The following is a 120,041-nucleotide window of genomic DNA, read 5'->3' as shown; positions in this document are numbered from 1 at the left end:
TTCAGTATTTCGGCATGTCACGCGAAAATGTCCTGGTGTCATCCTTTAATTGCCAAATTGGTAATGAATACATTTTTTTCTCTGTCTTTTCGTAAAGTAATTAAGAACTTTGCACACACAAAACTTGGCAGCTTTTTTTTTTAATATACTGCTTTAAACGCCACATTCAACTAGTAAATCTTATACGTACTTATACTTCGACAGATATGGGTTGGGGGGGGGGGAGACAGAGAGAGTGAGAGACAGACAGACAGACAGACAGAGAGAGACAGAGAGAATTGTATGCAACGAGAAGAATTATAACTTCTCCAAGAAGACTTTACAAGCGGTTTTCCCCGTCGCTGCATGAGCTGCCGCAAATATAGAAGTAACGTTTCTTTTCTTGTTAACAAAATGTTTAAATGCATACTTACTGAAATGTATACGTCAACAATGTATATATTATATTGACTCGGAGTCGATTGGCGCGTGAAGTTTATGATTTTTCTTTCCGAATTAGAAGGACTGACTGCATGCATGAGAACGGACTTCGTGATTGCATGTTTACTTATTCTTCCTGAATAAGAAGAGAAAAGGGACCCCACTGTTATACAGAGAATTGAATATCAGAATTAAAGTGTAAACCCAAACTGTTATCAATGTCCTTCAGTTTTAAAACCCCATTCACAGAGTTTACAGTATATACTCGTACTTGAAGAAGTGTGTCCACGATTAAATCTATAAATGGCGGCGGTTTCGTTATACATGTACATGTAGTTGTTAAGTTTTCGTGGACAATACACTTCGTCAAACATACAGATATATATATATATATATATATATATATATACCAGCCGGCCAAAAACTCGATTGATACAATTCATTACATGTATGCAGGCATTTTCACCGTTTGAACTTTTTCACATTTGTATGACTCTGTATAGTTGACATGCACACCGACACGTTGAAACCGGCTAGAAAGAATCAGATAGCCCTGGCATTAGAAACACTGCCCCTGTATTATATTAGTATAGCATACAGGGTGAGCCACAGGGATGTTCAAATGCAATTTAAAAACCGTGTAATAATTGACCTGGACCCGCTGTTCGTGCTTCGCAGCATGAGGGTACACAGATCGATGCTCTTCTTCAGTAAAGAAATATATGTCACGGTAGAGACGAAGATCTGGTAGAAACGTCGTTTCTACCGGTAGAGACGAGGATCGTCGTTTCTACCGGCGTCGTTTCTACCGGTAGAGACGAGGATCGTCGTTTCTACCGGTAGAAACGACGATCCTCGTTTCTACCGGTAGAAACGACGTTTCTACCAGTATAGACGACGATCGGAGTTTCTACCGGTAGGAACGACGTTTCTACCGGTAGAAACGAAGAAATAATAATAAAAGGCTTGCTCATCACTAGACAGTTTGGAACTGCATTTAGTGCACAAGAATTGTCAGAAGAGGGGTACACGCACTCACCAGAGTGATTGTCTTTGTTCAGACACGATCGGGTGGATTTAGGGTGACATTTTGTGGAGCAGGGTACTGCTGCTCGCTTGCACTTGCATTTATCGGTGTTACATTGGGTGAACGACGTTTCTACCAGTATAGACGACGATCGGAGTTTCTACCGGTAGAAACGACGTTTCTACCGGTAGAAACGAAGAAATAATAATAAAAGGCTTGCTCATCACTAGACAGTTTGGAACTGCATTTAGTGCACAAGAATTGTCAGAAGAGGGGTACACGCACTCACCAGAGTGATTGTCTTTGTTCAGACGCGATCGGGTGGATTTAGGGTGACATTTTGTAGAGCAGGGTACTGCTGCTCGCTTGCACTTGCATTTAGCGGTGTTACATTGGGTCTTCCTTGCACACTACGGGCACACTTGCTTTTTTGCAATACAATATGATTTGGCCACCGATTCTCTGCAGTTTGAAGTACCTCAGACACCAAGACTTAAACCCAGCGCCATTCCCACACTTCTCGCCCTTATCCAACTGCAAGGCAGATATAGCCTGTGTGTACTTGTCTTGTGTTATCGTAAACGAGTCTCTTTTTGTTGAATCAAGGCTATCAATGTGAAGCCTTAACAATTTGTAGAACTCTTCTTTTTGTTCCATTGTCAACAATCTTTAGCAACAATTAAAATGGCCGGCTATAAGAATGTTGAAGGTCTGTGGAATTCTGTTTTCGGAAGTCAAACTAACAGAGATATTTCACGAATTGTGTTCACTCTGAAGGAAAAAAAAGTTGTGATTGCTGTCTTCGTCTGGTCAGTGAAGGCAGTTGTAGTAGGTGAACAATATTTGCTGACATTCTCAATACATTTCCCACAAATGCACGTGCTCTGTAAACAACGTTAAAAATGAGTTCATTCCGGTAAGATAGAACTGTGTTCATAATTGACAAAATCGCCTACATTGCACACACACACACAAACGTTTTATTCCGATCGTCGTTTCTACCGGTAGAAACTCCGATCGTCGTCTCTCCTGGTAGAAACGTCGTTTCTACTGGTAGAAACGAGGATCGTCGTTTCTACCGGTGGAAACGACGATTCTCGTCTCTACCGGTAGAAACGACGTTTCTACCAGATCTTCGTCTCTACCGTGACATATATACCCGTGGCAGTTTACGCAAGAATATATGTGAAAACGATCAGCTCTTTTCACCTAATAAACATCATCCCATAAAAGCTGTATATGACGAAAATAAAGTCGAGTTCACATCTTCATCAGTTTTCAACAACGCGAGACTGACTTCACGCACCTTTTCATCCAAGAAATCTTTCCTGGAAGAGAGAGAGTCAGGCATCCGCATCGCCGTATAAAACCTGTGAGGGGTTAAACACCGGAGAAGTTAAAAGGTGCGCGGAATTAGCGGAAAGAAAAGTAACACTTCTGCACCCCTCATCAAGTTGATTAGTCAACGGGAGGAAAACCAGGAAACTCCATCAAGACGTTGTGCACCTGTTTCCCAACCGTTGCCCATCAAATGGTGCCAAGACATTACCCCCCAAAAACCTCTGTCTTTGAGGATTTGCCGAATGTACAGACTGATCGTTATAAAGCTCTGCTTCTTTTCCAGGGTCTTGATTTGTGAACTTATGTCTGTACGTTAGTTAGTTAGTTATGTGTGAGTGTGGGGGGAGGGCGGGGGTGGGAGGGAGGGGGGGGGGGGTTCTAAGTGTATGAAGCAGCTAGTGGAACTTTTGTGTTTCTTAAATAGCAGGCCACCACTTATATAATTATTATACTTACAGTGCGGGCGTCAGGCACTTTTCACTCAAGGGACTGACCATGCACCACGAAAACGATCGAAAACATTTGGAGATTACCATGTGCAATTTCAAGCAGTCCGATTGTTATAATTATCTCTTGGACTGATCGAGGCAGTTAGCAAATCGAAGGAATTTTACTATATCAAAATAAACGAGATGGCGATAGAACGTGAATAAGGACATAGAGATAGAGATGTGTGTGTGTGTGTGTCTGTGTGTGTGCGTGCGTGCGTGTGTGCGTGCGTGTGTGTGTGCGTGCGTGCGTGTGTGTGTCAGTGTGTGTGTGTCCCTCTTTCCCCTCTCCCCACCCCCCTCCCCCCCCCGTCCACCACAACTTATATTTCCCTCAAACTTCCTTGTATGTCTTACAGAGTTTTGCACGCAAAAAAGCACTAAATAGCCATACAGCTATAAGTAATGGATTAAAACTTCGATTTTCTCACACAAAATTCAAATTCAAAACAGACCGAATCAGGCAACCACACACACACACACACAAAAACAGTAAACGAAGGGGACAACAGCCAAACAAAACAAAGACACGAACAAAAACAAAAACAAACTCTCAGTCCCGTCCAGGTAAACCAAACCCTAAAACCCCAGTCTCGCATCCTTTTCTCGTCATTACTCGCGCAGGAACCACGTGAGTCGTGTAAGACGAGAGAGAGCGTCCAATTAGATTTTGTCTGACACGAGAAAGCCGCGGGACCTTTTGGGACTCTTTTTGTTGATCCTCCAATCGTTCTTGAACAGGTGTGAAAGAAATCAAGGGGGTTTTACCTGTAAATGTAGACTTCGGGCGGATGCCTCGGAAAAGAAGAATTGACAGACGTGGCACGCGTGCACAAACACATTAAAAACAAACTCCCATCATCTGATTCTTGTGGGAATCAAAAACTCCTGGGTTCGGGTTTTTTCTAGGAGAGGTAAAAAGAAATACGAAGGAGATGTGTTAATTCGATTGAGGCTGTGTGCGCTGTCAAACTTTTTGTTGTGTGTGTGTGTGTGTGTGTGTGTGTGTGTGTGTGTGTGTGTGTGTGTGTGTGTGTGTGTGTGTGTGTGTGTGTGTGTGTGTGTGTGTGTGTGTGTGTGTGCCACGCGCGAAATTGTGTTTAGTTTGGTGGTTTTTTGTCAGTAGTCTCTCTCTCTCTCTCTCTCTCTCTCTCTCTCTCTCTCTCTCTCTCTCTCTCTCTCTCTCTCTCTCTCTCTCTCTCTCTCTCTCTCTCTCTCTCTCTCTCTTGAAAAATAAAGTTCCATCATCGTCATCATCTCTCTCTCTCTCTCTCTCTCTCTCTCTCTCTCTCTCTCTCTCTCTCTCTCTCTCTCTCTCTCTCTCTCTCTCTCTCCGAGGCTCCCTCTCACCCATCCCCACCCCAATTCTCACCTCCACCCTCACCCCACCCCCCGATCAAACCGTTATCCCACCGTGCTGGCAGAACAAAAAGTGATGATTACCAAACCCATAAATTGGAAGCGGCGCAGAAGACGACAGCTAGGTGAAAAATGCCGCCACGTGCCGTCTTCCGTGACGTAGCCAATGTCCACACCCTGGTTAACTGCCCTTTGTCGCACCAGGGTTATCTGCCCCGGGCGATCTTTTGCGGGTGGAGTCCAAAATTGCAGGGCGACATCCGTTCCGTCACTTCCGGCGTCCATTTGCCAGTAGTGGCTGATAATGATTATTGTGACCCGCACGGTTCGCGGTGTAGTTAAACATGTGTAGCCGTTATAACGGGTTCTGTATATTTAGCCTCAAGCTAACGTTTCTGCATGTCGTTGACCAGTAGTTGTAAGGGTTTTAATGTACATGTATACCTTAGAACCATACAGCCAGATTGCATAAGGCGTCCCAAACTCTTCTGAACTTCAAACAGTTATATATACAGTGGTCGCCGCTTAATAAAGCCACTTCTGGACCGACGAAAAATGGCTTTAATAAGCGGCGGATTTATTAACCGGCGGTCCAGGAATACGTCATTTTCGAAAGAAAAAAATCTTCTCTTTTGTTTACGTTACTCAGTCACTTTCTTTCGTCATTTACACTTGTTTGAATCTAAACAAAACTTCACGAAGGATGTTGACTTTTTGTTTTAATTATGTACATGTACGTGTACTTTGATCACTTCGGTACATCAATAATTTCCCTGTCACCGTCACGAATTATTACTCGGCAGAGAAGAACGATTGTATGAGCATTTGTTTGTTGGTCGTCTTCCATAAGATAATGTGAGTTTTAGTCACAAACTACGTGATTTCTCTGAGAAAACTGGCTTTAATAAGCGGCGAGTTGGTTTAATTAACCGGCTTTTTCTAATACATAAGATATAGTGATAAATCCGGACCGTCTGAAATCGGCTTTTATAAGCGGCTGGCTCTATTAACCGCGGTTTTATTAAGCGGCGTCCACTGTATAAACACGCCGTCACAAGTCCTCGGCTTTACTTGGAATTAGATTTAAACGAGTGAGTTTGTTTGTATCAAAATTAATGTTCTTGTCCTATTCCAAACATATAGCCTACGAGGCAATTTCGTATCAAAATAAATAAGAGAATAGTGAAACATCTTCTTCTTTTCATTTTTCTTGTTCTACTTCCTTTTTTTAAGAACATACACAAAGAATAGAAGGAATTCTTTGGTTCTGAGTTGCTATTTGTTGCTCTTTTTCAAATGCTGCTGCCTGATCTTACACTCGTTCCACCTAGTACAACCATGATATTCATATTGTAACCACACTAGAGGCATATCAATATTGTTATGCAATATATTATGTGGATCTTTTGTTGTTGTTGTTGTTGTTGTTGTTGTTGTCGGTGAGGGTGGTGGTGCTGCTGCTACTGCTGCTGCTGCTGCTGCTGCTGTTGCTGCTGCTTTTCCAGCAATGACTGATGAAGGTTTACTTAGAAATCTGGATTTATCCTACGTATTTTTCAGCTGGAAAGATAAATAAACACATCAATAGATAGATATTAATGCTCAGTAGCGTGATTACATCTATCAATTTACTTATGCCCTTTTTAATCAAAATTTGCACAAGTGCAAGCGGTACGGGAATGCTGCTGCTCATCTACGCAGCGTATTTAAACCCATATTGTTGTCATTCCCGATACAATACCCCAGCTCGAAAGATTCCCCGTTATCAAAAGTTTAAGCGGAGCTACTGTCTTACGAACCAGTAAAACCACTGTTGCAATTGACAAGCGAACGCCGTTAACGACAGCCCTGTAGCCTCTGCATGGTTATGAACTTGTCAATATCAAAAGCGCCGCCGAGCGATCAAAGGGAGGCAAGCCATGTCTTTCTCTCTCTCTCGGCAGGGGGCGACCACAACTGCTAGTCTTTGACATGGCGCGCATGTCGCTAAAGTGTGAAGAGTCGTGTCCAGGATGACTGTCGTTGTGGTTGGAACACGACTGACATTCCGACAGTTTGTGTGGTCTTTCACTTTTTTTTTGATTGCAGGGTTATTTTCAACAAATATTTGAACGTCTTTATCTGCATGTCAGCTGGCTGTCTGTGAGTTATAAGTTTCCTTTTCGCTCTTTTCCCCATTCACGGTCTCTCAGGTCCTTGTCTTTCTTTTTCTCGAGTCTTTCTATGGTGTTGTTGTTGTTGTTGTTGTTGTTGTTGTTGTTGTTGTTGTTGTTGTTGTTGTTGTTGTTGTTGTTGTTGGTGGTGGTGGTGTTGGTGTTGGTGTTGTTGGTATTGGTGTTGTTGTTGTTGTTGTTGTTGGTGTTGGTGTTTTTGGTGTTGTTGGTGTTGTTGGTGTTGGTGTTGTTGTTGTTGCTAGGCTCTGGTATTTGAAATTTGAAATTTATCAAATGAGCAACCGACACAGTCAGAATGGATAGAATTGTTGAATCCAATTGACTGACCCGTGTTTTCCTGCTTATCACAACGTCTGTGTGTGTGTGTGTGTGTGTATGTGTGTGTGTGTGTGGTGTGTGTGTGTGTGTGTGTTTGTGTGTGTGTTTACGCGAGAGAGAGGTAGGTATAAAGGAAGGAGTGGGGGCGGGGGGGGGGGATGCAGGTAAAGACATTAAAACTGACGACTTCAGTTCCAAATGAAAACCTCATGACAACGTCGTCGTTTTCTCCTCCTTTTATTCCTTCTTTTTTTTGTGTGTGAGGGGGGGGGGTGGTGGGGGTATATTGGGGTAGGGAGGGGGAGTAGCCTATAGGTCGGGGCGACAGGAAATGTGAAGAAAACACTAATTAGTCCATGTCTCGCTCGCTTCGTTTTGACTCCCCGCACCTGTTCCTCACAACATTGACATACACACTGCCTACCTGACCCCCTCCTCACAGCACAACCCCCTCCGTCCTCCCCATCTCGATTTTCTCCACCCCGACTCGAAGAAGGACTTGAAGTGGCGGCAGTAGCGGAGGAGTGGCGATGGGGAGAAGGAGAAGAGTAGTTAAAAGGATGCAAATGTTTTGATTGACGAGAAAGCGGAAGTTTTATTTGAGGCGCGTGGTTGCAATTATGTAAAGAAATCCCCGGCTGGAACGTGGAAATGAAAATACCGGAGAGAAAGGGGGTTGAGGAAAGGTAAGTGGAAAGAGGGTGTGGGGATGAAGCATAGGGCAGGCGTATTTGTAAGCGTGTTTTGAGATTTTAAAAAAGGCGGTTGCGTGTGCTCCCCCTTTTGCTGTTTTTGTTGTTGTTGTTGTTGTTGTTGTTTTTCCCTAGTGTCAATCAAGCAAACAAGCATACAGACAGACAATGCTCATAGGAAATGTCCAGGCATAAACAAAAGATAATTAGCAAGAAGAAGAAGAACACTTGGAAAAAGAACAACAGCAACAACAACAACAACAACAACAATAACAACAACAACACCACCATTAACAACAACAACTATCAATCAATTAAGCAATCACTCGATCGATCAAACATCATCAGCACAACTGCCGTATCGACACTCACTACCAACAATGGCCTTCAGAACCCAAACTACTTCCGGTGTCAGCCATTACCTTCCGGAACGACCAATTTTGAAGTGTAAAGTGAGGTGAGGGAGGAGGGTTTCGGTAGGAGAAGGATAGGGGGAGGAGGTAGATTGGGAGTGTATGGAGGGGTACAATGGTGTCTTTAGTCTGGAAGGGTGCACAATGAAACGGGTGGAGTGGGAGAGGGGGAATGAAACAAGCGGGACAGTAGGGGTGGGGTGGGAGAATGGGGTTGGTGGTCACGGTGTTGCCAACGAGACTCAAATCTGAGCAAGGTGCATAATGACACGGGTGGAGGGGGGAGGATTGAGACAAGCGGGGTAGTTGAAGGGAGTGGGAGGATCGGGATGGTGGTGTTGCCGAAGAGACACAAATCTGAGCAAGGTATATAATGATATGGGGGGAGGGGGGGGTGGTGAGCGAGCCAAGGAAAAAAGGAGGAGGATGAAGAGGGTGATAACATCGAAATATGGGGGAGGAGTAGGATAGGGGAAGATGGTGCCGGAGTGTCTCCATCTTTAGGCTCCAAGACAGGAAGTGAGGCCTGATCCCTGCGACTGGAGGGCAGACGGCGTGTCACCCGAGCGTGGATAATGTGCCGTTTACTTGATGACTCTATGGAGGATGTGGCATTTACTTGATGGCTCTCTTTCCAGAGTGTGACAGTTAGCTGGGACATATGTATAGTGATCTATGTGAGGTATGCGTGTTGTCAGCTGCTGCATGGGCAAAACTGCCGCTAAACTGAGTGATAGAGGTACGGGTAAGACACACGTTCAGACACACATACGTATATATATATGCGCACGTACGCACGCAAGCAAGCACACACGCACGCACGCACGCACCGTCGCACACATACATACACACACACACACACACACACACACACACACACAAACATTAACCTCACACATTCAAACACACACATACACACACACACACACACACACACACACACACACAAACACACACACACACACACATACTTGAAACACATATACATACTCTCTCTCTCTCTATCTATCTCTCTCTCTCTTTCTCTCTCTCTCTCTCTCTCTCTCTGTCTCTCTCTCTCTCTCTCTCTCTCTCTCTCTCAGTCTCTCTCTCTCTCTCTTTGTCTTTCTCAAAGAAAATCAGTCTCGGTCACATCCACGCAAAAACACATCATAAAGTACATGAGTATAAACTTCCTTTGACTATGATCATGACGAACAGAGATCACAGAGACGGTTTAAAGAGAGTCATAAAGAACCAGAAAGGTGACGCGTACAACAGTGCTATTTACTACCGAATGAGAACTTTGATCAAACTTGGCATCTTGCTGATTTCAAAGGTACGAGCCAAGAGAGATACACAGAGACAGAGGGAGAGAGAGTGACAGACAGAGGGAGACAGAGAGAGGCGGAGAGAGACAGAGAGAGACAGACAGACAGACAGACAGACAGGCAGACAGGCAGACAGACAGACACCCGACAGACAGACCGACAAACAAACAGAAAGACAGACACGTACGTCACAAACAGACAGACAGGCAGACATAGACAGAAAGAAACAACAAGTCGCGTAAGGCGAAATTACAACATTTGGTCAAGCTGTCGAACTAACAAATTGAAACTGAACTCACTGCATTTTTACAGCAAGAGCGTATACTCGTAGAATCGTCAGGCCACCGCTCGATGCAAAGGCAATGGAATTGACAAGAAGAGCGGGGTGGTAGTTGCGCTGAGAAGGATAGCACGCTTTTCTTTATCTCTATTCTTTTTAACTTTTTGAGCGTGTTTTTAATCCAAACCTATCACATCTATATGTTTTTGTAATCAGGAACCCACAAGGAATAAGATGAAATTGTTTTTAAATCGATTTCGGAAATTTTATTTTAATAATAATTTTTATATTTTTAATTTTCAGAGCTTGTTTTTAATCCAAATATAACATATTTATATGTTTTTGGAATCAGAAAATGATGAAGAATAAGATGAACGTAAATTTGGATCGTTTTAAAAACAAATTATATTTTTTACAATTTTCAGATTTTTAATGACCAAAGTCATTAATTAATTTTTAAGCCACCAAGCTGAAATGCAATACCGAAGTCCGGCCTTCGTCGAAGATTGCTTGGCCAAAATTTCAATCAATTTGATTGAAAAATGAGGGTGTGACAGTGCCGCCTCAACTTTTACAAAAAGCCGGATATGACGTCATCAAAGGTATTTATCGAAAAAAAGAAAAAAACGTCCGGGGATATCATTCCCAGGAACTCTCATGTCAAATTTCATAAAGATCGGTCCAGTAGTTTAGTCTGAATCGCTCTACACACACACACGCACAGACAGACAGACAGACACACACACACACACATACACCACGACCCTCGTCTCGATTCCCCCTCTACGTTAAAACATTTAGTCAAAACTTGACTAAATGTAAAAAATGGAGAAAAACAAAAAGTGTATAATTATAGGGAGGAAGGAAGCAAGGAGGAAAAAAGAGTCGAAAGGAGTCAGAACGAGCAGTAAGCAAAAATGAAGACATCGCTCATTTATTTCAAACGCTATTTCAAACAAAAAGAAAGAGTCTTGGCAAAATAATCTCACAGACCTCAATCTAGGGACAAAAAGCTCAAAGTTTTGAAAACCGTTCTTCAATCTGGAGAAGTCTTTTGAAAATGTGATTTATCATCCGACAAATGCGCGTAAGCTGCCGCGAAAGGAGGCTTTTTTACCTAATCAGACAGCGATGGTTTCTGGATTGCAGAACTTGTTTACATTTGTTGCATCCACGAACAGGCAGGTGAACCTATCTCGCTCACATACACACAAAAAGGGGTGGGGAAGAGTGGGGAGGGGAGATCGCTTGAGGGTGAAGGGGGTTTAAAAAGAGGAGAATGAGAAATGCTGAGTGGAGTTTGGGTGGGAGGAGGAGGGAGAGAGAGATAAAGAGAGTGCAAAACTGAGTGGAGAGAAAAACAAAGAGTGTGTAGGGGGGGGGGGGGGGTAGACAGAGAGAGTGGGGAGAGAAACAGACTGACACCGTGGCGAGAGTGGGCGGGGGGGGGGGGGGCGGAGGAGAGAGAGAGGGAGAGAGAGAGAGAGAGAGAGACTGAGAGAGAGAGAGAGAGAGAGATAGAGAGCGAAATATATAATACACTCTCACATACACGCACTGAGATTAAAGATTGACACTTCCCCAACAACTTTAAAGAGATAGACAAACAAACAGACAGACAAACAGACAGACAAACAGACAGTCAAGAGGATAACTTTCCACGGTTACCTCAACAAACAAACAACAACAAAAAACTTTAAAAAAAAAAATTCTCTCACCCAAAGACTTCCAATGTTCAGCTGTTCAGGAAACGTTTACCAACCCCAACCTAAACCCAACCCCCACCCCCCCCCCCCCCCCCAAAAAAATATTTTTCAAAAAACGCGTGTGCACTTGCCGGTCATAATTTTCCGCAAGTTTTCGGGTTGAAAGAGAAAGTAATTTGGGGGTAAGATAGGATTGAGAAATTAGCCGACGTTACATGCGGCTGGTAGGCAATGAGGCGAGACAGTGGGGGCCGGCGGAGGCAGCGACCGTAACGAAAACGTTTGTGTTGATGATGGAGCAGGGAGGGAAGATGAAGTCATTTTGCTTGTTTTTTCTTCTCTTTTTTTTCTTCTTCGTCTTTTTTCTGCGTCTTTACGTCTTTCTCTGTATCTCCGTCTCTCATTCGCTTTCACACCTCACTTTCTTTCAATCTCTTTCTCTTTCTTTCTTTTTTCCCCCTTTCTCTCTTCTCTCTCTCATTTCCCTTTTTATCTTATTTTATTTTATTTCATTTTCAATTCTTTTTAACAATAAAAATCTTTTTTCTTTTTCTTTTCTTTTCTTTTCTTTTCTTTTATTCTCTCTCTCTCTCTCTGTCTCTCTCTGTCTCTCTCTCTCTGTCTCTCTCTGTCTCTCTCTCTCTGTCTCTCTCTGTCTCTCTCTGTCTTTCTGTCTGCCTGTCTGTCTGTCTGTCTGTCTCTCTCTCTCTCTCTCTCTCTCTCTCTCTCTCTCTCTCTCTCTCTCTCTCTCTCAAGTTTAGATCTCACACAAAAAGACAGACAATGCCTTGCAGTGACACCAGTCTATTTCCTCAGTTCTAATTGTAAACGCGGAGCCAGGCAGGATTAAACACAGTGCGCGAGCAGAGACCTTCATCAGTCCAAGACGTCTCATCGGAAAACAAAACAAGCTGAAATATTTGAACGTCAGAGAAACATTCTTACAGCTCGTCAACAAACACTGGTTAGCTTTGATTCCAAACAATCTTTGTCAAACTCAGCATGGTTGTATAACCATGACTGTCCACGATGTTTGAAAATTTTCACTTCTGAAAATATTGTTATTTCCCCCGGAGTGAACCTGTTTTCTTTCAAAGCAGTTCTAAGCCGAAGACACCACGGCACGGCACTTTAGATAGATGGATGAAGCATGAAAAGAGAACATTCCCCCGGACCGAACAGCCGAGAAAATTTTCAGCGGGATGGGTGTTTAGAACGGTTGATAGCGGAGGATTTGGTAGAACAGATGTAGAGGTGAAATGGGGCGGGTAATGCGTGTGTCTTGCAGCGGTTTCAACCATTGTCTCCCCTTGTAAATGATGGTTCTACACCGACACTGAAACAAAGACCAAGATGAATGGGTAACAGTTGCTGGAGCGAGAGAGAGAGAGAGAGAGAGAGAGAGAGAGAGAGAGAGAGAGAGAGAGAAAGAGAGAGAGAGACTGAGAGAGATGGAGAGAGGGGGAAAGAGATGGAGAGATGAAGATAAATGAAGAGACAGAGAGATTGAGAGAGAGGGAGACTGAGAGAGAGGGAGAGAGAGAGAGAAGGAAAGAGACTGAAAGAGATGAAAAGAGAGGAGAGAGAGACGAAGAGAGAGAAAGAGAGGGACGGAGAGAGAGAGAGGGAGACTGAATGAGAGAGAGAGAGAGCGAGAGAGACAGAGATAGAGAGAAAGAGACTGAGAAACACACACACGTGACGTGTGTCGGAGAGACAAAATAATTTGTCTTGTCAGTGTGAGAAGGATGGCTTAGATACCGAAGAACTCTAGTCAGTCGAACTGTGAATGTTTCTGTAACCTCATTGAACGTTCTTATGACGGCTTACTAGTGCCAAAACCTCATAATTGTAATTATCAAGGGAAAATTAGTAATTTTCCCTTGATAATTACCATTTTCACGTGTTTATTACTAATTTTCCCGGGAAAATGACTACTTTTCGTGGAATAATTACTAACTTTCACCTGTTAATTACTAATTTTTCACTTCCTGACGGATTGCTAGTGCCAAAACTAAAAATTAGTCATTTTCCCGTGAAAATTACTAATTATCCCGTGAAAATGAGTAACTAACGAGTGAAAACAGTAACTGACAGCGTTAATTAGTAATTATCACGTGATAATGGGTAACCCCAGTTTTGGCACTAGTAAGCCGTCATACGTTCTGCTGTGCGAATCTCTCTACCAGCGTTTTTGGCACAGAGGATCTTCAGATTTGTTACAGTTCTCTCTATGAACGAGGTCTTAAAAGGGGGGTTCCATTGTAGTAGAATATCTTTCACCAAGCTGGCACATTCACTCAAAGCCACACCCACACAAGAAGTTATGGCGGACTCGTACGACACGACGGCACGAGGCATTGAGATAGCGATCAGCGACACGGCCAAACCACCGAAAACACCGGGCAGCCTTCACCATGTTTATGTTCTGACCGTTATTAGCTGGCCGCGATAACAAGATACGTTTGCTTTAGCACCAGATAGGGGGCTTGAAGGGAGGAAGGGAAATAGATCATCACGCTTGTTTGGCATCGGACACGGTGCTGCGTTGTCAAGGGTGAGACATGTGGCATCGATACTAGCCGCCATGACGGTAGTCATGTTAGGAGTGTGATGAGCTTTTGCGGAAGTGCCATCTACCACTGGCAGGAAAGGATTACCTCAACAGGGTTCTAGTGGCAAATACCTTGTAATATTGCTATTTCATATGTAACGTGGATTTCCATTGGTCAATTGGGCAAAACTGAGCTCATTGTAAAAATGATATCGACGACATTTCCGTCGATATCAGTTTTGATATCGACGACCTCTTTATTGCTTCCCCACTTCAAAAACAAAAACACCTAAATTTAAAAACAAACAAATATATATGAAAATGTAATTACCCCAGAATTTAGTTGAGCAAGTGACTAAAGACTTTTTGAAAGAAAAGACATTTTGAAATACTGAAAAGTACAAGAAAAGAATGAACAAAAAGAAATAATAATCAGAGGGAGGGATATGGAACAGCCAAAACTGAGACAAATACTTTTGTAATTTCTTTACAGTAAATACAAAATGTCCAGAGAATTAGCAATATATCTAACATTGACTGACTGTGTGATGATATCTTCTGCTATTGGTCTGTTTCGACAGTGACATCAAAATCTCGACCTCCAGTCTCGATTTTGATATCACTGTCTCAACAGACCATAGCAGAAGATATCATCACACAGTCCGTCAATATTGGGTATTGGTGGTCTTTGGCGTTGGTTTAAAAGTATGTGTAGGTGGGGCGAGAAAAGAATGGACGGGAAATGGTGATGTCAGAAATGATAAGAAATGTTTAGCTGTGTACTCTACAGTCTCTGCTAGTAGGTAACCAGTGTCAGTTGTTTGAGATACCAAATGGCTTTTTTTTTAAACCGTTCGTTCAAGCTTACATGTTGAAAATAAAATATTGCCGATTGGCATTTATATTTTCTTTAATGTTGGGTCTGGTCATTTCGTCCTTCTAAAATATCAGGAGGGGGGGGGGGGGTGCCCAACGAAAGTTGGACATTTGTTATGTGTATATTCCAAGTCAAAACCAAATTCATTCCTCAGATGTTGAGATTACAGAAGTTGTCGAAATTAGGCAATACAACGCAATGCATTGTCGGGCTGCTCGAATTCTCTCAATGGATTTCTTACAGGTCAACAATGTTCTGAGCAGTTCTGCAACAACTGACACAGCAAAGTGACCGTCCAGTGTGAAAATGATCCCCATTCCTGGCGTTATCCTAACACTCCTCAGCCCATCGTCCGTGTCAGGTCAACACAAGAAGAAACATTGTTCCTCAAGCTAGAAGCGACGCGTCTTGCACAACACTCCCACAGACGCGGAACAGGCAGGGGGTTAAAACAACACCTTGCGGTACTCCGGACTCTCTTGACCGCGGCATTCCTGGACCGGCCTGCTGGTGTGAATATTACTTTCCCATGACTATCTTCTGTCCACTTAGCGGTGGTCAATAAGGAAGACATAATTGACTAAGCAACCGTGTATACAGTGTTCTATTCATGTTGAATCGATCCGAGTAACATCAATTATTACTTTCTTCAGTAAATTGCAATCTGAACAAAAAATCGTATGAGAGCAATCTTTCCAAAAAATATTTAAAAAACTTTATAAACTCTCCCACTGACGCTGGTAAACTTACAGAAAATCATTATTGAACGATAGATCGCTGGCCCATGATCCACGATGATGTAAGAATGATCATAGAAGGTGTAACTTTTAACAAGAGAAAAAACTGAGACAAACAAGAAGGAAGCACTAAGTCAGTGACTTTTCTGTGCTTTTATATGAAGAAAAACCGGCACGGTTGGCCTAGTGGTAAGGCGTCCGCCCCGTGATCGGGAGGTCGTGGGTTCGAACCCCGGCCGGGTCATACCTGAGACTTTTAAATTGGCAATCTAGTGGCTGCTCCGCCTGGCGTCTGGCATTATGGGGTTAGTGCTAGGACTGGTATGTCCGGTGTCAGAATAATGTGACTGGGTGAGACATGAAGCCTGTGCTGCGACTTCTGTCTTGTGTGTGGCGCACGTTATATGTCAAAGCAGCACCGCCCTGATATGGCCCTTCGTGGTCGGCTGGGCGTTAAGCAAACAAACAAACAAACAAAATACAGTACGCACACTCTAAACTTAATTAAGTGTTCCACTTTTGAACACCCGTTCTCTTAGCAGTTTTGAACACAGTGTACTATAGTAGAAGCAAAAGGTAGAACATGGAACACATTAGCGTTCATTTCAACGTGTTGAACATGTGCTACATTTTGCTTTATGGAGCTATTAACTGTGTCAAACTGTGTTAGAAATTGGTTTAATTAAGGGTGTTCAAAAGTGGATCACCGTCTCCAGTTGACATTACACATAGTGCCAAATTCGAGCAAAAAGGATCTTCCCTTCTTCTGCCTGGTCAAGGAGCTATCTTATGGCCGGTGCTGTGCTAAATGTAAACGAGACTCAGTGTTTGTTGTAACAGCGTGTGAAGCGCCGTGGTGGCATCGAGATGATGAGTGCAAAGCGATGTGCCAGAACTGTGCGTAGACTATACGTGTCAACAGCACAGAGTCTGCAGTGTTTGCCGGCTGCACGTTATAAATGTGAAAGGATTCACGTTATAAGTTGGTGTAACTAGGGTAAAAGGTACCGGTGTGTGTGTGTGCGTTCAGTTTGTGTGTGTGTGTGTGTGTGTGTGTGTGTGCGTTCAGTTTGTGTGTGTGTGTGTGTGTGTGTGTGTGTTCGTCTGTGTGTATATATTATGTGTGTGTGTGTGTGTGTGTGTGCGTACTTGCGTGCGTGCGTGTGTGTTGGTGTGGGTGTTTGTGTGTGTGTGTGTGTTCGTGCGCAGTGTGTGCGCGCGCGACGGTGTATGCGTGTGTGTTGGTGTATACATGTAATAAGTAAATGTATCAGCATAAGTGACGTTTTGGCATCCAAACCATAAGTTTTCCTTGCTTTTATCTGTTGCATCCGCGACTTGCAAAGAGGCTCTTGTTTCAGTTTCGTCTAAGTACACAACTTCTATATAAAAATTATAAAAATAATGAATATGCCAACTCCTTCCGGGCCCACCTCTGCCTTTAAAATACCATTGCCCTTCCTCAGCCAGGCCAAAAAACAAAGAGTTCCCCATGTTTCCTGCTGAGAAAATCAGTGACCAGTGGCCCAAATCAACTGACCATGACCGCCCAATGGCCACGAACAAGCTTCAAATGACCGTTGCCTGCAGAAAGAAGGAAGCTTATGGTCTGTTTTTCTAAGCATCTTGAACATGAAGTTTGACTTTTCCGGTGAGTTATGGAGAGTGACCGCTGGTAGTATATTATTTTTAATGGTCATTTTTTGTTTGTCTTCACGGTTTTTATGTTTACTTTTCATTAGGTTCCCTTCTGCTGGTCACACGTCGTTCATTTCACTTACTTGTTTCCCCCTTATTTTTTTTTATTATTATTATTTTTTTTTTAGGGGAGGTGGGGTTGTGTTTCTTTTCTGTTGGTTCTTGCTTCCTTTCCCTCTCCTACGTTTTTGTTTCATTTTTTTTACAGGCTCTTGCAATGTTCACAGGATGAGAAAGTTCGCATTGTTATCCACATAGCCTTCAATATATATGAGTTGCAAATGAAAACAGATTGCACTGATTTAATCAAACACCTTTAGCTGCCATTTTAACACCCCTTACATCCGGTTTATTTGTTTTTTGGTGCAACCTGCTCAAACTCTCATTGTCGAAGCTAAATTGTCACATGCATGGTGCTTTGGTGTCAAAGTTGCATTTTACTGGAAGAAACATGTTTTCTGGTTGTTAAGATTTTGTTGTTGTTGCACAAACAGCTTTCTTAAGCTGCAAAACTAATCAATTAAACCACAATTGTATAATCAAGAGCAATCAATAACATATAACTCTCTCTCTCTCTCTCTCTCCAATTCTTGTTAATTAAGCATAATAACACATAGAATCATCACCAACACTAACACCATCACCACAGGAGGTGATCTCCAAATGCGACACATGACCGTGAGCAACAACGTCGAAGCGAATGAATGCAAACACCCTCTTCTTCGCCACACAAGAATCAGTGACAGGGGTTGCCGCCCTTGCCTACTGAGCTCTCGCGGGGAGGTGGCGCTTCGCTCAGCACGACTCCATTATGACGAAGGAATGAGTTTAGCTGGCACCCGGCGAGAAGTTAATTCGGTGATTTTACCCTTCGTTAACCACCCAGAAAATCGCTCTCCCAGATGCCAAGAGCCGACAGAGACTGAAACTTTCGGGGAAGCCATCTTTATTTTCCGTCAAAGCTATGAAACGTCTTGGCCAAAATAAAAACTGTGAAGAGGGTTTTTGAACGTTTGAAGACTTACTTCGCGTATGAGAGCAAAGCATAATATTATGATCATATCTGCAGCTCAAAACTAAAGATTCAAAGATTTTACTATTCTTACCAACAGTAAGGAACATCATCTTGGGCATTGTCGGAGAATACACCGAATACATCCAGTTAAAACAATTCGCATTTAATTTCTTGATTAAAATGACTTTGGGGTATCTTTCATTCGCTCGGCTTCCTGACGAGTGGACGTAAACTGATAGAACTATCAAGATAAGTTTTGTGTGAATATTTGTTTGTCTGTTCACTTAAAAGACCGTTGGGTCGAAATATCTGTGAATGTATTGTTTTGTCAATAACAAACGTTCCAACAACTTACCTTTCTTGTTTTTTGATTTTGGGGTATCTATTTTTGCAGAAGAGTAGTTTGTTAGTTTCTTCGATTTTTTTCTGCTTTTTTTCTCACGGAGATTAAAAGTTAGTTTTCTGAATTACGCGTATAACTCTCATAGACAGAAGAAGCAGTGAATTGTTGGTATATCTTTCAACTGTTGCAATTCACCCAAACAAGTAGCGTAGCAGTAGAATATCTTTAGGGTGCACTTCACCTTGCGAGTCATGCTCGTTCGTCTCATTCACTCATCCTGTGTCGGCGTTTACCAACAAGAGTTGTCTTGCCAAATCGCCCATGAAGCAAATGTGTTCTGATTGATGAGGTAATTTTTTCCTGTTATCAGGGTTGTTTTTTTCTTTTCTTCTTGTCAGTCATTAAATGTGCGGGCGGGGATGTAGCTCAGTCGGTATCGCGCTGGATTTGTATCCAGTTGGCCGCTGTCAGCGTGAGTTCGTCCCCACGTTCGGCGAGAGATTTATTTCTCAGAGTCAACTTTGTGTGCAGACTCTCCTCGGTGTCCGAACACCCCCGTGTGTACACGCAAGCACAAGACCAAGTGTGCACGAAAAAGATCCTGTAATCCATTTCAGAGTTCGGTGGGTTATAGAAACACGAAAATACCCAGCATGCTTCCTCCGAAAGCGGCGTATGGCTGCCTAAATGGCGGGGTAAAAACGGTCATACACGTAAAAGCCGTGGGAGTTTCAGCCCATGAACGAACAAACAAAAAACAATTAAGTGTGCATTTTGTATATAGTAGCTCTCAGTCTTGTATAGTAGCTCTCGGTCTTGTATAGTAGCTCTCAGTCTTGTATAGTAGCTCTCAGTCTTGAATAGTTGCTCTCAGTCTTGAATAGTAGCTCTCGGTCTTGTATAGTAGCTCTCAGTCTTGTATAGTAGCTCTCGGTCTTGTATAGTAGCTCTCGGTCTTGTATAGTTGCTCTCAGTCTTGTATAGTAGCTCTCGGTCTTGTATAGTTGCTCTCAGTCTTGTATAGTAGCTCTCGGTCTTGTATAGTTGCTCTCAGTCTTGAATAGTAGCTCTCGGTCTTGTATATAGTAGCTCTCCATCTTGTATATAGTAGCTCTCAGTCTTGTATAGTAGCTCTCGGTCTTGCATAGTATAGTAGCTCTCGGTCTTGTATAGTAGCTCTCGGTCTTGAATAGTTGCTCTCAGTCTTGTATAGTAGCTCTCGGTCTTGTATATAGTAGCTCTCGATCTTGTATAGTTGCTCTCAGTCTTGTATAGTAGCTCTCGGTCTTGTATAGTTGCTCTCAGTCTTGAATAGTAGCTCTCGGTCTTGTATAGTAGCTCTCAGTCTTGTATAGTAGCTCTCGGTCTTGTATAGTAGCTCTCGGTCTTGTATAGTAGCTCTCGGTCTTGTATAGTAGCTCTCAGTCTTGTATATAGTAGCTCTCGGCCTTGTATAAAGTAGCTCTCGGTCTTGTATAATAGTAGCTCTCGGTCTTCGGGTTGTTGTAGAGTTTTCTGACGGTGCACGCACTAGCTGTGGCGCTGTACAAGCCCTGCATGACAACATTCTGAGTGTATAAGAAGAAGAGATTCATATGGTGGGACTCCCATCAGGACGTCTCTGTTTATGCGCTAGTTTCTCACGGCGGCCGGTAATGTTGTTAACCCGTGATTTGTAAAAATGTAAAAATGTAAAAATATTGCATTCCACAAAGTAACACATGCCTTTTCTTATTATTAATATTTGTTGTCTAAATCCTCTATGCTGGGTGGTGGGGGGTGGTTTGGGCCGGATAGGTAAAATATTACGATTTTTAGCATACAATTTTTTTTAATTTTTTTTATTCTTATAGATCCCTTGACTTTGGGGTAGCGCGACTCTCTTGCTGCTAGCTTTCCACTGGGAGGAAGCAACCCGAATTTCCCAGCGATGGGACAATAAAGTAATGAAAAAAAATGAAAAAAATACGGAGATGACAAGAAAATATCGGGCGCATTTACGTGATTTGTAAAACATTTTACAAATCGCGGGGTGCGCCCCGTGATTTGTAAAATGTTTCATATTTTTACAAATCACGGGTTAACAAATGTCCCTGTAAATGCTTCCCCCACCCACCCAACCCCCAAAGGTTTTGTTTGGACTGATGCCTGGCGAGCTGAACATTTTGTCAGATACGTGTTGTCTAATTAGTGTTTTTCGGTGCACTTCCAAGACCGCTGGGTCGATAGATCTGTAAACGTAACGTTTTGTTTTGTCATTAATTAAACGTTCCAACAACATACCTTTCTTGGTTTTTTTATTCTGATGCCTAGCGAGAAAAACTCATCGGCAATTCGGGACATTTTTAAACCATACACATTTTTTTAGGCCCGATGAAAAAGCATTAATTATGTTTACACAAATAACTACTTCAGTCCGGATTTGATACTTCTACACTCTACAACAAAAGAAACGCGACCAGTCACAAAAGGCAAGGAAACCCCGCGATGTGTTTTACCGGTGTAGGTGGGTGTCTGACAACAGGGATGATTGGCAGCAACAGGCTGCAAGTGACAAGTGGCGTTACCTCCCACTCCCACCCCGTTTACCCTCCTCCCCCTCTTCCTCCATTCTTCCATCCCCCTCATTTTCAACCCCTAACACACACAAAAAGGAAAAAGAATACCCGGCTCCGTGAGTCTATCCTCCCATTTGCACGCGTGGCACGAGCGAAGTAGCTCAGCTGTGAAGGCTATCTGATATTTTATCTACCGCCACTGGGTCCCAGTTTTCGTTTCAAGTTGTTGCAGCTCTGAAATCCACCCTCTATATACGCACACATGCACCCACCTTCCCCAAGCCCAAACTCCCTCCCTCCCACCCCCACCCCCACCCCTCATTTATTACTGAGCTTATTTCCTGTCTGCTTTGTTTGCATTATTGTCCTTGAGAATGTTGTTGTTGTTGTTTTTGTGGTGGTGGTGTTGGTGGTGGTGGTTGTGTCATTGTTATTGCCTGAAGAAATTCAAATGTTCGTATGCTTTGTTGCAGTATTCGTCCACCGTTTCTTCTTCTTCTTCTTCTTCTTCTTCTTCTTCTTCTTCTTCTTCTTCTTCTTCTTCTTCTTCTTCTTCTTTGTCGTCGTCGTCGTCAACGTCGTCGTCTTTTTTTTCATTCTAATTCACGAACACTGTTAATTAATATATGTCAGATTGCCTTGGTTCACTGACAATAAGTTTGGTCATTAACTAACTTTACTGATTACAACGATTGATTATAGATGAACGAGTCATCCTGCAAGAGAACAAACACCCTACCCATGCAGTCAATCAATACACATATGACTACAGCTATCCCAAATTCCACTTTGTCTCTTATCAACTCCTTCTCTCAACACTGCAATCCGAAGCTCAGTATTTGCACGTGCAAAATAGACAACTGGCTGGCTGACGGACTGACTGAATGATTCAGAAAAACAGCAGGCAAGAATAACACAAACAGGATGTCATTAGAGGTGACATTTTCTTTCTTGTACCCCATCCGAACAGCGGCGGGATGCTTTTTATCATTTCCCCCCTCTCTCTCCCTTTTTTTTCGAAGCTTTAGGCCATGACAAGTTTTGAACCGGAAGCACAGCTGCCTTGGTCTTCGCTGTCATGGAGACGCGCGTCTCAGATTGGCATGGCAACGGTACGGGGAGGAAAACTTTGAAAACCATTCTGTCTAGCAGCCTCAAGGGACCAAGTGCCATTGACAATGAGGGAGGAAATGATCTTGAGAGTTTGAAACCTTCTTTTTTTGTGTGTCTCTCTTAAAGGAAACAGGTGGAAGCTTGGTTCTTTTGATGATTTTCTTTTACTTCTTTGTTCTTTCATTTAAGAGTCTTCTCTTGCTTTCTTACTGTCTTTCTTTGTTTCTATCATTGTTATCATCAAACCAAGAAGAGCCGCGAAAAGAACATAATTCAAATGAGAGTGGCACATCATCATGTATATCACTCACTCACTCACACATTGACCAACTCGCTTGCTTGCTGGCTTGCTTGCGTGCACTTATTTTCTTACCGCCTTAACCGTTCAGGTCAACCTCCTACGAGCGCTTTGTCGTCAAAGAAAATATCCGAATGAAAACTCAGTCTGGACACCATCTCATTATTTTAATTCATTGGCATCATTGGAGCCAGGTAGAGAAAACTGACAAGAACATTCTTCATTAATGTATTCATCCCGAGGTTGACTCCAATACAAAGAGGCGAGGCATTGACTGCCAATTTTCTACGCAACACGTTTCACAACAAAACAGCTTGTTCAAGCTGTACCAACACTCTAAATTTTATAACACTTTGAGAACACTGAAAGTGTTTAGGGTGAACACTTAAAGTGTTAGGGTGAACACATTTTTACACTTTTGGAACACAGAAAGTGTTCTCAATGTGTTATCCTGAAGCATCTTCTGCTACCTGAACACTTTTGGAACACATGGTAAACACTTTTTTGCACAGTGGAACACCAGGTGAACACACGTGTTCAACAAGTGTTCCACAAGTGTTCCACTTCGTCTTTTAGTCATGATCCGAATAAAATAATACATTAAAAATATTTCGGCCTTGAGCAGATTCGAAGCCGAGATCTTCGCCTTTTGCCATGTCAGCGCTCTACCGATTGAGCTACGGAGACTCGTCGGGATATAGCGTCGCTTAGAGTATATAATTTTTATACCCCCTAGACCGCTGCGGGACGTTTTTTTGTTTTTGTTTTTAATCGTGTTGTGCTTATATTTTTTCATCAAACATTTATTTCATCTGAGACATCTAATAAGCGGTAAGTATTAGCATTTTTATTTTTACAATTTAATAATGTTACTAATTGTCCCATCATGCTTCAGCTGGACCAAAAAAGAACGTTGACACTTTTAGATCTGTGGACCTGTCTGCGCGCTGCGTTGATTTGGCTCAGGATTTCCGATTGTTATCTGTAAGTTGCTTGCTGAGATTTTGTATTAATTCATCTAAGCTTAGTCACTCGTATTTTTGTTGTAACATGTTCCTGTTACTTGTATCTGTGGACGTTTGAAGACAATTTCTCTAATTTTGCTGTCGCAACGGTTTCAGCTGATCAGTGGACCTTTTACATTAGTTCTGCGTTGGTAAATAAACTCTATTTCAATTTGATGTTGATTTTTTATTCTGGTTGATGTGCTTGGTTTTGTGTTATTGTTATACTTGTATGTCCAGGGGTTCCTTATAATTATAATGGTGGTCCAGTGAACGATACCTTCCGCCTGTGGTCAGAGCAATACATTTGCAGATTTTCGGATTCTTCTTCTTCCTTTGGTTAGACCATAGATGTACGATCTGCACGCTAGATAAAGTGAAGCGGTAGGCTAAAAACAGCATACATTAATGAACAACATTCATCATAATAGTGGCCAGGTTGATTGTGTGCGCAATTTAGAATAATTCTATGCATGCTTGGTTGTATTTGATTTCACAGATCTATCACACTTTCAGGGAACTGGGAAGCCGTTTGAGCTGATGTGCCCATGTGGCGAATCGATGTGGGCGTAACCTGCGCACATTTCTTCTGAATTGCACTGAGGATGAACAGGAGGCACTGACGGCAACCCAGACGTGTTTACCAAGGTACGCATGTCCTGCATTTGCATATAGTGTGTAGTTTTGCAGAGAAATATTGACTTTCAAATTGATCTGATAAGTTTTGTTTGTTTGTTTGCTTAACGCCCAGCCGACTACGAAGGGCCATATCAGGGCGGTGCTGCTTTGACATTTAACGTGCGCCACACACAAGACAGAAGTCGCAGCACAGGCTTCATGTCTCACCTAGTCACATTATTCTGACACCGGACCAACCAGTCCTAGCCCTAACCCCATAATGCCAGACGCCAGGCGGAGCAGCCACTAGATTGCCAATTTTAAAGTTTTAGGTATGACCCGGCCGGGGTTCGAAGCCACGACCTCCCGATCACCGGGCGGACGCCTTACCACTAGGCCAATTGTGCCGGCGGTTGCGGAATCATTGATTATACTATTTGCTGAAATACTCTGTTTCAAAATTAATATCTCCGTGCAAAACACACCAGACAGTCGCCAAACTCATATGTGGACACACACACACACACACACACACACACACACACACACACACACACACACACACACACACACACACAGCCAGCCCCCTCTCCTTCCACATTTGACAGAAATCTAAATGTTGATACACAGTTTCACAATAAACAAAAGTATGAGAATCAGAACACTTGTCAGTGTTGCTACGATGTGGAACTTCAGTAAAATAGTGTTTGATTTCTTAACATGCATCTTGTGTGTGCAGGAACCATACTGCTTGGCTGAGGCAGTTCACTTTCTGGAGATGGAGCTAAAAGTAACAGTAATGCGACGAAACCTTGTGGATGCACTTCATGTAAGTTTAAGCTTTCTGTGGGATACAGCGCAGTTACATTTTGAGAATGCTGCCTTATTTTGCAGTCTTCTCCTTAAAAGGTGGAAAAAATATACATATTTTTAAGTTCAGTGAGTGCTGAGGCCTGCAATGATAAAATGTTTTCCTGAACTTAGTCTACTCAGAATTTCCATTCGTTATGGTAGAGTAGTGCCGTAAACACTGAGGCCAGCTTTAGTCAAAGCATGGCCAACAGACAACACGCTGCTGATCCGCTTGGATCTGCCATTGCCGCTAACTGTGTATGCAGGGTGCATTCAATATGACACCCTTTTCTTTTGAAAATATTCTCATCGGAGTTTATGATTGGTTTTGACAGTGATCGCTGGCCTCCAATGGTCGCTGACAAGGTGTTTTCCTTCGGTTCACGTAGGTTTAGCTTGAGATCACGTGAGTTAAAAGCGATCCGTTTGTAAGTTTTGGTTAGTTTGATCTAAATAATGAAATATTTTAGAAAATTATGATAGAAATTAGAATGCATTTTATATTAAAGAATGCATTCCATATCATAGAACACATTCTATATTTATAGAATGCATTCTATAAAATAGAAAACATTGTATAATATAGAATGCATTCAATCATACTTGTCATTTGCCCAGAAATGTATTCTATTATAGAATGCATTCTATAACGTCCAACAATGCATTCTTATGATAGAATGCATTCTTATGATAGAATGCATTCCATAAAGCGCCACAAAACTTCTACAGGCCAGCTCGGTATGGTCCCTGCTTCGAAAGCAGATCTACAAACACTCTCACACACAGCTCTCTCTTTCTCTCTGTCTCTGTCTCTCTCTCTCTCTCTCTCTCTCTCTCTCTGTCTCTCTCTCTCTGTCTCTCTCTCTCTCTGTCTGTCTCTCTCTCTCTATCTGTCTGTCTCTCTGTCTGTCTGTCTCTCTCTCTCTGTCTCTCTCTCTCTCTCTCTCTCTCTGTGCGTGTGTGTGGTTGTGTGTGTGTGTGTGTGTGTGTGTGTGTGTGTGTAGTTCTGCTTTTCTTTGCGGGGCTGGCCTGTTGTAGTTTCGGGACATTATGCATATAAATTATAATGCATTTCAGGACGTTAAAGAACGCATTCTATCATAAAAAGCATTTTGGTATTTTGTGTAAATAGAATGCATTTTATCATAGAAGGCAGTTCGGGACGTTATAGAATGCATTCTATAATATAGAATACATTACATAATAAATGATTTCCTTATAATTCATTATTTAGATCAAACCAACAAAACTTAGGTAGTTTCTTTACAAACGGATTACTAGAGGGTGCATTCAATATGACACCCTTTTCTTTAAACTAAAACTCATCGGAGTTCACGATTAATTGCGACAGTGATCTTTGGCTTCCAGTGATTGTTGACAAGGTGTTTTCCCTGGGTTCACATAGGTTAAGAACGAGTTAAGGAAAACGGGCGTGCTCAAGGCCTCGCCACATTAGCAGTACGGTTTACTGCTTACCTTATATAAACAATTTGTAGAGTGCCATTTTCCAGAGTGGCCACGCGCTAATGAAATCCTTGCGAAAGACCTATTTTAATTCTACTTTTTGTTCTTAGGGACAGACTCCTGCTTCAAGAGGGATTACTTTTTACATTCAGTCGTGTGTGCATGTGCGTGCATGCGAGTGTCATTGTGTGTTGGGAAGGTGAGAGCGAATTGGACGTGACGTATTTGTTCTGTTATGTGACCTATGCCCGTTCTGGAATAAAAAAAAGTTTACCTGTAACTGCGATTGTTGGAGATCTGCTGACAGCAAGAAGAAGTCCACTATTAGTTAAGATTTACACTTCAGTGTTATCAATTAAGTACACACGTTTAACACAAACCTGTTAAGAGTTGGAAATGCATCATGTACTAAAACTCACTTTTATTTCGAACAGGATGTTCCGGACAGCGAGTTGAAAACTAAACCAAAGACCAAGGGCCTGGAATCCTCCCAACTCTGAAGGGTGTTTTTGTTATCGGACTTTCGTGTGTGAACTTTCAAGATGGGGTTTACCAGAGCTCCGTTCATATTATTTAATAGCAACATATACCGAGCAACAAAAGAAACGCGAAAAAATTCTGCAATGTTTGATTGACAAAATCTCGAACAATTATGGAGTTAGAATTATCAAACCACAACATTTTGATGAAGGCATGTTTGACACAGCTGTTGCGTGAGTATTTTGATGCTGCGATTGTTTCAACACACGGGACAAAACGAAGTTTTGGAGGTCTCGCTCAGTCAGCCTTCATCGCGTTCTCTGGCCACTGATCGGACACTGGTTGCTACCAGTGATGTTCCTGGTATTGTCAGCGGCTGAATTGAATCGATGTCGAAGACGTTGTGGAAGGAAATTGCGATCTTGTCTTATTGGGGTAATGCGAAAAAATCTACCGCGTTGCATAACTGCAGTGCTTCCAATGTCACCAGAACATTGCAGAAGGTGATAAACTGTTGACACATGCACGTTTAAAGCACATGCCAGCGCTTCTGGATCACCCCCAGCTTTAAATCGACCTGGCATTTTGGTGGTGTCAATCTTGGCATCCTGGCTGTTTCAAAAGTGAGACTGGCAGCAAGCGTGCCATGGTCTCTTTTGGTTGCTAATGCATTAGTGAACACATCTCACATATCAGATTTCTCCTGCTCTACTTGCACGTGCTGCGAGCGCGCATTATGTGTTTTACGATAAACCTGCTTGTCTTGTGTGTTAAAACAGTCACAGCATCAAAATAATCACACAAAAGCAAGGTCAAACATGCCTTCATTAAACTTTTGTAGTTTAATAATTCTAACTCTATAATTGATGAAGATTTTGTCAATCAAACAATGACGAATTTTGTTGCTCGGTATATTATGTGTTCAACAATTCCTACCCCAGACCCGTTTGTTCTGCGACTGCTGCAGACATTTCTTTTTGTCAATTAAAAATGCTTCTTTGCTCACAAAATTTGATTTTAATGTCTTTCTGAATTGTATGACAGTGCAGGATGAAAGTGTTCCAAAAGTGTTCTAAAAGTGTTCCAAAAGTGTTCTAAAAGTGTTCCAAAAGTGTTCTAAAAGTGTTCCAAAAGTGTTCTAAAAGTGTTCCAAAAGTGTTCCAAAAGTGTTCCAAAAGTGTTCTAAAAGTGTTGACCTGAACACTTTTATGTGTTCAGAAGTGGTTACAGCAGGGTGAACACTTAAAAGTGTTCAGATGTGAACACTTTTGGAACACTTTTGGAACACTTTTTTGTGTATAGAACACTTTTTGTGTTCCAAAAGTGTTCTACTAAAAGGGTGTTCAGAAGTGGTTACAGAAAGGGTGTTCAGGAGTGGAACACTTTTGTTTAGAGTGAAGTATCCACTGACTACAAATAGAAGATTTTCGGGAAATAACTCCGTCGGGTTTGTATGGGTTGTGGAAGAGTTACCTTTTCTTGCCAAACGGCAGGCAAACAATGAAGGGGCCAATCACTAGCGAGGGGTGTGCCGGAATTCCTCTGTCAATCGTACACACGCCCCGTGTCAACGAACAAGTGGCGCATCGTGCGCCAAGGATGTCAAATGGATTCTTCTTACTCTTGGTTTAAACAGTGTTTTATTCAACAATGTATGACCGCCCCGCTTTAGCACGTCACCAGTTAACGTTTCTAACATGTTTAGAGGCCTGTGAGGACGTACAGAAACATTTGCTTCCCCCACCCCCCTCCCTCCCCGCCCCGCAGTTTCAAATCTGAGGTCTTTCATTTCAAAGCGATTACAGTGGGTCATTTTCTGCCCACTGATTTCCATTGCACCACTCACAGATACAGGTCACACCTGTCACTGGTGTAACTACAGTGTGTAGTCCATGGCTCCTCAGACAGGGGGTGGATAGGGGGCAGGTACAGGTAATCATCAGTGGGAGGACACACCAGGTTGGGGAGAAGAAGGAGATAAACCTGAGGTGATCTACCACTAATACTGACACCGATCCGCCCAACTTCTAATAAACTCATTTTTCGCAACGCAGTGTCAGAGTCGCGGTACCTGAAGATGGGTTGACTTAGAGCTGCAAAAAAAAGAAAAAAATGTTATAGGAACGTTTAATTTATGACAAACATAACGTTCACTGATCATCGCAATTTTGGAACGTTGGTAGTCTGTTTGTTTTCGAATTAGAGCTGCAACAACAAATGCTGATGCTTTTCACTTGCAAGGGGTGTTATACACGCCGAAAGACGGCATTACGTTCCTCGTACATAATATGCCTGCATTTCCTTTTATTCGTGATACGTACTTGATATGTCGTATGCAAACTAAACTGATTAAGCCTATTTTTTTTCAATAATAATGTTGTGCTCACGCTTTCCCAATATTTATGAATATTATTATTTTTGTTTCATTTATGTGACTCCTTGCTTTCACGATGGTTCAAAATGGCTCTGACACCTTCGAAGGTCCTTTATCGTGTTGTTGTTTTTATAAAGCAAAATATAACTTATTATCAATCATTTAAACTGTAAGTGTTTCCTGGTTGATATTCTCATTGAAACTAGAGAGCAACTGGCTTTGTTATGAGACTAACATTTTAAGTACATGGGCAAGATTTTCCCGGCATTTTCTGAATCTAATGTGTTTGTTTGTGTTAAACATACGTGAAGGTGCGAGGTCCTCTACCAGTTTCTGGTTGGAGATATAACAGAGAAGCCCACCGAACTGAGGATTTAACGGCCATAACATCGAACGCAGAAGAAGAAGAACAGAGAAGCACACACGTTTTATCACCAGAGATTCAATTAAACAAACCACAGATTTTTACCTGTAGTTTCACAAACATTATCTTCCTCTAAATAAGCCTAACAACAGGGTGACACCAATGCGGCAGGCAACCATGCAGCTCCTGGCCTAGGAATCAGATGAAAACCTCAAGTCAATGTGGGGTCACAATGGTCAAGGAATCATCCTAATGGTCAAGGAATCACACTGTCCACCCACCTGTGCTAGTGTGTCCACCCATCCAGAAAATGAGTGTCCACCCCTTCCCCATTCTGCACACGTCAAGACGGAGGCTATCAAACGCGGATAGATCACTGTACCCTTTTGTCGCTGTCCGTACGAGCCCCCCACTTGAATCTTTCAGACACGACACTGCAACATTTGTAAATCTTGTTTCTTTGAGAGCGTCTAAAAAAGAGCCCCGAACAGGGATACTTTGTGTTCAAAGAATTCAGAAAAAAAATAACTAGCACTGATACCAAAAAAAAAAGGAAAACTTAAACGCCTCGTGCGGTTTTCTTCAGTTTCTTCTGGCGATGATGTGTAACAAGAGTTTTCGATGATTTTGTTCTTGTAATTCATTTCAAGGAAACGCAGATTGTAGCTTGCAAATATGAACAATTAAAAAATAGGACGAGGTGAGTTTCTTTTTTTTACATTTAGTCAAGTTTTGACTAAATGTTTTAACATAGAGGGGGAATCGAAACGAGGGTCGTGGTGTATGTGTGTATGTGTGTCTGTGTGTGTGTGTGTGTGTGTGTGTGTGTGTGTGTGTGTGTGTGTGTGTGTGTGTGTGTGTAGAGCGATTCAGAGTAAACTACTGTACCGATCTTTATGGAATTTGACATGAGAGTTCCTGGGTATGATATCCCCAGACATATTCTTCATTTTTTCGATAAATGTCTTTGATGACGTCATATTCGGCATTTTGTAAAAGTTGAGGCGGCACTGTCACACCCTCATTTTTCAATCAAATTGATTGAAATTTTGGCCAAGCAATCTTCGACAAAGGCCGGACTTTGGTATTGTATTTCAGCTTGGAGGCTTAAAATCTAATTAATGACTTTGGTCATTACAAATCTGAAAATTGTAATTAAAATTCTTTTTTTATAAAACGATCCAAATTTACGTTTCTCGTATTGTTCATCAATTTCTTATTCCAAAAACATATAATTATGTTATATTCGGATTAAAAACAAGCTCTGAAAATTAAAAATATAAAAATTATGATTAAAAATAAATTTCTGAAATCGATTTAAAAACAATTTCATCTTATTCCTTGTCCGTTCCTGATTCCAAAAACATAGATATGATATGTTTGGATTAAAAACACGTTCAGAGAGTTTAAAAGAATAGAGATATAGAAAAGCGGGCTATCCTTTTCAGCGCAACCGCTACCGCGCTTTTCTGTATTGTTAATTTCACTGCCTTTGCCAAGAGCGGTGGACAGACGATGCTACGAGTGTACGGTCTTGCGGAAAAAATTCAATGCGTTCAGTTTCATTCTGTGAGTTCGACTGAGCTTGACTAAAATATGTTGTATTTTCGCCTTACGCGACTTGTTTTCTTTCTGGGGAACAGGGTTTGGGGGGGGGGGGGATACAAATGTACAGTAAATTCTATGTCAGTGGATTTGAAAATACTTCGTCAAATGGAGACAATAAACAGAAATTCACCAACTATAAGGTGTACCAGTTATCATCAAAATCCAACGGACAAAACATATAAGAGTGTAAAGACACACAGCAAGCCCATGCGACATGTATGAAAAACAGACCTAGTAGTAAGCGGAGAAAGAAATCGAAAGAGAGGGAGTGGACTTGTACCAAACATATTATTTATGAAAGGATTGATGCTTTATTGTGTACATGGGCGTTGCGGGTACAAGCGTCAACCACTTTGTAAACCACTTTCTTCCTTTCTGCCATGTGATTTCCTCTTGCTTTCCTCAGCAGCAGAACTGCAAGGAACGGACAGTGGTTGGAGAGTAGTCTATTGTCCACCGCTGGCGAAGCACCGGTGTTCTCGTTCTTTCTATTCTGTCCAAGCTCTAAAGAATCGCATCGTTTCCGCTTCACTAAGCACACCACCTCTTCCCCTCTCACCTGAGCAATGATTAGCACATGGTTAAGATCTCATCAATCAGGCTGAAGATTCTACCCCAACGTGGGTCAAACTGCAATAAATCACCGGCCTTTTGACAAGCCAAACTGACAGGTAAACGTGTCAACTCGAAACACCTTTTGCGACAACCGTCGTGCGGTAGACACAGTGCGCTTTGTAACGACTACAGGGAGAGAATGCAGGCTTGTCGTGTTGAAGACCGCAGAAGTGAATGTATGCAGCCGGAAAAAGGGAAGAAAATGGTCCGGACGTGTCTGTTTGAAAGAAAGAGAGGGAATGTCGTGGACGAGCAATAGAATGTCGTGGTGTTTTGCCTGGAACAGCGTACAGGAGAGGTAATTGTCCGAACCCAATGAGACGAAAAAGAAAACGAGGAAAAGACCACGGAGAATTCAAGACTGTTGAGTTGTGACTCAAAGGGCACATGTTTTGTGCACTTGCATGACCACAATCATTTCCCCTCAACCCACCACTCCCACCCTGAAACGGCCACCCCAAATCTCTCACTGAGTCTTTCACTACTCAAAATCATTTTCTGACTTTGTGTACGGCGAGATGAATAGGTATCCCATTTATGTGAATGCTGCAAACGTTGTGTTAAATATTGGTTGAAGTTGTTAAGAATGGACGTAAATATGCCACATAAAGCCTATAACATGTTGCGTGAACTGGATGAAAGAGGTATTTAAGAAACTGGGTGTCTGGCGTACGTTGTAAATTATGTCAGAATGGTTTTGGGTTTGTATGGATGAATCAAGGAGTGCAAGATGAGAACCGTTTTTTGAAAGATTTCAGAGAAAGATTGATTGATTGTAGATGGCAGGAATGGAATTTTCATGTTCAGAACAGTGATAGATTTGCGTTATATAGGACATTTTGCACTGTGCACGAAGTAAAACCTTATTTATTATTGAACATGGATAGGCATTTGAAAATTATTATGGCAAGATTCCGAGGTGGAATAACAGAACTATTTGTGCACGTTAATCGATATAAGAGTTTCGATGCGGATATGTTGTTATGCCCATTGTGCAGGGAACGTAAGGAAGATGAGTTTCATTTTGTGCTTTGTTGCCCCGCACTTCGTGATTTGCGATGCCAGTTTATTCCTGCTAAGTTTTATAGAAACCCAAGTTTACACAAGTTTTCTATGCTTATGGCATCTGTGAATGAAGGTATTGTTCGAAAGTTGTCAGTTTATGTGTACAAAGCATTTCGGCTACGTAGTGTTGTTATGTCTTAGTTCATGTAAGCCTACGATATATTTTATTTGAAATGTAATGTCTTAGTTCGTGTATGATATATTTCATTTGATTTGTGTGCAAATGTCATCATGTCATTGTATATATGTTCACCCCCCTCATAAGGGGCTATGGCCTAAATGAGTAAACAATCCAATCCAATCCAATCACTACTCAAAACCATTTTCTGATCCCCTCGCCCAGCCCGCCGACCAAGTCAGGAAAGGAGGAGGGCCGAAGGCACAACAGTTCTGAATGAGTTTCCAGGTCAAATACAAAGGGAAACCTAACTTACACGGGGGTTGCTCGATTCTGGAAGCCCCCCCCCCCCCCTTCCCCTCCCTCCTTTACCCGGCAAATGTATCTTTTTTCTCTAGGAGAGACCCAAAGTAACCCCTTCAAATGCTTAATTTTGACAGCATCTGGGCACAGTGCCAATCAGTCAGACTGTCTTGACTATAGGCCTACGTCGAAATGTAAGGATGCTTTTATCTTAAGTAAAAGCCTAAAGGGAGCTTTGATTATAGACAATTAAGCGTGCACGGACCGGGGTCGTTTATTTCGGTCCAAGGGAAGTAACTGCTGTTAGACAGCAACATCTCAGTATCTCAGATTGTGTTCCCTTTAAGATCGTTCGCGTTTTATCGACTAGATGAACGATTTGAAGACAAGCGAATGAACCAGTGCTCAAGTCATTGGGATGAGAGAAAAAAATAGCTAGCCGAGTCATTGTTGTGTCTTACGTCCAAGAAGAATGCGCTGAAAAGAGAGAGAGAGAGAGAGAGAGAGAGAGAGAGAGAGAGAGAGAGAGAGAGAGAGAGAGAGAGAGAGAGAGAGAGAGAGAAGTAATCGGACGGGTTCAGGATAAAAGACTGGAGAACTTGTCAACTACTTATCTCCCATCTCGGCATCTGCAATAAAGCGGGCAAATTTGTGAAAATCATGTCAACGGCAACGCTGTATCTCTGGTGTTTATCAACCCATCTTCGTTGCACACAAATAGAGAAGAAAAATAATAAGATGAGCCTGTGTGCAAAGTTTAAGCAAAATAAATGCAACGTTCTTAATTTTCCCGGAAAAAATAATTTTAAATGATTCACATTTTCTTTCCCCCCACTCTCATGTAAAAAAAAATATTGATCGACTGAAGATGGTCTTAGTTTAAGAACAAATAATATGCATTAGAATAATTATGGAACTACACAATTTGTGCTCATTCTCAGACATGTATTGACGTGAAACACTTGATACAAACAATATTTATACCAAGCCGAGATTCGAGGAGATTTTGAACAACAAAGGAATCTTATTTATTTTTTTATTTTTTGTAGAACTTAGAAGCCAGGAACAATCAGCACTATCAAAGAGAAGTATGTACTGTGTTAGTGTTTATTCACAAAATAAAACAAGTCGCGTGAAGCGATATAAAAACATTTAGTCAAGCTGTCGGCATCAAAGTAACAGATTAACACCAAAAAACAGTCATCGCCGAGACCATATTAAGATAGTCTCGACCAGGGACACCACGACCCTCGTCTCGATTCCCCATCTATGTTAAAACATTTAGTCAAAATTTGACTAAATGAAAAAAACAAGACTAGCTAGACTAGATGCTCGCCTCTGAAGGGCATAGAAACAGTGGCTTTTTGTGGCTCTTTGTTTCTTCTACCTACTGTGACAACCTTTTTAATTACATGTCTTTCTTCCTCTGCGTTTCTGCTTCAGTATTGCACATTTTCTCTATCTTTTAGAATTGTTTTTGTCTCTCTGTCTGCCTGTCTGTCTGTCGGTCGGTCGGTCGGCGACACCTTTGGCATTATTTGTCTGTGGTGTGTGTGACGGTGTGTGTGTGTGTGTGTGTGTGTTTGACAATCTGTGACCGTGAGGCTGTGATTTGTTAGAGGCACTGGCTCTCCTCATTGTATGGGGCATACAACAGGCAGGTATTTCTGAACAGGAAAAAGAAGAGAGAACGAAGAATGTGAGATGGTGGGCGGCTTCGGGGGAGGGGGGTCAGCCATAAAATGAGAAGGGAAAAAACCCAAGCTACACCACAGTAGTTCCCCTTGTTAAGCAGGATTAGGTCGTCTCCCTTCGACCGATGGCGCCAATCAAGGGGAAGCTTACGGAAGGGAACGGTCGGGGAACCGCTGCCGTGAGCACCAAATGACGACAAAGCCGATTGCTTCTTTCCGAAACCTGGCAACAGTTGGCTAACAAGGTGCTAGTGGGGGATTTACCAATATTTGCCCGGCAGGGACAATGTATCCTGCGAACAGTTTTGTCAGAGAAATCAGATGTTGCCTTTGTGTGAGGATAATGAGAAGCTTTACGAGCTGGACATAAGAAGCTGACCATTACCACACGCTGTACTTCACAATGTAGAAGTTATGATTTGGCCTCGGGTTATCGACTGTTTCCTTTGAACACTTAATTAAGCAAAACACATTGCAGTGGTCATGCTGGTTCAGTTAACCTTCCCCCTCCCCCCCCTCCCCCAACAAAAACCACACACAAAAACATCCTCTGTGTGAGATCCTCAGTCCATCTTTGCTTTTGCATCGACCACTTTTTTTAACAACAAAATAGGTTATACCACTGAAATGGAAACACATGCTTCAAATTTAAGTTCATCATTCAATTTTCTGTTTCTACTTTTGCTGAGTGTGTAGCGCAGCAAATTATCTCCAGTTAGGCTTTAAGATGTGAATAGAGAACAACCATCAAGCACAAACGAAAACTTCTTCACGAGAAAACCAGCTTCAAGTGTTATCAGTGGGAAGAAACAATTTTTTTTTTAAAGGTCCATAGAACTAGCCCTTCCCCTACTCGTTTGTCCTAGCCACCCCCCCCCCCCCCCCCCTCAAGCCCCCACCTCGGACCCCAAACCCACCCCCCTCAGTCTCACCAAGATGCCTAGGAATTTTGCCTGACAACAACTTCTCTAATGCCAAGCCTTCTTTTTCTTGAGCTCATGACAACGTCCGGTGATTGGTGTTCTTGCTGAACGGCTTTACTCTCTATTACCCAGACCACCGCGGCCACCAATAAATCCTCAGAACAATGCTACAGCCACGCCAGCAATGCTAACTGGCCTCTCCTTACAACGACACAAAAACCTCTGCTCGCACGATGACGATATCATGTCGGCTTTACGTCACTTCCTTGCTCAACGTGCCCTCGACGTCAGCTTACGGGTGACATGATTGGCGGGAAGGACGCGATCGATATGGTACAAAGGCTCTGATTGGTTGACCCATGTCTCCTCTCATCTCCACCAAGAGAGATCGGATGAGACGACCTGTCTGGGCCTAAACAAACAGACTGGTCCTCTTGTAGACATGACGGGCTCCTCAGCGCGGAAGAGCCGTTGGATGTTAGTAACTTAGGGGGGACTTAACAACGCTAAATTGCAGGGTTTTGTCAAGGTGTATTGTGTGTGGTCGAGTCGTGACTGAAACGGGACTTGCTGCTAGCTACCAGTCTCAGTTCAGTTCCGCCGGAAGTAAATCTGATTGATTGGTTCAGTATATTTTCCTTATGTCAGCGGCATGAGGTGATGATGTTTCGCTTTTTTTGGTGATAGTGTGCGGGTTTTTTTGGTTTTTTTTTTAGGGGGGGGGGGGGAGGCGAAAGGAGGATGGATAATGACGATGTACATGTCTCACAGCAGCAGCAACAGCAGCAAAACAAACTCACTTTTAGATAGTGATCAGACACGCGGATTGTTGCCGTTGTTGTGGTTGTTTATTCATTGCCATTACACAAGAGATGCGAACTAAAGGCTGCAGTTTGTTTAGCTGCAAAATGTCATTCCTCCCTTCACGATGAAAAACCCTTGCTTTTTCAAGGACAAATAAATTCACAAGCAAACAACATATGTAAACAAACAAACCATTAAAACATACGAAGAAAAAACATCCGTCAGATGACCCACTGTAAAAACTTTGTCAATGAATATCGATTATTCTTGGCCTATTATATTCCTCGTCAAAAGTTGGACAGTTTCATGCTGGAAACAAAGTTTGGATCCTACGAAGATGGAGAACGACTGCCTGCATATCACCTTCCCATTTGGATGACAGTCGCCTTCTCTGTTCCATGTGGTCCAGCGAAGGTTGAGTGCAGGTACGCCCAAAAATAACGAACAAAAAACCAAATGCTTATTTTATTGACAAAACATTGATGCTTTTTATTGACAAAACATTGATTGCTTCTTTTTCTGAATGATGTTCTCTCCATCGTCATCATCACAGAAAAGCACTGATACTGAGTAAAACAAATACTTCAGTGTGTATAAGTAAGCAAGCCTCAAGAAAAGTACTATGTACTGCGCGGTGTTGTCTTGACCGAAATACTCCAAAAAGACACTGCGACATGACGTACAAGGCTTACAGGAAAGCGCTTCACCGTGACGTCACTGACCGGATGTGGGTGTCGCGCATGTGTAACGATAGCGGCCGCTAAACAGAGCCGCTCTGTGAAAGATGTGAGTTCTGATGGGAACAGACGCATCTTCCCCACACTGTCATTCGACATTATGTCTGGCCGATTTACATTGAGTGTCACTGAAAGTGACTCATACTCCTGAATAATGCATAACATTTGTTCCATCTACACTATCAAAACAAGTTGTCTGCCCCCCCCCCCCCCCCACCCCACCCCATCCCTTAAATGTTCAGTAGTGGAGTTCCTGACTACTGTAATTTGCGCACAGCAATGTAACACAGCAACAAACACAGAGATTAAAGGCACAGTAAGCCTCCTGTAAACCATCACAGATACGGTCAGGCTTTTACACACAGTACAAACACCCTTTCATTTAAACACTCACCGATTGAGAACATCCTAGGTGCCCTCCGTAAAGAGCGAACAATTTTCAAAGAATTTATTTTTGCGTGGTTTATCTTACCCCTGAGCCATCGTGAACCCGTGTAATCCAGTTTCCCTTTTTCACAATGTAGTTGTCAGTTAGTCATTTGAATGCGACTCGATGTGAGCTTATCTACAATAGCACGTTTTTATGCACGAAACAAACGGCTGTGGTTCACAAGAACTCTAGCGATGGCTGTTGACTGTTGAAAGGAACGGCGATATGCATAAACCGTCGTCTGCTACGACCCTTGCGTGACCCTGCTTCCGGGCTTTTCTTTTTTCAAACTCAGTTCACAACTTCGAATTGTACTGATCTTGTCTTGATGAAAAAAGAATTCTTTTGTGATTAAAGAATGTTTGTGTAACAAACTGTCAATTTATTATTTAGATTTTAAAAGTTAGGTCTAGCACAAAAACGCACCGGCACCACGGTCCCAAAACATTCTGATAATCATCGATCCACGGCTATCGCCAGTTTACATCGATAGAATGAGACCCGAAGGGAAGTAACTCATTTTTGACCTGAGTTCAGGATGGGTCCAAAAAGTGTTCGAGACAATCTGCAAAATTAATTCTTTAAAAATTGCTCACTCTTTACGGAGTGCACCGAGGATGTTCCTGTTTGGTGAGCGTTCAAATGGAAGGGTGTTTGTACTGTGTGTAAAAGCCTCACATTATCTGTGATGGTTTACGGGAGGCTTACTGTCCGGGCGTGATTTCCGGTATTGAATATTCATAACAGCGGTCCAGCACCAAAACGAGGCGCCATTGTTGTAGAGGAGCAAGTCCACGAAAAAAAATTCTTTGAAAATTTTTCACGCTCGACAGAAAGCAGCCAGGATGTTCCCGTTCGGTGAGCGTTCAAATGGAAGTATGCTTGTACTATATGTAGACGCTCGGGGAGCTCTGTGATGGTTTACGGGAGGCTTACTGTGCCTTTAAATATACAGTGTTGTAATATTTTAAAAGCGAAAGGAAAAGAAAATGAATGGGGAAAAAAGCCCACGAATTCTAATAATGTGTACTTTCCTTTTCTGTTTAGTACAACGATGGGGGAAAATAACAAGGAAAGTTGTGACTCAAATTATCAAACGAATCAAATGAATCAACGGGTCTCAACATTTCAATCCTTAGTAATTCCAAACAAACCTAGTTATTCAGGAAATGTCAAATATAAACAAGGGACACTCTCTTCCTCTCATTGTTGTTCTATTTCTTTTCAAGAGAGACCACTTCGTAACAACTCTGTTACACTCTGTATCAAGTCTAAAAAGGATGATTCAGTCGTGTACGCTTTCCTTCCTTCCTTCCGCTGGGTTTGCGAATTGGTCCAAGTACTAACTTAATGAAAAGCACAAATAGGCCAGTGGGTAATAGCCTAACTGAAACCGAAACTAATCTGTGCAAAAAAAATATATTAAGACAACGTTCGTACCCCAACAACAGCATTCATTCCCGTGTCATTTCATTCAAACTGTCTGTGATATTTAATGCAATCAACTACAGCATTCATTCCCGTGTCATTTCATTCAAACTGTCTATGATATTTAATGCAATCAACTCTGCTATGAGGCACACTTTTCGGATTAAACTTTTTTTCTTCTTACATAGGTCACGTGACCGCTACTAAAATAAAGGTACCCCAGAAATTGACCTGACAAAAACGTTAGGTACCAACTTTACAAAATCCGACAAAAATTCAGATAAGAGGCACAACTTGGTAACTTTATATATACACGAGGAAAAAGTCAAATCTTTTATCAAAAACAGGTTGTTTTGTTTAGTTACCTTGCGTATTTTTTGTGTTGTACAATTCCTACTGATGCAGGTGTCAATCGCATGTGCGGTCGAAAAAGATGTTCTGTGTCAATGTTGACGGGTACCATGACAAAAAGCGCTGGATTACGGCCATGCCCGGGTGGATTGCTTTGAAACGTTCAGGATCGTGTGCCTACATATGAGACGTACTTCGTGTACAATTTTGGATCATCGCAGGTATTTTGTCAGATGTTATGCAATCTTTCAGACAGTTTTTAAAACCCGTCACAGTTTTCTTGACTTACATCGGAAAAAATCATTACTTCCCATAATTTTAGACAAATGATTGATACAAGTATGTACTGCCAAAGTTTCATTTGAGTATGACCACTGGCGTACATTTGCTAGTCCTGTCAACACGATCAGTATTTCGCAAAGACCACAATTTTAAAACAATGACCTGAACCATGACTACCCACCAGTGAGTGATTTCTTCAGTTTACAATTACTGATGGACAATACGCTTTACGTACGTCAAGTTGTCAATATATTATGTACCAGTACGGTTATATTGGTTTTGTGCAGACATTCATAATAGTGACCGGAACATGGATTTGAAGTCCTTGCCTCTGGAGAAAAGTAGTCCCTCCTTGTAAGAATTCCTGGGCGGGGATGTAGCTCAGTCGGTAGCGCGCTGGATTTGTATCCAGTTGGCCGCTGTCAGCGTGAGTTCGCCACGTTCGGCGAGAGATTTATTTCTCAGAGTCAACTTTGTGTGCAGACAATCCTCGGTGTCCGAACACCCCCGTGTGTAGACGGAAGCACAAGACCAAGTATGCACGAAAAAGATCCTGTAATCCATGTCAGAGTTCGGTGGGTTATAGAAACACGAAAATACCCAGCATGCTTCCTCCGAAAACGGCGTATGGCTGCCTAAATGGCGGGGTAAAAAAAACCGGTCATACACGTAAAATTCCACTCGTGCGAAAAACACGAGTGTACGTGGGAGTTTCAGCCCACGAACGCAGAAGAAGAAGAAGAAGTAAGAATTCCGAAAATCTGAGAAAGTAAAGTCTGGAAAAGAAACGAAAGGCTGAAATAGAGTTAAATCTAAACCTTATGTATTGACAATTTGAACAAGCAAGGTCTAAAAGGAGAGAGTCATGAAAATAAAAGATGTTCAAATGAAAATGTCAACTGTATTTGAAAAGTTTCTCCTTCATTTGCCTCAACGAAACCATAAGCTGATCGACTGTTTTGTAGGTCACGCGTGCGCAGTCTACATGTTTCTGCTAACGTCACAGCAAGGGCGTGAAACATGCGAGAGTTGTCATTTGAAACACTCCAATTTCATCAACGATGAACTTCCGGACGCAATATGAGAACGGTGTCATTTAGTGTCACTCCTATAAGTGAGGTATTCAGTATACAAGTGAAACTCGTTTTCATCACTCCTTTGTAGCTTGCTGCGAGGGGCGGGGCTGTATCTTGCATTCTGTTCTGCTTGGCATTGCTAATGTGACGCTTCAACGAACGACGCATCTCATATTTGAAATTGGACATTTTTTTTAGCTGAGACAGCAAGCTCGTACCAGTCACTGCCAGTGCAAAGTGGTGCGGTGGTGTTACAGCAGCTCTCGAATATAAGTTGAAAGTAATACTGTGATTTTTTTCTCCGATAATTAGAATCTGAACGTTTTTGTAGAATCATCAGAATGAAGTTTCTGGGTAAATCAGGAGGAACTGATTCACTGTAACTCAAACACAACTGACTACACCGACACTCGTTGTGGAATCGCAGCACTTCAGCATCGTCAATCTTCATTAATTGTAAGTATACACATACAAGTTATAACAATTGTTATGTGGTTTTGTTTGTTTTTTCTTCTGGAGTTTCTGTCAAAAAGTGATGTATGGGCTGTTGTTGTTGTTGTTGTTGTTGTTGTTGTTGTTGTTGTTGTTGTTGTTGTTGTTGTTGGTGGTGGTGTTGTTGTTGTTGTTGTTGTTGTTGTTGTTGTTGTTGTTGTAGTTGTTGGTGTGGTGGTCGTGGTGTTATTGTTGTTGTTGTTTGTTGGTGTGTGTTTGTTTTTTGTTACTTGCCTTCGTTTATTTATTTTATTTATTTTTTGTCTGTATTTCTTTCTTTCTTTCTTTTTACTTCTTTCCTTTCATTCTTTCTTTTTTCTTTGTCTTTCTTTCTTTCTTTCTTACGTTGGTGTTTAATTTTTGCTTGTACTTTTTGCTATTGATCCGTTTCTTTCTTTTTTCCTTTCTTTTTTGCTTGGAGTGGAGGGGGTCTTTTTTTTCTTTCTTTTATGTACTTTTTTAATGCATAATCAGAAACCATCAACATGGTCGAAACTTGTCATGGTGTGTTGAATTGTGCAGTCAGAAAACACGTGCCGAATTTACAACTTCCCTATTTAAACGCGGATAAAAAGAAGAAAACAACTTTCATTCAATGGGCTTGTACTTGTATGGTGGCTTGTTTTCTCCGCCATATAGGCAGTAATACTCCGTTTTCGGGAGGGATGCATGCTTGGTAATTTGGTCTTTTGAATTTGGATGCATATTAGCACGTTGCGTGTGCAGAATGAATAACAAGTCGCGTAAGGCGAAAATACAATATTTAGTCAAGTAGCTGTCGAACTCACAGAATGAAACTGAACGCAACGCAACGCAGCAAGACCGTATACTCGTAGCATCGTCACTCCACCGCCCGTGGCAAAGGCAATGCCCGTGGAATTGACAAGAAGAGCGGGGTATTCGTTGCGCTGAGAAGGATAGCACGCTTTTCTGTACCTCTCTTCGTTTTCACTTTCTGAGCGTGTTTTTAATCCAAACATATCATATCTATATATTTTTGGAATCAGGAACCGACAAGGAATAAGATGAAAGTGTTTTTAAATTGATTTCGAAAAAAAAATGTTGATAATAAGTTTTATATATTTAATTTTCAGAGCTTGTTTTTAATCCGAATATAACATATTTATATGTTTTTGGAATCAGAAAATGATGGAGAATAAGATAAACGTAAATTTGGATCGTTTTATAAATTTTTATTTTTTTTTACAATTTTCAGATTTTTAATGACCAAAGTCATTAATTAATTTTTAAGCCACCAAGCTGAAATGCAATACCGAACCCCGGGCTTCGTCGAAGATTACTTGACCAAAATTTCAACCAATTTGGTTGAAAAATGAGGGCGTGACAGTGCCGCCTCAACTTTCACGAAAAGCCGGATATGACGTCATCAAAGACATTTATCAAAAAAATGAAAAAAACGTTCGGGGATTTTATACCCAGGAACTCTCATGTAAAATTTCATAAAGATCGGTCCACACACACACACACACGCACGCACACACGCACATACACCACGACCCTCGTTTCGATTCCCCCTCTATGTTAAAATATTTAGTCAAAACTTGACTAAATATAAAAATTAACAGTATCGTAATACTGCCAACAGCTTATACATGATGCCAGTTGCTGTGCCTTTAAATTCGACACACGTCTAAAAGGTTTCATGCATGCGACGACTGGAAAAACGAGCAGACCGAATTACGTGTTGATGTGGATTTTGCTGAGCGGCTGTATCTAGACAGTGTGCCTAATATAAGTACAATAATTGTGAGGAACAATTTGATCTTTTGGAAAGTCTCCAATGGTTTTCCTTCTTCACGCCTACCCCTGTACCTCTCCCCCTCGTGCTAATGAAACCCCCTGCACGTAAAGCATCGCAGAGACAGGGGAAGTACGTGGATAAGCTTAGCTTCTTTTTCTTTTCTTTTTTTTTTTTCTTTTTTTTTGGGGGGGGGGGGGGAGTTAACTGAGGTTAACGTAAGAATGAAGCTGAAAAATCAATAGACCTTTTCGGAATCTGAGCATCTATCGCGAGATATCTGCGAGACATGCTCTTTGTTATGCATCGAACGTCGCTAGAACTTGGAACATCGGCCTTTGCAGCTCAGTCTCGCGGGATAGCAGTACCACATGCTTTGCGGCTATGCTTTGAAGTTCGCCGCGGAGAGCTTGCGGGAAGCTTGGAATACCCGACAGGGTCTATAGATTTGCAGGGTCTCGAAGCCCACCCTTGTCCCAACAACCCCAAATACGCCGAGCACGAATAAAAAAAACCCACAAGAATTGTAGGTTATTGGAACGTTTAAGTATTGACCAAACAAAACGTTACATTTTTTAATAAATTATTAATTAACTTAATTAATTATCAATATTAATGTTCTGTCAATTGATTACACGTTCCAATAACCTACAATTCTAGTTGGTTTTTTTAATTCTGAATTTTGGAACGTTGGCAGTTTATCGGTTTTTGGATTTACGCCGAGCACGGTCATCAGAACTTCAGCCAAGTTCCTGAAGCGGCAATTGACGCTATCGTGACCGACTGTGCCAGAATAACGATAAGCAACGTCCGTGCTAACTGGTACGATGCTTGTTGATGGCCATACACACCGTCTCCGTCCTGCTCCGGAACACGAACTGCGCCTTTGTTATGTTACTTCGGAAACATCTGTGTCGTGTCCTACGAATATAGTCTTCTGACCAGGAGTAGCCTACTTCAAGGATGTACATGTACCAACGGGTTGGTCCTGTCTCGGCTGTGTAGTGTATTTTGTGAGTTATAGGTGTATTTCTAATTTGCAAAATACAAAAATACACATCATTCTGAGCTCTCGATGGTGTATATATTTGAATTGAAACAAGACACTTTAATACCTATTCTATGTTGTATAAGATTGGTACTTACTTGCTGTATCGTTGACACATTATAAGCGCATTTTCCGTTTTAGCTCTGCGCACGCTGAACACAGCATTATACAATGTTCAAAAAAATGTTTGTTTGTTACATTCAGACAATAAAGTTTTATTCAAGTGAATTGAATTGAAAGACCTTCTGACGTTATCTGTAACACTTATCTAGGTTAAGATATGATTGACAGTTGAAGTCACTGAGGGATGGAGAAACGCATCACTTGTGTTGACTGCACAAGTTAGACTACACCTAACGCAATAATTCTGTTTTCACATAAAACAAAACAGAAAACCCAGTTAAGTTCACACAAATCCAGATTATGACTATCCAGCTAAAAATAAGATATTTCAACGCTGTGGCATTGATGCTTTTTTTTTTAATGTTGAGCAAGAAATGGAGCTGTAATTGTGAATCAGATTCGCCCTGCATGAGAAAAAAAGTAGCATTATCCACTTGTACATAACATGCCAATCGTCAGGACACTTGTACGATCCTGATAGCAAATGACAATTATGTGTAGAGTCGGAAAACATTCGGTCCGCTGTAACTTTGTGTTCTTCTTCCAAATGTCTCTCTTTAGCAGAACATAACATGGGCTCTGTGATTAGCTGGTGGACAGTCGAAATATTTCTATAGGAGTAAGAGCTTTTTTCCAGTTTAAAGATGCGATTAAACAGGTTTTTTTCAAACAACGTTTGTCAAAACGTCGATTGATTCTCAAGTTGTTACGATGTGAGATATGTCGATTTTTAAATTCAGAAACGTATTACTGCTCACTTGGACCATCCGCGCTGTTTGCTTGAACCATTTCACTTCTTCCTTTTTTCTTTCTTTTTCTTTTTAAAGAATCTCAGTTTGCCTCCATGCGGCTTTCTTGCATTCAAAATCATAAGGGTTCGGTAACATGATAATGGCCATGACTTTCAGTTCGCACACCGAAGGACATTGTATTACATAAATCATCATCACATACTTGACAAGTGTCATCGTACAGAGGGGTGACACAAGTCATGCATACTCGAGGTCAACGAACTACAAACTAAAATTTGGAGCGTCGAGCGAAACTTCGCTTCGTCGGAACTAAACAACGAAGCGTCACACAATTTCACATGGTGACAGTACATACGATAATGTGACCTTTTCGTCCCAGAAGTTTCAGCATAACTGTCGTCTTTCAGTTTTTTGCTGTGTGGTTGTGGAAAAGTTAATAGCTGACAGTGAGGTGTAAACAACTTACTGTACAGATGAGATAAGCTACATAATCTCAATCATGAACGCATTGCAAATCCTCATCTTGAAGACTTTTTGTGTGCGTTGTTTTCTTGCAAATTATAGTCTATTACATAGACCTAAGCCTGCGGCAAGTACACTATTTTACCTAAGCCTGAGGCAAATACACTATTTTTTTTAAATCTTTTTATCTTTTTGGCGATCTAAACGTACCGCTCTAAATTCACGTCTTCCGATATGCACGACTTATGGCATAACCCTGTAATTATTATCTCAGGAAAGGCGACCCCTCTCACCACCATCATGGCCGACCGGAATGGAAGCGAGGCTGGGCCGGAAACGAGGCCGGATTTATTCAAGTGGCACGGTACAGAGGTCATCTTCATCCCCATCATGTTGGCTACCGGTATCCTTGGCAACGCTCTCGTCCTCTATATCACACACTTCCGATGGAAAAATTCCATTTTTAGCTTCTTCATCAAAGTAAGTGAACTTGCAGTTTTGGGTTTGAATAATATCGTGTCCTTGATCGGTAAATTGTGTTTAGATCAAAATAAAGTGGCATAGTCTTGAACTGATTCTAGTCAATATTTTACATACTAGTGTCTCTGCAAAAATACATATTTTAGTTGCTTGCACAAACATCAGTTAGTTCGTTGATAAGTCTGAATAGTTAAAAAGGACATCATTTTTAAATGTGTTTTCTAAGTGTTGTCACAACTTGATAGACGAACTCCGGAAATAACTCTGTCGCCGGGGTTTGTATGGGTTGTGAAAGAGTGAATACTCTTACAGGCCAGCCACTGTTGCGAGGGGTGTGTCTCAAAGTTAAACACTCAATCAATCAATCAATATGAGGCTTATATCGCGCGTATTCCGTGGGTACAGTTCTAAGCGCAGGGATTTTTTATTTTTTTAATATTTTTTGTATGCAATTTATATCGCGCACACTGATATTCAAGGCGCAGGGATTTATTTATGCCGTGTGAGATGGAATTTTTTTTACACAATACATCACGCATTCACATCGGCCAGCAGATCGCAGCCATTTCGGCGCATATCGTACTTTTCACGGCCTATTATTCCAAGTCACACGGGTATTTTGGTGGACACTTTTATCTATGCCTATACAATTTTGCCAGGAAAGACCCTTTTGTCAATCGTGGGATCTTTAACGTGCACACCCCAATGTAGTGTACACGAAGGGACCTCGGTTTTTCGTCTCATCCGAAAGACTAGCACTTGAACCCACCACCTAGGTTAGGAAAGGGGGGAGAAAATTGCTAACGCCCTGACCCAGGGTCGAACTCGCAACCTCTCGCTTCCGAGCGCAAGTGCGTTACCACTCGGCCACCCAGTCCACGAGGGGTGTGTCTGAAAGTTAAACACGTGGACAAGGTCAAGGAGCACGTGTGAAAAGTTTGCCTCAGTAAAAGCAAGAGGATTCACTCTATCACGGCCCATGTCTGTACACCCGTGTGCCTATGCATTAGAAACCCCCTTTTAAGACCCCCCCCCCCCCCCAATAAAAGACTTCCTCCTTTATAATAACTTGCTTTTTTTTTTTAATCATATAACCTTTGTACATTTATCTCTAATTTAAGACTTCCTCTTTTTTAAGACCTGATTTTCTCAGATTTTTGAGGTTCCGATGATGATGATGATGATGATGATGATGATGATGATGATGATGATGATGATGATGATGATGCAGCTTCCTGTCCTACAGGCCTTTGTTGGACTATATAGAATAATATGATGGCAAAAAAAGGGGGGTTCCACCTGTATATGTCTCTATACCTGTGTGTCTCTATACCTGTGTGTCTCTATACCTGTGTGTCTCTATACCTGTGTGTCTCTATACCTGTGTGTCTCTACCTGTGTCTACAGGTGTTAGCGTGGCTGGACATGAGTAACCTGGTGTTGGCCATGCCGATGCTAATGGTGATCACGGTGCATGACGACACGCCGCACTTCTTGCCGCTCTGTGGCTGCACCAGCTTCGTTGCCCTCTTCACAGCCATCGCCTCAGCCTGTGTTCTGGTTGTCATAGCAGCCAACAGGTTCCGCAAACTCTACCAGCCCCAGAGATCACAGGTATTATCTTCATGATAAGATAAGATAAGATAAGATAAAATAAGCTAAGCTAAGCTAAGCTAAGATAGGATAACATAAGATAAGATGAGATAAAACAAAAATTAAAAAAATAAAATAAAATAAGATAAGATAGAGATAAGCTATAAGAAAAGATAAGATAAGAATACTTTAAATGTCCATTTTCATTATACATAAACATGGACATTTTTCTTTTAGCATCACATCGCATTACTCATAACACAAAGACAGCAATCAAAAGCATAATCGTACATAAATACACTTCCAATCAAGGCGTCTCTTCTTGGACCTCTCTTTCAAAGTGAAATCTCTGACACCAAAAGCGAACCAAAGTTCAGTGAGACGTCCTAATAATATGTAATGGTGTCACGTACAAATCCTGTCCCTTCTTCTGCAAATATGCCCGAAAGCATTTCCGAGAACGAAGTTTGTCTCGGTGACTTCGTTATATCCACAGGAGCTTGTATCCAACCGCCGGTCGATCATTATTTACTCCTGCTGATCATTATTTACTCCTGCTGATCATTATTTACTCCTGCTGATCATTATTTACTCCTGCTGATCATTATTTACTTCGTTTCTTTATTTGGTGTTTAACGTCGTTTTCAACCACGAAGGTTATATCGCGACGGGGAAAGGGGGGAGATGGGATAGAGCCACTTGTTAATTGTTTCTTGTTCACAAAAGCACTAATCAAAAAATTGCTCCAGGGGCTTGCAACGTAGTACAATATATTACCTTACTGGGAGAATGCAAGTTTCCAGTACAAAGGACTTAACATTTCTTACATACTGCTTGACTAAAATCTTTACAAACATTGACTATATTCTATACAAGAAACACTTAACAAGGGTAAAAGGAGAAACAGAATCCGTTAGTCGCCTCTTACGACATGCTGGGGAGCATCGGGTAAATTCTTCCCCCTAACCCGCGGGGGGGGGGATCATTATTTACTCCTGCATAGTAGGCTTAGTAGCAAGGGTATAAGCATGCAGGAGTAAATAATGCTCAGCAGGAGTAAATAATGATCGACCGGCGTTTGGATACGTAAGGAGACAACATTTATAATCGTAGGGTCACCGTCAGTCTGTGCATGTATCGGTATCGTATATAATTAATATTTGTATACGTGTTTGAGACTACATCAAGGCTCTGCCCGCTCGAAATAGCGGGGAACGGTTTCTGTTGTCGTCAGCTGTAACGCATGTGTGGTACAGTGGAACCCCCCTTTTAAGACCTCCAACAATCTGAGAAAATCAGGTCTTAAAAAGAAGGGAGCCTTAAAATAGGGGTACAGGGCGGGGGTGTAGCTCAGTCGGTAGCGCGCTGGATTTGTATCCAGTTGGCCGCTGTCAGCGTGAGTTCGTCCCCACGTTCGGCGAGAGATTTATTTCTCAGAGTCAACTTTGTGTGCAGACTCTCCTCGGTGTCCGAACATCCCCGTGTGTACACGCAAGCACAAGACCAAGTGCGCACGAAAAAGATCCTGTAATCCATGTCAGAGTTCGGTGGGTTATAGAAACACGAAAATACCCAGCATGCTTCCTCCGCCGAAAACGGCGTATGGCTGCCTAAATGGCGGGGTAAAAAACGGTCATACACGTAAAAATCCACTCGTGCAAAAAAAACCACGAGTGTACGTGGGAGTTTCAGCCCACGAACGCAGAAGAAGAAGAAGAAGAAGAAGAAAAAAAAATGGGGGTACATTTACAGAGGTTATGAAGAAAACGTTTAAAAAAAACAGGGTCTTAAAAGGAAGGAAGTCTGAAATTTGGGGGTCTTAAAAGGGGGGTTCCACTGTACTTGTTTTGTCAAGTAGGAGGGACATATCAGTCATCATTTATCATATACATGTATAAGGGATATCCGCAGGAGAAACAAATTTAAACTGTCCAGCGAAAGTGAAATTAGGTCAGCATCCGATGTCAGTCGACTTTACGGTCATTATTCTAAAACGGACAGGGGTACTTGAAATAATAAAACTGTGCGCGGGTAGGGGGGAGGGGGGGAGCATTTGCCATTCGGATGGGAATGTATTTCTGAGTAACCGGATAGCAACGGGTCGCCATTATTGTAGGGGAAGGGCCCCTAATATGGACCGGCTCCTAATATGGACCGGCTCCTAATATGGACCCCCTCCTTTTGTGATTAACTAACTGTGCTAGAGCCCTCAAAACAATTTGACTCGCGACATTTACTATCTATGCATAACTTGCACATGTCAAAACAGTTGCGGACGCACAAACCACAAACATGTTAGGCTTTTTTAACTACTTTTTTGTTTTTTTTTACACTTCTGGCAGCGTTCACCTAATTCTAATTAAATTGGACGCTTACAACGTGCTAGTTTCTGTTCCCAGACACAACTGACAACACATACATTTTGCTTTATAAGACAACTAAGACTGTTATTGATGGATTTTAGCAATGTTGGCCCCATCTTCCTAGCGCAAACAAAAAAATAATATCGAAATCGAACGTATGTGTGTGTCTCCTAATATTGACCACCTTCTACAAATAGAAGAAAAGAAAAATTATAGACTGGTTTTAGTCGTTTATTAGGAAGCTTTACGAAAATAACTTATAACTAGCCATCAAACTTTCAAACAAATATTTTAAACAGTCTTCTCTCCATGCAAAATGATTATTTCATTTATTTTCTCTCCGTTTTGGGTTAATTTCTTAAGTTTCTCGTTGTGCTTCAAGAAATGGTCTCATCGAACTGAAACAGTTAAATCGGATTCATACTGATGTAGCCGTGTGGAGATTTCACGGCCACTGTCTTAGCTTTTCTCTGCCAATCCCTGTCCCGTTTATTCCCCGTGAGGCGACCATGTGTGTATCACTGTATGTCTTTGTTGTACTTGTGCTTAGGATGCATGTGTCGTGGTTGGTTGAATGTTTACATGCTGATTGGTTCATTCGTATTGTGCGCGCGCATTCGGCCCCCGATAGCGTGAGGCGGTCAGTCTGACCCGTGACGCGAAGGTGACAAGACCCTGGGCGGTCTGTGTGTGTGTTAAGTGATTTGAGACCGGCGATTTGTTGAACGGCCCCGCCATAACTTCGTTTGTTTAATTCTGCATTGAAGAGTGAACTGTAAGTAGAGTTTGGTTCTTGTTTGTATTATTGTATTTGCTAGGTTTGATCAGGCCTATGATGTGTTATGAGCGTGTGATTGATGCATTGGTGTGCAAGTACTATGTGTTAGCCATTTTGATCGGCAGTATAGTGACGTCATAGCGTCTGTTTCGTTGTTTTGCCCCTAACGCTACTTACCCGCTAACAATGTTCACTGTCACGCTTCGATATCCGTGATCGTTTGTTTAGGGAATTAGGTTTGTCTCTCCTTTCTTCCCCTTCCTTTTTAGTTCAGTTTAACTGCTGAGTATTTGTTATCGTTATGAACGTTTCCTTTGCGCTTCATTGTGTCATGTTCTTATGTTGTTTTCCTTTCTTTTTCATGTGTCTGCAGACACTGCCTTCTGGTGTATTTTAATAAAGACATGTTAGATCAACCTCTGTCTCGGCGTCTCATGTGAATACTTCCTGGCCTTCCCCTTCCACTCCACCTTATCACAAATGGCGCTGCGAGCAGGGTTCAGGAAGTATAGACGCCATAATTAACATCAGAAGGCAGTGTAGGAGGTACTCGGCGTATCAAAGATGGCGGTCGACGTGGCTCCTAGACCCCAGTGGCAAATGTTTCCCCCTCCCAGGCTTCCCCTCTTCACTAGCGGCGAAGATGGCTGTTCACTGGACGACTTCGTTACGGAGGCTCGTCGCATCATTGCCCACTTCAACCTGGGGGCACTGGGCGGCGAAACTGCTGAATGGCTGATCCAGTCACTTGCTGGGCCAGCCAGGAGGGAGGTAAATCTGCATCCCCCACAGGAGACCGCCACTGCCAACTTTGTATTGAACATCTTGCAAGACACTTTTGGAGATCACACCTGCGTGGTTGCACAGATGTCAGCGTTCTATGAGCGCAACCAGAGTCAAGAGGAAAGCGTTCTTGACTATGCCCACGCATTGCAGGCTACCCAGATGAAGGTTAACGCTGTGGAACCTGATACCCTTAAGGATATTACCCTCCGAGGTCATTTTATCAATGGACTTTGTTTGCCTGAGTTGAGACGGGATCTGAGGGAGTTTGCTAGAAAGCGTGAGGGTGCATCTTTTGCTGTAGTGCGAGCGGAAGCTCTCAGATGGATGGGAGAGGACTTTGAGTTAGTGAAGCAAGCTGCTGCAGAGGAAAGTTCTGCTTTGAACGAAATGCATGTAGAAGTCAGTGCGCTGGCGGCGAAATCCACACAGCTGTCAGTCGAAATGAATCATCGTGTGCCTGCCGTTCCCAAAGTTGCCTCAGGGAAGTTACTACCATCTTCGAAACCACGCTGCTGGATTTGTGGCCGCAGCGGGCATCTCCAGAGCAGGTGCCCAGCGAAGCGTCCAGTGTGCAAGCAGCCGTTGTCATGGCGACAGCCTAGTGAGCCATACTGTGTAGGTCATAGGCTAGCAGTCATCCGACAAGTTCTACGAGAGCAGGCCAGCCAGACGGATCTTGTGTCTGCTGGAAGTCAAAGTCAGGAGACAGTTCCACCCCCTGTGAAGCTAGCAGACGCTGAGCAGCCTTGTGAGTCCGAGTGTAATCCTTTCCCCTGTTCCCCCGCTCCCGTTAGGCTACCCCCGCGTCCACTCCGGAGAACTTTCTTCCCTAAGCTGGTGATCTGACCATGACCTTTCTACACTTGTGTTAAGACAGAAAGAAACAGTTGGTGCGCCGAGAAGCAATCAAGGTTCTCTCCTACTGTTATATCTGAATCAAGACTGGAGTTTTATATTAGCATCTATAGTCATTGGCTCATGTGGTTTGGTTGATTTTGCTTAAATGGTTTGTGTGACTTGCATGTCAACTTTTATTGTGCAATGCTAATTTTGGTTACTCGTCGATGTTTTGTTCCTTCTACGTTTGTATTGCGTTGTAATGTCACGTTCAGCTCGTCCTGGGGCGTTCAATCTGCGAGGCCGCAGTTTGTTAAAGAGTTGGGGGGGATGTAGCCGTGTGGAGATTTCACGGCCACTGTCTTAGCGTTTCTCTGCCAAACCCTGTCCCGTTTATTCCCCGTGAGGCGACCATGTGTGTATCACTGTATGTCTTTGTTGTACTTGTGCTTAGGATGCATGTGTCGTGGTTGGTTGAATGTTTACATGCTGATTGGTTCATTCGTATTGTGCGCGCGCATTCGTCCCCCGATAGCGTGAGGCGGTCAAGTCTGACCCGTGACGCGAAGGTGACAAGACCCTGGGCGGTCTGTGTGTGTGTTAATGATTTGAGACCGGCGATTTGTTGAACGGCCCCGCCATAACTTCGTTTGTTTAATTCTGCATTGAAGAGTGAACTGTAAGTAGAGTTTGGTTCTTGTTTGTATTATTGTATTTGCTAGGTTTGATCAGGCCTATGATGTGTTATGAGCGTGTGATTGATGCATTGGTGTGCAAGTACTATGTGTTAGCCATTTTGATCGGCAGTATAGTGACGTCATAGCGTCTGTTTCGTTGTTTTGCCCCTAACGCTACTTACCCGCTAACAATGTTCACTGTCACGCTTCGATATCCGTGATCGTTTGTTTAGGGAATTAGGTTTGTTTCTCCTTTCTTCCCCTTCCTTTTTAGTTCAGTTTAACTGCTGAGTATTTGTTATCGTTATGAACGTTTCCTTTGCGCTTTATTGTGTCATGTTCTTATGTTGTTTTCCTTTCTTTTTCATGTGTCTGCAGACACTGCCTTCTGGTGTATTTTAATAAAGACATGTTAGATCAACCTCTGTCTCGGCGTCTCATGTGAATACTTCCTGGCCTTCCCCTTCCACTCCACCTTATCACACTTAAATCAGTCTGACTCGTAGACTGAGTTTTATCATGTTATTTTAAATCATATTGGTATTTTTCTTTTTACAATGATTTGTTATGGCCTCTTTTCTGGTCCGTATTAGGCGCTCAGGCTCCCAGTGTGGACCAGTTGTCATTTTTTCTGTATATAAATTTTGCTTAATGTCTTTCAAAGACAAAGCTACTCTCTTTTAATTAGGCCTCAATGTCAACTGAAAAAAGAACAAATGCTAAGAACAAAATGAAACTTCTTCAAAAGAAAACAAGCTTGCTATCAGCATGAAACACAAGAAGGGCAAAGCCCATACGACTCACATGCTTTACACATTTTTCCTACCAAAATACATGTGACCTTGACCCAAGGTCAAGGTCATCCAATGTCATGCAACACAAAGCTGTTAATTCAAGACATAGGAAGTACAATGGTGCTTATTGGCTCTTTCTACCATGAGATATGGTCACTTTTAGTGGTTCACTACCTTATTTTGGTCACATTTCATAAGGGTCAAAGTGACCTTGACCTTGATCATATGTGACCAAATGTGTCTCATGATGAAAGCATAACATGTGCCCCACATAATTTTTAAGTTTGAAACAGTTATCTTCCATAGTTCAGGGTCAAGGTCACTTCAAAATATGTATACAATCCAACTTTGAAGAGCTCCTGTGACCTTGACCTTGAAGCAAGGTAAACCAAACTGGTATCAAAAGATGGGGCTTACTTTGCCCTATATATCATATATAGGTGAGGTATTGAATCTCAAAAACTTCAGAGAAAATGGGAAAAATGTGAAAAATAGCTGTTTTTTAGGCAACATTTATGGCCCCTGCGACCTTGACCTTGAAGCAAGGTCAAGATGCTATGTATGTTTTTTGGGGCCTTGTCATCATACACCATCTTGCCAAATTTGGTACTGATAGACTGAATAGTGTCCAAGAAATATCCAACGTTAAAGTTTTCCGGACGGACGGACGGACGACTCGGGTGAGTACATAGACTCACTTTTGCTTCGCATGTGAGTCAAAAAAGTGGTCCATGTTCGAGGTCCTTTACCTATTCAGCCCCTTTCCGCTATCCTTGCCTTGGTTCTTGCTGTCTGAATCTGCCATGCAGTGCTCTGTCTTATTGCCGTTCATACTGTAATAATTATGTTACGTTTCTTAACAAACGCTAAACAGTTCAAAAGAGAAGCAAAGTCAAATTACTGTTCAAGCAGTTGCAATAAAAATTAAAAAAAACACACACAAAAACACATCACCAAAAATATCAAGGGATGATGATGATGATGATGATGATGATGATGATGATGATGATGATGATGATGATGAGCGTGAGCTTGCAAGGGAAACTTAAGACGGTTCAGGTTTTCTGCGGCGTTTCTGTAGATATGTTTTCAGTTCGCACGGCGTAGCAAACCTTACCACCAAAACCACCAAAATAGGTACGCCCGGACGATCTGATTTCAATAGGGGCCTAATTGTCGCTGGCAGAGCTGTTAATGAGCAACAAACGGGGTGCACTGAGGTACATTGTACATTTATCCGCTCGCTTTTCTTCATTAAACCCGTTCCCCTATCAACACGTTGTCTGTTCTTTAGGTGACGTTGTCTGTTGTCTGTTGTCCAGGTGACGTTGCCTCTGGCCAAGAAGCTGACAATTGGATGTTTCCTTTTCGGTGCCCTCACCAGTGTGCCCACCGTGTGGATCTTTGGTAAGGACACGGTGTCTTACAACGCTGACGTCTCTCCGGTCTACATTTCATACTGCTTCATCAAACATGACGTGAGTACACGACGTCACACAAGATGTTGCAAATGCAGTCTACGAATTAATACCGCACCTGTAGAAGAGTGTAGTCCCTACTCCGCTTGTCTTTGCGTCAATATGGTTGAGAACTAGGGACATGCTGCCAAGATCAAAAAGAGATTAAGTTGAATGATGTAGCGCTCAAATTAATGTTTTACTCAAAACAAAACTAAACAAATCAAACACGATTGACCATTTAAGACTACGGTGTATTTTATTCAGCCATGGCAACGTTGATCTAGGGACTTGCACTTTCGTCAGTCAGTGGCCCTCAGTCAGTCGTGGTGCGCGCATGACTGGACTTACTGTTAGTTAACTCTCGCTTGCCACGCCTGCATTAAAGATGGGACCAATGTTCTCAATATGTTAACGACTTTTTTTCTTCTTGTAGTGTGTATTGTAATAGACGATGTTCGGAAATAACTGTCGGTTTTGTATGAGTTGTGAAAGAGTGAATTCCCTTGATTTTCTAAGGACAAATAAATTCACGCGTGCTCTTGACCGCGTGTTTCAGACTGTGACACACCCCTCGCTAGTGATTGGCCTCTCAAATGTTTTTCCAAGTAAAACAAGGGTAATCACTCTTTAACAACCCATACAAACCCGACAGAGTTATTTTCGGAATTCGTCTATTGGGTTCTGCATCACATTATAACTGTACTAATTGTTTTCAGGCGAAAATGGCCCAACTGGTGACGATGAACCATACTGTATCTGTACCTCTGTACGAATTGTGTTGTGCACCAAATGATGACTGTACTTGTTGTTTCAGGCGAAACTGGCCAAACTGGTGACGATGAACCATACTGTATATCTGTATCACTGTAGGTATTGTGTTGTGCATCAAATGATGACTGTACTTGTTGTTTTAGGCGGAACTGGCCTGACTGGTGACGATGAACCATACTGTATATCTGTATCACTGTAGGTATTGTGTTGTGCATCAAATAATGACTGTACTTGTTGTTTCAGGCGGAACTGGCCAGACTGGTGACGATGAACCATACTGTATATCTGTATCACTGTAGGTATTGTGTTGTGCATCAAATGATGACTGTACTTGTTGTTTCAGGCGGAACTGGCCAGACTGGTGACGATGAACCATACTGTATATCTGTATCACTGTAGGTATTGTTTTGTGCATCAAATGATGACTGTACTTGTTGTTTCAGGCGGAACTGGCCAGACTGGTGACGATGAACCATACTGTATATCTGTATCACTGTAGGTATTGTGTTGTGCATCAAATGATGACTGTACTTGTTGTTTCAGGCGGAACTGGCCAGACTGGTGACGATGAACCATACTGTATATCTGTATCACTGTAGGTATTGTTTTGTGCATCAAATGATGACTGTACTTGTTGTTTCAGGCGGAACTGGCCAGACTGGTGACGATGAACCATACTGTATATCTGTATCACTGTAGGTATTGTGTTGTGCATCAAATGATGACTGTACTTGTTGTTTCAGGCGGAACTGGCCAGACTGGTGACGATGAACCATACTGTATATCTGTATCACTGTAGGTATTGTGTTGTGCATCAAATGATGACTGTACTTGTTGTTTCAGGCGGAACTGGCCAGACTGGTGACGATGAACCATACTGTATATCTGTATCACTGTAGGTATTGTTTTGTGCATCAAATGATGACTGTACTTGTTGTTTCAGGCGGAACTGGCCAGACTGGTGACGATGAACCATACTGTATATCTGTATCACTGTAGGTATTGTGTTGTGCATCAAATGATGACTGTACTTGTTGTTTTAGGCGGAACTGGCCAGACTGGTGACGATGAACCATACTGTATATCTGTATCACTGTAGGTATTGTGTTGTGCATCAAATGATGACTGTACTTGTTGTTTCAGGCGGAACTGGCCAGACTGGTGACGATGAACCATACTGTATATCTGTATCACTGTAGGTATTGTTTTGTGCATCAAATGATGACTGTACTTGTTGTTTCAGGCGGAACTGGCCCTGCTAGTGACGTGGGCTGTGGTAATGGGCGCGACGTTTCTGTCAGTGACGGTCAGCCTGGTGGTGCTGTACGGCTTCACCATACGGGCCCTACGTCAGCATGACAAGCGCATCTCCACCATGATGAGGCGACCCTCCGCTGTCTCCAACAACTCCAAGAACATTTCAAAGTCAGTCAAATACCATCTCATAATTACCATTAACATTAAACGGGCGCAGTGGATAAGACACCGGCCTCCTATGCGGAAGGTTGAGTGTTCAAATCCCTGCTGTGCTGAAGACACATAAACATGTACTCTTTTGTATTCTTAACCAGCGACCTAAAATAATATGAGTTGGTGGTGTGCGTGTTTTGTTGTTGTTGTTGTTGAGGGGTTACCTCAGTTGCATGCAGGCTGCTTCAACTTTTCTTTTTTTGCCTTAGTGTGCGTTTTTTTGTTTGTTTTTTTGTTGCTTTTTTTGGCGGAAAAATCCTTCTACGTAGATATTAGTTTAGCCTCCATCGTGATATGACTGAAAGAAGGGAAATCCAGTGTTCAACCGATACCTGTTTGTCTCATGTTTCAGGAAGCACACACTGGTGTTCATCGCGGTGACCGTGGTGTTCTTCGTCACCTACTCGCCCTACTTCGTCACCGTGATCCTGCTGTTGGTCAACCGGTCCATCGAAAGCGCCATGGGGCCCGTGGCCAAGGCCTTCTTCGACCTGGCGCGCCTCTTCCCCATGCTCAGCAACGTGTCCAACCCCATCATCTACAGCTTCACGTCGGACAGGTTCAGGTCTGAGTGCCACAAGGTGTTCAAGCTCAGGCCCTGCATGCGCCTGCTCAACCTCCAGCGCAAAGACTCAATCACTACCAGCCACGAGATGTCGCAATCAGAGGAGACGTAATGTGACAATGAGGAATCCTGGGAACGTGTGTAGCTTCTTCTTCTTCTCGTTCGCTCCTGCTAGACATCCTCTCCTGTGGCACGCACGAATGCCGCCATCTTCTGTAGGGCCACCAGGTCGCCATACAGTTTCTCCTGCAAGGGGGTCTCATCCGGCCAAGCTGTGCTTTGTTTTCTTCCTGCAGCGGGTATTACGTGTGTAGCTGTGTAGCATGCGACTGCTCAACATCCACCGCAATGACTCCATCACTACCAGCCACAAGATGACGCAGTCAGAGGAGTCGTAAAACAATGTGGAATCCGGGCGCGAATATTTCACTGACTGGTCTGCACAAGGTGCATATAGATGTCACATTTTGGAGCCGGAATGACAGCAACTGCTCCCAATCCGAGGATTTCTACGAATGAGGAATTGTAGGAACTGATCTCCGTTCGAAGAATCGTTGAAGCTTATCTGCGCACAGTACATACAGATTTAACATTCCTTGGAATGGGAAGTACTGACTGTCGTTCGGCACACGAAGGTGTCTCCGTCTCAAGATTCGTAGACACTGACGGTGTCACTTCGAGAAATAGCAAATACTTGTCTCAGTCTGAAGGCTCCTAAGGAACCAAGATTTGTGGGAACTGACAAAAACTGGGAACTGTTGTATATATATTTTAAAGTCTGACGAATCGTAGAAACTATTCCGGACCTCAGCCTGACGAATCGTAGGATCTCATGCATGTTAGTATGTTAGTATAGACTACCGATTGCCAAGACATGTTTTACAAGATGCGATCTCCACATGACGGTTTTCCTCTTTGGGGACCATGGTTTCTGGCATGTTTTCTTGGGCCCAATCTCATCTGCACACGAAGACATGACGGTTCTGTTGGGCTGTGAAGGACTAGATTTACCTTGGCAACAGACGATTCCTTGTTTGACTTAGAGAAACTGGTCTATGCAAGAGATTTTTACACTACAGGTGTAGGATGACTACAGCTAGACTATGGAGTCATTCAAAAAAATATTGCAAAGCTTGGTTCATCTGGTCGTCGCAGCCATTCAACGCAGATCGCAAGCTGAGATGTCTTGATGCAGATGGTATGCAGACAGGGTCCTGACAGTGTTGCGTGACTGGTTTGAGTCAAGAGATAGGCGTCCCCGCTTGTGGGCGGATATACGGCTTTGAGTGAATCAGTTTAGCCTGAGAGAAAAGAGCTTGACACTTAATTAAAGACTGTTAACATGGGTGAGAGCCCAGTGGCTCCACTTGGCGAACCTGGTAACATGTTTATTTTAATTATACATTTTTTATCTCAAGATGTTTTAAACAGTTCAGAGACATCTTGCTTGCTGCCGCGCGAGCAGATAAAAATTTTCCGTCTTTATCTTTACGCAGAGGTGTTTTCAGACACGTCAGATACAGGGTGTAAACGTTTTGCTGCCTTCTGTTTGATCCTTTGTAGAAACACATACCCACCAAACAAATCCGTTGTTAAACTGCACGCGGTGTTTTGATTATCGATGTGCTGAACAGATCAGTGTAAACGAGGACACGTCCTTCCAGTGTAAACAATGGCGTTAAAGCTGAGGTCTCTCTATGACTATCCGGGGCTAGGTGTTTGAAAAGACAGGGCTGAGAATCCTATATATCGAATTTTGTACAGTAAAGGTGGCCTGCACTGTCTGCATGACCTTGACAGCTTCATTCTACGCTGGTGAGTTCCTGTTTGTTCTCTCAGGGCGGAGTATACTTTATTTTCAAGAAAGATCGAGGGGAAAAAATAAACGCCGCCTCGACAGAGACTCGAACTCAGGGACCTCAGTCGAGATTTCGGGGCCTATGTCCTATAACCACTAGGCTACTTAGCCAATTGTTTCAGGCCGCCTTCGCTGTACAGAATTCGGTACGGGATTCTCAGCCCTATCTTTTCAATCACCTAGCCCAGGATAGTCATAGCGATACCACAGCTTTAACCACTTCACATCTATCTAAACTTTACAGTACATGGTACAAGAGCACTCTTCCACTTGGACACATAAACCTACATCATGGCAGCTCTCTGTGCAAAGCCGTGGCAAGTTTTTGAATAATTATCTTCGTAACTGACACTACACTAATCTGCAAAATATTTGTTTTCGAATACTTCCAACACTGCAATAAAAGCATCCCGGCTGTACTAGTTTTGCTGTGTCCAATTGGAGGTATGCTCTTCCCGTGTCCCTGTGTAAAAGCTTGTAAATAGTTGTGGTGCTTGATAAAGTACTTTACACGAGAAGAGAGGGGGGGTGGGGGGGGGGGATCTTTTACATGATCGCAGACAGTCGTACGATCTCAGTTGTAACTGTCGATGTCTGACATTGAATATTGTGGTCGACACACGAACATACTCAAATTAACATCAATTAAATGGATTACCAGCCTGAAGAAGTCAGCGACAGGCTGACGACAATTTGATGAAGGGTTTACCAAAATTGTTTTCTGTTGTGTTTTCTTTCTGTTTTGATGACAAGAAATTAACGTCTTCAAAGAAAACATTAATCATATTCACGAAGTTGAAGGCTGATGGATCATTACACAGCATTTTGACAACTAGCCACACACTGTCACATGGTAATTACACAATAATCATTGTCCATCCTGCCAGGAAGTCCTCAACAGATGCGTATAGAAATGGCAGATAACAAAAGGGAAGTAAGGCTGTCAACCTAAGTGGGCTTACATCCTTCCCATTGCAGTTTTCGATAGCCAGCTCGTCTGTTTTTAAAGATAGATCACTTTCCCGTTTGGCAAAGGCTTTGTTTTGATTTGAAACTTCACATGAACTTGTCCTTCGGTTTCTTTTGTGATAGCTTTTTTTTGCATTGTCTCTGAGCAGAAAACATACAGTACGTAAATGACTCTGAATTGTACACCGACGAGGCCACCTTGTTGAACTAGAGCACTTTTGTTCACTATGTGAAGTATTTCGCTCAGAACCTGATTTATTGTTTCATATTAATGCATGTAAATCTACCAAAGTTCTCAGGAGCACACGAGATCTCAAACTGAATTGAACTTTCACATCCTGCATTTGACTTTCTTAATCTACAACTATACTGTACATACTGGGGTGACGATGCAAGTCCACGTGTTTCTATGAAGCAACCAAGCAGATGCCGAGAAAAGAACTTGACTCACATCTTACTTGATAGTGCAGTGCTTGTTTTCGTTCTCAAAGTGAACATGTAGTTAAGGACCTTTAGTGGTACTGTATATACAGCATGACTGTGCTAATGTGTGCTGCCATATTTGTTGTTTTGGTTTACTCCAATGTCACATGCCACCTGCGCCCACTCCCTCCCACATACACTACCAAGCTTGTGCACACACAAACACATGCACACACACACTCCATCCTGAACTCAGGTAAAAATGAGTTCCTTCGGGTCTCAATTTACATGAGCGAGAGCGTGGACCGATGATTATCAGAATGACACACACTCAACCAAACATGATTTTTAAGAGACTGTGTGAAGAGTGTATGGTTGTGTGTGTCTAAAAATAACTATTATTCATTATCACTGATCAGGACATTTCAAATGCATGACACTTGCAAGGCCTTGTATCATAACATTAACCGTACCAAGGAATGTCAAGAATATTGTTTCTCAACACCCCCACCCCCCCCCGCCCGCGCAACCACCACTACCATCTATCAGAGAACAGGATTGATGATTATTTGAATGATGATGTACAGATATCAATGTTTAATGTGTATAAAGGAACGTCAAGAGATGTTGGTGTCATTTGTTCAATTCCTAGTCTGCTTGTTGCTGTCGAATTTCTCCTTGCCTTGACTGGAGCACTTGGTCCATTTCAGATACACTTCGAATGGGGGATTAGACAAGGGGGGGGGGGGGGGGGGGGGGGGGGGGAGCTTGCAGGAGCGGTGGGTAATACAGTGGTACCTGTGATGAAAGGACACATTTGGGACCCACCCTAAGTGTCCCCATTTTGCAGGTGGCCTGTCATGACAGGTATATAGTGGTGTACATTGTACTCTTCCTTTTCGACCAATCTTCATTCTTCTAAACTTTTATGATCCAAAATGTTACCATATAATACTGGAAATGTTTTTGGATAACAGGTTTACCTTTTGAAACCCCACTTGTATGAATTTGTGTTATTTCTTACGAAACAAAGCTTTGGCAGGTAAAATTAATTCTTTCTTTCTTTATTTGGTGTTTAACGTCGTTTTCAACCGTTCAAGGTTATATCGCGACGGGGAAAGGGGGAGATGGGATAGAGCCACTTGTTAATTGTTTCTTGTTCACAAAAGCACTAATCAAAAAATTGCTCCAGGGGCTTGCAACGTAGTACAATATATGACCTTACTGGGAGAATGCAAGTTTGTTTGTTTATTTGTTGCTTAACGTCCAGCCGACTACGCAGAGCCATATCAGGACGAGGAAGGGGGGGATGAAGGGGGCCACTTGTCAAGCGATTCCTGTTTACAAATGCACTAACCCATTACTTGTGTCCCAGCAGGCTTTAGTAAAACTAAATTAATACCTACTGGAAGATTACCAGTTTCCAGTATGTTAAAATAGGCTTAACCTATCTACTGCTGGACTTACATCAGAACACTAACAGATTAAACTATACATGAATCGCGAGACAAGCGGCAAGAGAAGAGATTTTTGGAAAAAATACAGGTGAATGAGCAAGAAGGCAGAAAAAAGACAAGAATTCATGAAGAAAAAGAGAGCATGACAGGAAAGAGGAACCAAAAATCTACCTAACAGCAAACTAGAAAGCTCCTGCGGTTCCAAAAACAGGAGGGGCTTTTAATTTCATAACCGCAGTGCCCCACTGCGGGAGAGAATGCAAGTGTCCAGTACAAAGGACTTAACATTTCTTACATACTGCTTGACGGTAAAATTAATGGCAGCAAAGAATTCATTACGAATAAAATTAACAAACCATAATTTTGCTTCATTCATATTCAATGAGTCATGAATATGCAGTCCAGGAATGACAATGAATGCTGTACACATGTCATTTCTTCATACAAAATACAACAATGAACAACATTTATTTTCTTCACTTTTTTTCTTGAAACAAAAGGCATACAATACAAAATTCACATTGAAATTTTTCCTCCAATCAAAGCAATGACTGCAGACACATCTTTCGCTCTCCCACACATTCACATCCAGCAGTACCTAAACACAATCCCCCTTTGCAACCCCTCCCTCTCTCTCTCTCTCTCTCTCTCTCTCTCTCTCTATCTCTCTCTCTCTCTCTCATCACACCAACTTAAAATCCGCAATCACACTTTCTTGCAATCGACTGTAACGCACACACACCCCCCACCCTCATTTGAAGACTGTCAGTTTTTTGGGCTTCCGCTGTTTTAACCCCTTGACTGCCTTATGACGGGTTTACCCGTCATGCGCTTGTGCAGCCGCAGCGCCTTAGGACGAGTTTACCCGTCTTCTCCGTTCGGGAATTTTCCAGAAATGCTACGTCACTGCTGACACACAAATAGCAGCCAATGGCTTGGAAGGATACCTCATTCTCATGAATAAACATAAATGGTGACGTGGTTTTGCGTCTGAAGGCTATTTTCGGCCTTGGCGACAGGGTAGGAGAGAGAAATCTCGACTCGTCAAAATGGCTAACAGTGACAGTCGACCGGGCCCTAGTAGGGAAAAACAAAGCCGGACTGACGCTACAGGCGGTGCAAATGATTATGGATACTGACAGGGGAAGGGGGAGATCTTTCGGACGATTCGTTGGAAACAGGTAGATGACAGTGATTATAATCCTTTCTTGGAGCAAGCAAAACAGCCACCTGTGTTTGATCCACAGGCACCGAAAGATGCGCCGGACTGATTTGTCAAAAGTTCATATTTAAACATCATTATAAGCCAAACTAATTATTATTTCCATGATTAGACACTAAAAACAGATTCTTGGTTCAATTTCCTTTAAAAATAACATAGGTTTTACTTACCTACCTACTGCTAGTTTGGAGCTAGAATTTTTTGTGAATTATTACACCCCGAACTCCAATATTCCCTGGCAGTCAGGAATGCACATACGCAAGTTTTGATTGGCAGCGAAAGGGTTAAGGCCTTGTTTTCTCACATTCTCTCTTCATGCTGTCTGCAAATGTAGACCTCCATTTTAAGACTACCTCCATTTTCTGTTAAGATCTGATTTTCTCAGATTTCGTTAGGCTTCAAAGGGGGGTTGCACTGTATAAAGTTTATTCTGATTTTGTCTTTGCACTGACTGAACATCCTGGTCAGGTCATGTGAACAAGAAACGCAAGGCTCAACACTCGGCCTGGTCACCAAACAGGATCCAACCAATACAGTGAGCGTTCAACACAACTCCTGTTTAAGTGGGTATGTACTGCTTAAGTTCTGTTGCACTGCATAAATTCTCCTAAAAGAAGGGTAATAATGTCAGTGACATTGTCTTGCATGTAATAACAAGCTGCGCTGCTTTGAACTTGTAACTTTTCCACTTGCCAAACTCTATGTTAAACCTCTCATTTCCTTTCTGTTGTTTATTAACAAAACTAAAGTTTAATTTATTTTCGAATTTGAATCAATGAATGAAATGCATTTATTACTTGAGGCATACAAAACACATCGTACACATGTACACTTTCACCCAAACAACATCGCTTCATCCTGTTCACACAATGTACATTCTCTGAATGTCAGCTAAGACAGAGTGTCAGTCCACAAGCACCTCAGTGTGAAGTACACAAGCGCGAAGTGTCTGTGCTATCAGTTCATGAGCACCTCAATCTGAACGAGGCGAGCGTTAACGTCCCCAGGTAGTCTGTAGGGCAACATTCCAGCAAACATGATGAGTGTCTTGGCCTGGGACCTCAGGTAGTTAAGGAACTGAAACGGCAACATGAAATACTATGAACAGTCACAACGGCAACATGAAATACAATGAACACCGTCACAACGCAACATGAAATAAAATGAACACACCGTCACAACGGCAACGTGAATTACAATGAACACAGTCACAACGGCAACATGAAATACAATGAACACACAGTCACAACGGCAACGTGAAATACAATGAACACACAGTCACAACGGCAACATGAAATACAATGAACACACAGTCACAACGGCAACATGAAATACAATGAACACACAGTCACAACGGCAACGTGAAATACAATGAACACACAGTCACAACGGCAACATGAAATACAATGAACACACAGTCACAACGGCAACGTGAATTACAATGCACACAGTCACAACGGCAACATGAAATACAATGCACACAGTCACTTGTTTGTTTGTTTGTTTGTTTGCTTAACGTCCAGCCGACCACGAAGGGCCATATCAGGGCTGAGCTGCTTTGACATAACGTGCGCCACACACAAGACAGAAGTCGCAGCACAGGCTAATGAACACAGTCACAACGGCAACGTGAAATACAATGAACACAGTCACAACGGCAACATGAAATACAATGAACACGCAGTCACAACGGTAACGTGAAATACAATGAACACACAGTCACAACGGCAACGTGAAATACAATGAACACACAGTCACAACGGCAACATAAAATACAATGAACGCGCAGTCACAACGGCAACGTGAAATACAATGAACTCACAGTCACAACGGCAACGTGAAATACAATGAACACACAGTCACAACGGCAACATGAAATACAATGAACACGCAGTCACAACGGCAACATGAAATACAACAAACACAGTCATAACAGCAACTTGAAATACAATGAACTCAGTCACAACGGCAACATGAAATACAATGAACAGTCACAACGGCAACATGAAATACAATGAACACACAGTCACAACGACAACATGAAATACAATGAACTCAGTCACAACGGCAACATGAAATACAATGAACAGTCACAACGGCAACATGAAATACAATGAACACACAGTCACAACGACAACATGAAATACAATGTGTGGAGAAAGGGGTAGAATGCTGACAGTATGGAGAAGAAGGATGTGAGAGTGAGACATCCACTTAAAGAAACCGAGTGGAATCAATAGCTTCGCCAAGTCTTGACATGTCAACCAGCATGTCTAAAGGTGTCTGCCTTCGTGTGAAGACAATCATAGGAACCAGAATCATAGACGATCACACCAACTGCCACACGATCACACCAACTCCCACACGATTACACCAACATCCACACGATCGTAGAAGTCTGGACAGTTTTGTGGTGCTTTGTATGATTGCTTGGGCAGGCATGAAGGTAGCTTTAACATGTGTTCTCTGCTTGGAATAATGGCACCCATTGATACAATCTCTCTCACAAGTATCTTGGGAACACAGGAGTAAATACCTGCAGAGAGAATGTTGGCCAAAGCGGTAGCACTACAATCACAGTGTTACTCATCACTACAGGTCTATGAAATAAAGTAAGCATGTGAAGTAGAGAGCATGAGAAGAAGAGAGCATGTGAAGAAGAGACAGCATGTTAAGGCGGTACTCACTGTCTCCTTGCCCCCGTCCTTGATACCAGCCTGGCCTGGGACAGGACTGTGCACACTGCTGCTTCTGGTAGACACAAAGTGACACTCACTATCAGCACACAGCACTGATAGATACCATGCAAGACACAAAGACAAGATAATAATAATAATAATATTAATAATAATAATAATTGTCAGTAAGTACTGGTGTCACATGACTGATGTGAAACAGTTGATTGGCTAATGGCAATGCGCTTAAAACTTCCAGAGAGCGTATTCTTCCGCCTTTTTCCAAAGCGAGGCTGTGCCCCTTCTTTTAATTTGAGAAGATTCTTCTCATCCTCTGTGTTAGTGACATGTATCTTATCATCTCCCATTCTGATCAGTCATCGCTCAACGGCTATCGCCAGTTATCTCTCTGACCGGACGCTACAGTCCTACGCGAATCTATCAAAGCACGAATACAGAGTTATCTCCCATATAATTTTCGCGAGCACTGATCTAAATTTGAGATCGGTGTTCGCGAGATGAAAATGATTGCAGATTGGCCGACTTCGACAGTGATCTCCGTTCTGTTTTTCACAGTTATGATAAAGACATCATTCTAAGGTCAAAACAAGTCGAAATTATGGGACTGCTGCCGGAAGGAGACCGTAATATATGGTTTCATCACTGTCAACTGGTTACAGAAAAAATCGTCTGCTCCAGTGAGCGCCGAAACCAAACGGTTGATTATCACGTGACACTTTTGCCATATTTAGAGTTGTTTGCACAGTAAATACAGCCTCGAAAAACAGCTCGCTTGAAACTGTCTTACATATCAATTCCTTTGTAATTTAAAAATTACAAAACACCATGAAAAATCATTATCGACAATCGTGAATCTGCTTATATCAATAATACATTACAAAAAGCTCTAAATATGTAAACAAAAATTGGTTTCCTTGCCAGACAAGGAAACTCAAGGCATCCTGTCAGGGAGAGAATGAGCCGAACTCATTTTGACCAAATGATGCTTGACCCTAAATTTCCCGCGGCTAAAAGCAGAAGTGTTTTTTTCTGACAGATTTCATGCGCCTGTGTCACAGTGAATCTGCAGGGATGTTGCTACAAATTCATACCTATAGGACAAATGTCCTGAGTTCTTCAGCATCAATAGGACATTTGACCGCTTTCAGAAAGTTTAATAGGACATTATGAATTTGCGCCAAACAGCTTATAACACATTCCATGGAATTGTTCCAAAGTCATGCGCCCACACACACACGCACACACACACACACACACCCACGCGCGCGCGCTGTAGAACACACACATAATATAGTAAATACATCAACACAGTGTGCGTATAATGTTGTATTTGTTTAGTTTCAAAGAAACCACAAAAAAGAAACCAACATGAACAACTTCAGAGCTCTTACTTTGATTACAAACTGCATGATTTGGATAAAAGTTGAAAAACAAAATGATCGGTTTGATCTAATGCTGATCTTTTGCAGGCTTTAGGTTTTTTTTCAGCGGCATAATTCAGTGCTTCGTCTCGTATCGAAAACAAAAGCAGACGACAAATTTAGTCAGTTGGAGTTGTCTCCCGTACTCCTGTAGCATGCACTGATCTAAAAAATAATCCACTATTTTTAGATCAGTGCGCTGCAACGAGTCGGTTATACCCAAACGGCGCATACCGCAAACGGTTCGGGAATTCCCGACAAAAGAAAAGATCCGCACTAGGCACTTGCAACTTCAGTGTCAGCTGAACACGAGAGCGTTCAGTCTTTTAGAAGATTTGTATCTTGAAATGAAAATTAACGAATATCGCGCTGTCCGAAGGAATGGAGTACATATCGGACAATGACCAAGCTCAGGCTAAAACGATAGGACATCTGACTGACATGCGGCAATGTGAATCAGACATTTGGGGATTTTCATCGGTATATGTCCGATGTCCGACACCTAACGACATCCCTGAATCTGTAATCTGTGCCTCTTCTTTTGACTTCCGAACATTCTTCTCAGCCGCTGTGTTAGTGGCATGTAGCTTATCGTCTCCATATTACCAAACAATGATGCTTGACCTTAAAATGTCCCGCGGCTAAAAAGAGAAGGTTTTTTTTCTGACAGATTTCGAGTTGGACAAAGCAGCATTTGGACGTCGACTGATTCAATAGACTGTCTCACTCGAAAATGTAGCAGACGACACCATCAGTTCAGGACTGAAATGAACGGTTTTCGCATATTTCAAGACAACTACGATGTAAACAGAACACGCGAAGGCTTCAAAACATTCTTACCATGTAATCATAGCACCAACCGCCCAGATGAATGCAGGTACATTGCGAGAAATAACATGCCAACTTTATTTGTTTGCGAATGAGGGAACCAACGTGTCACTTTGAATCGTTTGACATCAGGGGACGTCACTCAGTTGCTTGGGGGTCGTTCATTTTTGTGGGAGCGTAGAACATTTCGGTACATGTTGTTTTTATACCAATAATTAATACTTAAGTGAAACTGTATGCTAACGGGTACATTTCGCACAACTGTAGCTCATACTGTTAGTTGCTAATCGATAAAACGGTACAGAGGGTAATCAAATCGTAAAATGCATGGTCGGCGATGAAACAGTCAATACCCCCGACATGTGCAAAGCCGACACACACAAAAAAGTAGATCTAACTCGACCTGTCCACAAGTTATCCAAACGCTGGCAGAAAAATGTGCCTTTTCAAACGTTCTAATCTGTTGTCGTTACTGACAATATCGTTATTGAAACAATCACAGTGCGCTAAGAGATTTATAGAGCAAATCTTCAAAATAATTACTGAACTCAGCGCTTTGCGCTTCGTTCAATAATTAATTTTCTCGATTTGCTCTATAAATCTCTTAGTGCACTGTGATGTTTCATTAACTTAAATAATAATAATAATCATAATAATGAGGATACTTATTGGACCAGGCAATATGGAGCACTTCGGAGGCAATAAGGCCATGTTTAACATAAGGAAGCAGAGGTTACCTGGTCTGGGTTTAAGAGATATTCAACAGAACAAGCAGCAGAACTGACCTGGTTTGGGTGTATTTGTTGTGAAGGAGAGTCATGGTCGCCAACAGTATGTCTGGCATGTTGCGTCGAATCTGCAACACACACACAGTGCAATAAGAGAAATAGTTCCCTTTTTCTCAAACAAAGCTACCGATGTACTGTTACCCACAGTTCCCAGTTCCTCAAATAAAGCTACCCATGTAATGTTACCCAAAGTTACAAATCCCTTATCTTCAAACAAAGCTACCCATGTAATGTTACCCAATGTTACAGTTCCCTTATCCTCAAAAAAAGCTTCCCATGTACTGCTACCCAATATTACAGTTCCATTTTCTCCTAAAACAAAGCTACCCATGTACTGGTACCTAATGTTACAGTTCCCTTTTCCTCAAAGCAAGCTACCCATTTACTGTTACCCAATGTTACAGTTCCCTTTTATTTAAAGCTACCCATGTACTGTACTCAATGTTACAGTTCCCTTTTTCTGAAACAAAAGCTACCCATGTACTGTTACCCAATGTTACAGTTCCATTTTCCTCTGACAAAGCTACCTATGTATCAGTGTTGTTCTCATGCCTCAGGTTTCGCCCACTGACGTATATTTTCTTGATCCGACGCATTGTTCTGACCTGTTTTGGACCTATACATATTTTCAATACAGGTCAAACTAAACTATTGTCCTCTGAGTCTGAGAACAACGCGGATGTACTGTAACATTCAGTCACAGTACATCAAACCTGAAAACAACACTGATGTACTGTGACTGAATCTTAGAGTCTATATTCTCTCTTCTTATATCATCAAACACATCCCTTTCAATTTATTTTCATCCACAATCCCAACAGAAGAACTCTGTCCAATGTCCCAGTGTTACACACCTCATCAGTGAAGTTTTTGAATCCATTCACTCTGTGTTCCACTTCATCAGGCTTAAAGGGGAGTAACTTCAGCTGTTTGACCGTCTAAAGGCATACAGAAATCAGAAAAGCATGAGGAAGACCGGAGGAGCACACATTCAAAACCCAACATACCTACACACACACACACACACACACACACCACAACACACACACACACGACCACACTCTCTCTCGTACATGCCTGTATACAAATACACACCAGACAGACAGACACAACACACACACACGTGCACACACACACATTCCGGGGGGCCCGGGTAGCTCAGGTGGTAGAGCACTGGACTTGTGATCGAGAGGTCGCTGGTTCGAATCCGGGCCGGGACGGACACGGGTCAACTTTATGTGCAGACCCAGAGACAGTATCCATCTCCCACCCCCGTGTCACCACAATGGCACGTTAAAGATCTTGGTCATTCTACCATAAGTGCAGATGGCTGATACCACCTAAACACGCACACATCAAAAAGCCGTGAGGGCATAAAACTTGAATCGTATAAACCAATTCATGTCCAATATAGGCAATTAAGACCTGACGGACAATAAGCCCCTTAAAATTTACTTTTTACTTTTACACATACACTCTCTCTCTCTACAGATAACTAAGAAACATGAGAAAAGGTCCACTGTGACTTACATCCAGTGCCTGGTCAATGGTCCCTGCGTGGTAGTGGTCAAAAAAGGTCATCAGGTCCAGCAGCAAAAAGAAAGTTCCGGAATTGGCCGCAGTGATGTTCTGTGGCACTGTTCTGTACCTGACAACAACAGTACCTTTTTAGTTAACAATTACACACTTTTTTTATACAGTGATGTTCTGTGGCACTGTTCTGTACCTGACAACAACAGTTCTTGCCCCTGTGTATGGGCTGGTTTTCTTTCACTTTATTTACTATTCTCTTTGTTTCTGCGTGTCACATATATAGTCCGTAAACCGCCGTTTGTGCTGTTAAATCACCTGCTGATTCCCCTACTTCCCTTATCTTCCTCAATTAAGCCTGGTTGTTCTCTCAGTGCACAGAGAGATAGACTGTAAGAGCTTTGTCCTTCCTTTAGTGACTTTTAATTTGTGAGCCTTATAGTTTCCACCCTTGTTTGTTCTTATTAATAGTTTGGCCTTTGCTAGGTAAGCCTTCAGCTTAATTGCTTCCTTTGTTTTAGTTGTAAGTTTTTGGTCCAAGGGAAAGAACCGCTGGAAAGTTACTTTTTCTAATCCCGTAGGTTGTCTTTCTTGACCCGTGTGTTCAATTATGTTGTACAAAGTCAGCGTGTCGTCAGTCCAGTTTTTACGTCATCATAAAACGTCACTGTTTTGTCGTCGTATTCGTTTCGCTCTCAGCGGCTTTTGTTTGGAGTAAACAGGGAGTGACTGCTTTTGTTTGGTTTTTGACGCCATATATAGGGTATGTACGCGTTTTCTTTAATGTTGTTTATAAAGATTTGCATGTACCATTGCTCTGTATCGTTCCTTAGCACCTGTTTTTGTCCAGAGCTGTATCCTTTGGTGTTCACTGTCTGTTAGTCACTCATTCTGTCTCCTTCTTTCTCTGTTCAGTATTTCTGTCTTTCTCATTTCTGCTTCTTTTTTTTGGCAGTGATTGAGTGCTGTAACTCCGTTTATATTGCCTTTTGTTAAACGTAACTTAGAAATGTTTTGATATGTAACGTTTTCTACTTTTTCCATTGATTGACATACTTATAAGTAATCTTCTTTCGGTGTGCGGTCGTCTTTCGCGTTGGGGCCGTGTTTTTCTCGAGTTTCGTTAACTTTTAAAGTGTAACTGTGTTTATTAAGTCTAAATCTTCGTTTCTGTTTGATCCGCTAAAGTTGCGTTTTTTTGTAAGGTTGAAATTCATAGTAAAGTTTCTATTTTCTTAGTGTGACCGTGGCCTTGACGCGTTCGGCTTTCGCACGCGTTTTTAGTTTTACATTTGCCGTGACGACGTTTTTTATAGTCTAGTATCGCTTCTGTTGCACTTGTGCAGTTTTCACCGGACGCAGATCAAAAGAACTAAATAAAACGAGCCAAAGAAAAACATCTGTGTTCCGCGTTGTCCCTTAGTCAAAAACAGAGAGAAGCCGCGAGTACAGTGAAAACCCATATGGTCGGGGGACAAGACCACCAAGACAGCAAGTATTAATACGATGGACCCCACTGACGCCGTCCAGGATTTTGCTCAGCGCAGAACACTGAGTGTACACAGCTTGAAGTCGACTTCATCGACAGGCTCGAAAAGGCTAATTTTGAAGTCAGACCTCGCTGCCATGAGAGTGCGTCAGCAAGCTAGGACCGAGTTGGAGCAGAGACAAAGAGCTGTATTAGAAATGCAGCGAAGAATAGAGGAAGAGGATGCTCAAAGGAAAGTACAGGAAGCAGAGAAAACGAGAAAAATGAACGAGATGAAAGACCGGCTGTCGAGACTTAAAACAGAAAATGAGCAAGTCATGATGAATGTGGAATTGGAAGCTATTCAAGCTGCCGCCGCTGTCCTTGATGAAGAGTATAAGGATGAAAATCACTCTTCACTGTCCGAGCTTCCAGCGCTGAATCGAGTGCGCGACCTGTACCTTGGTCGCACTGGTGGAAGTCTGGTGCCAGGAGCTGACGTAGTCGCGGCTGATAGATCTTTTAATGCTACGTCTGACTCTCACCCCCAGGGTGACAAGTTCCAAGGCATCAGGCAAACCAGCAAGTCTCAAGACACACGTAAAGAGACTATGCTTACATCTCAGCAAAACCCATTTCCTGCAAGGAAGGAAAGCCCACAGCATTATAACGGCACGACGTATTATGGTGCGCCTCCTCCCTGGAACCAGGACCACGCTTATGACCAGCGTCTGTCCAACCAAGCTCTTCCCTTCGTGCCCGCATACGCAAACCCTAGCTCCGACCCGCATTCGGCAGAGTCGCAAACTCTGGTGAAGTCTCTAGCGGAGGCTCTCACAATATCGAGACTTCCTATTCCACGGCCTACTGTTTTCAAGGGAGATCCGCTGTCTTACCCAGCGTGGATTGCGGCATTTCAACACCTAGTCCGCAGCGACGCCGTGAGGCCTGAAGACAAGATGCTAATCCTGAGAGACCACGTAGAAGGCCCGGCGAAGGAGGCTGTGGGTGACCTGTATTACGAACTTAGCGAAACATCATACACGAGAGCCTTGGACATCTTGAAGGACCGCTTCGGTGAAGATTATACGATCTCGGAGTCCCTCAAGGAGAAGCTGGAGAGCTGGCCAGAGATAAAGTCAAATGACTGTACCGCACTGACCTGCTTCGCCGACTACTTGCGTCAATGTCAAGCGATGTCCAAGAAGATTCGAGGTCTGAGCATTCTCGATGACCCGTCGTACATCAACAGGCTGGTTCAGAAGATACCTCGTCCGCTCATGCACACCTGGTCACGGAAAGTGGAAGCCATGAAGAGAGATACCCGCTTGTACCCTAGTTTCCAATACTTCGTCGACTTTCTTCACTTTGAAAGTAGCGCCCTCAAGCACGTGCCCTCGCTGGGGCCTAAGAAGCCAGTGATGCAGGACCCCGCAGCGGACAAAGCAGGCAGATCGGTCGGCAGTTTCAGCACCAACCTACACTCCCAAGAAGAAGGTCGATGCGAGACAGCTGCTGCTGAAGAGAAGTCAAACTCAAACGACTCTGCAAGTCAAGGTCAATTTAGAAAGCCGACTTGCCTATTCTGCAAGGAGATGCACTTCCTATCTCAGTGCCAGAAATTCGCCTCAATCCCCTACAGGGAAAGAAAGGAGACTGCGATGAAGGAGCGCCTGTGCTTCAGGTGTCTCCGTTCTACCCACCGTGCACGAGACTGCAAGTTGACCGTTACTTGCCAAAAATGCAAAGGAAAACATGTCACCGGGATGCACGACCCTGATTATAACCCTAATTCTAAAGAGAACAACCATGCGGAACAAGCCCAGAGAGCAAGTGCGTATTGCGCTGTAGGTCAAGAACGGGTGGAGACAGATGTCGATGCACCGAGGTGCCTGAAAACTGAAAATTCTGACGAGCAACACGTCGCAGGAAGATTCTACTCCCTGTACATTCCTGTCTACGTCTCCGCAAGGTCCCATCCCGAGAAGGAAGAACTAGTATACGCCATGCTAGACACCATGAGCGACACGTCCTTTGTCCTTGACACAGTAGCTGAAAAGCTTGACCTTGATAAACGAGATGCTGTCCTCACCCTCTCGACACTCACGACGTCCAAAGAAACCGTACGGTGTCACGCCCTTTCAGACCTGAGAGTAAGAGCATACAACGCCCAAGACTTCATTGACGTCCCGACAGCATACTCTCAAGAAGAACTCTGTGTGGACAAAAGACACGTTCCCACTTGTGAAGTCGTGAAAAACATTCCTCATCTGAGCCATCTGAGTGAGCAGTTCCCGCCCTTCCTTGACGTTCCCATAGGTCTCTTGTTGGGAGTGAACGTTTCAGAAGCGCTGCGCCCCCTACAGATTGAGTACGGTGACCCAGGTTTGCCATACGCCCAGAGAACGCGACTTGGATGGGGCATACTTGGACAGATGCCCGCCAACTACGACAAGGAACCTGACCATGCCGCTCAAGTGTTTCGCATCAAACAGGAAAAAACAGCAGGAAGCTCACTGCACAATGGGTCGATCGGGTTTCGCACAAAGGAAGCCACAAATGAACAACTGATCAAGATGATGGAACAAGACTTTGCTTGCCCTAACGAACAGCCGTTATCACAAGAAGACCATCGATTCATAAAGATCCTGACTGAGAACACCAAGGTCAATGATGAGGGACATTATGAGCTGCCTCTCCCTTTCAAGCAAGACGACCCAAAACTGCCAAACAACCGTCATGTCGCGCTACGCCGACTCATGAACCTTAAACGAAGGTTTCAGAAAGACGACCAGCACTTTCTTCTGTACAAAAACTTTGTCCAAGATATGGTCAAGCAGGGCGATGCTGAGATTATCCCCAACGACGAGCTGCAGACAGACTCCTGCTGGTACATTCCGCACCATGGGGTTTACAACCCTAACAAACCAGGCAAAGTGAGGGTGGTGTTTGACTGCGCCGCTCAATGCCAAGGAACTAATATCAACGACCACCTTCTGACAGGCCCTGACTTGTTGAATTCACTCATCGGAGTTCTCTGCCGGTTCAGACTGAAACCCGTGGCAGTGACATGCGACGTTGAACGCATGTTTCACCAGTTCCATGTTGCCCCAAGACACCGAGACTACCTACGATTCTTGTGGTGGCCTGACAATGACCTAAACCAAGAGCCAAAGGATTACAGGATGAGAGTACACCTGTTTGGAGCGGCATCGTCACCAGGCTGCGCAAATTTTGCCCTGAGGCGGCTGGCTCAGGACAATTCCCATCTCAACCCACAGGCTGCAGAGTTCATCCAGAGAGACTTCTACGTTGATGACGGCCTCCACTCGAACGACAACGTTTCAGATGCCGTTGATGTCCTTGAAGGCGCACGTCAAATCTGCAAGGAAGGAAGTCTGAGGCTGCACAAAATAGCCTCAAACGAACCCAAGGTGCTGACGAGTTTCCCCCCTTCTGAAGTTGTTCAAATTGTTCAGGTGAACAAGGACCTGAAAACAGAAGGCTCAGCGGAAAGAGCTCTGGGAGTGAGATGGACTCTTGCGACAGACTCTTTGAACTTTCTCAACAAACCAAACAACCAACCATCGACAAAGAGGGGCGTACTTTCTACAGTCGCCTCCATATTCGATCCCCTCGGACTGATCTCTCCCGTGGTGCTCAGGGGAAGAATGATTCTGCAAGAGGCCTGCAAGAGTGGTCTTGATTGGGACCAAGCACTTCCTGTCGAGCTGGCAGTAAAGTGGAGTGAGTGGCTATGTGACGTCACTGCCCTTTCAACGATATCCATCCCACGCTACTACTTCCCCGAGTCAGTCTTGCCATGGCGCCTGGTAGAGTTTCACCACTTTGCAGATGCCTCCACTGTCGGTTATGGAGAGTGCTCCTACCTCAGGATTGTTGACAAACAAGGAAGACCTCACTGCGCCGTCGTCATGGCCAAATCTAAGGTGGCTCCCGTCCGTTCTGTCACTGTGCCACGTCTTGAACTTCAGGCTGCTGTCCTCTCAGTGAAGATCGCTCGCTTTCTTCAAAGGGAGTTTGCACATCTCCATGCTCTACATCACTTTTGGTCTGATTCGAGAGTCGTACTTGGCTACCTGTACAATGAAAGCAAGAGATTCCACACGTTTGTGGCCAATCGCATCCAGCAAATCCTGGAGTTCAGCAAGCCCCAACAATGGCATCATGTGGCATCGAAGGAAAACCCTGCTGATCACGCTTCCAGAGGCTTGAGCGTGGCTGAATTGAAGAACTCGAACTGGCATTCAGGACCTGAATTTCTCAAGCGTGAACCAGTGTCGTACGAGGTGCCAGACGTTTCAGTCGCTCATGATGACGCTGAAGTCAAAGCGTACCAAACAAAGGTCCAGGTTGAGACGCACAGCGACTGCGAAGAAATCGTCAGGAGATTTTCATCACTGAACAGACTGATCCGGGTTGTCACACGTCTGTTGTCATGGGCCAAACGAGTTCGGCAAAGGAGAATGACAAGAGCAGCTGCCACGCCCTTGTCGTTAACGTCACAAGATTTGGCCTTCAAGAAAATCGTCATCAGCATCCAAGAGCAGCACTACCCCTCAGGTCAAAGAACGACTCATCCGGAGCTGCGTCGGCTTGACGCCTTTACGGATCACGAGGGTTTTTTGAGAGTGGGTGGACGAATCGATCACTCTTCAGACACGTACGAAGTAAAGCACCCCATCATCCTCCCCAAGGACAGTCACATGTCACTGCTGCTGGCTAGACACCATCACACCAAGGTCGCACATATGGGAAGAACAACCACTATGAGCTCTCTTTTGTCCAATGGTATCTGGATTTGTGGTGCCAGAAAGGTCGTTTCATCAGTCATACATCGGTGCATTCACTGCGCCCGATTAAGAGGAAGACCAAGCTCTCAGAAAATGGCCAATCTTCCCAGTGACAGAGTCGAAGCCGCCCCGCCCTTCACAAACACTGGTCTTGACTGTTTCGGCCCTTTCGAAGTCAAGGAAGGAAGAAGGAATGTGAAGAGATACGGCCTTATATTGACATGCCTCGCCTCCAGAGCCGTCCACTTAGAGACACTGGAAGACCTCTCCACTGACGCCTTCATCTGTGGGCTCCGAAGATTCATTGCCATACGCGGTAATGTGAAGCTGATACGCTGTGACAGGGGCACCAATTTCATTGGTGCTGACAGAGAGCTACGCCAAGCCTTCAAGGAGATGGACAAGATGAAAGTTGACGAGGCCATGTTACAGAGGGGATGCGTGTTCGCCTTCAACCCTCCATCCGCCAGTCATTTCGGTGGAGTGTGGGAGAGGCTCATTCGTACTGTCCGTCAAGTCCTCGCTGGCTTGCTGTGTGAACACTCTGAAAAGCTGTCGACTGTGACTCTCGCCACTCTTCTACACGAGGTCGCCGCCATCATCAACAACCGGCCCTTGTGTACACAGGATCTGGAAGATCCCACCTCCCTCGACCCTTTGACCCCCAATCACCTTCTGACGCTCAAACCCGAGCCCGTGTTTCCCCCTCCTGGCGAGTTCAAGAGACAGGATCTGTACTCCAGAAAACGATGGCGTCGTGTGCAGTACCTCGCTGAACAGTTTTGGGCTCGTTGGAGAGGAGAGTACATTGCGTCTCTGCAGAGGCGCCGTAAGTGGTTCCACCAGAAGGATGTCCCGAAGGAAGACGACGTCGTTCTGCTGATGGACGAAGGGAACCCACGCGGCTCCTGGAAGCTCGCCAGAGTGAAGAAGGTCTATCCAGGTCATGACGGGCTGGTTCGCTCGGTCCAAATCCAGCTGGGTGTGACTAGCAAGGACCGCAAGGGAAACCTGGTTGTCCACCATACGTCGCTTGACAGGCCTATTCACAAACTGATACCGTTGTCTGTGTACGACAAGTGACACTTCGTTGATTGCTGAACACTGTTGTCTGTAAAGAGACAAATGAAGCCTAAGAAGTGCTTTGAGACTGAGTATCCTTTGTCTTCGGGTTTGATTCATGTGTTTCATGATTACAGCTATAACAGTATTTTGAGTCTGCCTTTTGAGTCGTTACCAGGGTCTAAATACTGATCGTTTCCTAAATCATAGGAATATTCTAATGAGGTGAAGGTCTGTAGCAACTATGAGACGTAGTTGACCAGTCAATTGTATCGTAAGGTAACCAAGCATCATAGTTATGATGTAATTGGTTTTGAACGTAAATATTGTGAGAAATGTTTGGTCGCGCTAAAACAAATTTGGCGTGGTATTTGAAGTATCGTAAGGTAACCAAGCATCATAGTTATGATGTAATTGGTTTTGAACGTAAATATTGTGAGGAATTCAGTTTGGTCGCGCTAAAACAAATTTGGCGTGGTATTTGAAGTATCGTAAGGTAACCAAGCATCATAGTTATGATGTAATTGGTTTTGAACGTAAAGATTGTGAGGATTTTTTGGTCGCGCTAAAACAAATTTGGCGTAGTATTTGAACTGATTTTAAGTCTCGTTCTGGCACTTTGAAGTAACCCTGTTAACCCCTTTTTTGGTTGACTCTGAGGTGTCAAGGCCGGGGGTGTTCTTGCCCCTGTGTATGGGCTGGTTTTCTTTCACTTTATTTACTATTCTCTTTGTTTCTGCGTGTCACATATATAGTCCGTAAACCGCCGTTTGTGCTGTTAAATCACCTGCTGATTCCCCTACTTCTCTTATCTTCCTCAATTAAGCCTGGTTGTTCTCTCAGTGCACAGAGAGATAGACTGTAAGAGCTTTGTCCTTCCTTTAGTGACTTTTAATTTGTGAGCCTTATAGTTTCCACCCTTGTTTGTTCTTATTAATCGTTTGGCCTTTGCTAGGTAAGCCTTCAGCTTAATTGCTTCCTTTGTTTTAGTTGTAAGTTTTTGGTCCAAGGGAAAGAACCGCTGGAAAGTTACTTTTTCTAATCCCGTAGGTTGTCTTTCTTGACCCGTGTGTTCAATTATGTTGTACAAAGTCAGCGTGTCGTCAGTCCAGTTTTTACGTCATCATAAAACGTCACTGTTTTGTCGTCGTATTCGTTTCGCTCTCAGCGGCTTTTGTTTGGAGTAAACAGGGAGTGACTGCTTTTGTTTGGTTTTTGACGCCATATATAGGGTATGTACGCGTTTTCTTTAATGTTGTTTATAAAGATTTGCATGTACCATTGCTCTGTATCGTTCCTTAGCACCTGTTTTTGTCCAGAGCTGTATCCTTTGGTGTTCACTGTCTGTTAGTCACTCATTCTGTCTCCTTCTTTCTCTGTTCAGTATTTCTGTCTTTCTCATTTCTGCTTCTTTTTTTTGGCAGTGATTGAGTGCTGTAACTCCGTTTATATTGCCTTTTGTTAAACGTAACTTAGAAATGTTTTGATATGTAACGTTTTCTACTTTTTCCATTGATTGACATACTTATAAGTAATCTTCTTTCGGTGTGCGGTCGTCTTTCGCGTTGGGGCCGTGTTTTTCTCGAGTTTCGTTAACTTTTAAAGTGTAACTGTGTTTATTAAGTCTAAATCTTCGTTTCTGTTTGATCCGCTAAAGTTGCGTTTTTTTGTAAGGTTGAAATTCATAGTAAAGTTTCTATTTTCTTAGTGTGACCGTGGCCTTGACGCGTTCGGCTTTCGCACGCGTTTTTAGTTTTACATTTGCCGTGACGACGTTTTTTATAGTCTAGTATCGCTTCTGTTGCACTTGTGCAGTTTTCACCGGACGCAGATCAAAAGAACTAAATAAAACGAGCCAAAGAAAAACATCTGTGTTCCGCGTTGTCCCTTAGTCAAAAACAGAGAGAAGCCGCGAGTACAACAACAGTACCTTGTTAGTTAACAATTATACATTTTTTTATACAGTGATGTTCTGTGGCACTGTTCTGTACCTGACAACAACAGTACCTTGTTAGTTAACAATTATACATTTTTTTATACAGTGATGTTCTGTGGCACTGTTCTGTACCTGACAACAACAGTACCTTGTTAGTTAACAATTATACATTTTTTTATACAGTGATGTTCTGTGGCACTGTTCTGTACCTGACAACAACAGTACCTTGTTAGTTAACAATTATACATTTTTTTTATACAGTGATGTTCTGTGGCACTGTTCTGTACCTGACAACAACAGTACCTTGTTAGTTAACAATTATACATTTTTTTATACAGTGATGTTCTGTGGCACTGTTCTGTACCTGACAACAACAGTACCTTGTTAGTTAACAATTATACATTTTTTTTATACAGTGATGTTCTGTGGCACTGTTCTGTACCTGACAACAACAGTACCTTGTTAGTTAACAATTATACATTTTTTTATACAGTGATGTTCTGTGGCACTGTTCTGTACCTGACAACAACAGTACCTTGTCAGTTAACAATTATACATTTTTTTATACAGTGATGTTCTGTGGCACTGTTCTGTACCTGACAACAACAGTACCTTTTTAGTTAACAATTACACACTTTTTTTATACAGTGATGTTCTGTGGCACTGTTCTGTACCTGACAACAACAGTACCTTTTTAGTTAACAATTACACACTTTTTTTATACAGTGATGTTCTGTGGCACTGTTCTGTACCTGACAACAACAGTACCTTGTTAGTTAACAATTACACACTTTTTTTATACAGTGATGTTCTGTGATACTGTTCTGTACCTGACAACAACAGTACCTTGTTAGTTAACAATTACACACTTTTTTTATACAGTGATGTTCTGTGGTACTGTTCTTTGCCTGACAAGAGTCCCTCGTTAGTTTACACACATTTCTATTCCATTTGCTCTGGTCTGTCTGTAGCTGAAACACCACTTCCCTCGTTAGTTTACTGAAACACCACTTCCCTCGTTAGTTTACACACATTTCTATTCCATTTGCTCTGGTCTGTCTGTAGCTGAAACACCACTTCCCTCGTTAGTTTACACACATTTATATTCCATTTGCTCTGGTCTGTCTGTAGCTGAAACACCACTTCCCTCGTTAGTTTACACACATTTCTATTCCATTTGCTCTGGTCTGTCTGTCACTGAAACACCACTTCCCTCGTTAGTTTACACACATTTATATTCCATTTGCTCTGGTCTGTCTGTAGCTGAAACACCACTTCCCTCGTTAGTTTACACACATGACTGGGTGGCCGAGTGGTAACGCACTTGCGCTCGGAATCAAGAGGTTGCGTGTTCGACCCTGGGTCAGGCCGCTATTTTCTCCTCCCTTTCCTAACCTAGGTGGTGGGTTCAAGTGCTGGTCTTTCGGATGAGACGAAAAACCGAGGTCCCTTCGTGTACACTACATTGGGGTGTGCACGTTAAAGATCCCACGATTGACAAAAGGGTCTTTCCTGGCAAAATTGTATAGGCGTAGATAAAAATGTCCACCAAAATACCCGTGTGACCTGGAATAATAGGCCGTGAAAGGTGGATGCAGCGCCTAAAGGCAGTCGATCTACTGGCCGATGTGAATGCGTGATATATTGTGTAAAAAATTCCATCTCACACGGCATTAATAGGTAACATGCGCCTTGAGTCGCCTTGTGTGGTGAGATACGTGCGCGATATAAATCCTCGTAAATAAAATAAATAAATAAATTCCATTTGCTCTGGTCTGTCTGTAGCTGAAACACCACTTCCCTCGTTAGTTTACACACATTTCTATACAGTGATGTTCTGGGCCTGAGAACAACAGTCCCTCCTTAGTTAACATTAACAGCTATTGTGTTTTCAGCTTAGCAATAGGGTCTGATATTTTGAGGGGACAATTATAATGCCAACGAGTCAAACATGATTTGAGTCAATGACAGCAGCCTACCTCTGGGCCATGGAGACGGCTTGATTCTTGAGACGGTCGCGGTTTCCCTCAGGGCTGGGCGCCTGGGACACCACTTTGCTCAACAGCTTGTTGATCAACACCACAGCTTTGTCCTGGTTCTGCTCACACACACACACACACACACACACACACACACACACACACACACACACACACACACACACACACACACACACACACACACACACACACACACACACACACACACACACACATCACAATATCAGTGGCTGCAACACCTTGCTCAACACAGAAACGCAACCCAGAAACACAGCACAATACCAAACCACATACCATCTGATCAAAGTCCACTTCCCACAACATTGTGAATTTGACACGAGCTAAGTTTGATAGACCAACAAGAAAATAACCACTTAATGCCACACGTCATAAAGAGATGCCTTTACATTCAACCCAAAACAGAGCAACTGACAGCAGCAGGTGTCCTGTATTTTCACATTTCTTCTCATCACAGAGGCCGTCAAGTAATGACAGGGGCCGTCAAGTAATGACAGAGGCCGTCAAGTAATGACAGAGGCCGTCAAGTAATGACAGAGGCCGTCAAGTAATGACAGAGGCCGTCAAGTAATGACAGAGGCCGTCAAGTCCACATGTTGCTGTCCACAGGCATCAAGCAACAACTGCCACCATCAATTTATTAATCAGACCATGAATAACAAAACAAATCTGACAGTAACATTGTTCTGCACACAAGGATACAGTGGTACCCCCTTTTCCGACCACCGAAATTTAAGACTCCCTCTCTTTTAAGACCCTCTTTTCTAAGACTTTCTGTTCCTCGTCTTTGCAAATTCAACTCCATTTAAGACTTCCTCTCTTTTCCAAGACCCTCTTTTCCAAGACTTTCTGTTCCTCGTCTTTGTAAATTCAACTCCATTTAAGACTTCCTCTCTTTTCTTTCTTTCTTTATTTGGTATTTAACGTCGTTTTCAACCACGAAGGGTTATATCGCGATGGGGAAAGGGGGGAGATGGGATAGGGCCACTTGTCAATTGTTTCTTGTTCACAAAAGCACTAATCAAAAATTTGCTCCAGGGGCTTGCAACGTAGCACAATATATGACCTTACTGGGAGAATGCAAGTTTCCAGTACAAAGGACTTAACATTTCTTACATACTGCTTGACAAAAATCTTTACAAAAATTGACTATATTCTATACAAGAAACACTTAACAAGGGTAAAAGGAGAAACAGAATCCGTTAGTCGCCTCTTACGACATGCTGGGGAGCATCGGGTAAATTCTTCCCCCCAACCCGCGGGGGTTCCTCTCTTTTAAGACACTCTTTTCGAAGACTTTGTGTTCCTCGTCTTTGTAAATTCAACTCCATTTAAGAATCCCTCCTTTTCAAAAGCTATTTATTTTAGGTCTTGGAAGGGGGGTTTCACTGTAGTTGTTCATCATAATGATGGTTGGTCTTACCCTGGCCAGGTCATACAGGCAGACGGCCTCCTCGAACATTCCCTTGGCCTCGGTGTCACGCGCCACCGTCTCGATGATCTTGTCCGTGTCCTGGCAAAACTTGTCGATTGCCCCCGGCTGCTCACCAAGAAACAAAGATACCGTAAATGCACAGGAGCTACATAATGCTAGCTAATGTTAAACGAAGTTATCATGGACCCCAAACACCTCCCCCCCCCCTCCCCCTTCTCCCTCTGCATAGCATCTATAACCATTGGCTCATATCTCACAAAAGAACTCAGTGGTTCAACAGGGGTGCGAACAGCAGTTCAGTAAACGCAGGATTATACCTGAACTGTACACACATCTTAAGTCGGAGTAACACCTGAGAACTTGCCCCTGATGGTTTAACCGTGAAGGCGTTAAACAACATTTATCATCATGTACCTGGAAGGACTATTTTCAGAACAGGTGAGAGATGATACGCCATACTCTGCCCTGAGTCAAGCATTAACCTAGCCCTTTCTCATGTCTGCTCTTGAAAATAACAAATAAATCCATAATCAATTTCATACAATGGTTCACAAGCAGTATTTGGCATTACCCTCTGTGATTAGACAAACTTTATCCATCAAAATGTGTTGGTAACGTACCCGTCTTGTGCCGTCTCTTTCCAGTCTGCCCAGCAACATCTCAAACTGAAAGGCATCGTGAAAGCACATCAAACACATAGCCAGCATGACATGATCTGCAACGTGTGACTGTGAAGCACAAGACACTATCACATTCAATGATTAACCAATGCCACAGTAACCTATAATAACCTACAATTCTTGAATTTTGATTCTCAAGACACTATATCAACTTCCACAGTTCATGACAATAAGCCCTGTCCGCCCTCAAGCTCCCAATGAAGTAGAACAGGAATGCTATTTCAAGCTACACATTTGCTACAGCCACATCTCAACACAAACATTTGACAAAAACACAGCATGTGCATTTGTTGTCCAATGGTTTAACGCAAGTTCTACTCAGACGGCAAGGTAGACAACTTGCTTACTCCAAATATTTTCCCCAGAAGATGATGTACTGCTGCCGGTATGGCCGGATGAGTGTAAACAAATGTACACAGAATCCCATTTGCATCAGTCAACCTCTCTCTACCAAGTACCCCCACCAGTGCAATCGCAGACATGCTCAACAACACAAAACCAATCTCAATGTTTACACCAACACTCGAGTGGATAACTGCGAATCAAACTCAAAAGTACATTCCTCTTACTTTATTATATACCACATTCTCATTCCAACGTAAAACAGTCGACACAACAGACCTATACCATATTCTCATCCCATAGTAAAACGGTCGACACAACAAATCTATACCACATTCTTATCCCATAGTAAAAACGGTCGAAATGACAAACCTCTCTGGTCTCGAGGACGAGCTCACTGACACACGACTGAAACATGTTGTCCCCACTGGCTGTCTTCAGGTTCCTGAAACAACATTTCCAGATAACATTTTTATATATCAAATAATCCAGCCTTCAAGCTAACTAGGACTGCATGTGCACTACCTCATCAGTCAATGTTTCAACATACTGTAAAAAAAATATCAGCAGCCTGAGTCAGTCATACGGGTTTTGACTGGATTTTATCCCCCCTCCCCAAATTTAAATTCAAAATAAAGTCATCCCTATCATGCCTTCATTTCACTGGTTGCCCTAATCAAACAGTTGGGGTTGATTTTTGTGTTTTGTTTCTGGTTGTGCAATGGATGGCTTTCAGCTAACACGGTTTGACAAAATGCATTCCTCTCACTGGACCAGTCATCACAATCACCTGAGGAAGAAGAAATACTGCAGAGCTTCACGGGCGTCTGTGGCCTCGAACTTGCGCGTGTACATCATGATGAGGCGGGCGATGTTCAGACGTCTCACGCACTGTGGGTCCCCGGCCTCCTGACTCACTGAGGATCGCAACACAATAGTAACAACCTTTAAACAACTTTTAAACAACATTTAAACACCCTTCAAACAACATTCAAACAACTTGCAAACAAACTTCAATTTTAAACAACCTTCAAACAACCTTGAAGGTCACCACAAGAAAAACCTTGATGCAACCATGTGAACAACCTTGAAATAACCTTGAAAGACAATGAGTGTGACACTCTCTGCAGCCGAAGATGTAACCTGCGAACTGAGCGAAGTAGCAAAGCAGCTACGTCCGCAGAAGCCAAACCAGAACCCACAGAAGAGGAAGTCCCTTTAACAGACTTATCTTCATGAACGACCTTGTCCGAGGACCTAACAGGCAAAATGGAGGTAGCCGGTAAATTGACCAAAACATCAATACCTGGGAGGTCGGTTCTAAAACAGAAACAACAGCCTGGCTGGTTTGTTTAGATTTTCTAGGCGTTTTCTTAGACGGAGAGGCCTCAGCAGCCACCTGTTTGGGAGTATGCCTCTTCCTGACACTATCAGCCATGACAAAAAGACTCAAGAAAAAAATTTCTGAACAATTTTACAAGTCCAAATTGTGGCCAAAATGTCGCCAAAATCAAGAAAAACAAGAGGCGAAGCCTTCAAGGCTCACGTAAGAAATCGACAAACAGTAACACAAACTCAATCACTTCGTCACACATACACACACACACACACACACACACAGTAAGCGGCATAGGTGACACTGTGCAAGAAAGCGAGACACTAGATCTAGATCTGAATGGCCGATTTCGAAGAAAAAACTAGTCTCGGCCCGCTCGGCAAAATAACAATGACCGAGACTTTCAGTAATTCCTTCGCGTGACGTCTAACCCTCTTACGTCATAATGTGACGTCTTCAAATGTTGTGACGTCTTCAAATGTTAAAGTTTCTACCACAGACATACATACATACATACGCACGCACGCACGCACAGACAGACAAAAGTTAGCATCGCATAGGCTACACTTACGTGAGCCAACAAGGAAAGATCTCACCTCGACATAGTAGTGAAGTCAAAACGAAGAGTAGAAAACCAAGAGGAATGTAACAAAGTCAAAAGACTCAGTGACAACGGCTGTAAAACAGCCAGAGCGTACAAAATAGCGACCAACTTGACTGAGCGCTGAGGTAGGAATGAAAACATGGCGGCATATGCGCACGCATACGGAAGACAGACTCAGTATTGGTCTGGCCTTGATACCAGTATGGGTATTGGTCACTCTTTTTTAGAGTTGTCTCCCTTGTTACCAAGGGGACGCGTACAGCGTTACCAGCACTGAACTAGGGTTAATTGCTATATGTGAGTTGGGTAAGATATGTAATTTAATCTCAAATATATGAGCATAACGTCGAGTAGAAAGACAATCATAGCAAGACTGTTCCTAAAGCAGTAGTGACTCACAGAGAGGGGCCTGGCATGAAGATGGAAGGTAGAGCAAGTTCAACTCAAACAGGCCAAGTGCCATGTGTACCGCATGATGCCGGAGGTGTTCCACGCGCGACAGGAACTCGACGGCCGCCTCAAACTGTCCGGTCAGCACCAACACCTGTGTGTACAGCATGGGGTTCTGGTAGCCTTGGAAGTGGCTCTCACCTGTAACAACACAATTCTATCAACATCAACACCTGTGTGTATGGCATGGGGTTCTGGTAGCCTTGGAAGTAGCTCTCACCTGTAACAACACAATTCTATCAACACCTGTGTGTATAGCATGGGCTTCTGGTAGTCCTGGAAGTGGCTCTCACCTGTAACACAATTCTATAACACCTGTGTGTATAGCATGGGGTTCTGGTAGCCCTGGAAGTGGCTCTCACCTGTAAAAGCACTATGAGTTATTTCGAATATGCTAACTGTTAGCAAATGATAACAAGACATGTTGAGAAAAAAGATATCAAGCATGAGCCTTTTAGGCGAATGCTGATATCGTTTGTGAGACATGTCTGTTATCATTTGCTAACAGTCAGCATATTAGAAATAACGGTTTTATTACCATTTAATTCGACCAAAAGAAATTTCGAAGCGACCCCGCGAATTAGACAGAACAGCCGCAATGGGAACTTGAGCGCTTCTACCTGATTATGCCTGTCAGTCAAAGAATTCTCGTGACCTGAGTCAGCCAATCAGAGTAACACACCTGATGTGATGAATATTCACAGGTCAAATGCCTTTGACACACAACAACCTCACAAGATAATTCATGTTGAACACGCGTTTCGGTTTCTTCGCTTTTTCTTGTTGAACAGAGAGCGACAGATTTAGAACCGACTCCAGACGGATGGGAAATGACGTAAAGACACATTTGATGTAAAGCGAGTGACGCAATTTCACTTGATTTTTCCGAACTTTGATCATTTAGATTTCAAGTGAGCGGTCGGCATTGCACTCTCAGATGATGGGCGGTGCCTTGCTGTTCCGTAAGGCACCCACCTACAAAACTCGCTTTTCGGTATTATTTAGATAAAGAGAGTATTATCTGACAGCATTTGAAGTGTCATTCTTTAGAATAAATCACGCTGATATTGTTGAATTACATTTTTACTTTGTCTTATTAATTTTTAGCGTGATAAACAAAAAGGGTCCCTGCCTGAACGTTATAACATTTAGAGGGTCACCTAGAATCCATCCTGATTGGTCAAAAAGCCATATGGGGCACTGAATTGGTAATAAAATTCTATTACACCTGTGTGTATAGCATGGGGTTCAGGTAGCCCTGGAAGTGGCTCTCACCTGTAACAACACAATTCTATTACATGCTTTGCTGAGATGAGCTTGACCCGTCTAAGTCTTCTGGTTTATGCTAGCGAAGCCTCAGAACATGTAGTCTCGTTTTTAGTGTTGGTCTTTTAAAGTTTAAGGAATGTGTTATAAGCTGTTTGGCGCAAATTCATAATGTCCTATTACACTTTCTGAAAGCGGTCAAATGTCCTATTGATGCTGAAGAATTCGGGACATTTGTCCTATAGGTATGAATTTGTAGCAACATCCCTGAAGTAAACGTAAAACTTTGCTTTGAATAACACACATTTTAGCGGAATAATTTGTCCATATAAATTTGGGGAAAAGTCAAACATCTCGCACCCTGAAACATTTTTTTTTTATTATAGTGTACATTATTGATCAATGATGCACAGTTCAAATACTTTCTAAAAAAGTCAACACCTTTATTTTTAAGAAGGATCTGGTTATTCATTAAAAGCATTTCTCCTGCACAGCGACAGACTATGTTACTGTAACTTTGCTTTACCCTATCGTTCCAAATAACATACGTACCGTAATCTTCGTAGAGAAGTTTCTGGAATCGTTCCAGTGTGAGGGACTCCTGAGAGTTGTGGTCATCATCCACCTCCAGCTGCGACAGTTTCAGCCACAGGTAGTCGTCGATCTTGTCCGAGATCTCCGCGTGGTCTTCATGGGGGTCGCACTGACCCACCACACAGAACACCGCTCTGAACACACACACAGACATAACACATATGTTGTTAGCAAGAACAAGTTGAACACACACACAAACAATACACAGGTTGTTAGCAAGAACAAGTTGAACACACAGTACATCGCTCTGAGCATACACTCACACAAACATAACACATGTGTTGTTAGCAAGAACAAGTTGAACACACACACACACAAAATACACATGTGCTGTTAGCAAGAACATGGAACATGCACACAAACACATGTGTTGTCAGCAAAAACAAGTTTACATAACAAAATTTCTACTTTGACAACATCAGCATACAACGCCGGAGGAACTACAGTCCAAAGCACAACCTTGAACACTCTTCAAAGTGACATACATATACAGACCTGTTTACCCTCACATTGACCCATGAGAAAGATTTGAAGGAAAATGAGGAAGATTTGAAGGAAAATGAGGAAGATTTGAAGGAAAATGAGGAAGATTTTCCACTTCAGGAGGAAGATTTTTTTTAAAGCCACAAACTCGCTCTAAAGCAATAAAACACACTCTGTTTTTTCATAATTTGCTGTGTGCAAAGAAATGATCAACTTAATTCTACATTACATGATAGCGTCATTGCATATTTGAGATGTAGTTTTCGGAGAAAGCAAATAGAAAGAAAAAAGTGAACGAAAGAGGGCTGCTGATCAATCCAAATCGTTCAACAAAGTTCGGGCATTGAAGAAATAAGCAAGTAAACCTCAGGAACGCAAAATGAACTTGCAAGTTGAGTAATCTTCTTTCCAGTTCTGATAATAGATTCTCTTCTTCTTTGCCCCACACGCGCTATCGCGCTCTTCATCGTCAGTTTCGTGTCGGTGTCGGTGTTGTTCCTTTCTTTTTGGAGGCATTTTGCAAAAGGACACCAACAGGCAACACGTGTAACCAAAGTCCCGAAAGAAGACACCGTTCTAACCGGAAATGGACGAAAGACGTCTTAATACTGAGAAAACTATCGCAACTTTTTACCGAAAACATCACAAATATTTTTTCTCTAGAAATCGCGCCAAATTGCGGAAGACAAATGCAGTGCGCGGACAAGCAGAAAAACGATCTTAAATCCGTAAAACTTCCGCCCATTCCGTAAGAGTAAACAGGTCTGTATATAGTTCAGACAGAAAGAAATATACAAAGTGCTGTCGCCAAGGGTTCAAACAGACAGGAGATTCGAATATCAACCATGCCGCTACAGGCTTACTGTTGTGCCGATTCCAAGCAGACAAAGGAAGATAAATCGCAAAATCCCTTCATGAAATTGTAAAGAAAACAGTAAAAGTAAGCGTCTGAAGCTACAAGAAAACCCAAACATGTGTCACTCCATCTTTTGAGTGAAACTAAAACTTGTGACATTCTGCTCCAACTTCCTGGACCAAGCTACAGCTAGCAGCACGACTGTCACACACACCAACAGACCATCTAGCACCAATCACAACAAGTGTCCCAGCCAGCCCACCTTTTGTAAGGGTCCTGTGTGTTTTTGACGACGCGGCGGTACTGCAACTTGATCTTGGTGTCGTTGGCCACGCTCAGTCGGTGCTGCGGGTTCTTCACGTATTCATGGAAGTAGCTTGCGAAGTCGCCCAGCTGATGACTGCAAACAATGATAAATAATAAAAATTGATAAAAAATGATAAATAACCAATCTTTATTCGCTTCAATCTTCACATATTTTACCACTAACGAAATTGTAGTGTAAAAATGTATTCAAAGACATTTTAGCAGCTTCTGCTAGGATTTACACCATTCCTGTTCTAATTAAATTAACATATGTTTTAGGTTCTGAGTTCATAGCATGGAGAAGTAAAAAGATAAGGTTATTTTTGGAAATGCCACATACTAAAACCTCACCAATTTTTTTGGAAGGATACCAGCTCCCGACTGCTCTGAGCAGAGAAAAAAGACACCCAAAGTGCACACACACAGAGGTATACCTCTGGGCCTTAACACTAACAGGTTCTTACCTGACTTTGTCAACAACTTGCTGAGCAGCCTTCATGTCACCACAACGCAGACAGTAGTAGACCAGCGCCCAGATTGGCTGGCCCTCCAACACGCCATCCTGTGACACACACACAACACATACTGTACACATCACCACGACAACACAGACAGTAGTAGACCAGTGCCCAGATTGGCTGGCCCTCCAATACGCCATCCTGTGACACACACACAACACATACTGTACACATCACCACGACAACACAGACAGTAGTAGACCAGTGCCCAGATTGGCTGGCCCTCCAACACACCATCCTACAACACACCACATAAAATATTGATTAAACATCGGATTTTGTTTAATTATAACCATGTGATGTCTAAAACACATATTTAGGTGGATGGCCGAGACTACAAAAGAGTGTGTGTTTGTGTGCATTCAATTGTAAAACATTAAAACGATTTCTCATGTCATAAATGTTATTTGTGTTGTTGACAAACATATCTCGACAGTCATTGCTTACCTCGACAGCCAGTGCGGTCTTGTAAAACAATGGCTGTCTCAATCTGTGTAAAATGTCATAATTTGGTCAATGCAAACAACATTTAAGTTTCCAATCTCAAGAGTAGCAATATGTTGCAAAAGCACACACACACACACAACATCAAATCCTCCAGCAATACCATCTCACCCTGGCTCCTGAGAAGTGCAGAAACGAGCAGCATGAATATAAGTTTTTTTTTCATATCAGTTATCACGCATCCAACAACTCTTAGTCAAACACAGACAGACACATAAAAGCCTGCAGACTTCCGCAGTAACTGTGATAATGTGCACACAGACAGAGGAACAGACAGACAGACAGACCAACACACCTCAGCAGTGAAAGAGGAGGGAGGGAGGTGCAGCTTGAGGTAGCTCCGGACCAGGTTGAACGTCCCCGGAATTCCCCCCAGTCGGGACAGCTCCAGGTTTTCATAAACCACAGACTTGAGGAACTCCAGGAAACTGAAACAAAAACAACAACGATGGAAACATTGACGGCAAAAAGTAATAACTTCCATGCAAGCGTAATCTTGTTTTGTTAAAAATCAGAACGTTCCAATAACTCACTAGTCTTGTTTTTTGATTACATGTGAGTGACTGAAAAAAGGAAACGAAACCCCTGTTGCAAATTTCTGACTTTTGATTTTGACCATTTTTATGTTCTAACATCTGCCAGATTAACGCACAATGACTGCATCATTCTGAATCATGGACACGTTGAAGGCAAACTGAGCAAGATTTTAGGTAATTATCTTTGTTTTATGATTATTATTTCATTAATATAAATGTTGCTGCAACAGAAAATTGCTGTGCACTATCTTTTGAAATGCAAACCATGACTTGTTTTCTGTGTGCAGATGATGAAAATTCATGTGCAACGCACATTAGAAGGGCCTCCGTGAACTGCACTCAAAGCAAGAATCCATTGCGCTTTGATATTACGCACGTTTAAAAAAATTCTAAAGTTTGTTCTATCTTTTGCAGTTGCGTATATAACCCAAAAGCAGAACAAACCTCCGCACTTACCTGGACTCAAGGTGGTGGATGGCTTTCTCCACCAGGAGGCGCTGTGTGTCCTTGTTGCCGCGTACAGCAGCTGGTAGTGCCCCCTGGGCGGGAGTCAAGGGGACGTCACTCATGCAGCGCATCATCTCCCACAGGTCCAGGATGGCCTGAATGCAGAAAACAAATATTAGATACAGTCTGTAAGTTTTCTTATTCACTGAATTCAAATCTCCTTTGTGTGAGTAGATGTAAGAACAGGGATGTAAGACTGAAAGAAACAGGTCCACAATATGTAAAACTAAAAGTTAAAATTCAAAGCTCAAATAACTAAGAGTGCTTCAAATATTTCAGAAAGTGATTAAAAGTCTGAAGATATGGGTGTGTTGTGAGTGTTGGACATACCTTTCACAATGCTATGCTTGAGCCTTTGGGCAGTGCTTTTCCAAACCTAGTTTATAACTTAACTATAGTGCTAGGGTCTTCAGTGTTTCTTTGGATGTCAAAACGCAGAGAGAAAGAGTGAAATAAACAACACGAACCTAGCCAATACAAACACATGGCTAAAACTGGAAAACGGCTGCTCATAAAAATTCTCACGCTTCATTTGCTGTTAATCTTTAAACAAGCTACAAAGTCCTTCACAGCTATCTGCCTATCAAGAGAACATGAGGTGAGTGATGTAAAAGGTGGCTTGCCTTGTCATCAATCTTTGCGGCCACATCGAGGAAGAGGTGGACCAGACTGGGGCGAATGCTGTTGGAGACCACGTCCTCGTTGTACACGTACACCTGCACACATCAAGCACACGGAGCCATCAGGCTGCATGCAACACTAAGCTAAATCAAACTTTTCCTTAAATTCTATCATCAATTATCATGCTTGCTCTTTTGTGGAACGATCCACCTACACATCAGGCAGAAAGGGTCTCACAGAAACCGCTGAAGCAGTCAAAATGTAAAAGAATAGTGAAACATTTTGTCTTTCAATGGAAAATCTGTCAAAAGCATTCGCAATCCGGAGCCTGACTGTTTAATAATTGGCCTGGCACCCTTTTCAAATTAAACAGTAAAACTTCTGAATTTTATCATTTAAAATGAATACTTTATCACAGTCTATGACAACATAAAGAATGGCAGTGGACTGTGCTATGTTGTGTTATGTCCTTGAAAAAATCACTGATAACCCAGTTCAGGTAATTCTGCTTTCAGGAAACTCTTTGGAGCGGTTGCACTGACGGTTTACATGTGAGATGAACACTTTCCAGTGTTTGCACTGACGCTTTAGATTTGAGATGAAAATATACTAATAGTTTTGATTTGAGATGAGCACTGCACTGACAGTTCACATGTGAGATGTACACTTTGCAGTGTTTGCATTGACGCTTTAGATTTGAGATGAAAATGTACTGACAGTTTTGATTTGAGATGAACATGGCACTGACGGTTTACATGTGAGATGAACACTTTGTAGTGTTTGCACTGACGCTTTAGATTTGAGATGAAAATGCACCGATAGTTTTTATTTGAGATGAACACTGCACTGACGGTTTACATATGAAAAGGAAGCTTTGCAGAGCTGCCACTCACCTGCCTGGCATAAGCCATCTCGATGTGGTCCAGGTTACTCCTGCCCTGGTTCAACACTGAGTCACTGCTCAGCATCTGGGGAAAAAAACAACTCAGTCATTTTGTTTTTTGATCATGGATGGGTTTCCAGCCAGCCAAACACTGCTCATTTCTACTCAAGACTCAAAGATTTTAATGTCCTTATAAAACCCAGGAAAATTGCCTCGCAGTGCCAGGCGGTTTAAAACATAAATAACATCTCAATCACTAAAAAGATCCACAACATTGTTTGCAATCACTCAGGGATACAGACATCCACATTAACACACGCACAAGCACGCACTCGCCCGCACACCAAAAATCACCTTTGGAGGCAAAGCCAGTAAAACAGGAGTGAGTTTGGGCAAAATTAATAGCCCTGCTATGTGAACTCAAAGGTTCGCAAGAGCATACCAGGTGACAGTCAGACCTTATCACAAACAGCTCTCCATATCTTATGGGCGTGTTGTCTACCAACGTACCAGAAACGTAGAGCTACTTATAAATACCGGTCTTCCTAGGGATATCCCGGCATGTGACTTGTTTCTGGTTTTACGTTTTCTCGCTTCTGGCGGTTGATGTAAGCCGCTACAGTCATTTTGTCGGTATGCAGCCGCACATGACTGTCCCTCAGCAGTGGCAGAAATGACGCTAAGTCCCGAGCTGGGACTTGGTCCTTGCCCAACAGAGAGCGAATCAGAGCCTGTAACTTGTCCACTCTTCGCTGCAAAGGGCGAACTGACCAGTCCAGAGTATTGAACTCCATCCCCAGATAAGTGAAACGCTGGGACGGTTCGAGCTCTGACTTCAGTAGGTTCAAGGATGACAAATCGAGCACAGGAAGCCAAGCCCCCGAGGCCTTGGGGACCACAAACAGGCGACCGTAGAAGCCCAGAGACCCTGGGTCGTGGACCTCCTCGATCGCGTTCTTCAAAAGAAGGGAGGCCACTTCCCCCTGAATGGCGGACTTGGCCTCCCAGTCTCTGGGGTACTTGAAAGGCGGAGGTATCCTGGTCAGAGGAGCCTTTCTCTCTGCCCAGAGCAGGCGGAATCCCGAACGCATTATCCCCAAAATCCACTAGCTGGTCACCGAGCGCGACCAGGAAGCGAGAGCCCTGGAGGGGCAGCCCGCCACCACAAGGGTGGGGGCTGCGGGGATCAGTGGTTCGGGAAGGCATCATTGGGGGTGGGGCTTACCCCCCCCCCCCCCCCCCCCCCCGAGGAAGGGGACTGGGCCAAATCCCTCGCGTCCTGAGTCTCTTTTTGTAGAGCATTAAGCGAGGGACGACCCAGCAGAGAGCCCTCAGTAAAAGGGGAGAACTTCAGATTCTCAATGGTGCCCTTGTCTCTGATCCTTGACCCAGTGAGAAAGGCCGATCTGCGAGAATGCACAGCATGTGTGTACAATCGGGGGCCGAAAGGCTCATCTGCTCGGCAGAAACCCTGGCTAAAGTAGCCAAGAGGGTTTTCACATCAATGGAGGAGGCATTAAAACGAAACTTGAACGGGTCAAGAGAAGTTGCGATGGACTGTGATAACGCTCTCTGGAGGGATTCCGAAACAGAAGCTAACTCCAACAAGGAGCGTCAAGAGTCCTCCAAGGCAATGAGAGAGGATTCAGTATAGGGGACAGGCCTGTCCTTACTATAACCGTCCTCCCTGAGAGTGGACAGTTCCGGTGTGACCAGAAGAGCAGACCGCGGCAGCGCAAAAACGTCAACAAGGTTGATAGGCTGTGCGTGCAGGTTGAACTTCCGGTTGAGAGCCGGAAAAGAGGAGGCTCGCTGATCAGTCTGAGCCAACCATGGCTTAGCGGAATCAGGAGCAGGATTGTGTTGGGCCAACAAGGGCACTGTAACTGCCGGAACTCCCCCTTGAGTGCGTGATCTGCCCAAAACCTTCGCCATCTCAAAGGCCACTGATGGCGATTCCCAAAAACGGAAAGGGCACTTATGCTCCTTGGGTCCGTTGAAATCGCCCAGCGCGGAAGGTGGTGGAGCGTACTGACTCTTCGACTCGATCACGCCCTCCTTAAAATATCTGGAAGCTGTTTCGGCTGCCAACGCAACAGCGTTTGACAGCTTATACGGCAACCGGAACTTAGTGTCTTCCTCCACAGCGGAAGCACCATCGTCAGTAGCATCGTCATGCACATCCGTGCAATCCGGAAGCTGACTCCCGCATTGACTGCCATAGTAAAAAGGTGAATCAGCCGGAAGGGAGGACGAACGTGGTATCTCGACCGGACGTGAAGCCTCCCTACTGACTACTTCCTGCCCCCCGGGTGGAAGCGGAAACAGCCATGCCGACCCACTATCATTCATCAATGGGGTGGACAGAAGCGTGTTATCCGTTTGCGTAACAGGGCTCCTACCCTGACCTGCCCGACCGTCTAAACGGACCGGAACAGACAGGGGATCAGAACTTTCACCCCCTAACCGCAAAGCGGGGGTAGCTACTTCCTCCTGAAACCGCGCTCCACAAATCAAATCAATCAAAACATCCATAGATTTTTTTAGAAGACGGCTCCATCACACTAACTATAGCCTGGCCGGAATGTTTTGCTTTCCTAGGCGTTTTTCTAGAGGGGGAAGCCTCAGCAGGTACCTGCTTGGGAGGATGCCTCTTCTTGCCACTGTCAGACATGACACCAATGAACTCAGAAAAAAAAATTCGAGAAAATTTTACAAGTACAAATTGCGGCAACAATGGAGCCAAAACGTTAAAAAAATTAGGAAAGATCTCACCCACAACAGGCTGTAGAGTAGAAGAACATGAAGAACAGACCAAGGAGAAAGTGACAAAGTCAGAGACAAAGTCACAAAGGCTGCAACAGCCGGAGCGTAGAAATAATGCGACCACAGCGTGTGAACGCTGAGGTTGGAATGATGCAAATGGCGGCGTATGCGCGCGGCATACGGAAGGCAGCCTCGATCTCGGTCTGACCTTGTCCCTGTTGGGGGTCAGGGTCACTCTTTTTTAGAGGTGTCTTCCTTGTTACCAAGGGGACGGGTACAGCGTTACCAACACTGAACTAGGGTTAATTGCTAATTATGTGAGTTGGGATAAGATATGTAATTTAATATAATTTACAAGAGCAGTGCAAGAAAGAAAATGCCCCGTACGTGTGCTCACAAATGAAAGAAAGAAAATGTAAGCTCAGTAAAACAAAACAAAAGAGAAATGGAGGAAACTTTACCTCTGTTTCCTGTTGAAACTCAAAGGTGTCTGGTCCCGAGCCAAGGAGGGTGTTGAGGATTTTGTGTTTCTCTCTCTCCCACTCGTTCTGCATACTCTCCCACTGGTGCCGCTCCACCTCAGCAAACGTCTGCGCACAGTCATTCTCACTTATTTCATCCTCAACCATTATATTTCCATCAGAAAAATCTCAGAAAATGCCTGCAGTCTCATTAAACTACATCCTCAACCATTATATTAATAGTTCCATCACAAAAAGCTCACCAACGACGATTTTTACCAAATGCATTCATGGTCTGCATTGTGTAGCTCGTATACATAAGATGCGATTGCTGCTTTACACTTTGTATCATGTCAGAGCAATAAAAAACAAACAAATTACCAACGTTTTACTCAAAATGTGATACACATAGCTGGTTCTTAAATAAATTAGTCATAATACGTACATGTTTCCTTGTCTGTTCAATGACTGACAGTAAAGCATTTTCCCTCTCATTCTTCAGAAAGCCCTGAAACAAAGTCAATCAATCAGTCAGTAAACAGAGCACAAATGGGTGACAAAATGACCTGGTGTCAGAATCTTGATGTTCCAGGCACAAATTAATGGATTAGTGTGAATGACAACACAGAAAACAACAAGCAACATCAAAACTATCTGATGCAAAACAAGACTGTAATCACGTTACATTGGATGATACCTAGGACATTCTGCTCAAAAACTCAGGAAATGTACCTCTATTTTGAGACTCTCTTTCAAGGCCTGACTTTGTCCAGTTTTGTCAGTCCTTAAATACCTCCAAAAGTCTGAACAAATCTGGTCTCAGACAGCAGGGCTGAATATTGGCGGTCGCCCGATCGCCCCCGGCGGGTTCAAATCGTGTCGGGCGGGTTCGAAATTCCTCTGAAATCGCCCGCCGGGCGGGTTCAAATTTCGCTGAAGCACAAAGTCGTTAGGCAACGTAGTTAATCGAAACGGCCGGCCAACAAATATCTCTCGCGGGCGATCTCAAAATCTGTCACTTCTCTACTGCCCACTCATACCCCCCCCCCCCCCCCACTGTGAGAAGGACTCAGGACTACCACCAATCAAGGCCAGACACATTGGCTAGACAGCTACCCCCCTCCGAGCCGCTGGCAATTGCATCAGCAGTCAAAATAGCTACCACCCCCTCCCTCCCCCCCCCCCCCCCCCCCCTCTTTGCGCTATTCACTTCACCCCCTCTCTTATCTTATCCTGCGCTGACCAATCCTTCAGAGACTTTCACATGTTGTAAAACAGTGTCCTCTCAGATAAAAACTCGGTCATTGACCCGGGGTAAGAAGGTCAGTGTCTGGACAGGCAGCTGTGTTCAGATTGCAAGTACAGGTCATTGACCCAGGTCTCAAGGCCAACCAGCTTTTACAATGCATCTGCCTTTGATCTGACCGCCGATCCAGAGCAAACATATTCCCCCTCTGTATTTTTCCTTTGATGTGCCTGCTATGTACCACTGATCCAGTTTCTGGGAAATGTATAGGTCATTGACTGCGGGGATACTCATTAAGACCGTTTTCTAAAATATGTTAACACCAGCTTTGCTGACCAACTTAGTACAAGTAGTGACAGTACTACTGCTGTCAATTATTTCCCTTCAACTAAGGAAGTAACAAACAAAAAACGATCCAATATATGTGATAAAGAAGAAAAGACAGACCTTCAACAATAGGATAAGGGGTGCAACTCTTCTGAATCAAAAGCATAAAGATCACCTGTAAACAATTCTAGGATCAGGAAATCTGAACATCTGTTTGTTTTCATTAGAAAATAGAAATGAAATATAATGCTTTTGATTATTTATGACTTAAGCTGTGGTAAATTTGGCTGGTATGCAACTTTTATACTTCTGCTTGATCTAACAGTAATATTAATAACACACACATAAAGAAAAAGAAACAAAACAAGAAAGCAACTTAGAAAAAAATTTGTAGTCAGCTTTTTATAATGGTTTTACACAACAAAAAACATAATTTAAATAAAAAACAATTGCTGATTTACTCTTTTGTTTAAAGTGTGTGTTTATGTGGTAAGTAAAGTTCCATAGTAAATTACTTAGTAAATTGTGTGGTAGGGGGTACATAAAGGGGGTAACTTTCAGTGAGGTTTAGTGTGTGATTGTGTGACAGGGTGTGAATGTTGTTAATGTTTTGATTTCTTGTTTCTTTGTGGCGGCTTTTATTTTAAATTCTTTATTAAAACAAGGTTAATTATCATTATATTAAAATATAGCATTTTAGTCATCAAGTTTTGTGTGTGTTTGTGGTAGTTATTAGTAGTGCAAATCCACATGTATGCATAATAAGTATGAATGTATGTCTTTTGTGTATGTGGTTAGCACACGACGAGCCACTGGGGCGGTTGTAAAGAAATCCCGGCCGGTTGGGGGCCGGTTGGGATTTTGGGGGGCCGGTTCAATTTTTGACTTACCGGCCCCCCCTGGCTGGTAGCAAAAAAAGTTACGGTACACCCCTGCAGACAGGAAGGAGTCTTAAAATGGAGGTAAATTTACAGATGGTATAAACAGAACAAAAGCAAGATCTTCAAAAGGAAAAAATCTCAAATCTGGGGGTTTCACTGAATACTGTTAGAGTTCACAAGGCGAGAAGCCAACAACCAAGTGTACCTGTATGTCAGTGTCTCTGACGGGTTCCAGCGGCTCAAAGGTAGTTGTGGCCCTTAGGCCGTCCAGACGCTCTGTGATCTTGGGCAACACATAGCCCTTGCTCCCCAGCAGAATGGATCTGTATCAGTCAAGGCAACAGTAACCAGATGAAATCATACATTGCGGGACGCTCTGTGATCAATCAGATGAAACCATACATCGCAAGACACTCTGTGATCTTTGGCATAAGCAGATGTAGTCATACATTGCCAGACGACCACGCCTAGGCCTGAACAGAACAAGAAGGGCAAAGCCCATACGACTCACATGCTTTACACATTTTTCCTACCAAAATACATGTGACCTTGACCCAAGGTCAAGGTCATCCAAGGTCATGCAACACAAAGCTGTTAATTCAAGACATAGGAAGTACAATGGTGCTTATTGGCTCTTTCTACCATGAGATATGGTCACTTTTAGTGGTTCACTACCTTATTTTGGTCACATTTCATAAGGGTCAAAGTGACCTTGACCTTGATCATATGTGACCAAATGTGTCTCATGATGAAAGCATAACATGTGCCCCACATAATTTTTAAGTTTGAAACAGTTATCTTTCATAGTTCAGGGTCAAGGTCACTTCAAAATATGTATACAATCCAACTTTGAAGAGCTCCTGTGACCTTGACCTTGAAGCAAGGTAAACCAAACTGGTATCAAAAGATGGGGCTTACTTTGCCCTATATATCATATATAGGTGAGGTATTGAATCTCAAAAACTTCAGAGAAAATGGGAAAAATGTGAAAAATAGCTGTTTTTTAGGCAACATTTATGGCCCCTGCGACCTTGACCTTGAAGCAAGGTCAAGATGCTATGTATGTTTTTTGGGGCCTTGTCATCATACACCATCTTGCCAAATTTGGTACTGATAGACTGAATAGTGTCCAAGAAATATCCAACGTTAAAGTTTTCCGGACGTCCGGACGGACGGACGACTCGGGTGAGTACATAGACTCACTTTTGCTTCGCATGTGAGTCAAAAATCCGTCAACAAAGACAGAATTGTACGCACCTGGCATGCACAACTGGCCACTTTCTCACCTACCTGGATTCATTCATTCACTTACATTTAAAGCAAATAGAGCTAATTGACACTGACAGCCCCAGTTGACCACATCAAACAAGATTTCACAACTTACAGAATCAAAAAAACGGGGATGGTAAGTTATATTTTAATTTAATTTTTTTCACGACTTACGCCTTGACGTCGCTGGCATCGTGTGAAGCAGGGGCAGTCCTTGTCATGAGTCGCTGACCGGCCTCCAGAATCTGCGCCAAGTTGCGCTCGACATGCGGCAAGTCTGTTCCACTGTCCATCTCTGCCGTCAGCTGTTCCGCCTGCTGCAGCAGGTCACGGAAACCCTCTGTCTCCATGGTGATTCTGCACACTAGATCAAAACCATCATGGTCAAAGTTATTTCATCATCACTGTCATTGTCCAATCTATCATCATGGTTGAAAAAGACAATACATGTAAATTGTAATGTATACAGAACACAAAAAAACATTTACGCTTTTTTACCTAGGCCCTTCTTGCAATCTTCTGAATCACTCAATCAGCCACATGGAAAAGAGTCAATAAAGTGAGTATCTTCATATGGCTAGTGCTCTTTCAGCTTCCATCAGTGATGCCACTTCTGCCTGATATTCATTGTGATTGAGCACTTACTCAATTTACTGTTGTTTTAAATCAACGATCCCCCTAATGAACATGTTATAAATGTTTCACACTGTCACCTACATCAATCTATCAGACCAATACTCTAAGATGATCTGACCACGCACCTAATTTTTAAATAATCAACATTACGTGGTGCAACGTTTTGTTCACTTGTTCTATTTATTTGTAGTTGTAACTGAAAGTATATGTTTATTCTGCTCAAGCTGCCAGCCACACAAACCCCACACTCTAACAAATGTTTGACAGTGACACACACACAATGAAAAAACGTTACCAGTTCACTCCAGAAGAGTAACTACGCCTGTTTTTGTTGTATAACACAGTCCGTCCAATTTCTCGTAGCCGCCAAGCTCGTGCCGCTTGTAAAAACCGGAAGTGCCAAATAAAACCGTTCAAGAATTTCTTATCCAAGTAAGAATGACTTAAAAGTCAACTCCATACGAAAAATGCAAATTACAACTAATAATTACCACAACACGTCAAAACTTGAATGTAGAAGTATTTCTGTCTTAGAGTATCAGATCTGTCCCCCGTTTCTTTTAAGGCGAGCATTGGCGAGTGAAGCGAGTGGGGCGAGGAAGTACAGTTTCTTGGGCAATTCTGACTTGAGCTTATCATGATGTACTTATTTGGTATTTTGAATGATACACAACAGACAAATAGTTGCGGCAGTAGAAAGTCGATTATTGTGTAGTTAAAGTGTTAGTTTTACTGCATATCTCTTAAAATATAAAACAACCCATTTAAGAATACCACTTCCGGTGGAAATCCATGCTTGTGTGGCTGTCTGCTAGAGATGTTCGAATGAGACGGTGAGGATGAAACTGAAAGACTCTATCTCTCGATCAGCTGCACAGCTTTTCTCTTAATCTTCAGGTCATTTACAAAGGGCAGAAATCATTCCAAATGACTGTTTTGCGAATGTACAAATTATGCTTTGGATAATAAAGTTTGATCAAATGCCAGAAGTGGTTTATTTCAACGTATTGTCACAGATACAGACACTGAGACAGAGTCAAAGTCAAAGTTCGATCAGCTGTACTTGGGACTGGGAGGGGAGGGGGGATGGCCAGTGTGGAGTTTATCACTTTGTGGGAGATAAACAAGGTCGACTGATGTCCTCCCCATAGCCGCATGTGTGTTGTTACATCATTGAATTGATTAGGCCCAGTCCACACTATCGGAAGATTTTTAAATTTTTTATATTAGGCCTAAAAAAAAAATAGGTGTGGTTACGGTAACCCGACCTACCCTATTTTTAGGGGCCGATCCTATAACTTTTTATTACATTTGTCAACAAAACAAAAAAAACCAAAAAAAAAACGAGTGCAAAAAACGCAATGAAAGCGAAAGCGCCCGAGTCGCACACTTATTTCCCTGTCAAGTAGGTTTAATTTGTACACATTAGAAAAAAAAGTTAAATAAAAAAAAAAAGTGATTGCCTACCTACCTACCCTATTTTTTTTGGCTATGTTACCGTAACCACACCTATTATTTTTTTTGGCCTTATATAAATTTACGTCCAAAATGTTATAGATATATTTATTAGAATATCAAAATATGGATCCCTGGTATTATAAACTATGCACAAGAATGCAGGGACTTATGAGTTATTTTGTAACGTCTGCATCTACAACTTCAAATCAACATCTGCTTTTACAACTTTAATCAGCTAATTATACATGTCCAATCTCAGAAATGGGCCTCATTTCTTTATTTTACTGTATGCTGTGTACATATTATACTTGTATTTTATTTGGACCTAATTGTTCCGTTAACAGTTTTTCTGGCGAGGGGAGGAATATATTGTGAGCCAGCATGGGGTCGGAGAAATATGCAGGAAAAATGGTGTTGGCACCTATGGTGCGTGTGGGTGCACTGCCCATGAGACTGCTGGCGCTGGACTATGGAGCTGACCTGGTGTACTGTGAGGTGAGACTGTTCATTACCATTGCAGCAAAGTAAAATATATCTTCTTGAATATATACTGTGAGATGAGACAGTTATAATTACCATGGCGGCAAAGCAAAACATATCTGGTCTACTGTGAGATGAGACAGTTTATTACAATGTCCGTTAAGTAAAATATATCTGGTCTACCGTGAGATGAGACAGTTTATTACAATGTCCGCTAAGTAAAATATATATCTGGTCTACTGTGAGATGAGACAGTTTATTGTAATGTCCGCTAAGTAAAATATATCTGGTCTACTGTGAGGTGAAACAGTTCATTCATTACAATGTCCGCTAAGTAAAATATATCTGGTCTACTGTGAGATGAGACAGTTTATTACAATGTCCGCTAAGTAAAATATATCTGGTCTACTGTGAGGTGAAACAGTTAATTACAATGTCCGCTAAGTAAAATATATATCTGGTGTACTGTGAGGTAAAACGTACAGTTCATTACAATGTCCGCTAAGTAAAATATATCTGGTCTACTGTGAGGTGAAACGTACAGTTCATTACAATGTCCGCTAAGTAAAATATATCTGGTCTACTGTGAGATGAGACAGTTTATTACAATGTCCGCTAAGTAAAATATATCTGGTCTACTGTGAGGTGAAACGTACAGTTCATTACAATGTCCGCTAAGTAAAATATATCTGGTCTACTGTGAGGTGAAACGTACAGTTCATTACAATGTCCGCTAAGTAAAATATATCTGGTCTACTGGAGATGAGACAGTTTATTACAATGTCCGCTAAGTAAAATATATCTGGTCTACTGTGAGGTGAAACGTACAGTTCATTACAATGTCCGCTAAGTAAAATATATCTGGTCTACTGTGAGGTGAAACGTACAGTTCATTACAATGTCCGCAAAGTAAAATAAATCAGGTGTACTGTGAGGTAAAACGTACAGTTTATTACAATGTCCGCAAAGTAAAATATATCTCAATCTGGTGTACTGTGAGGTAAAACGTACAGTTCATTACAATGTCCGCCAAGTAAAATAAATCAGATGTACTGTGAGGTAAAACGCACAGTTCATTACAATGTCCGCAAAGTAAAATAAATCAGGTGTAGTGTGAGGTGAGACAGTTCATTACCATGGCAGGAAACTAAAATAAATAAATTGAAGCTCTACTTGACTGGTTTTTAAGGCCAAAAAAAAAAGAGGTCTGTTTACGGTAACATAGGCCAAAAAAATAGGGTCGGTAGGTCGGGAATTTTTTTTTTTTTTTTTTTTTTTTCCCCGAAAAACCATATTTTTACGTTATTTTTTTTTTATTTTATTTTTTTTTCCCCAAATGCCAAAAAAAAGTCTAGGGTCGCGCGAAAAAAATAGAGTCGGTCGGGTTACCGTAAACAGACTTTTTGGGGGGGGGGCCTAATGTGTTTTGCATCCTCCTACTCCTAGTCCTACCAAGCTGTTAAAAAGACAGCAACAACTAAACAAGATGAAGAATAAAAACGGGTTTTCACCTGACTGTCTTGACATTCTTAGCACAGCATAAATAGTGCTACAAGAGGCAGTAAGATTGCCTTAATTAGCTTTAACACTGCATTGTCTTCATAATTAAAAACAGAATTTATACTGTGATAAGAATTGTTTTATATGCCAAGATGGTGTAAAATTGTGGCCAATTATTTTCATTACATTTATAAGTGAATATTCATCAAGTGTATTACTGTTACTCTGGGTGATATTTTTATTATCTTATTTTATTGATTTTTACCTGCTATATCTCTTGCTCTTTTTGCTGAATATTCAGACCTGTTGCTGCATTTTCAGCTGGTGTGTTTTAGTTGTGTGTTTTGTTTTTGTTTTTTGCAGTTGCACTTGCAGGCATACAGGATTGAGTGGAAGTTCTATATAAATTACACTCTTTGTATTTTGCAGGAGATAATTGACCGAAAGATTCTGATCACCACAAGAACTGAAAATGGTGAGTGCTTATTATTTTATAGTGACCCTGATACTCCAAACACTGATGTAGTGAAACTGCTGGTTTCTTCAAAGTTTTTGCTAAACACACGTTATTACATGTATTTCACTGTAGACAGCTTATGAATATATAATATATATATAAAGTGTATATATATAGATTGATGTCAAGAGCGAGAATGCAGAACGATTACGTCATGAGCAAGGGAGGTCATCCTTTACTCTGTATGTCTTTTGTTTTATATATATATATATATGTGAGTGAAATCCTGAATCAGTATGTGATGATGTCCTCAGAAGTTTTAAAAGCGCACTGAATGTTGTATGATTTCAGCTGTTTTGGGAACTATTGACTACATCATGTCTGACGGTACCGTTGTGTTCAGGACCTGTCCACGTGAAAAAGACAGTGTCATTTTCCAAATGGTGAGTATACTAACTGAGAGCAAAATACCCCAGAGAGATTCAAAACAGAACGTAAATACATCAATAAACGTGTTGTCTGCAAGCAGGTATATAGCCGGAACATGCTCCTAAGGGTTTTATGGCGTGGGCGTTAAACAACACTTATCATCATCAAGCAGTTATCAGTTAGCTCTTACTTATCCACAACAGAATCTTGTTCGTTTTTAGTCAAAAAGTGTGCTCACAACTTAAATATAATACATATTTCGTAATGATATGATGACATCGTAACAACATATTTTACAGATGGATTCTTCTTAGATGAGACTTTCTGCTAATGTAAAAAAGACAAGAACAACTGATGGCTTTCAAAATAAAACATTATTCGCATACAATTGTTATCAGATATATATATATACAGTACTTGGAGAATTTTCAGTTTTATTTTTTAACATTTATTCAACAGGGGACGTCAGACCCCAAGAGAGCATTGGCAGCAGCTCGCAAAGTGTAAGCATTGATATTTTTGCTATGAGGATTTATTTTTTACTCTCTGTTAGTGTCACTTTCTCTCTCTCTCTGTATTTCTCTCTTTCTCTTTTGAATAAGATTGCTGAATGTGTTTTGTTATTACTATTTGATTGTGTTCACTGTTCAGTTATTACTATTTGACTGTGTTTTGTTATTACTACTTGAATATTTTTTTTATAACTATTTGACTGTTTTGTTATTAATATTATTATTTGATTGTGTTTTGTTATTACTATTTGACTTCTTTTCTTTTCTTTCCCAGAGAGAAAGATGTTGCTGGCATCGACATTAACATGGGATGTCCAAAAGAATTCTCAATCAAGGTATTGTACTCATGTGCAGATTGGTAGAAAGAAATCAATCAGTAACTAAAATCTATCATTTGAATGAGTGCTTTATTGTATTCTTGCAATGGTCATACTTTTTTAATATCAAAGTTATTGGGAACCTTCTAGGAGAACTAGCAGATTGATAATGATGACACATGGCCGTTAGTTTGTATCATTTGAAGTTCATGACATTCAGTTTGTATTGTTTGAAGTTCATGACATTCAGTTTCTATCGTTTGAAGTTCATGACATTCAGTTTGTATTGTTTGAAGTTCATGACATTCAGTTTCTATCGTTTGAAGTTCATGACATTCAGTTTCTATCGTTTGAAGTTCATGACATTCAGTTTCTATCGTTTGAAGTTCATGACATTCAGTTTGTATCGTTTGAAATTCATGATATTCAGTTTCTATTGTTTGAATTTCATGACATTCAGTTTCTATTGTTTGAAGTTCATGACATTCAGTTGCTATCGTTTGAAGTTCATGACATTCGGTTTGGATCATTTGAAGTTCATGACATTCAGTTTGAAGTTCAGTTTCTATCGTTTTCAGGGTGGAATGGGCTGTGCTCTTCTTAGTCAGCCAGACAAGATAAAACAGGTATTTATTTTTGTCTTATTCACTTCACTCAAAATGTTTCAGATGTAATGTACAGACCTGGGAACCCATACGATTTCGCCATATTTTGTACGCATGATTGTCGAGAATACGATCAGTACGGTCAGTGAAAAAAAATACGACCAGAAACATTCCTAGACTACTTTTCTTCACAAGCCCATCTCGAAGCCGATCCAGTATTTTGACACATGATTACAGTTTTTGTCAGTAAACATTGAAAAAAAGCATTTGTTTTAAATGTATAGGTAAACTTAATTAATGGTGTGACGGACGCGTGTGAAGCATGCTTTAATCATGGATGTTCATATGCTGTGTGGAGTACGCTCATTTTTCTGAAAATACACCAAGTTTGTTTGAGAATACTCTAAGTGCAAAACAGGGGTTCCCAGGTCTGAATGTACTTCATCCTCATATTGTGCCATAAGGTGGTAAAGTTTGAACTTTTATGAACAAACATTTTAAGTGCTGTCCTGCGACATTTCAGGGATGTTGTTCGTTAAGGTGGTCCTTACTTGAGCCTGAAGTCGACTTCGTGAAGGCTTCGCAAAGTCTTTTTCTCGAAACCTTAGTGCTAAAGCTTCGTGCGTCCAGCTTCGCGGAGTATACTTTGCGTAGTCAACTTCGCCCAGTTAAGGACAGGCTTATCTGACAGTTGGCAGTGCTGTCCTAGGACATTTCAGGGATGTCGTTTGGTGCTGGCATGATTGCGCTTGTCCTCTTTTTTGGTATTCATCTGTTTTCATGCCTGTGTAATGACAGTAATACAATTTTGTTGCTGTTGAGTGTTTTTCTTTTCATTCTCATAGATTTTGACAACACTAGTGGAGGGTTTGTCTATACCTGTGACCTGCAAGATCCGAGTTTTACCTGAGGTAAGTGTGTGTGTGTGTGTAAACTAAGGAGTATCCCTTCCAGCTGAAAGTGTTTGTCACTGGTGTCTCCATTTTACCCAGTATTAAATATGTATGCATTAAAACTGAAATGACTTGAAAAGAGCGCATGTGGACAGAAACAAAGGAACAGGACATATTTGGAGTAAACAAGGTTTCTTCTTTCTCCCTCAAATATTTTTAGGATTTTAATGTTCTGTTGGTCTTTAATGGTTTATATTTTCATATGGTTGCATATTCATTTAGGTATTTGTATGTCATCATGAATTTATATCAATAGACAATGTTCAGAAATAACTCTGTCGGATTTGTATGAGTTTGTGAAAGAGTGAATACCCTTGCTTTTTTAGGGACAAATAAATGCACACGTGCTCCCTGTCCGCATGTTTAAGTCACACCCCTCGCTAGTAACTGGCCCGTGCAATGTTGATCCCCCTAAAAGCAAGAGTATTCACTCTTTCACAACCCATACAAACCAAACAGTTATTTTCGGAATTCGTCTATTTTCTATAATGGAAGAAAGCTTCACGAGGACAGAAAGGCATACACACAGTTTTCTGCTATGGTATGCTGAAGTGAATGAATTTCTCTTTTTGAGATCATAAAGTTTTCTATGTCTATGTCAACAGTTGGAAGACACGATCACACTGGCCAAGATGATTGAGACCACAGGAGTTGCTGCCCTTGCTGTGCATGGACGGACTAGAGATGAGCGACCGCGTCACAAGAATCGGAATGATGTCATCAAGGCCATCGTCGAAAGCCTCAGCATCCCTATCATAGCAAAGTGTGTGGTTTCCTCAGAGCTGCACGCTGTTACGCTTTCGGTGTAGCAGGCTACGTTGTTAGATAAATGACTACGCTGATATGCCAAGCTTAAAATTGCTATGCTCAAACAAATATTCACAAGCATGCAACAGTTCCCTCTTTCTTGTGAGTCCTGGGACTCATTTCTGCTTCCCATTCCAGAAAAAAATGAGGGGAGAAGCATTATTACACTCACATACACACACGCACATACCACACAAGCACGCACACACAAACTCTCATTCATGCACTGACATACATGCACACACACACACACACAAACATTTAAGAGTTTCTTTATCTGTGACCTGGGTAATATTAATGTTTACTTATTGATTGTTTAATAATTTTCAGTGGCGGTTCTAAAGAGATTTTTGAGTTTGGTGACATAGAGCGATTCAGGATGGCAACGGGAGCATCTTCTGTGATGATCGCACGGCGGGCTGAGTGGAACTGTTCCATCTTCCGCAAAGAGGGCAAGCTACCTCTCTACGATGTTATCAAGGCCTATCTCACATATGTGAGTATATGAATAAGTCATAAGTGGCTCTTTGATTTGGGCTTTTACATTTTGGTACAGTGCCCCCTTTGCATTCTGATTGTTACAAATTAATTTTCTTTTAGCAGTCTCTGTTTTCATGTTCTTTCTGAAATGTTTTGTAGAGATGTTTCAGTGGCTTGAAAGACATCAAGGTCAGTTACAGCTCTATGTTGCAGTTTTTATGGGAATTGTCCGCCGAAAGGCAAATTTCCGCCGAATTGGTTTTTTGTTCCGCCGAAAAAGCAGAAGTTTCCGCCAAAAAAAAAATGGGGGAGGCAAAAATGGTTCTAAAAACTGAATTAAATGGCAAACTTGGAGCTAAGATGACACCAAATTGCACCGGTTTTTTTGTGTGGAGAGAACAAAATTCCGGGGGGGCATGCCCCCGGACCCCCCTAGTAAGGCTAGGTGCTTCGCGCCGTCGACTTTGTTATTACTTACACATTTTCAGCCTTTTTTACAATTTTTAATTCCCATGCCTGTATATTGTTAGGTAATTAGCGACATTACCATGATAGGCGTACAGTGGTTTCAAGAGCAAGGCAAAGTAGCAAAACAGCATTACTGCAGTGATAAATATGAAGCGATTCAGACATTTTCTAACTAAACAGGAGAAATGAGATATGCACACTTGGATTATACTTCTTGATTTTGTGTACATTATTAAAGGTTTTCAGTAAAGAAGGCGGAAACTTTTGCTTTTATGACAAAACTAATCCCAATGTTTGTTGTTGCAGGCACTTTAAGTATGACAACAACAACATCAAGTACTGTGTGCTGTGTAATGTTGCATGAAGATTGAGTTTTATTTTTGTTGTTCTTCTTGTTGTTGCAGGCGTTTCAATACGACAACAACGACATCAACACCAAATACTGCGTGCTGCAGATGATGCATGAAGACATGGACAGACTGGAAGGTCAGAAAACACTGACCATCAAAACCAACGAGGAAATCAGGTGAGCTGACCTAACCTGTGACTGTCTGGCATTTTTATTTTATTGAGTCACTTGAGAAAAAGTGACTCTATGTAATCGGTCAGTGTTAGTCTGTCCGGCCGGCCGACGGCCGGCCGGCCGGCCGTCCGTAGACACCACCTTAACGTTGGACTTTTCTCGGAAACTATCAAAGCGATCGGGCTCATATTTTGTTTAGTCGTGACCTCCAATGACCTCTACACTTTAACGATGGTTTCGTTGACCTTTGACCTTTTTCAAGGTCACAGGTCAGCGTCAAAGGAAAAATTAGACATTTTATATCTTTGACAAAGTTCATCGGATGTGATTGAAACTTTGTAGGATTATTCTTTACATCAAAGTATTTACATCTGTAGCCTTTTACGAACGTTATCAGAAAAACAAGGGAGATAACTAGCCTTTTCTGTTCGGCAACACACAACTTAACGTTGGGCTTTTCTCGGAAACTATAAAAGTGACCGGGCTCAAATTTTATGTGAACGTGACTCATTGTGTTGTGAATAGCAATTTCTTCCTGTCCATCTGATGCCTCATATAATATTCAGAACTGCGAAAGTGACTCGATCGAGCGTTTGCTCTTCTTGTTTCTATTAGTCTTTATTGTCAGTTGAATTTTCAGTGAAGAGATGTGGTATATGAAAGTGCCATTCATGCAGATGCACCCACATTTTAAAGAAAACTATTGTCAATGCAAAGACTAAGAAATTGGCTTGACAACTGTACAAGAAACTGCCTATGCTAATGCTGTATGTAACAGCAGGTCTGTTTTTGAGCTGCATTCCAAGTGTCTCCTCATTGACTGTAAAGCAGGCTGAAGCAATTTGAGGGGCATACTTTTCCATGGAAAGCATCTTGCAAGCGGGGAGGTGGGGGATGGGGGGTGGAAGGGGAATGAGTGCAGAGTACCAGCAAGCCGTGCAGGATAGGATAGTGTGTGTGTGTGCATGCCTCTGTGTGTGTGTGTGTGTGTGTGCATGCCTGTGTTTGTGTGTGCATGCCTGTGTTTGTGTGTGTGTGCATGCCTGTGTTTGTGTGTGTGTGTGTTTGGCTGTTTGTGTGTGTGTGTGTGTGTGTGTGTTTGTGTGTACACATTCTCTCTCTGTGCGCACAGTGAGGTGTGGGGGATGAAGGCAGAGTACCAGCAATTCCTGCAGGACAGAAAGCGGCAGTCAGACACCTTGCAGGACCTGAACAGCGATTCTCACCAAGGCTTCAAACGCCGCAAAGCTGCCGATGGTCTGCCGCTGATAGAGCTCCCTCTCTACTTCGACAAGTAGGAGCTTGTGCTATATTTGGCGTTTTAATCTGTGTGTTTGTGTCTGTCTGTCGGTGTCTCTGTGTGTGTGTCTGTGTTTGCTCCATTCTTTTTTGAGAGTGAATTTTCTGTCCTGAGATTTAACCCCTTCACTGCCCAGCACGTACTAGGTACGTGGTCATGTTTGGTTTGTCATACGCCCATACACATACAGCAGTCCCTCTCATGAACGGACACCCTTGGGCCATAGCAAAACTGTCCGTACATTGCAGGTGTCCGGTCACGGGAGGGGTGACCACACCACCCCCTCCCCCATACACTCACACAGACACACAAACAACAGGATTGAGTCTATGCTAATCACTTCTTGTTGCTACTAAACAATAACAATAAACTCCTAATACTTCTTTAAACGTTCTGTAAAAAGGATTTGTATGAAAAGTGTTGAAAAGAAGAGATAAAATAAATCCTCAAGGCAGTGAACACACTCACCATGCACTGACATACGAAAGCAGCCACACAAACACAGCACAGAGGAGCGTGTGCAGATGCTTTGCAAGAATAAGCTTGAAAACCAGTTTGAATAAATAGCAGCAGATAGAGCTGCATGTCATAATCAAGTAATTTATTTGTTTCTTGTCTGGCTTTAATGACTGCATGCCGATCATGTGGCATGGCAGTGACTTTTCACTCTTCAGTCGGAAATACACTGTACATAACACAGCTCCCACTCTCCCTCACTAATGCCTACCCCAAGCCGTGACAACTGATGCTTGGAAATTGTGTGGAAGAGTACACCTCTCTATTTCTCTCCAATGCTCTTCCTGCTGACATGCGGTGACACCCAGCTAACCCTCCACCCCCCCCCCCCCCCCCCTTTTCTCTCTCTCACTCCCTCCGGCCATGTACTGTTGGGGGCTGTGGCCAGAGAGGCCAGCTGCACTGTTCACTCAGAGCAAAACCAGTTGACTGTGTCGTAACTTTTGACAAAGCAAGACAACTGAAGGGTTCATAGATTAGGCAACCGACTCACTGGTCAATGCTGAGGGGAAACAAGAGTATCTTGTCAATGAAAGAGGTTACACACAGACACACGATGGGTACACGTGCACTCAAGTTATCAGTGACTGTCATCACACCATTGCGGCTGTGATCTTTGTACCAAGAGCCGGACTGCTCTGTTATCGATTTTGTTGTGGTGAAAATTTGACGATGGTCTGTCCGTACATTGGAGGTATGACCTGCTGTTGGGACCGAAAATGAGTGTCCGCGTCCACGTTTTGCAGGTGTCCGTTTAAGGGGGGGCAAATATAGAAGGAAAACACTCCGTGCCGATCAAATGTGTCCGTACATGTCAGGTGTCCGCTCACGCCGGGGGCCGTACATTGCAGGGACTGCTGTACTAGGTACGTGGCATTTACATCAGCACTTTTCAGGACATTTGTGAAAACTAAATGGGAGGTAACCACTGTCCAACTTCTTGTAGGGGTTTAAACACAGTTCTTTCCCTTTGACCGTTCAGATAAGTTAGTACCACGTGGTAAAAACATTTTTAGAAGTTTTTTCCGATCTATAAGATTCAAAATGGCGTCCGAAAGTCGGACATCAACTCGTAGACCTGTTTTCAAATGATACAGTGTTCTGGAAGCTCTACAAGAAGTGATTTATGGATTACCACACAGAAGAATACCGTTATGGGCTGTAATGTGAGTACCTGATGTTTGACACCAGTTTTAGCTGTGTTTTCTGCGGTTTTACGTGCTGCAGTGTGTGAGTGAAAGTTTGGAAACTGTAATTTTTGACAAAAATGGTCATTATATCGATTTTTACTTTAACAATCACAAACAAAGTCCAATGATCATGTTATCACATATTAGCCAAGGGTGTAAGCAAACCACATTCCAAAGATCTAAGAGATATCTCAATAAATGATTGAGCAGTGAACAGATTAGTGAACCTACCGAAGAAAGCGAAATTTGCCCTGGCGCACAGCAATACCAAAATGCTGTTATACTGTGGCAGTGAAGGGGTTAAGTCTGTTTAGTTTTATCATCTGGCGTTGTCAATCAATCAGTCAATATGAGGCTTATATCGCGCGTATTCCGTTGGTACAGTTCTAAGCGCAGGGATTTTTATTTTTTGTTATTTTTGATTTTTTTATGCAATTTATATCGCGCACATATTCAAGGCGCAAGGATTTATTTATGCCGTGTGAGATGGAATTTTTTTACACAATACATCACGCATTCACATCGGCCAGCAGATCGCAGCCATTTCGGCGCATATCCTACTTTTCACGGCCTATTATTCCAAGTCACACTGGTATTTTGGTGGACATTTTTATCTATGCCTATACAATTTTGCCAGGAAAGACCCTTTTGTCAATCGTGGGTTCTTTAACGTGCACACCCCAATGTAGTGTACACGAAGGGACCTCGATTTTTCGTCTCATCCGAAAGACTAGCACTTGAACCCATCACCAAGGTTAGGAAAGGGGGGAGAAAATTGCTAACGCCCTGACCCAGGGTCGAACTCGCAACCTCTCGCTTCCGAGCGCAAGTGCGTTACCACTCGGCCACCCAGTCCACTCCGCCCAGTAGTACACATTGTGACAGAGAGGACAAAAAATGTGTGCCTGTGTATGTGTGTGTGTGCGTGCGTGTGTGCGTGTGTGTGTGTGTGTGTGTGTGTGTGTGTGTGTGTGTGTGTGTGTGTGTGTGTGTGTGTGTGTGTGGTATTGACCTTGCCTAGATAGTAATACCTTAAGATGCTGCAAGCGTTTTCATGTGATTGCATAAAGTGCTACATGTATTTACCTTGACTAGACAGTAATGCCTTCAAATGCTGTGTTCATTTTCATGTGATTTCAGAAAGTGCTATTTACCAGCCAAGAGTCCAAAACAAAGCCTTCATGAATGGTGTTTCAGGTGTAACTACAATCATCCTTTGTATAAAACGGTGAGTGTGTTTATCTATCTGCCTTAGTGGGTTAATTTATCTGATTTGTAAAGTCGCTTTTCACACTCATAATGAACATGCTTGATTTGGTTCAACAATTTCACTGAAGAAATAACTGTTAACTCTTTTAGCGCCAGGGTCAAGGCAATGAGAATCCCTGTTTTTTTTTTTAAATTTTTTCATTTTCATTACTTTATTGTCCCATCGCTGGGAAATTCGGGTCGCTTCCCCCCAGTGGAAAGCTAGCAGCAACGGAGTCGCGCTACCCAGGTGTCTGCGTGTTTAGGTGTATTCAGCCACCTGCACTTATGGCAGAATGACCAAGGTCTTTTACGTGCCATTGTGATGACACGGGGGTGGGACATGGCTTCCGTCTCTGGGTCTGCACATAAAATTGACCCGTGTCCGTCCCGGCCCGAATTCGAACCTGCGACCTTCCGATCACAAGTCCAGTGCTCTACCATCTGAGCTACCGGGCCCCTGTTATCTCTGTTAAAGCCAGAGTGAAAGCAAAGAGAAAACCTGTTAACTCTTTTTGAGCCAGGGTGAAGGCGAAGAGAATCCCTGTTAACTTTTTAGAGCCAGAGTGAAGGCAACTTAGAGAGGTATTGCTCAGGTCAGGTAATAAGTTAGTAGTAGGGTGAGCAAGCAAGGACAAAATCAAACCTCAAAATTACGGCCGATTTCCTCCTCTTGTGTGCCTGTACTACTCTGCTCTCAGTTGGTGCAGTGTGTTTCACTTTATGTTCTCTAAGTGTTGAAGAGTTCAAGTGTTGGATGGAACTGTTGGTGTTGTTCCAGGAGGAGCACTCCAGGGACAGAACTTTCAACTCGAGGGTCTTGGTGGACGGCAAGTGGTACACAACACCTCTCTGGTGAGTTATGCTTGTCACAGCTTTTCTTCTGTCAGTAAACAAACTGACAAACTCCTGATGGCTGATCTTAGTTTCTGTCATTGCTTTCACGTTCATATCACTATCAACTCATTTTCTTCTGCAGAGAATGTATTTATTGTAAGGAACGAAGGTCGCATGTGTTGCATCACTCGCCACTTGGTTTGGGTAATCCAACTACAGTAACAGATTTCAGAAAACGTGCTTCAGTCAGCCATCTTAGCTTGATAGAAAACGTAAACACTGGCTTTGCGAACGTAAATGGCGAAATTTCATGATGTCACCAGAAGTTTTGGTTTTAGGTAGCCGACTGAAACATGGATGACTTTCATGGCGTTTTTTGTAACCATGCATTGATTTACATTTCTACTTGGTGGCAAAGTTCTCTGCAGAAAAAAATAAAGTAATGAGATCAAATATATTTCATAATGCGTGGCTGTCATCAGTTTTTTTGTCAGACCGGTTTTGTAGACTGTTTTGAACGCAGAGCGGATTTCGGTATGATTTAGAGTAGACTCAACTGGAGATCAAGTTCAGTCAACCTAAATCATGAGAATTTTGTCAAAAGTGATTATAAGTCCACTTATGCTGATTTATGCACTAGTGATTACAATTCTTATATAGACAAAATAAATGAAGTAATGGTAGAGCATTAAGCATGGTGAAGTATGTGCTAGTAGTAAGTGTAGAGAATAAGGCACTCTGCTTCAGTGGGTTTATGGCTTATTTACTCTGTATGATAAATAAATGTTACAAGTCTTAGTATCTGGTACTCAGTCTGTATTGTAAGTGTATCAATGCTTATCGAGCAGTGCAGTCTGCTTAGAAGTATTTTAGGTTACTTTTAAGTATGCAATTTTTTTCCTCAAATTAGAGCAATCTAATTAAATGCAGCAATTGATATTTCAGGCAGAAACGAAAGCAGTATGCGGAGCAGGCAGCGGCAATGTGCTGTCTTCTGACACACGGTGAACACGATGGCCGCGTCAAAGAACCAGACGACCAGACGCCAGAACTACGACACAAATGGCATCAGATTGCCAGCTCTGTAAACCATGGGATAAACTCTGCTCTGCCAGATGGACAAGCAAATGGGGAGAAAAGTGCTGTGGTTTTGGACACTTCAGAAGTTTCAGACAATTCTACAGCTGTGGCAGAAGAAACCAACAGCTAGCAAAGAGTGAATGGATTTAAAGGCTGCATGGCTAATTGCACATTTTTGGTCTTTTATTTTTCGACTCACCTGAGTAATCAGGAGTCTTGGTAATGAGGAGTGCAGGCCTTTAGTTAGGCCGGCTGTCCGTCCATGCATCAGGGCTCCCCATAGAGCGCGTCCCTGCGTCCTATATGCACTAGAAGCCGAAATCACGTACTAGAAAATCATGGAGGGGGTCCCGGGACGCACTAAACCTACAAAGAGCGGGTCCCGGGACACACTTAATTTTCTCTGTCGTGCGTCCCGTATACTCTTTTCAGACTTAAGTCATCAGCTAAGTCAAAGTACAAACACAAATTATCCCATTTTCACGTGGGAACAAAGTGTTTGTGTGTGTTGCATTTGACTTAGAATAGTTGAAGTGTCCTCCTCAAATATTCTGGTAATATAAAAACCCAGTTCATATCACATTATTCGCGATCACAATGCATTATGTATAAGTTACAGCTCCGTCCATCCATGGTATCGCCTGATATTTTGTCGCGACTGCATCAATAAATATGATGTCACTCGAGGCTCTGCCGAGAGTGACGTCATTAAATTACATATCTTATCCCAATTCACATATATATAGCAATTTACTTCAGTTTAGTGCTAGAACGCTGAAAACTACGCTCCACCCTGGTAGGGGGGGAAGTAACCCTAAAAATAGAACAGCCTTGACGGTCACATGACAACGCCAGGTCAAGGTTACCTCCTAACATGCATTGCGCATGCGTGCTCTCGCCGCCATCTTGTATTCATTCTACTCTTCAGCGATAGCGTCAAAGGACGTGTTTGGATTACGCTCGGGCTATTTTGTTAGCCCTCTGCTTCTTTGGCAGACTACACCCTGGTTTCGTTTGTATCTTAGCTTCTAGCTGAGATTGGGTGAGAATTTTCCATTTTCTTTCGTTGTATTTGCTTTCGTTTGCCACGAGTTAGTCTTTGTTTATTTTCGTCTGCAGTGGGAAGAAGAAACCCAGCTCTAGACAGGTAGCCAATACAGAGTCTCCGCTTTAGATCCCTAAAAATGAGAGGGCGCTTTGAGCAAATGAATACAAGATGGCGGCGAGAGCACGCATGCGCAATGCATGTTAGGAGGTAACCTTGACCTGGCGTTGTCATGTGACCGTCAAGGCTGTTCTATTTTTAGGGTTACTTCCCCCCCTACCAGGGTGGAGCATAGTTTTCAGCATTCTAGCACTAAACTGAAGTAAATTGCTATATGTGAATTGGGTAAGTATATTAATCAAATGAAAATGTATTATTAAAATTTTCGATTATATTCTTTCACCCCGTTGAGACAAAATATCACGCGATACCATGGATGGACAGAGCTGTAACGTATATATGGCATGACCAAAGTAAGGAGAATTTGTCATGGGATGTGGAAACAAAGCATGGGAATTTCACCATTGGAAGAATAATCAACGCAAGCCTAGAAGTTGTAAAACTATATTTTGTTTCAGTCTTGGCAAGGCCAGTTTTGTCCAGTTCCGGAAAAGACATCATGAATTCATTCTTCATCCTGTCGAGACGAAATACCAATCCATGGAAGAATCGAACGTGTAACGTATATATCCCGTGACGCATCAAAGCTAAATTTTGTTTTGAAATGTCTTCACAACGTACAGATAATTTATAACGACATAATCGTCATCACAAGACAGGAAAAACGCATACTTTGTTTTTCGTCTGCTACAAATCTAGTCTTGTTGGTTGACAGAGTGAATAAAGCTTCAATCGTACCTTCATCAACAGGAATAAATGCTCAATTCGCTGTCATTTCGCAACTGAACATTGGTTTTTTTCTTTAACTTTTTGGTTGACATTGAAACGCCAACCCAAAAGAGTGTTTCAGCTGTTTCAAGACACGGGCTTATCCGCAGTCTAAAATGTCACCGGAAGCGAAAAAAATTGTCGTGCATACTGTCACAAACAGACGTCATGACAAAGTTACACTCAAAAAGAAAGAGACTTTGACGTCATTTACTTTCGTTCGGACTTTTCCGTCTGTTCCTAGCTTGTCACCCAAAACGTCTTTTTTCTCTGTTCGCATTGCAGCTGTGAAATAATCAGTCTTGTGTCTCAGTCGTGTAGGTACAGAGTTTGCTTCTGCAATCGCTGTGTTCGTGTTGATGACGACTTCGTAAGACAAATCAGCGAATCTATCGTGTGGAAGACATTTCTGAACAAAACACCGAAACCA

General features: G+C 42.5%; 4 protein-coding genes and 1 long non-coding RNA gene across 5 annotated transcripts; 4 read left to right on the top strand and 1 right to left on the bottom strand.

Annotated features, from left to right (window-relative positions):
• The first annotated feature begins 23,430 nt into the window (after positions 1-23,430).
• LOC138972932 (uncharacterized) lies at positions 23,431-28,152 on the top strand. Its single transcript, XR_011457819.1, has 4 exons — positions 23,431-23,705; positions 24,242-24,373; positions 25,083-25,172; positions 27,094-28,152. It is a non-coding gene; the product is annotated as an uncharacterized lncRNA (long non-coding RNA).
• A 13,199-nt stretch (positions 28,153-41,351) lies between these two features.
• LOC138972916 (chemerin-like receptor 2) lies at positions 41,352-62,276 on the top strand. The gene is made up of 6 exons (XM_070345581.1): positions 41,352-41,767; positions 46,222-46,427; positions 47,835-48,041; positions 55,578-55,733; positions 57,730-57,911; positions 58,309-62,276. Exons 2-6 carry the CDS (start codon positions 46,248-46,250, stop codon positions 58,631-58,633), a joined length of 1,050 nt encoding a protein of 349 aa, XP_070201682.1. The 5' UTR covers positions 41,352-41,767; positions 46,222-46,247; the 3' UTR covers positions 58,634-62,276.
• LOC138972907 (uncharacterized) lies at positions 50,816-53,882 on the top strand. Its single transcript, XM_070345575.1, has 2 exons — positions 50,816-51,158; positions 51,535-53,882. The coding sequence occupies exon 2, from the start codon at positions 51,726-51,728 to the stop codon at positions 52,791-52,793; it is 1,068 nt and encodes a 355-aa protein (XP_070201676.1). The 5' UTR covers positions 50,816-51,158; positions 51,535-51,725; the 3' UTR covers positions 52,794-53,882.
• A 1,418-nt stretch (positions 62,277-63,694) lies between the features above and the next one.
• LOC138972827 (nuclear pore complex protein Nup93-like) lies at positions 63,695-102,917 on the bottom strand. Its single transcript, XM_070345496.1, has 23 exons — positions 102,814-102,917; positions 102,057-102,246; positions 100,819-100,936; positions 98,605-98,667; positions 98,160-98,288; positions 94,943-95,017; positions 94,052-94,144; positions 93,378-93,523; positions 92,681-92,813; positions 91,828-91,925; positions 91,320-91,457; positions 89,677-89,852; positions 87,808-87,999; positions 86,259-86,385; positions 85,841-85,913; positions 85,067-85,111; positions 84,435-84,551; positions 82,973-83,091; positions 71,714-71,831; positions 71,038-71,121; positions 70,181-70,251; positions 67,138-67,201; positions 63,695-65,527 (listed from the first exon to the last, which is right to left on the bottom strand). Exons 2-23 carry the CDS (start codon positions 102,230-102,232, stop codon positions 65,408-65,410), a joined length of 2,475 nt encoding a protein of 824 aa, XP_070201597.1. The 5' UTR covers positions 102,233-102,246; positions 102,814-102,917; the 3' UTR covers positions 63,695-65,407.
• A 1,416-nt stretch (positions 102,918-104,333) lies between these two features.
• On the top strand, positions 104,334-118,440 carry LOC138972895 (tRNA-dihydrouridine(20) synthase [NAD(P)+]-like). The gene is made up of 14 exons (XM_070345564.1): positions 104,334-104,471; positions 106,386-106,431; positions 106,765-106,856; positions 107,302-107,345; positions 107,629-107,689; positions 108,250-108,297; positions 109,122-109,187; positions 109,835-109,992; positions 110,367-110,532; positions 111,389-111,510; positions 112,640-112,801; positions 115,654-115,741; positions 116,543-116,616; positions 117,544-118,440. The coding sequence occupies exons 1-14, from the start codon at positions 104,358-104,360 to the stop codon at positions 117,806-117,808; spliced, it is 1,506 nt and encodes a 501-aa protein (XP_070201665.1). The 5' UTR covers positions 104,334-104,357; the 3' UTR covers positions 117,809-118,440.
• The last annotated feature ends 1,601 nt before the right edge of the window (positions 118,441-120,041 follow it).

This window comes from Littorina saxatilis, linkage group LG1, assembly GCF_037325665.1.
Source record: "Littorina saxatilis isolate snail1 linkage group LG1, US_GU_Lsax_2.0, whole genome shotgun sequence".
Classification (NCBI taxonomy): domain Eukaryota; kingdom Metazoa; phylum Mollusca; class Gastropoda; order Littorinimorpha; family Littorinidae; genus Littorina; species Littorina saxatilis.
This window is presented reverse-complemented; position numbering and strand designations above follow the sequence as displayed.

What these genes read in the sequence shown, in the direction of transcription:
- LOC138972907 (XM_070345575.1), top strand. Translation starts at nt 51,726, where the DNA reads ATGGCGGTCGACGTGGCTCCTAGACCCCAGTGGCAAATGTTTCCCCCT.
- LOC138972916 (XM_070345581.1), top strand. Translation starts at nt 46,248, where the DNA reads ATGGCCGACCGGAATGGAAGCGAGGCTGGGCCGGAAACGAGGCCGGAT. An exon ending in ACTGCTTCATCAAACATGAC is followed by an intron (nt 55,734 to 57,729) that starts GTGAGTACACGA and finishes TTGTTGTTTCAG; the next exon opens with GCGGAACTGGCCCTGCTAGT. An exon ending in AACTCCAAGAACATTTCAAA is followed by an intron (nt 57,912 to 58,308) that starts GTCAGTCAAATA and finishes CTCATGTTTCAG; the next exon opens with GAAGCACACACTGGTGTTCA.
- LOC138972827 (XM_070345496.1), bottom strand. Translation starts at nt 102,232, where the DNA reads ATGGAGACAGAGGGTTTCCGTGACCTGCTGCAGCAGGCGGAACAGCTG. An exon ending in AGATGGCTTATGCCAGGCAG is followed by an intron (nt 94,145 to 94,942) that starts GTGAGTGGCAGC and finishes TGATGTGTGCAG; the next exon opens with GTGTACGTGTACAACGAGGA. An exon ending in AAAGAGACGGCACAAGACGG is followed by an intron (nt 84,552 to 85,066) that starts GTACGTTACCAA and finishes CTTGGTGAGCAG; the next exon opens with CCGGGGGCAATCGACAAGTT.
- LOC138972895 (XM_070345564.1), top strand. Translation starts at nt 104,358, where the DNA reads ATGGGGTCGGAGAAATATGCAGGAAAAATGGTGTTGGCACCTATGGTG. An exon ending in AGCCAGACAAGATAAAACAG is followed by an intron (nt 108,298 to 109,121) that starts GTATTTATTTTT and finishes TCATTCTCATAG; the next exon opens with ATTTTGACAACACTAGTGGA. An exon ending in AAAACCAACGAGGAAATCAG is followed by an intron (nt 111,511 to 112,639) that starts GTGAGCTGACCT and finishes CTGTGCGCACAG; the next exon opens with TGAGGTGTGGGGGATGAAGG.